We start from the raw sequence: 142826 nt of genomic DNA, 5'->3' as shown, positions 1-142826 counted from the left end.
TAAGATGTTGGTCGACTCCCATGGGCGTGACTGGGAGCGGTATCTCCCACACCTGTTATTTGCTTACCGGGAGGTTCCACAGGCCTCAACAGGATTCTCACCGTTTGAGCTCCTGTACGGGCGACGTGTGCGGGGCCCCCTGGCTCTGGTGAAAGAGGCTTGGGAAGGGGATTTGGCCACCCCTGGAGTGTCGGTTATCGAGTATGTCATGCGCTTCCGGGACAAAATGCAGGCCTTGACGCAACTGGTACACGACAATATGGCTCAAGCCCAGGCCGATCAGAAGCGTTGGTACGACCAGAACGCTTGTGAGAGGACCTACCAAGTGGGTCAAAAGGTGTGGGTACTGGTCCCCGTACCACAGGACAAGCTTCAGGCAGCCTGGGAAGGCCCATACCTCGTGTACCAGCAGCTCAACCCTGTGACGTACCTGGTCACCCTGGACCCTGCCCGTGGAAGGCGGAAGCCCTTCCATGTGAACATGATGAAGGCACATCATGAGCGGGAGGCATGTGCGCTCCCCGTGTGCAACCTGCCCGAGGAGGGAGAAGCGGAAACACTCTTGGATATGCTAGCCCAGGTTAGGGCAGGCGGATCCATTGAGGATGTGGAGGTTGGCCACCAGCTCTTGGAGGACCAACGGTCCCAGCTGTGGGCCACCCTCCTCCCCTTCCGGGGGTTGTTTACCAACCAGCCCGGAAGGACTGACTTGGCTGTCCATCACGTGGACACTGGGGATCATCCCCCGATCCGGCGTTCAGCATATCGGGTCTCCCTGGAGGTGCAGCAACACATGCGCCAGGAGATTGACGAGATGCTGAAGCTGGGGGTGATCCAGGCATCCAACAGCGCTTGGGCCTCGCCTGTAGTCCTCGTCCCTAAGAAGGACCGAACCACTCGGTTCTGCGTGGACTACAGGGGGCTCAATGCTGTCACGGTCGCCGATGCGTACCCAATGCCACGCATCGATGACCTGCTCGATCAGTTGGCCGGGGCTCAGTACCTGACCATCATGGACCTGAGCCGGGGATATTGGCAGATCCCCCTGACTCGCAAGGCCAGGGAACGCTCTGCCTTTATTACCCCATTTGGACTATACGAGTCCACGGTGATGCCATTCGGGATGAGGAATGCCCCTGCCACTTTCCAGCGGATGGTCAACACCCTGCTCAAGGGACTTGAAGGGTACGCGGCCGCGTACCTGGATGACATTGCCGTCTTCAGTCCCACCTGGGAGGACCACCTAGAGCATCTAGCACAGGTGCTCAGGCGGATCCACCGGGCAGGTTTGACCATCAAGCCGGGAAAGTGTCAGCTGGCCATGAGCGAGGTCCAGTACCTCGGTCACCGGGTAGGCGGGAGAACACTGAAGCCTGAGCCTGAGAAAGTGGAGGCCATCGCATCCTGGCCCACCCCCAGGACCAAGAAGCAGGTGATGTCCTTCTTAGGGACCGCCGGGTACTATAGGAGGTTTGTTCCACGCTATAGTAGCCTGGCAAAGCCCTTGACGGACCTCACCAAGAAGAAGCTGCCCTCTGCAGTCGATTGGACAATGGACTGCGAGACAGCCTTCCAGGCCCTAAAGGACGCCCTGTCCAGCCCGCCCGTGCTACAGGCAGCCGACTTCACGCGGCCGTTTGTAGTACAGACCGACGCCAGTGACTTCGGCCTCGGTGCGGTGCTCAGCCAGGTGGACTCTGCGAGCCAAGAGCACCCAGTCTTGTACCTGAGCAGGAAGCTGTTACCAAGGGAAGTGGCCTATTCCACGATGGAGAAGGAGTGCCTGGCCATAGTGTGGGCCCTGCAGCGTCTGCAACCCTATCTATACGGGCGCCACTTCATCGTGGAGACGGACCACAATCCCCTCAGCTGGTTGCACACCGTCTCTGGGACGAATGGGCGATTGTTGCGATGGAGCCTTGCGCTCCAGCAATACAACTTCACCATTCGCCACAAAAGGGGCCGTGACCACGGTAACGCAGACGGGCTGTCCCGACAAGGAGAGGTCGCGGACGGGCGCACGGGGGAACACCGGAGTGTGCTGCCCCCTAGCGCCCTCAAAAGGGGGGAGGTGTGAGGCAAATCCCGGGATATGAAGATGAATTATGACTTCCAGTCATAATCGCTCATCACTCCCTGGCAGTGCCCCCCTCCCTTCTTGTTCTCAATGTCCAGCATCTGTGAAGGTGTTACACCTCCATGGCCATCTCCTGTGATATGGAGATGAGATGATGTGGGAACAATGGACACAGGATGACTCCCTGCCGTGACCCTGTGGTAGGAGCTGCTATCTCATTAGCAAGCTTGGAAGTATCCAGACAGAACGACTCCAGTAAAAAATGGTTCATATCTCGCAAGCCATATTTCCGATAAATATGGCAACCATAAAAATGGTGTCTCCGCATGCGGACGATGCTGGCACACCCTTTTTATGGGAGCGGGAGCTTGGGAAATACCCCAGGCGTGATATCAGCCAATGGGGAACTAGTAGACAAGTCATGAAACCTCTCGTTCTGTAGCTAAATTCATAGCTGTCACAATGAGAGCGTTGGCGTCCGCCTACGACGCTCCCAGGCCAAGTTATGGCCATATTCCATGTTGTGGATTTTGTCCATAACTCCAGCCAGGGGTGGAGCAGTGCTCCCTCTGAGGTCACTAAGGTAGGAGGGGACCTGGATTTGCCCAGGTTGATAACCCTACTTCGGCCATTTTCCAGTGTTCTTTCGCTGGGGGTCACGTGCAGGAAACATCTGTGGGAGTTCCTAGAAACCTGGTCTACAGCGCCCCCCTGTGGCCAGACGCACAAGGTAACTGATTGAATTGCATACCTGTTTGTAAACCATGCTTTATCTGTAACTGTACTCTGACATATGTATATTCTGTAGATTCCCTATTGTATATATTGTAGTTTCTAGTGTGCTTTAGGCTGATTAAATTATATAATTAATCTTGGGCTGTTCTGTTATCTCGATCTTGAATCCCACGTCTGTGTGTTCGGCTAATAGTTACCGTGAAGCGGTTGGTGGCAGCGAGTTGTGCCAAGGATTATTGTGGGGAGGCCAGTGAGATCCGGGGAGGTTTTATATATTCCGCCCGCGGAGGTCGGGGGAATATATACCCTACTCTCACTGGGGACCCTTCAATAATCGGCATAAGTAGTATAGTGGCCTCCTTGCTTATTGTCGGGCAATTCCATAATTGGCCTGACTATAAGAGGGGCGCTAGAGAGCGCGTCACGTGCTCTGTCTGTCGGTCGGGAGGTATAAAGGAGGGGTGACCCCCACTTGTTACCCCCCGATTGTGACGTACTGGTAGCCAGCGCGGGGGATTTCTGAGTGACCCCCCCGGTGGTTTGTGACAAATAGTATTGTTAATAGGGGGCTGATTGGGATCAATTGTCTGCTGATTATTGGCGGGGGAAAAGTGGGGCGAATTGGACTTTTAGGCTACTTTCACACATCCGTTTTTTGCTGTCAGGCACAATCCGGCGAATTGCGGATAAAACGGATCCAGCACCGGATTCATTTTTTCCCCATAGTCTTGTATTAGCGCTGGATTGTGCCGCATGGCCTTGCATTTGATCTGGCATGTGCCGGATCCGGCAAAAGTTGTCTGTGCGGCCACCGGAGAAGACGCACCATGTACGGCCTGTTTCACACATCACTTTTTGCCATTCATGCACAATCCGGCGATTTTTGACAAAAACGGATCTGGTGCCGGATCTGTTTTCTCCTCCTAGTGTTTTTGAGCCGGATTGTGCCGCATGGCCTTACGTTTCATCTGGCGTGCGACGGATCCGGTGAAATTTGTGTGTGCGGCCGCCGGAAAACAACGCACAATGCAACGTTTTTTGTGACTGTCAATAAAATGTACAGCCACGGATCCGGCACTGTTCGGTTTTTTTTTTACAATGGTAGCGTATGGGCGCCGGATCAGTCGTCATCCGTACGGAATCAGGCGATGGATCCGTTTTTTGTTTTTGGCATGCCCAGAACACGTGTAAATTCACTTCTGGAAAGAAAAAAAAAAAACTCTCTCTCGCCGGAAAGGGAAAAATGAGACCGATCCGCTTTTTTGCCGGAGCCGTCGAATCAGTTTTGTCACAATCTGCGACGGATCCATCGCATCAGGCACAAAAAGGATTGTTAACACAAGGCCGGTCCTAATACTTATGGACACTCCCATTATACAATTATATCAACACTTGAAAAAACATATGAACTCATTTTTTCAAAAAAGGAGCAACAAAGTCCTGCATATAATCCATATAAATTTTATTAATGTACACTCACTCAAACATAAAAAGATGTATGCAACAAACAGACAGAGATTAGCAGCATAATAGTATTGCACATATATCCGATCCACAAAAGTGACTAGTGCTGTGCAAGAATGCAATTAGTAATGCCCTATGAGGTCAGTATAAGGGGTTCTAAGCCTAAACCAATTTACCACCAGAAATAATTAGCAGGCTGACCACCAACAACTAGACATCCAGCAACATCCTATATTATTGCATACAAAATGAATATATAAATCACCAAATCACTACATGGGTCTGAATACCGTATCACATTACCCAGTTTGCAAAAGAATGGTGGCCTTAGTCTCAATGCGTCCATAGATGGCGCTACAGTCCCATAGATACAAAGGACCGATATATAGGTAGTAAAGTAAATAAGTCGGCCGGTGCCTGCAGAACTACTCCCCCCAAGGGGAGGAAATCGTGTACTAGCAGACACCGAAACCGGCAAAGTATGAGCACCAAAAAACCACCATTCAAGAGCATAACAATTACCTGGGAATGCTGTGAAGACACGCTGCTAGCCTAGCTAGGGGAAAGAGGCTAGCAGCGTGTCTTCACAGCATTCCCAGGTAATTGTTATGCTCTTGAATGGTGGTTTTTTGGTGCTCATACTTTGCCGGTTTCGGTGTCTGCTAGTACACGATTTCCTCCCCTTGGGGGGAGTAGTTCTGCAGGCACCGGCCGACTTATTTACTTTACTACCTATATATCGGTCCTTTGTATCTATGGGACTGTAGCGCCATCTATGGACGCATTGAGACTAAGGCCACCATTCTTTTGCAAACTGGGTAATGTGATACGGTATTCAGACCCATGTAGTGATTTGGTGATTTATATATTCATTTTGTATGCAATAATATAGGATGTTGCTGGATGTCTAGTTGTTGGTGGTCAGCCTGCTAATTATTTCTGGTGGTAAATTGGTTTAGGCTTAGAACCCCTTATACTGACCTCATAGGGCATTACTAATTGCATTCTTGCACAGCACTAGTCACTTTTGTGGATCGGATATATGTGCAATACTATTATGCTGCTAATCTCTGTCTGTTTGTTGCATACATCTTTTTATGTTTGAGTGAGTGTACATTAATAAAATTTATATGGATTATATGCAGGACTTTGTTGCTCCTTTTTTGAAAAAATGAGTTCATATGTTTTTTCAAGTGTTGATATAACAAAAAGGATTGTGCCTGAAGAAAAAGAAAATGATGTGTGAAAATGTAAAGTTTTTTGGTGAGCGGCAAAAAAAAACCAGACGCCAACGGATCCAGCGTGTTGTATAATGGAAGCCTATGGACGCCGGATCCATCGTAATGCGGCAAAAAAAGCAATGCAGCGACGGATTACGTTTTTTGAAACTGAGCATGCTCAGTATCACAATGGATCCATCGAAAAACGGAAGAAAAGGATGGAAAAAAAAACATGCGATGGATCCGTTTTTTCGACGGCTTGTGCCTGATGGCAAAAACCTGATGTGGGAATGCGGCCTGACGTTTCTCTGGTAATCCGGGGTCTTACTGCTTATAAAATACATTGTTACTCTGGATTATTGAACTTATGATGAGGTTTGGTACACATGGGGGGATAGGGGGGATTTTAGGAAGTTTTAATGTGAATAGAGGAACAATCATTGGATGTTGTAGAGGATAGAATAATGGGAGGACGAAGGGGGGAGGGAAAGGGAAGAGGGATTTTAAACAGAAGGATCAATAATGCGTGGAATCAGATGCTGCACATACTGGATGGATACAAAAAGCATTCTATCCTCTACGACATCCCATCCACAGCAACATTCATCCGGGGCACACAAGAATCAATTTACATGTCCACAACCTCGCAACCAGTGAATCCCACACAACATGCGTCCAGGTACGAGCCGCACCCATCAATATATCCGTATAACATGCACCACATCCAATTCCACGGGTTCTTGACCTCAGTCACATTCACACCCCACATTCAATTTCTGTATATTTACTTTATATAGTATCAATATGGGTCTATCAATCATTCCACTGAGCCACGAAACACTTTTCATCAACCATTCAATCACACAATGTCTATTGTCCTATATCAAAAAGGAGACAGCTGCACTCTGCAGTGCTAAGATATGTGGAGCAATGAATATGCGAATATGGACCTGCATTACTGCTATGAGAAACGTAAAAATTGAGATAGCACACAAAAATGGCCAGATTTTATGTGAGCCCAACAGCCAGCGGCAAGGCAATCTCTTTTTTGTTGTTGCTTATCAAACTAATGCCTCTCTTTGGGATAAAAAAAAAACTAAAAAATTTTCATTCTCGATTTGCAGGTTTTTATCTGCCCATAAAATGTAGGGTTTTTTTAACCCAAAGAGAGGCATTAGTTTGATAGGTACCCAAGAAAAAGAGGTTGCCTTGCCGCTGGCTGTTGGGCTCACATAAAATCTGGCCATTTTTCTCTATTAAGTATCTCATTTTTACATGTTTCTCATAGCAGTAATGCATGTCCATATTCCCATATTCATTGCTCCATATATCTTAGCCCTACAGAGTGCAGCTGTTCCTTTTTGTTACTATGTTTCATATTCAGTTGGCACCTGTTCACATTAGAAAGATAGGATGTGCCATTGGTCTTTTTCTCATTGTTCTATATCAGTCAACAAGTTTTTTTTTGCCCCGACTCTTCGAAATGCAGAAAGGATCTAATTTGTATAATTCATTCATTCCTGCACAAAAATACTTAATTAATTCTCAGTTCACCACATCACACCGGATCCATTAATCCTCACTATGGGTGACGCGATTGTTCCTCTATTCACCTTAAAACTTACCAAAATCCTTGTGTGAATGGCAGATGCGTTATATGTCTTGGATCGGGGCACCCATGTGTGATTGTAAGATGTTCTTCACAGTCAGGTGACCTGAAAAAACTAGCATAAAAGGATGTGGGGCTCAGTGTTACATTGCGTTCCTCAGGAAGCTATTGTGAAACGTGCGTTGGGGTCACACGCTGAACACTGCACACAATGGGGATTATTGATATTTCTTATGTACTTTCCATTAGTGCGGTCACTTATATGATTGATGACATCGCATTTTGCCTTGTCTGTGTGTGATATCGAGATGTAGAGAATGATCTTACTCTATATTCCTGGGTTGCACAGTGGTTTCCTTCCAGCACTCGTACGTTTCTTATGTATTTCCTCGGTCTGCACTTACATTTGCACTTGGCATTCTGCGCTCAGCATTGACTTCACGTCCCGGGTAGATCCATTGTTTGTATAATCTTTCACATATTTTGGGGTCTTGTTACATTTCCAGAGACTTCTGCTATTAGTACCGTGGATTCTCCATTTTTCGGTTGACAGATGACACCTGTTTTGTACAGACGGTGTTTGGGAACGGACAACTTTTTGAAATATTATTTTTTATATTTACAGTGTTCTCTGCAAGATTAATCAATGAGACTGTTTATGGCTCAGGTAGTTTCAATGAGTGAATTGACACAAATTATAGGCACATTTTTTAGTTTATTTTTGCTTTTATATAGAAGTTATGTTTTGTCAATATCAGATGAGTGGGGGTCCGACACCCAGCGCCCACCGATCAGCTGCCTGCAGGTCCATAGTGGCAGAGCAGCCAGCACCCACCGATCAGCTACCTGCAGAGCAGCCAGCGCCGCACACTGTGCATCACTATCACTGCAATAGGAGCTGAGCTGCAGTACTGAGAACGGCCACTACACGGCGCTGTGCACAGAGCTGAGCTGCAATACTGGGAACGGCCACTACACGGCGCTGTGCACGGAGCTGAGCTGCAGTACTGAGAACGGCCACTACACGGAGCTGTGCACGGAGCTGAGCTGCAGTACTGAGAACGGCCACTACACGGCGCTGTGCACGGAGCTGAGCTGCAGTACTGAGAACGGCCACTGCACGGCGCTATGCACGGAGCTGAGCTGCAGTACTGGGAACGGCCACTACACGGCGCTGTGCACGGAGCTGAGCTGCAGTACTGAGAACGGCCACTGCACGGCGCTATGCACGGAGCTGAGCTGCAGTACTGGGAACGGCCACTACACGGCGCTGTGCACGGAGCTGAGCTGCAGTACTGAGAACGGCCACTACACGGCGCTGTGCACGGAGCTGAGCTGCAGTACTGGGAACGGCCACTACACGGCGCTGTGCACGGAGCGGACTGCAGTACTGAGAACGGCCACTACACCGCGCTGTGCACGGAGCTGAGCTGCAATACTGAGAACGGCCACTACACGGCGCTGTGCACTGAGCTGAGCTGCAATACTGAGAACGGCCACTACACGGCGCTGTGCACGGAGCTGAGCTGCAGTACTGAGAACGGCCACTACACGGCGCTGTGCACGGAGCTGAGCTGCAGTACTGGGAACGGCCACTACACGGCGCTGTGCACGGAGCGGACTGCAGTACTGAGAACGGCCACTACACCGCGCTGTGCACGGAGCTGAGCTGCAATACTGAGAACGGCCACTACACGGCGCTGTGCACTGAGCTGAGCTGCAATACTGAGAACGGCCACTACACGGCGCTGTGCACTGAGCTGAGCTGCAATACTGAGAACGGCCACTACACGGCGCTGTGCACGGAGCTGAGCTGCAGTACTGAGAACGGCCACTACACGGCGCTGTGCACGGAGCTGAGCTGCAGTACTGAGAACGGCCACTACACGGCGCTGTGCACAGAGCTGAGCTGCAGTACTGAGAACGGCCACTACACGGCGCTGTGCACTCAGCTGAGCTGCAGTACTGAGAACGGCCACTACACGGCGCTGTGCACGGAGCTAAGCTGCAGTACTGAGAACGGCCACTACATAGCGCTGTGCACGGAGCTGAGCTGCAGTACTGAGAACGGCCACTACACGGCGCTGTGCAAGGAGCTGAGCTGCAGTACTGAGAACGGCCACTACACGGCGCTGTGCACGGAGCAGAGCTGCAGTACTGAGAACGGCCACTACACGGCGCTGTGCACGGAGCTGAGCTGCAGTACTGAGAACGGCCACTACACGGCGCTGTGCACGGAGCTGAGCTGCAGTACTGAGAACGGCCACTACACGACGCTGTGCATGGAGCGGAGCTGCAGTACTGAGAACGGCCACTACACGGCGCTGTGCACGGAGCTGAGCTGCAGTACTGAGAACGGCCACTACACGGCGCTGTGCACGGAGCTGAGTTGCAACACTGAGAACGGCCACTACACGGCGCTGTGCACGGAGCTAAGCTGCAGTACTGAGAACGGCCACTACACGGCGCTGTGCACAGAGCTGAGCTGCAGTACTGAGAACAGCCACTACACAGCGCAGTACACGGAGCTGAGCTGCAGTACTGAGAAGAGCCACTACACGGCGCAGTACACGGAGCTGAGCTGCAGTACTGAGAACGGCCACTACACGGCGCTGTGCACGGAGCTGAGCTGCAGTACTGAAAACGGCCACTACACGGAACTGTGCATGGAGCTGAGCTGCAGTACTGAGATCGGCCACTACACGGCGCTGTGCACGGAGCTGAGCTGCAGTACTGAGAACGGCCACTACACTGCGCTGTGCATGGAGCTGAGCTGCAGTACTGAGAACAGCCACTACACGGCGCTGTGCACGGAGCTGAGCTGCAGTACTGAGAACAGCCACTACACGGCGCTGTTCACGGAGCTGAGCTGCAGTACTGAGAACGGCCACTACACGGCGCTGTGCACGGAGCTGAGCTGCAGTACTGGGAACGGCCACTACACGGCGCTGTGCGCGGAGCTGAGCTGCAGTACTGAGAACGGCCACTACACGGCACTGTGCACGGAGCTGAGCTGCAGTACTGGGAACGGCCACTACACGGCGCTGTGCACGGAGTGGACTGCAGTACTGAGAATGGCCACTACACCGCGCTGTGTACGGAGCTGAGCTGCAGTACTGAGAACAGCCACTACACGGCGCTGTGCACGGAGCTGAGCTGCAGTACTGAGAACGGCCACTACACGGCGCTGTGCACTGAGCTGAGCTGCAATACTGAGAACGGCCACTACACGGCGCTGTGCACGGAGCTGACTGCAGTACTGAGAACGGCCACTACACGGCGCTGTGCACTGAGCTGAGCTGCAATACTGAGAACGGCCACTACACGGCACTGTGCACGGAGCTGACTGCAGTACTGAGAACGGCCACTACACGGAACTGTGCATGGAGCTGAGCTGCAGTACTGAGAACATCCACTACACGGCGCTGTGCACGGAGCTGAGCTGCAGTACTGAGATCGGCCACTACACGGCGCTGTGCATGGAGCTGAGCTGCAGTACTGAGATCGGCCACTACACGGCGCTGTGCATGGAGCTGAGCTGCAGTACTGAGATCGGCCACTACACGGCGCTGTGCACGGAGCTGAGCTGCAGTACTGAGAACGGCCACTACACGGCGCTGTGCACGGAGCTAAGCTGCAGTACTGAGAACGGCCACTACACGGCGCTGTGCACGGAGCTGAGCTGCAGTACTGAGAACAGCCACTACACGGCGCAGTACACGGAGCTGAGCTGCAGTACTGGGAACGGCCACTACACGGCGCTGTGCACAGAGCTGACTGCAGTACTGAGAACGGCCACTACACGGCGCTGTGCACGGAGCTGAGCTGCAGTACTGGGAACGGCCACTACACGGCGCTGTGCACGGAGCTGAGCTGCAGTACTGAGAACGGCCACTACACGGCGCTGTGCACGGAGCTGAGCTGCAGTACTGGGAACGGCCACTACACGGCGCTGTGCGCGGAGCTGAGCTGCAGTACTGAGAACGGCCACTACACGGCGCTGTGCACGGAGCTGAGCTGCAGTACTGGGAACGGCCACTACACGGCGCTGTGCACGGAGTGGACTGCAGTACTGAGAATGGCCACTACACTGCGCTGTGTACGGAGCTGAGCTGCAGTACTGAGAACAGCCACTACACGGCGCTGTGCACGGAGCTGAGCTGCAGTACTGAGAACGGCCACTACACGGCGCTGTGCACTGAGCTGAGCTGCAATACTGAGAACGGCCACTACACGGCACTGTGCACGGAGCTGACTGCAGTACTGAGAACAGCCACTACACGGCACTGTGCACGGAGCTGACTGCAGTACTGAGAACGGCCACTACACGGCGCTGTGCACGGAGCTGAGCTGCAGTACTGAGAACGGCCACTACACGGCACTGTGCACGGAGCTGACTGCAGTACTGAGAACGGCCACTACACGGCGCTGTGCACGGAGCTGAGCTGCAGTACTGAGAACGGCCACTACACGGCACTGTGCACGGAGCTGAGCTGCAGTACTGAGAACAGCCACTACACGGAACTGTGCATGGAGCTGAGCTGCAGTACTGAGATCGGCCACTACACGGCGCTGTGCATGGAGCTGAGCTGCAGTACTGAGATCGGCCACTACACGGCGCTGTGCATGGAGCTGAGCTGCAGTACTGAGATCGGCCACTACACGGCGCTGTTCACGGAGCTGAGCTGCAGTACTGAGAATCTCCACTACACGGCGCTGTGCACGGAGCTGAGCTGCAGTACTGAGAACAGCCACTACACGGCGCTGTGCACGGAGCTAAGCTGCAGTACTGAGAACGGCCACTACACGGCGCTGTGCACGGAGCTGAGCTGCAGTACTGAGAACAGCCACTACACGGCGCAGTACACGGAGCTGAGCTGCAGTACTGGGAACGGCCACTACACGGCGCTGTGCACGGAGCTGAGCTGCAGTACTGAGATCGGCCACTACACGGCGCTGTGCATGGAGCTGAGCTGCATTACTGATAACGGCCACTACACGGCGCTGTTCACGGAGCTGAGCTGCAGTACTGAGAATCTCCACTACACGGCGCTGTGCACGGAGCTAAGCTGCAGTACTGAGAACGGCCACTACACGGCGCTGTGCACGGAGCTGAGCTGCAGTACTGAGAATCTCCACTACACAGCGCTGTGCACGGAGCTAAGCTGCAGTACTGAGAACGGCCACTACACGGCGCTGTGCACGGAGCTGAGCTGCAGTACTGAGAATGGCCACTACACGGCGCTGTGCACAGAGCTAAGCTGCAGTACTGAGAACGGCCACTACACGGCGCTGTGCACGGAGCTGAGCTGCAGTACTGGGAACGGCCACTACACGGCGCTGTGCACAGAGCTGACTGCAGTACTGAGAACGGCCTCTACACGGCGCTGTGCACGGAGCTGACTGCAGTACTGGGAACGGCCACTACACGGCGCTGTGCACGGAGCTGAGCTGCAGTACTGGGAACGGCCACTACACGGCGCTGTGCACGGAGCTGAGCTGCAGTACTGAGAACGGCCACTACACGGCGCTGTGCACGGAGCTGAGCTGCAGTACTGGGAACGGCCACTACACGGCGCTGTGCACAGAGCTGACTGCAGTACTGAGAACGGCCACTACACGGCGCTGTGCACGGAGCGGACTGCAGTACTGAGAATGGCCACTACACCGCGCTGTGCACGGAGCTGAGCTGCAGTACTGAGAACGGCCACTACACGGCGCTGTGCACAGACCTGACTGCAGTACTGAGAATGGCCACTACACGGCGCTGTGCACAGAGCTAAGCTGCAGTACTGAGAACGGCCACTACACGGCGCTGTGCACGGAGCTGACTGCAGTACTGGGAACGGCCACTACACGGCGCTGTGCACAGAGCTGACTGCAGTACTGAGAATGGCCACTACACGGCGCTGTGCACGGAGCTGAGCTGCAGTACTGGGAACGGCCACTACACGGCGCTGTGCATGGCGCGGACTGCAGTACTGAGAATGGCCACTACACCGCGCTGTGCACGGAGCTGAGCTGCAGTACTGAGAACGGCCACTACACGGCGCTGTGCACGGAGCTGAGCTGCAATACTGAGAACGGCCACTACACGGCGCTGTGCACGGAGCTGAGCTGCAGTACTGAGAACAGCCACTACACGGCGCTGTGCATGGAGCTGAGCTGCAGTACTGAGAATATCCACTACACGGCGCTGTGCACGGAGCTGAGCTGCAGTACTGAGAACGGCCACTACACGGCGCTGTGCACGGAGCTGAGCTGCAGTACTGAGAACGGCCACTACACGGCGCTGTGCACGGAGCTGAGCTGCAGTACCGAGAACGGCCACTACACGGCGCTGTGCACGGAGCTGAGCTGCAGTACTGAGAACGGCCACTACACGGCGCTGTGCATGGAGCTGACCTGCAGTACTGAGAACGGCCACTACACGGCGCTGTGCATGGAGCTGAGCTGCAGTACTGAGAACAGCCAATACACGGCGCTGTGCACGGAGCTGAGCTGCAATACTGAGAACGGCCACTACACGGCGCTGTGCATGGAGCTGACTGCAGTACTGAGAACGGCCACTACACGGCGCTGTGCACGGAGCTGGGCTGCAGTACTGAGAACGGCCACTACACGGCGCTGTGCACGGAGCTGGGCTGCAGTACCGAGAACGGCCACTACACGGCGCTGTGCACGGAGCTGAGCTGCAGTACTGAGAACGGTCACTACACGGCGCTGTGCACAGAGCTGAGCTGCAGTACTGCGAACGGCCATTACACGGCGCTGTGCCCGGAGCTGAGCTGCAGTACTGAGACCGGCCACTACACGGCGCTGTGCACGGAGCTGACTGCAGTACTGAGAACGGCCACTACACGGCGCTGTGCACAGAGCTGAGCTGCATTACTGAGAACGGCCACTACACGGCGCTGTGCACGGAGCTGGGCTGCAGTACTGAGAACGGCCACCACACGGCGCTGTGCAAAGAGCTGAGCTGCAGTACTGAGATCGGCCACTACACGGCGCTGTGCATGGAGCTGAGCTGCAGTACTGAGAATCTCCACTACACGGTGCTGTGCATGGAGCTGGGCTGCAGTACTGAGAACGGCCACTATACAGCGCTGTGCACGGAGCTGAGCTGCAGTACTGAGAACGGCCACTACACGGCGCTGTGCACGGAGCTGAGCTGCAGTACTGAGAATGGTCACAACACGGCGCTGTGCACGGAGCTGAGCTGCAATACTGAGAACGGCCACTACACGGCGCTGTGCACAGAGCTGAGCTGCAATACTGAGAACAGCCACTACACGGCGCTGTGCACAGAGCTGAGCTGCAGTACTGAGAACGGCCACTACACGGCGCTGTGCACGGAGCTGAGCTGCAGTACTGAGAACGGCCACTACACGACGCTGTGCACGGAGCTGAGCTGCAGTACTGAGAACGGCCACTACACGGCGCTGTGCACGGAGCTGACCTCAGTACTGAGAATGGCCACTACACGGAGCTGTGCACGGAGCTGAGCTGCAGTACTGAGAACATCCACTACACAGCGCTGTGCACGGAGCTGAGCTGCAGTACTGAGAACGGCCACTACACGGCGCTGTGCACGGAGCTGAGCTGCAGTACTGAGAGCAGCCAATACACGGCGCTGTGCACGGAGCTGAGCTGCAGTACTAAGAATCTCCACTACACAGCGCTGTGCACGAGCTGAGCTGCAGTACCGAGAACGGCCACTACACGGCGCTGTGCACGGAGCTAAGCTGCAGTACTGAGAACGGCCACTACACGGCGCTGTGCACGGAGCTGAGCTGCAGTACTGAGAAAGGCCACTACACGGCGCTCTGCACGGAGCTGAGCTGCAGTACTGAGAACGGCCACTACACGGCGCTGTGCACAGAGCTGAGCTGCAGTACTGAGAACGGCCACTACACGGCGCTGTGCAAGGAGCTGAGCTGCAGTACTGAGAACGGCCACTACACGGCGCTGTGCACTGAGCTGAGCTGCAATACTGAGAACGGCCACTACACGGCACTGTGCATGGAGCTGAGCTGCAGTACTGAGAACGGCCACTACACGGCGCTGTGCACAGAGCTGAGCTGCAGTACTGAGAACGGCCACTACGCGGCGCTGTGCACGGAGCTGAGCTGCAGTACTGAGAACGGCCACTACACGGCGCTGTGCACGGAGCTGAGCTGCAGTACTGAGAACGGCCACTACACGGCGCTGTGCATGGAGCTGAGCTGCAGTACTGAGAACGGCCACTACACGGCGCTGTGCACGGAGCTGAGCTGCAGTACTGAGAACGGCCACTACACGGCGCTGTGCATGGAGCTGAGCTGCAGTACTGAGAACAGCCACTACACGGAGCTGAGCTGCAGTACTGAGAACGGCCACTACACGGCGCTGTGCATGGAGCTGAGCTGCAGTACTGAGAACGGCCACTACACGGCGCTGTGCATGGAGCTGAGCTGCAGTACTGAGAACGGCCACTACACGGCGCTGTGCACGGAGCTGAGCTGCAGTACTGAGAACGGCCACTACACGGCGCTGTGCACAGAGCTGAGCTGCAGTACTGAGAACGGCCATTACACGGCGCTGTGCACGGAGCTGAGCTGCAGTACTGAGAACGGCCACTACATGGCGCTGTGCACAGAGCTGACTGCAGTACTGAGAACAACCACTACACGGCGCTGTGCACGGAGCTGAGCTGCAGTACTGAGAACGGCCACTACACGGCGCTGTGCACGGAGCTGAGCTGCAGTACTGAGAACGGCCACTACATGGCGCTGTGCACGGAGCTGAGCTGCAGTACTGAGAACGGCCACTACATGGCGCTGTGCATGGAGCTGAGCTGCAATACTGAGAACGGCCACTACACGGCGCTGTGCACGGAGCTGACTGCATTACTGATAACGGCCACTACACGGCGCTGTGCACGGAGCTGAGCTGCAGTACTGAGAACGGCCACTACACGGCGCTGTGCACAGAGCTGAGCTGCAGTACTGAGAATGGCCACTACACGGCGCTGTGCACGGAGCTGAGCTGCAGTACTGAGAACGGCCACTACACGGCGCTGTGCACAGAGCTGAGCTGCAGTACTGAGAATGGCCACTACACGGCGCTGTGCACGGAGCTGAGCTGCAGTACTGAGAATGGCCACTACACGGCGCTGTGCACGGAGCTGGGCTGCAGTACTGAGAACGGCCACTACACGGCGCTGTGCACAGAGCTGAGCTGCAGTACTGAGAATGGCCTCTACACGGCGCTGTGCACAGAGCTGAGCTGCAGTACTGAGAACAGCCACTACACGGCGCTGTGCATGGAGCTGAGCTGCAGTACTGAGAACGGCCACTACACGGCGCTGTGCACGGAGCTGAGCTGCAGTACTGAGAACATCCACTACACGGCGCTGTGCACAGAGCTGAGCTGCAGTACTGAGAACAGCCACTACACGGCGCTGTGCACGGAGCTGAGCTGCAGTACTGAGAACAGCCACTACACGGCGCTGTGCATGGAGCTGAGCTGCAGTACTGAGATCGGCCACTACACGGCGCTGTGCATGGAGCTGAGCTGCAGTACTGAGAACGGCCACCACACGGCGCTGTGCACGGAGCTGAGCTGCAGTACTGAGAACATCCACAACACGGCGCTGTGCACAGAGCTGAGCTGCAGTACTGAGAACAGCCACTACACGGCGCTGTGCACAGAGCTGAGCTGCAGTACTGAGAACAGCCACTACACGGCGCTGTGCATGGAGCTGAGCTGCAGTACTGAGAACAGCCACTACACCGCGCTGTGTACGGAGCTGAGCTGCAGTACTGAGAACAGCCACTACACGGCGCTGTGCACGGAGCTGAGCTGCAGTACTGAGAACAGCCACTACACGGCGCTGTGCACAGAGCTGAGCTGCAGTACTGAGAACAGCCACTACACGGCGCTGTGCACGGAGCTGAGCTGCAGTACTGAGAACGGCCACTACACCGCGCTGTGCACGGAGCTGAGCTGCAGTACTGAGAGCAGCCACTACAAGGCGCTGAGCACGGAGCTGAGCTGCAGTACCGAGAATGGCCACTACACGGCGCTGTGCACGGAGCTGAGCTGCAGTACTGAGATCGGCCACTACACGGCGCTGTGCACAGAGCTGAGCTGCAGTACTGAGAACGGCCACTACACGGCGCTGTGCACGGAGCTGAGCTGCAGTACAGAGAACGGCCACTACACGACGCTGTGCACGGAGCTGAGCTGCAGTACTGAGAACGGCCACTACACGGAGCTGTGCACGGAGCTGAGCTGCAGTACTGAGACCGGCCACTACACGGCGCTGTGCACGGAGCTGAGCTGCAGTACTGAGAACGGCCACTACACGGCGCTGTGCACGGAGCTGAGCTGCAGTACTGAGAACAGCCACTACACAGTGCTGTGCACAGAGCTGAGCTGCAGTACTGAGAACGGCCACTACACGGCGCTGTGCATGGAGCTGAGCTGCAGTACTGAGACCGGCCACTACACGGCGCTGTGCACGGAGCTGAGCTGCAGTACTGAGAACGGCCACTACACGGCGCTGTGCGCGGAGCTGAGCTGCAGTACTGAGACCGGCCACTATACGGCGCGGTGCACGGAGCTGAGCTGCAGTACTGAGAACGGCCACTACACGGCGCTGTGCACGGAGCTGAGCTGCAGTACTGAGAACAGCCACTACACGGCGCTGTGCACAGAGCTGAGCTGCAGTACTGAGAACAGCCACTACACGGCGCTGTGCACGGAGCTGAGCTGCAGTACTGAGAACAGCCACTACACGGCGCTGTGCATGGAGCTGAGCTGCAGTACTGAGAACAGCCACTACACGGCGCTGTGCACAGAGCTGAGCTGCAGTACTGAGAACGGCCACTACACGGCGCTGTGCACGGAGCTGAGCTGCAGTACAGAGAACGGCCACTACACGGCGCTGTGCACAGAGCTGAGCTGCAGTACTGAGAACGGCCAGTACACGGCGCTGTGCATGGAGCTGGGCTGCAGTACTGAGAACGGCCACTACACGGCGCTGTGCATGGAGCTGAGCTGCAGTACTGAGACCGGCCACTACACGGCGCTGTGCACAGAGCTGAGCTGCAGTACTTAGAACGGCCACTACACGGCGCTGTGCACGGAGCTGAGCTGCAGTACTGAGAACGGCCACTACACGGCGCTGTGCACGGAGCTGAGCTGCAGTACTGAGAACAGCCACTACACGGCGCTGTGCACGGAGTTGAGCTGCAGTACTGAGAACGGCCACTACACGGCGCTGTGCACGGAGCTGAGATGCAGTACTGAGAACGGCCACTACACGGCGCTGTGCACGGAGCTGAGCTGCAGTACTGAGAACGGCCACTACACGGCGCTGTGCACGGAGTTGAGCTGCAGTACTGAGAACGGCCACTACACGGCGCTGTGCACGGAGCTGAGATGCAGTACTGAGAACGGCCACTACACGGCGCTGTGCAGAGAGCTGAGCTGCAGTACTGAGAACGGCCACTACACGACGCTGTGCACGGAGCTGAGCTGCAGTACTGAGACCGGCCACTACACGGCGCTGTGCACGGAGCTGAGCTGCAGTACTGAGAACGGCCACTACACGGCGCTGTGCGCGGAGCTGAGCTGCAGTACTGAGACCGGCCACTATACGGCGCGGTGCACGGAGCTGAGCTGCAGTACTGAGAACGGCCACTACACGGCGCTGTGCACGGAGCTGAGCTGCAGTACTGAGAACGGCCACTACACGGCGCTGTGCACGGAGCTGAGATGCAGTACTGAGAACGGCCACTACACGGCGCTGTGCACAGAGCTGAGCTGCAATACTGAGAACGGCAACTACACGGCGCTGTGCACGGAGCTGAGCTGCAGTACTGAGAACGGCCACTACACGGCGCTGTGCATGGAGCTGAGCTTCAGTACTGAGAACGGCCACTACACGGCGCTGTGCACAGAGCTGACTGCAGTACTGAGAACAACCACTACACGGCGCTGTGCACGGAGCTGACCTGCAGTACTGAGAACGGCCACTACACGGCGCTGTGCACGGAGCTGAGCTGCAGTACTGAGAACGGCCACTACACGGCGCTGTGCACGGAGCTGGGCTGCAGTACTGAGAACGGCCACTACACGGCGCTGTGCAAAGAGCTGAGCTGCAGTACTGAGAACAGCCACTACACGGCGCTGTGCACGGAGCTGAGCTGCAGTACTGAGAACAGCCACTACACGGCGCTGTGCACGGAGCTGAGCTGCAGTACTGAGAACGGCCACTACACGGCGCTGTACACAGAGCTGAGCTGCAGTACTGAGAACAGCCACTACACGGCGCTGTGCACAGAGCTGAGCTGCATTACTGAGAACAGCCACTACACGGCGCTGTACACAGAGCTGAGCTGCATTACTGAGAACAGCCACTACACGGCGCTGTGCACGGAGCTGAGCTGCAGTACTGAGAACGGCCACTATACAGCGCTGTGCATGGAGCTGAGCTGCAGTACTGAGAACGGCCACTACACGGCGCTGTGCACGGAGCTGAGCTGCAGTACTGAGAATGGTCACAACACGGCGCTGTGCACGGAGCTGGGTTGCAGTACTGAGAACGGCCACTACACGGCGCTGTGCAAAGAGTTGAGCTGCAGTACTGAGAACGGCCACTACACGGCGCTGTGCACAGAGTTGAGCTGCAGTACTGAGAACGGCCACTACACGGCGCTGTGCACAGAGCTAAGCTGCAGTACTGAGAACGGCCACTACACGGCGCTGTGCACGGAGCTGAGCTGCAGTACTGAGAACGGCCACTAAACGGCGCTGTGCACAGAGCTAAGCTGCAGTACTGAGAACGGCCACTACACGGCGCTGTGCACAGAGCTGAGCTGCAGTACTGAGAACAGCCACTACACGGAGCTGTGCACGGAGCTGAGCTGCAGTACTGAGAACGGCCACTACACGGCGCTGTGCACGGAGCTGAGCTGCAGTACTGAGAACGGCCACTACACGGAGCTGTGCACGGAGCTGAGCTGCAGTACTGAGAACGGCCACTACACGGCGCTGTGCACGGAGCTGAGCTGCAGTACTGAGAACAGCCACTACACGGCACTGTGCACGGAGCTGAGCTGCAGTACTGAGAACGGCCACTACACGGCGCTGTGCACAGAGCTGAGCTGCAGTACTGAGAACGGCCACTACACGGCGCTGTGCACGGAGCTGAGCTGCAGTACTGAGAACAGCCAGTACACAGTGCTGTGCACAGAGCTGAGCTGCAGTACTGAGAACGGCCACTACACGGCGCTGTGCACGGAGCTGAGCTGCAGTACTGAGAACGGCCACTACACGGCGCTGTGCACGGAGCTGAGCTGCAGTACTGAGAACGGCCAGTACACAGTGCTGTGCACAGAGCTGAGCTGCAGTACTGAGAACGGCCACTACACGGCGCTGTGCATGGAGCTGAGCTGCAGTAATGAGAACGGCCACTACACGGCGCTGTGCATGGAGCTGAGCTGCAGTACTGAGAACGGCCACTACACGGCGCTGTGCACAGAGCTGAGCTGCAGTACTGAGAACGGCCACTACACGGCGCTGTGCATGGAGCTGAGCTGCAGTACTGAGAACGGCCACTACACGGCGCTGTGCATGGAGCTGAGCTGCAGTACTGAGAACAGCCACTACACGGCGCTGTGCATGGAGCTGAGCTGCAGTACTGAGAACGGCCACTACACGGCGCTGTGCACAGAGCTGAGCTGCAGTACTGAGAATATCCACTACACGGCGCTGTGCACAGAGCTGAGCTGCAGTACTGAGAACGGCCAGTACACGGCGCTGTGCATGGAGCTGGGCTGCAGTACTGAGAACGGCCACTACACGGCGCTGTGCATGGAGCTGAGCTGCAGTACTGAGACCGGCCACTACACGGCGCTGTGCACAGAGCTGAGCTGCAGTACTTAGAACGGCCACTACACGGCGCTGTGCACGGAGCTGAGCTGCAGTACTGAGACCGGCCACTACACGGCGCTGTGCGCGGAGCTGAGCTGCAGTACTGAGACCGGCCACTATACGGCGCGGTGCACGGAGCTGAGCTGCAGTACTGAGAACGGCCACTACACGGCGCTGTGCACAGAGCTGACTGCAGTACTGAGAACAACCACTACACGGCGCTGTGCACGGAGCTGACCTGCAGTACTGAGAACGGCCACTACACGGCGCTGTGCACGGAGCTGAGCTGCAGTACTGAGAACGGCCACTACACGGCGCTGTGCTCGGAGCTGAGCTGCAGTACTGAGAACAGCCACTACACGGCGCTGTGCACGGAGCTGAGCTGCAGTACTGAGAACGGCCACTACATGGCGCTGTACACAGAGCTGAGCTGCAGTACTGAGAACAGCCACTACACGGCGCTGTGCACGGAGCTGAGCTGCAGTACTGAGAATGGTCACAACACGGCGCTGTGTACGGAGCTGAGCTGCAGTACTGAGAACGGCCACTACATGGCGCTGTGCAAAGAGTTGAGCTGCAGTACTGAGAACGGCCACTACACGGCGCTGTGCACAGAGTTGAGCTGCAGTACTGAGAACGGCCACTACACGGCGCTGTGCACAGAGCTGAGCTGCAGTACTGAGAACGGCCACTACACGGCGCTGTGCACAGAGCTAAGCTGCAGTACTGAGAACGGCCACTACACGGCGCTGTGCACGGAGCTGACTGCAGTACTGAGAGCAGCCACTACAAGGCGCTGAGCACGGAGCTGAGCTGCAGTACTAAGAATCTCCACTACACAGCGCTGTGCACGAGCTGAGCTGCAGTACCGAGAACGGCCACTACACGGCGCTGTGCACGGAGCTGAGCTGCAGTACTGAGAACGGCCACTACACGGCGCTGTGCACGGAGCTGAGCTGCAGTACTGAGAACGGCCACTACATGGCTCTGTGCACGGAGCTGAGCTGCAGTACTGAGAACGGCCACTACACGGCGCTGTGCACGGAGCTGAGCTGCAGTACTGAGAACGGCCACTACACGGAGCTGTGCACGGAGCTGAGCTGCAGTACTGAGAACGGCCACTACACGGCGCTGTGCACGGAGCTGAGCTGCAGTACTGAGAACGGCCACTACACGGCGCTGTGCACAGAGCTGAGCTGCAGTACTGAGAACGGCCACTACACGGCGCTGTGCACAGAGTTGAGCTGCAGTACTGAGAACGGCCACTACACGGCGCTGTGCACAGAGCTAAGCTGCAGTACTGAGAACAGCCACTACACGGCGCTGTGCACGGAGCTGAGCTGCAGTACTGAGAACGGCCACTACACGGCGCTGTGCACAGAGCTGAGCTGCAGTACTGAGAACGGCCACTACATGGCGCTGTGCACAGAGTTGAGCTGCAGTACTGAGAACGGCCACTACACGGCGCTGTGCACAGAGCTAAGCTGCAGTACTGAGAACGGCCACTACACGGCGCTGTGCACGGAGCTGAGCTGCAGTACTGAGAATGGCCACTACACCGCGCTGTGTACGGAGCTGAGCTGCAGTACTGAGAACAGCCACTACACGGCGCTGTGCACGGAGCTGAGCTGCAGTACTGAGAACGGCCACTACACGGCGCTGTGCACTGAGCTGAGCTGCAATACTGAGAACGGCCACTACACGGCGCTGTGCACTGAGCTGAGCTGCAGGACTGAGATCGGCCACTACACGGCGCTGTGCACTGAGCTGAGCTGCAGTACTGGGAACGGCCACTACACGGCACTGTGCACGGAGCTGACTGCAGTACTGAGAACAGCCACTACACGGAACTGTGCATGGAGCTGAGCTGCAGTACTGAGATCGGCCACTACACGGCGCTGTGCATGGAGCTGAGCTGCAGTACTGAGATCGGCCACTACACGGCGCTGTGCATGGAGCTGAGCTGCAGTACTGAGATCGGCCACTACACGGCGCTGTTCACGGAGCTGAGCTGCAGTACTGAGAATCTCCACTACACGGCGCTGTGCACGGAGCTGAGCTGCAGTACTGAGAACGGCCACTACACGGCGCTGTGCACGGAGCTAAGCTGCAGTACTGAGAACGGCCACTACACGGCGCTGTGCACGGAGCTAAGCTGCAGTACTGAGAACGGCCACTACACCGCGCTGTGCACGGAGCTGAGCTGCAGTACTGAGAACAGCCACTACACGGAGCTGAGCTGCAGTACTGGGAACGGCCACTACACGGCGCTGTGCACGGAGCTGAGCTGCAGTACTGAGAACGGCCACTACACGGCGCTGTGCACGGAGCTGAGCTGCAGTACTGGGAACGGCCACTACACGGCGCTGTGCGCGGAGCTGAGCTGCAGTACTGAGAACGGCCACTACACGGCGCTGTGCACGGAGCTGAGCTGCAGTACTGGGAACGGCCACTACACGGCGCTGTGCACGGAGTGGACTGCAGTACTGAGAATGGCCACTACACGGCGCTGTGTACGGAGCTGAGCTGCAGTACTGAGAACAGCCACTACACGGCGCTGTGCACGGAGCTGAGCTGCAGTACTGAGAACGGCCACTACACGGCGCTGTGCACTGAGCTGAGCTGCAATACTGAGAACGGCCACTACACGGCGCTGTGCACTGAGCTGAGCTGCAATACTGAGAACGGCCACTACACGGCGCTGTGCACGGAGCTGAGCTGCAGGACTGAGAACGGCCACTACACGGCGCTGTGCACTGAGCTGAGCTGCAATACTGAGAACGGCCACTACACGGAGCTGTGCACGGAGCTGAGCTGCAGTACTGAGAACGGCCACTACACGGCGCTGTGCACGGAGCTGAGCTGCAGTACTGAGAACAGCCACTACACGGCACTGTGCACGGAGCTGAGCTTCAATACTGAGAACGGCCACTACACGGCACTGTGCACGGAGCTGAGCTGCAGTACTGAGAACGGCCACTACACGGCGCTGTGCACGGAGCTGAGCTGCAGTACTGAGAACGGCCACTACATGGAACTGTGCATGGAGCTGAGCTGCAGTACTGAGAACGGCCACTACACGGCGCTGTGCATGGAGCTGAGCTGCAGTACTGAGAACGGTCACTACACGGCGCTGTGCATGGAGCTGAGCTGCAGTACTGAGATCGGCCACTACACGGCGCTGTGCATGGAGCTGAGCTGCAGTACTGAGAATCTCCACTACACGGCGCTGTGCACGGAGCTGAGCTGCAGTACTGAGAACGGCCACTACACGGCGCTGTGCACGGAGCTAAGCTGCAGTACTGAGAACAGCCACTACACGGCGCAGTACACGGAGCTGAGCTGCAGTACTGGGAACGGCCACTACACGGCGCTGTGCACGGAGCTGAGCTGCAGTACTGAGAATCTCCACTACACGGCGCTGTGCACGGAGCTAAGCTGCAGTACTGAGAACGGCCACTACACGGCGCTGTGCACGGAGTTAAGCTGCAGTACTGAGAACGGCCACTACACGGCGCTGTGCACGGAGCTGAGCTGCAGTACTGAGAATCTCCACTACACAGCGCTGTGCACGGAGCTAAGCTGCAGTACTGAGAACGGCCACTACACGGCGCTGTGCACGGAGCTGAGCTGCATTACTGAGAATGGCCACTACACGGCGCTGTGCACAGAGCTAAGCTGCAGTACTGAGAACGGCCACTACACGGCGCTGTGCACGGAGCTGAGCTGCAGTACTGGGAACGGCCACTACACGGCGCTGTGCACAGAGCTGACTGCAGTACTGAGAACGGCCTCTACACGGCGCTGTGCACGGAGCTGAGCTGCAGTACTGGGAACGGCCACTACACGGCGCTGTGCACAGAGCTGACTGCAGTACTGAGAACGGCCACTACACGGCGCTGTGCACAGAGCTGAGCTGCAGTACTGAGAACGGCCACTACACGGCGCTGTGCACGGAGCTGAGCTGCAGTACTGAGAACGGCCACTACACGGCGCTGTGTACGGAGCTGAGCTGCAGTACTGGGAACGGCCACTACACGGCGCTGTGCACGGAGCGGACTGCAGTACTGAGAATGGCCACTACACCGCGCTGTGCACGGAGCTGAGCTGCAGTACTGAGAACGGCCACTACACGGCGCTGTGCACAGAGCTAAGCTGCAGTACTGAGAACGGCCACTACACGGCGCTGTGCACGGAGCTGAGCTGCAGTACTGAGAACGGCCACTACACGGCACTGTGCACGGAGCTGAGCTGCAGTACTGAGAACGGCCACTACACGGCACTGTGCACGGAGCTGACTGCAGTACTGAGAACGGCCACTACACGGCACTGTGCACGGAGCTGAGCTGCAGTACTGAGAACGGCCACTACACGGCGCTGTGCACAGAGCTGAGCTGCAGTACTGAGAACGGCCACTACACGGCGCTGTGCACGGAGCTGGGCTGCAGTACTGAGAACGGCCACTACACGGCGCTGTGCACGGAGCTGAGCTGCAGTACTGAGAACGGTCACTACACGGCGCTGTGCACGGAGCTGAGCTGCAGTACTGAGAACGGTCACTACACGGCGCTGTGCATGGAGCTGAGCTGCAGTACTGAGAATATCCACTACACGGCGCTGTGCACGGAGCTGAGCTGCAATACTGAGAACGGCCACTACACGGCGCTGTGCATGGAGCTGAGCTGCAGTACTGAGAACGGCCACTACACGGCGCTGTGCACTGAGCTGAGCTGCAATACTGGGAACGGCCACTACAAGGCGCTGTGCACAGAGCTGAGCTGCAGTACTGAGAACGGCCACTACACGGCGCTGTGCACGGAGCTGAGCTGCAGTACTGAGAACGGTTACTACACGGCGCTGTGCACGGAGCTGAGCTGCAGTACTGAGAACGGCCACTACACGGCACTGTGCACGGAGCTGAGCTGCAGTACTGAGAACGGCCACTACACGGCGCTGTGCACGGAGCTGAGCTGCAGTACAGAGAACGGCCACTACATGGCGCTGTGCACGGAGCTGAGCTGCAGTACTGAGAACGGCCACTACACGGCGCTGTGCACGGAGCTGAGCTGCAGTACAGAGAACGGCCACTACATGGCGCTGTGCACGGAGCTGACTGCAGTACTGAGAACGACCACTACACGGCGCTGTGCACAAAGCTGAGCTGCAGTACTGAGAACGGCCACTACACGGCGCTGTGCATGGAGCTGAGCTGCAGTACTGAGAACAGCCAATACACGGCGCTGTGCACGGAGCTGAGCTGCAATACTGAGAACGGCCACTACACGGCGCTGTGCATGGAGCTGACTGCAGTACTGAGAACGGCCACTACACGGCGCTGTGCACGGAGCTGGGCTGCAGTACTGAGAACGGCCACTACACGGCGCTGTGCACGGAGCTGGGCTGCAGTACCGAGAACGGCCACTACACGGCGCTGTGCACGGAGCTGAGCTGCAGTACTGAGAACGGTCACTACACGGCGCTGTGCACAGAGCTGAGCTGCAGTACTGCGAACGGCCATTACACGGCGCTGTGCCCGGAGCTGAGCTGCAGTACTGGGAACGGCCACTACACGGCGCTGTGCACGGAGCTGAGCTGCAGTACTGAGACCGGCCACTACACGGCGCTGTGCACGGAGCTGACTGCAGTACTGAGAACGGCCACTACACGGCGCTGTGCACAGAGCTGAGCTGCATTACTGAGAACGGCCACTACACGGCGCTGTGCACGGAGCTGAGCTGCAGTACTGCAGGGCACTGCGGCCGATGCCGCTGCCCCTGACTGCTGAGCCCCTCGCTACGTCCCCCATGGTCACCTCTCCCTCCTTCCCATTGTGCAATGTCCCCCGCTGACCCCCCTTCCCTGCTGGGACCTCCTCCAGGGCATATAAGCAGCCTCCGGAGTCCCTCCTTCCTCTTACCACAATCTGCCCTCAGGGTGAGCATCGCCGATGGACCCCCTGGAAGCAGCGGTAAGAGAAAGGAGCGGACGGGAGGGAGCCGAATGGCTTGCCTCCCTTGTGGGCACCAGCTCCCTCCTGCCGGTTCCCAGCAGCGGTGGGCGCAGGTCTTCCAGACCCTCCCGTCCACCGCAGCATTTAAGCCCCACCACAGATCCCAGGCGCAGGGCGGCCCGGTCCAGAAGGTCCGGTCCGCTTTCACCTCCTGCTCCCGGCCCTAGCCCCTGATCCACCCCCCTTCTCATCACGCCGGCCGCCATGGCCACCTCGCATACCTCCCCCGCCGGGATGACGCGGCCCCGTGTGACTCCCTGTTGCATACGGAGGTCGCGTCACATCCGCTATCCATGTTCGCCGCGTCACTTCCTGTGACGCGGCGATCACATGATAATCGTCACTTCCGGTTTCGGGTCCCGGACCGGAAATGACGTCAGGATCCGGAGAAGCAAGAGAATGCGGCGTTCGGCGCACATATCAGCTGTTTTTAACAGCTGACATGTGTGACTACAAGTTACGGGTGGAATCGCTTCCACCTGCAACTTGTAACCCCTTACATCTCGCTGCCAAAGTCTGGCAGCGAGACGTATATGCGCGGGCATTCTATCACTTACCACCGCCCCCACCGAAAGTCACGTGCGTGATCACATGACTTTCGGTGGTTGCCATGGTAGCACAGGGTCATGTGATGACGCCTGTAGCTACCTTCAGTCACTTGCTCTCAGTGCCGGCATACTTCCGGCATTGAGAGTAAAGCAGTGTATCTGCAGATCTCAGCTGTGTAGCTGAGATCTGCAGATAGTGCAGAGCGATCGAATTGTTGATCCATACAGCCCCCTAAAGGGACAAGTTCAAAAAAAAAAAAAAATAAAATAAAAATAAATAAATAAATTTAAAAAATAAATAAATAAATATGTATACATATATACACATATTTGGTATCGCCACGTTCAGAAAAGCATGATCTATCAAAATATAAAATCAATTAATCAAAGAATAATAATGCTAATAATTTTATTCACTTGGGTAGCGCTGTCCACGGCGCTTTGTATGCATTGGCGACGCTGTCCCCATTGGAACTCACAATCTAGAGTCCCTAATCTGATTGTTAAATTTCATAGCAGCAAACAAAAAAAAAAAAACACAAACACCCAAAATTACACTTTTGGTCACCGCATGTTTTGCGTAACATCCAATAACAGGCGATCAAAAGTAGCATCTGCGCAAAATGGTACCATTAAAAAATGTAAACTCGAGACGCAAAATAAGCAGTCATTGCGCCATAGATCAACAAAATGAGAACGCTGCGGGTTTCGGAAAATGGCGCAAAACATACGCCACTTTTATTGGGCGATCTTGTTAACACCATCAGGAGTAGTTCTGGTTAACCCCGCGTTTGTACAACATCAGGATGTAACGCAGCAGCGCCCGACTTACACAGGGACGTGTTCTACTGCTGTGTATCACAGCTGGGAACTCACCTAACACCAGATACAGTAAAAAAATAAATAAATAAATAAATAATAAATTCGCGCAAACGAATACGTCGATATCTGTTCCCTAATATCAGTGGACCAAAAAACAGTCAACAAAGAAAAGAGTCAATTCGCAAAATACTGCAATACCATTTTCAACTCCTATAAAACCCATTGGGGTTCTGCGTGGTGGAAGTACGACGAAGAATTTAGAAGATGCTTGGCATTCCAACCGTTGGGAAGTTAAGGCCACCGATTCGTGGCTTATGATGGCGCAAAAGTCCCACCAGTCCTTTCCAGGCCCACCAAACTTTTCCTCTCACCACGCTACACCTGGAGCTGCAAATGTCCGCAGACCAGGTCGCTGTTGGCTTTTCAATGAAGGCCATTACAGGTTTCAAGGACTCCACAAATACAAGCGCGAATGCTCATCGTGCGGAGGCAATCACACCTCCTCCAAATGCGATAAGCAACCAGACTGGCATCACACTAAAAATGCACCACCAAGTCCCAAAGACCCAAGTGAACGGGCACGTGGTGGAGCCATTGCTAGAACGTTACCCCAATAAGGCTGCGGCCAACGCTATTAGGGACGGTTTCAACCACGGTTTCTTTATCCCCCTTTATGTTCTCCTCAGAACTAACCTTCGCCCCCAACCTCAAATCGGCCCGGGACCTCCCACAGGTCCTGGCGAACAAACTACTGAAGGAAGTGGCGTTAGGCCGACTAGCAGGCCCATTTATAGATTTACCATTCTTAAACCCTCGCGTTTCACCCCTAGGGATAGTGCCTAAGAAAGAAAAGGGTGAATTTCGCCTCATACACTACCTGTCCTTCCCGGCTGGGCGGTCAGTCAATGACGGCATCCCCACAGAGGACTCAGCAGTTTCCTACGCATTTTTGACAAAGCGGTCGCACTGGTGCGAAAAGCAGGGTAAGGAGCACTAATGGCAAAATCGGACATAGCATCTGCTTTTCACCCGCTACTAGTGCACCCCGATTGTCCCACCTGCTAGGGCGCTATTTCAACAAAAAATTCTGTACCACATGTGAATTACCATGGGTTGCTCCATATCCTGCGCACACTTCGAGCTCTTCAGCTCTTTCCTGGAATGGGTGGTTAAGGACGTAGCAAAGAATAAATTGGTCACCCATTATTTGGATGATTTCTTGTTCGTTTTCCCACACCAACTCTAAAGCATGCTCAACCGCGTTAAAATCTGTGCAGGTCATAGCGGACAAGTTTGGGTTTCCGCTGTTGGCCAAACAAACATTTGGCCATGTGACCTGCCTTTTCATTTGAGAATCGAAATAGACTCAATTAACACGATGTTTCGGCTACCACTCGAAAAGGTTGAAAAAACCACATCGCTCATTGACGGGTTCAGCGCGGTTCGTAAGGTAACCCTGGCGCAAATGCAATCTCTATTAGGCTTGCTCGCCTTTGCCTTTAGAGTCATGCCCATGGGAAGGGGCTTTTCCCTGAGGCTCTGCCTGGCCACTAGGAGCATAACTGCCTCCCATCAAAGGATTTGCATCACCAGCGCTCTACGTGAGGAGCTCGGTGTATGGAGGTCCTTCATAGCTACTTACAATGGGCGTTCATGTTTCCAGGAACAGGAAGTTTCCAGCGCTGATATATCTATTTTCGGATGCTGCCGGGTCCACCGGATTCGGAGTTTACCTTGGTCCCAATTGGTACGCTAATCGCTGGCCCAACACATGGCACCTGTCTGGGTGGACAAGAAAAAAAAAAACAAAAAAAAAAAAACAACTTTACTCGAGCTGTTCCCTATAATAGTAGCTACAAGTCTTTGGGCAGAAAAGTTGGCGAACAATCGGACCCGCTTCAGGACTGACTACATAAGTGTCGTCCACGCCGTTAACCACCTCGCATCTTCCTCACCACCGGTGATCAGCTTGCTACGATACTTAGTTCTTAAGCGCCTTGAACATAATATCTGGGTCAAGGCCAGCCACATACCGGGGATTGATAACACTATCGCTGATGCCTTATTGCATTCGATTTTCAGAAGTTTCGAGCATTGCACCCAGAATCTGACAACAATGGCCAAAAGTGTCCACAGTCCCTCTGGATGGTCCCCGTGGACAGTTGATTCCGCTGGTTAAGGCATCCCATCAACGTGGCATTTGTATGGTAAGGCTGGGGACGAATGATTTCAATATAGTTCAACCGCTGCCTAGCCAGGTGTCCGCGGTTTTTCTTAGCAATTCCGTTGCTCGAGACATAACGCATCTACATACCAGTGGCTTGCCGGGCACAGTAGCGTAGTAGCGAGTTGCAGGAATAGCCTCTCACTTTCAGGTTCGTGGATGGACCGATGTCACCAAGGCCTTTCTGTTCAAACAGGCCGTTAAAGGCTGGAAGCGCTGGTGCACGGAGAACAGGAAGGCCAATTCATTCGCCATCCTTTCCGGCATAATAAATCAGCTAGGTGACGTTTGCACCAATGACAGCGAGGTCCTCTTGTTCTCGGCGCTTTCTCGCTAGCATTCTTCGGAGTCTTGACGGTCAGCGAATTAGTTAGCAGGTCCCTAGGTCGCACCGGTGGTCTGTTACGCGACAATGTTATAGTTTGCAATGGTGGAGTACGGGTTTGCATAAGGCGCTCCAAAACAGATCAGCTCGGTAGAGGAGTTTGGTTCCCTATTTTCCCATTTTCAGGTATCCTATGTCCCATCCTTACCTTGCAGCGACACTTAGAGTCTTGGGTTCCCAACAAATTCTTCTTGGAGCACGCAGAGTGATCCCGCTCATGGCGACACAACTTTCGGCATTGCTCAAAATGTCTATTTCCTACCTGGACCTACAACCAGGAGATTATGGCATGCACTCCTTCCGCATCGACACGACAACCGAGGCAGCAAGGGCCAGCTTCATACCTATCCGTGAAGTCCTGTAGTTCCCTGCCACCAGTTGTCCACTGTTTGGCACGTTTATATATTACACAAAAAAAAAAAAAAAAAATGTTAAATAAATATATGTATATCATCTCGGTTATCTAAGCACCTTCAAACCTAAAGAAACATTAATACAATGATGTTTACTGACACGATGATGAAAAATGTTTTGCATACAAGAGAAGTAACCGTTTTTCTTTTAGATCTGTCGAGACCTAGCATCTGGATCCTAGGTCACTCACACATATTCTGGGCAGCACGGCGGACTGAGTCGAGACCGGGCGGAAGCGTGCTGGGAGTTTGTGACCTCAAGTTTCACTGGAGAAGAGTTCGGGGCCTGGCCTGGGCCCAGGTCCTGCCCGTGGTAGTGAGCATATCCAGAGTAGCCACTGGCCTACTGGTGCTGGTCATTCACGGGTGGAAATGACCTGGTAAATGTGAGGATCCAGGATCTGCTTGCGGTCATGCAAGTGCTCCTAGATAAGTTCAGCAGCTTCTTTCCTAGATAAGTTCAGCAGCTTCTTTAGCAACGTAGTGGGGGTATGGTCCAGTATATTACCGAGATTGAGTTGTACAGGGGCAAGGAACATAGCGGCTGTGGAAAGGTCAAGGCAACACGTTAATATGCGGATCGCCAAATTTATAGCGTCAGGAAGAGGGATAGTGCCTGGACACGAGATGCTGGAATCAGAGGTCAGCCGTTTGGTGCTAGAGGATGGTTTTAGCCTTAATGATATAGGCCTAGACAATTTCTTGTCGGACAGTAAGGATGGGGTTGAGCGGGCCATGAGGGCCCTGTGTGGGGGTCGCAGCTCAGGCTTGGGCCTTCGCCACTCCGTGGCCGGTGGAAGAGGGATTTGGTGAGAGCCAACCTGCCACGGACGGCCGTAGGCATCGGGCCTCCTCCCTCAGGTTTAAGGCGGATTTGTGCCTGTGGTTAAAGCTGTGGCCAAAATATCAAGCAACCCCCTTTTATATCAACATTGAATGGTGTTACGTGGATACCTTCAATAAAGTACAAAAGAAAGATATTCCATGTGTGGTCTCATTCATTGCGCGGTGGGGAGGGGGAACCGGTTGGTGGGTCTCGGCAGTCTGCAGGGCACTGCGGCCGATGCCGCTGCCCCTGACTGCTGAGCCCCTCGCTACGTCCCCCATGGTCACCTCTCCCTCCTTCCCATTGTGCAATGTCCCCCGCTGACCCCCCTTCCCTGCTGGGACCTCCTCCAGGGCATATAAACAGCTGCCGGAGTCCCTCCTTCCTCTTACCACATCTGCCCTCAGGGTGAGCATCGCCCGCCCTCCCTCCCTTAAGAAGGTTCTGTTACAAGTTCGGAAGTCAAAGCCGGTGGAAGAGGGATTTGGAGAGCCTACCTGCCACGGACGGCCGTAGGCATCGGGCCTCCTCCCTCAGGTTTAAGGCGGTTTTGTGCCTACGGAAAAAGGTTATGGTTCAATTTCAAAGTCACAGCCGGTGGAAGAGGGATTTGGTGAGAGCCAACCTGCCACGGACGGCCGTAGGCATCGGGCCTCCTCCCTCAGGTTTAAGGCGGTTTTGTGCCTATGGAAAAGGTTATGGTTCAATTTCAAAGTCACAGCCGGTGGAAGAGGGATTTGGTGAGAGCCAACCTGCCACGGACGGCCGTAGGCATCGGGCCTCCTCCCTCAGGTTTAAAGCGGATTTGTGCCTGTGGTTAAAGCTGTGGCCAAAATAACAAGCAACCCCCTTTTATATCAACATTGAATGATGTTACGTGGATACCTTCAATAAAGTACAAAAGAAAGATATTCCATGTGTGGTCTCATTCATTGCGCGGTGGGGAGGGGGAACCGGTTGGTGGGTCTCGGCAGTCTGAGAACGGCCACTACACGGCGCTGTGCACGGAGCTGAGCTGCAGTACTGAGAACGGCCACCACACGGCGCTGTGCAAAGAGCTGAGCTGCAGTACTGAGATCGGCCACTACACGGCGCTGTGCACGGAGCTGAGCTGCAGTACTGAGAACGGCCACTACACCGCGCTGTGCACGGAGCTGACCTCAGTACTGAGAATGGCCACTACACGGCGCTGTGCACGGAGCTGAGCTGCAGTACTGAGAACATCCACTACACAGCGCTGTGCACGGAGCTGAGCTGCAGTACTGAGAATGGTCACAACACGGCGCTGTGCACGGAGCTGAGCTGCAGTACTGAGAACGGCCACTACACGGCGCTGTGCACAGAGCTGAGCTGCAGTACTGAGAACGGCCACTACACGGCGCTGTGCACAGAGCTGAGCTGCAGTACTGAGAACGGCCACTACACGGTGCTGTGCACGGAGCTGAGCTGCAGTACTGAGAACAGCCACTACACGGCGCTGTGCACAGAGCTGAGCTGCAGTACTGAGAACGGCCACTACACGGCACTGTGCACAGAGCTGAGCTGCAGTACTGAGAACAGCCACTACACGGCGCTGTGCACAGAGCTGAGCTGCAGTACTGAGAACGGCCACTACACGGCGCTGTGCACGGAGCTGAGCTGCAGTACTGAGAACGGCCACTACACGGCGCTGTGCACGGAGCTGAGCTGCAGTACTGAGAACGGCCACTACACGGCGCTGTGCACGGAGCTGAGCTGCAGTACTGAGAATGGCCACTACACGGCGCTATGCACGGAGCTGAGCTGCAGTACTGAGAACATCCACTACACAGCGCTGTGCACGGAGCTGAGCTGCAGTACTGAGAACGGCCACTACACGGCGCTGTGCACGGAGCTGAGCTGCAGTACTGAGAGCAGCCAATACACGGCGCTGTGCACGGAGCTGAGCTGCAGTACTAAGAATCTCCACTACACAGCGCTGTGCACGAGCTGAGCTGCAGTACCGAGAACGGCCACTACACGGCGCTGTGCACGGAGCTAAGCTGCAGTACTGAGAACGGCCACTACACGGCGCTGTGCACGGAGCTGAGCTGCAGTACTGAGAACGGCCACTACACGGCGCTGTGCACAGAGCTGAGCTGCAGTACTGAGAACGGCCACTACACGGCGCTGCGCACAGAGCTGAGCTGCAGTACTGAGAACGGCCACTACACGGCGCTGTGCAAGGAGCTGAGCTGCAGTACTGACAACGGCCACTACACGGCGCTGTGCACTGAGCTGAGCTGCAATACTGAGAACGGCCACTACACGGCACTGTGCATGGAGCTGAGCTGCAGTACTGAGAACGGCCACTACACGGCGCTGTGCACGGAGCTGAGCTGCAGTACTGAGAACGGCCACTACACGGCGCTGTGCACGGAGCTGAGCTGCAGTACTGAGAATGGCCACTACACGGCGCTATGCACGGAGCTGAGCTGCAGTACTGAGAACATCCACTACACAGCGCTGTGCACGGAGCTGAGCTGCAGTACTGAGAACGGCCACTACACGGCGCTGTGCACGGAGCTGAGCTGCAGTACTGAGAGCAGCCAATACACGGCGCTGTGCACGGAGCTGAGCTGCAGTACTAAGAATCTCCACTACACAGCGCTGTGCACGAGCTGAGCTGCAGTACCGAGAACGGCCACTACACGGCGCTGTGCACGGAGCTAAGCTGCAGTACTGAGAACGGCCACTACACGGCGCTGTGCACGGAGCTGAGCTGCAGTACTGAGAACGGCCACTACACGGCGCTGTGCACAGAGCTGAGCTGCAGTACTGAGAACGGCCACTACACGGCGCTGTGCACAGAGCTGAGCTGCAGTACTGAGAACGGCCACTACACGGCGCTGTGCAAGGAGCTGAGCTGCAGTACTGACAACGGCCACTACACGGCGCTGTGCACTGAGCTGAGCTGCAATACTGAGAACGGCCACTACACGGCACTGTGCATGGAGCTGAGCTGCAGTACTGAGAACGGCCACTACACGGCGCTGTGCACAGAGCTGAGCTGCAGTACTGAGAACGGCCACTACGCGGCGCTGTGCACGGAGCTGAGCTGCAGTACTGAGAACGGCCACTACACGGCGCTGTGCACGGAGCTGAGCTGCAGTACTGAGAACGGCCACTACACGGCGCTGTGCACGGAGCTGAGCTGCAGTACTGAGAACGGCCACTACACGGCGCTGTGCACGGAGCTGAGCTGCAGTACTGAGAACGGCCACTACATGGCGCTGTGCACAGAGCTGACTGCAGTACTGAGAACAACCACTACACGGCGCTGTGCACGGAGCTGAGCTGCAGTACTGAGAACGGCCACTACACGGCGCTGTGCACGGAGCTGAGCTGCAGTACTGAGAACGGCCACTACATGGCGCTGTGCACGGAGCTGAGCTGCAGTACTGAGAATGGCCACTACACGGCGCTGTGCATGGAGCTGAGCTGCAATACTGAGAACGGCCACTACACGGCGCTGTGCACGGAGCTGAGCTGCAGTACTGAGAACAGCCACTACACGGCGCTGTGCACGGAGCTGAGCTGCAGTACTGAGAACGGCCACCACACGGCGCTGTGCACGGAGCTGAGCTGCAGTACTGAGAACAGCCACTACACGGCGCTGTGCATGGAGCTGAGCTGCAGTACTGAGAACGGCCACTACACGGCGCTGTGCACAGAGCTGACCTGCAGTACTGAGAACGGCCAGTACACAGTGCTGTGCACAGAGCTGAGCTGCAGTACTGAGAACGGCCACTACACGGCGCTGTGCACAGAGCTGAGCTGCAGTACTGAGAACAGCCACTACACGGCGCTGTGCACAGAGCTGAGCTGCAGTACTGAGAACGGCCACTACACGGCGCTGTGCACAGAGCTGAGCTGTAGTAATGAGAACGGCCACTACACGGCGCTGTGCACAGACCTGAGCTGCAGTAATGAGAACGGCCACTACACGGCGCTGTGCACGGAGCTGAGCTGCAGTACTGAGAACGGCCACTACACGGTGCTGTGCATGGAGCTGAGCTCAGTACTGAGAACGGCCACTACATGGCGCTGTGCACAGAGCTGAGCTGCAGTACTGAGAACAGCCACTACACGGCGCTGTGCATGGAGCTGAGTTGCAGTACTGAGAACGGCCACTACATGGCGCTGTGCACAGAGCTGAGCTGCAGTACTGAGAACAGCCACTACACGGCGCTGTGCATGGAGCTGAGCTGCAGTACTGAGAACGGCCACTACACGGCGCTGTGCACAGAGCTGAGCTGCAGTACTGAGAAAGGCCACTACACGGCGCTGTGCACAGAGCTGAGCTGCAGTACAGAGAACGGCCACTACACGGCGCTGTGCATGGAGCTGAGCTGCAGTACTGAGACCGGCCACTACACGGCGCTGTGCGCGGAGCTGAGCTGCAGTACTGAGACCGGCCACTATACGGCGCGGTGCACGGAGCTGAGCTGCAGTACTGAGAACGGCCACTACACGGCGCTGTGCACGGAGCTGAGCTGCAGTACTGAGACCGGCCACTATACGGCGCGGTGCACGGAGCTGAGCTGCAGTACTGAGAACGGCCACTACACGGCGCTGTGCATGGAGCTGAGCTGCAGTACTGAGAACGGCCACTACACGGCGCTGTGCACGGAGCTGAGCTGCAGTACTGAGACCGGCCACTACACGGCGCTGTGCGCAGAGCTGAGCTGCAGTACTGAGACCGGCCACTATACGGCGCGGTGCACGGAGCTGAGCTGCAGTACTGAGAACGGCCACTACACGGCGCTGTGCACGGAGCTGAGCTGCAGTACTGAGAACGGCCACTACACGGCGCTGTGCACGGAGCTGAGCTGCAGTACTGAGAACAACCACTACACGGCGCTGTGCACGGAGCTGGGCTGCAGTACTGAGAACGGCCACTACACGGCGCTGTGCACGGAGCTGACCTGCAGTACTGAGAACGGCCACTACACGGCGCTGTGCACGGAGCTGGGCTGCAGTACTGAGAAAGGCCACTACACGGCGCTGTGCACGGAGCTGGGCTGCAATACTGAGAACGGCCACTACACGACGCTGTGCAAAGAGCTGAGCTGCAGTACTGAGAACAGCCACTACACGGCGCTGTGCACGGAGCTGAGCTGCAGTACTGAGAACAGCCACTACACGGCGCTGTGCACGGAGCTGAGCTGCAGTACTGAGAACGGCCACTACACGGCGCTGTGCATGGAGCTGAGCTGCAGTAATGAGAACGGCCACTACACGGCGCTGTGCACAGAGCTGAGCTGTAGTAATGAGAACGGCCACTACACGGCGCTGTGCACAGAGCTGAGCTGTAGTAATGAGAACGGCCACTACACGGCGCTGTGCACAGACCTGAGCTGCAGTAATGAGAACGGCCACTACACGGCGCTGTGCACAGACCTGAGCTGCAGTACTGAGAACGTCCACTACATGGCGCTGTGCACAGAGCTGAGCTGCAGTACTGAGAACAGCCACTACACGGCGCTGTGCATGGAGCTGAGCTGCAGTACTGAGAACGGCCACTACACGGCACTGTGCACAGAGCTGAGCTGCAGTACTGAGAACGGCCACTACACGGCGCTGTGCACGGAGCTGAGCTGCAGTACTGAGAACAGCCACTACACGGAGCTGTGCACGGAGCTGAGCTGCAGTACTGAGAACGGCCACTACACGGCGCTGTGCACAGAGCTGAGCTGCAGTACTGAGAACGGCCACTACACGGCGCTGTGCATGGAGCTGAGCTGCAGTACTGAGACCGGCCACTACACGGCGCTGTGCACACAGCTGAGCTGCAGTACTGAGAACGGCCACTACACGGCGCTGTGCACGGAGCTGAGCTGCAGTACTGAGACCGGCCACTACACGGCGCTGTGCACGGAGCTGAGCTGCAGTACTGAGACCGGCCACTACACGGCGCTGTGCGCGGAGCTGAGCTGCAGTACTGAGACCGGCCACTATACGGCGCGGTGCACGGAGCTGACCTGCAGTACTGAGAACGGCCACTACACGGCGCTGTGCACAGAGCTGACTGCAGTACTGAGAACAGCCACTACACGGCGCTGTGCACGGAGCTGACCTGCAGTACTGAGAACAGCCACTACACGGCGCTGTGCACAGAGCTGAGCTGCAGTACTGAGAACGGCCACTACACGGCGCTGTGCACAGAGCTGAGCTGCAGTACTGAGAACGGCCACTACACGGCGCTGTGCACGGAGCTGGGCTGCAGTACTGAGAACGGCCACTACACGGCGCTGTGCACGGAGCTGAGCTGCAGTACTGAGAACGGCCACTATACAGCGCTGTGCATGGAGCTGAGCTGCAGTACTGAGAACAACCACTACACGGCGCTGTGCACGGAGCTGAGCTGCAGTACTGAGAACGGCCACTACACGGCGCTGTGCACGGAGCTGAGCTGCAGTACTGAGAACGGCCACTACACGGCGCTGTGCACGGAGCTGGGCTGCAGTACTGAGAACGGCCACTACACGGCGCTGTGCACGGAGCTGGGCTGCAGTACTGAGAACGGCCACTACATGGCGCTGTACACAGAGCTGAGCTGCAGTACTGAGAACGGCCACTACATGGCGCTGTGCACGGAGCTGAGCTTCAGTACTGAGAACGGCCACTACACGGCGCTGTGCACAGAGCTGAGCTGCAGTACTGAGAACGGCCACTACACGGTGCTGTGCACGGAGCTGAGCTGCAGTACTGAGAACGGCCACTACACGGCGCTGTGCACGGAGCTGAGCTGCAGTACTGAGAACGGCCACTATACAGCGCTGTGCATGGAGCTGAGCTGCAGTACTGAGAACGGCCACTACACGGCGCTGTGCACGGAGCTGAGCTGCAGTACTGAGAACGGCCACTACACGGCGCTGTGCAAAGAGTTGAGCTGCAGTACTGAGAACAGCCACTACACGGCGCTGTGCACGGAGCTGAGCTGCAGTACTGAGAACGGCCACTACACGGCGCTGTGCACAGAGTTGAGCTGCAGTACTGAGAACGGCCACTACACGGCGCTGTGCACGGAGCTGAGCTGCAGTACTGAGAACAGCCACTAAACGGCGCTGTGCACAGAGCTAAGCTGCAGTACTGAGAACGGCCACTACACGGCGCTGTGCACGGAGCTGAGCTGCAGTACTGAGAACAGCCACTAAACGGCGCTGTGCACAGAGCTAAGCTGCAGTACTGAGAACGGCCACTACACGGCGCTGTGCACGGAGCTGAGCTGCAGTACTGAGAACGGCCACTATACAGCGCTGTGCATGGAGCTGAGCTGCAGTACTGAGAACGGCCACTACACGGCGCTGTGCACGGAGCTGAGCTGCAGTACTGAGAATGGTCACAACACGGCGCTGTGCACGGAGCTGGGTTGCAGTACTGAGAACGGCCACTACACGGCGCTGTGCAAAGAGTTGAGCTGCAGTACTGAGAACGGCCACTACACGGCGCTGTGCACAGAGTTGAGCTGCAGTACTGAGAACGGCCACTACACGGCGCTGTGCACAGAGCTAAGCTGCAGTACTGAGAACGGCCACTACACGGCGCTGTGCACGGAGCTGAGCTGCAGTACTGAGAACAGCCACTAAACGGCGCTGTGCACAGAGCTAAGCTGCAGTACTGAGAACGGCCACTACACGGCGCTGTGCACAGAGCTAAGCTGCAGTACTGAGATCGGCCACTACACGGCGCTGTGCACGGAGCTGAGCTGCAGTACTGAGAACGGCCACTATACAGCGCTGTGCATGGAGCTGAGCTGCAGTACTGAGAACGGCCACTACACGGCGCTGTGCACGGAGCTGAGCTGCAGTACTGAGAATGGTCACAACACGGCGCTGTGCACGGAGCTGGGTTGCAGTACTGAGAACGGCCACTACACGGCGCTGTGCAAAGAGTTGAGCTGCAGTACTGAGAACGGCCACTACACGGCGCTGTGCACAGAGTTGAGCTGCAGTACTGAGAACGGCCACTACACGGCGCTGTGCACAGAGCTAAGCTGCAGTACTGAGAACGGCCACTACACGGCGCTGTGCACGGAGCTGAGCTGCAGTACTGAGAACAGCCACTAAACGGCGCTGTGCACAGAGCTAAGCTGCAGTACTGAGAACGGCCACTACACGGCGCTGTGCACAGAGCTAAGCTGCAGTACTGAGATCGGCCACTACACGGCGCTGTGCACGGAGCTGAGCTGCAGTACTGAGAACGGCCACTACACGGCGCTGTGCACGGAGCTGAGCTGCAGTACTGAGAACGGCCACTACACGGCACTGTGCAGAGCTGAGCTGCAGTACTGAGAGCAGCCACTACAAGGCGCTGAGCACGGAGCTGAGCTGCAGTACTAAGAATCTCCACTACACAGCGCTGTGCACGAGCTGAGCTGCAGTACTGAGAACGGCCACTACACGGCGCTGTGCACGGAGCTGAGCTGCAGTACCGAGAACGGCCACTACACGGCGCTGTGCACGGAGCTGAGCTGCAGTACTGAGAACGGCCACTACACGGCGCTGTGCACGGAGCTGACCTGCAGTACTGAGAACAGCCACTACACGGCGCTGTGCACAGAGCTGAGCTGCAGTACTGAGAACGGCCACTACACGGCGCTGTGCACAGAGCTGAGCTGCAGTACTGAGAACGGCCACTACACGGCGCTGTGCACGGAGCTGGGCTGCAGTACTGAGAACGGCCACTATACGGCGCGGTGCACGGAGCTGACCTGCAGTACTGAGAACGGCCACTACACGGCGCTGTGCACAGAGCTGACTGCAGTACTGAGAACAGCCACTACACGGCGCTGTGCACGGAGCTGACCTGCAGTACTGAGAACAGCCACTACACGGCGCTGTGCACAGAGCTGAGCTGCAGTACTGAGAACGGCCACTACACGGCGCTGTGCACAGAGCTGAGCTGCAGTACTGAGAACGGCCACTACACGGCGCTGTGCACGGAGCTGGGCTGCAGTACTGAGAACGGCCACTACACGGCGCTGTGCACGGAGCTGAGCTGCAGTACTGAGAACGGCCACTATACAGCGCTGTGCATGGAGCTGAGCTGCAGTACTGAGAACAACCACTACACGGCGCTGTGCACGGAGCTGAGCTGCAGTACTGAGAACGGCCACTACACGGCGCTGTGCACGGAGCTGGGCTGCAGTACTGAGAACGGCCACTACACGGCGCTGTGCACGGAGCTGGGCTGCAGTACTGAGAACGGCCACTACATGGCGCTGTACACAGAGCTGAGCTGCAGTACTGAGAACGGCCACTACATGGCGCTGTGCACAGAGCTGAGCTTCAGTACTGAGAACGGCCACTACACGGCGCTGTGCACAGAGCTGAGCTGCAGTACTGAGAACGGCCACTACACAGCGCTGTGCACGGAGCTGAGCTTCAGTACTGAGAACGGCCACTACACGGCGCTGTGCACAGAGCTGAGCTGCAGTACTGAGAACGGCCACTACACGGCGCTGTGCACGGAGCTGAGCTGCAGTACTGAGAACGGCCACTATACAGCGCTGTGCATGGAGCTGAGCTGCAGTACTGAGAACGGCCACTACACGGCGCTGTGCACGGAGCTGAGCTGCAGTACTGAGAATGGTCACAACACGGCGCTGTGCACGGAGCTGGGTTGCAGTACTGAGAACGGCCACTACACGGCGCTGTGCAAAGAGTTGAGCTGCAGTACTGAGAACGGCCACTACACGGCGCTGTGCACAGAGTTGAGCTGCAGTACTGAGAACGGCCACTACACGGCGCTGTGCACGGAGCTGAGCTGCAGTACTGAGAACAGCCACTAAACGGCGCTGTGCACAGAGCTGAGCTGCAGTACTGAGACCGGCCACTACACGGCGCTGTGCACAGAGCTAAGCTGCAGTACTGAGATCGGCCACTACACGGCGCTGTGCACGGAGCTGAGCTGCAGTACTGAGAACGGCCACTACACGGCGCTGTGCACAGAGCTAAGCTGCAGTACTGAGATCGGCCACTACACGGCGCTGTGCACGGAGCTGAGCTGCAGTACTGAGAACGGCCACTACACGGCGCTGTGCACGGAGCTGAGCTGCAGTACTGAGAACGGCCACTACACGGCGCTGTGCACGGAGCTGAGCTGCAGTACTGAGAACGGCCACTACACGGCACTGTGCAGAGCTGAGCTGCAGTACTGAGAGCAGCCACTACAAGGCGCTGAGCACGGAGCTGAGCTGCAGTACTAAGAATCTCCACTACACAGCGCTGTGCACGAGCTGAGCTGCAGTACTGAGAACGGCCACTACACGGCGCTGTGCACGGAGCTGAGCTGCAGTACCGAGAACGGCCACTACACGGCGCTGTGCACGGAGCTGAGCTGCAGTACTGAGAACGGCCGCTACACGGCGCTGTGCACGGAGCTGAGCTGCAGTACTGAGAACGGCCACTACATGGCTCTGTGCACGGAGCTGAGCTGCAGTACTGAGAACGGCCACTACACGACGCTGTGCACGGAGCTGAGCTGCAGTACTGAGAACGGCCACTACACGGCGCTGTGCACGGAGCTGAGCTGCAGTACTGAGAACGGCCACTACACGGCGCTGTGCACGGAGCTGAGCTGTAGTAATGAGAACGGCCACTACACGGCGCTGTGCACGGAGCTGAGCTGCAGTACTGAGAACGGCCACTACACGGCGCTGTGCATGGAGCTGAGCTGCAGTACTGAGAACGGCCACTACACGGCGCTGTGCACAGAGCTGAGCTGCAGTACTGAGAACGGCCACTACACGGCGCTGTGCATGGAGCTGAGCTGCAGTAATGAGAACGGCCACTACACGGCGCTGTGCACAGAGCTGAGATGTAGTAATGAGAACGGCCACTACACGGCGCTGTGCACAGACCTGAGCTGCAGTAATGAGAACGGCCACTACACGGCGCTGTGCACGGAGCTGAGCTGCAGTACTGAGAACGGCCACTACACGGTGCTGTGCATGGAGCTGAGCTGCAGTACTGAGAACTGCCACTACACGGCGCTGTGCACAGAGCTGAGCTGCAGTACTGAGAACGGCCACTACATGGCACTGTGCACAGAGCTGAGCTGCAATACTGAGAACGGCCACTACACGGTGCTGTGCACAGAGCTGAGCTGCAGTACTGAGAACTGCCACTACACGGCGCTGTGCATGGAGCTGACTGCAGTACTGAGAACGGCCACTACACGGCGCTGTGCATGGAGCTGAGCTGCAGTACTGAGACCGGCCACTACACGGCGCTGTGCACAGAGCTGAGCTGCAGTACTGAGAACGGCCACTACACGGCGCTGTGCACGGAGCTGAGCTGCAGTACTGAGACCGGCCACTACACGGCGCTGTGCGCGGAGCTGAGCTGCAGTACTGAGACCGGCCACTATACGGCGCGGTGCACAGAGCTGAGCTGCAGTACTGAGAACGGCCACTACACGGCGCTGTGCACGGAGCTGAGCTGCAGTACTGAGAACGGCCACTACACGGCGCTGTGCAGGGAGCTGAGATGCAGTACTGAGAACGGCCACTACACGGCGCTGTGCACGGAGCTGAGCTGCAGTACTGAGAACGGCCACTACACGGCGCTGTGCATGGAGCTGAGCTTCAGTACTGAGAACGGCCACTACACGGCGCTGTGCACGGAGCTGACCTGCAGTACTGAGAACGGCCACTACACGGCGCTGTGCACGGAGCTGCGCTGCAGTACTGAGAACAGCCACTACACGGCGCTGTGCATGGAGCTGAGCTGCAGTACTGAGAATGGCCACTACACGGCGCTGTGCACAGAGCTGACTGCAGTACTGGGAACGGCCACTACACGGCGCTGTGCACGGAGCTGAGCTGCAGTACTGAGAATGGCCACTACACGGCGCTGTGCATGGAGCTGAGCTGCAGTGCTAAGAACGGCCACTACACGGCGCTGTGCACGGAGCTGAGCTGCAGTACTGAGAATGACCACTACACGGCGCTGTGCACGGAGCTGAGCTGCAGTACTGAGAACAGCCACTACACGGCGCTGTGCACGGAGCGGAGCTGCAGTACTGAGAACGGCCACTACGCGGCGCTGTGCACGGAGCTGAGCTGCAGTACTGAGAACAGCCACTACACGGCGCTGTGCATGGAGCTGAGCTGCAGTACTGAGAATGGCCACTACACTGCGCTGTGCACGGAGCTGAGCTGCAGTACTGAGAACGGCCACTACACGGCGCTGTGCATGGAGCGGAGCTGCAGTACTGAGAACGGCCACTACACGGTGCTGTGCTCGGAGCTGAGTTGCAGTACTGAGAACGGCCACTACACGGCGCTGTGCACGGAGCGGAGCTGCAGTACTGAGAACGGCCACTTAACGGCGCTGTGCATGGAGCTGAGCTGCAGTACTGAGAACGGCCACTACACGGCGCTGTGCACGGAGCTGAGCTGCAGTACTGAGAACGGCCACTACACGGCGCTGTGCACGGAGCTGAGCTGCAGTACTGAGAACGGCCACTACACGGCGCTGTGCACGGAGCTGAGCTGCAGTACTGAGAACGGCCACTACACGGCGCTGTGCATGGAGCTGAGCTGCAGTACTGAGAACAGCCACTACACGGCGCTGTGCACGGAGCTGAGCTTCAGTACTGAGAACGGCCACTACACGGCGCTGTGCATGGAGCTGAGCTGCAGTACTGAGAACGGCCACTACACGGCGCTGTGCACGGAGCTGAGCTGCAGTACTGAGAACGGCCACTACACGGCGCTGTGCACGGAGCTGAGCTGCAGTACTGAGAATGGCCACTACACGGCGCTGTGCACAGAGCTGAGCTGCAGTACTGAGAACGGCCACTACACGGCGCTGTGCACGGAGCTTGGCTGCAGTACTGAGAACGGCCACTACACGGCGCTGTGCACGGAGCTGAGCTGCAGTACTGAGAACGGCCACTACACGGCGCTGTGCATGGAGCTGAGCTGCAGTACTGAGAACGGCCACTACACGGCGCTGTGCATTGAGCTGAGCTGCAGTACTGAGAACGGCCACTACATGGCGCTGTGCACAGAGCTGAGCTGCAGTACTGAGAATGGCCACTACACGGCGCTGTGCACAGAGCTGAGCTGCAGTACTGAGACCGGCCACTACACGGCGCTGTGCATGGAGCTGAGCTGCAGTACTGAGAACGGCCACTGCACGGCGCTGTGCACGGAGCTGAGCTGCAGTACTGGGAACGGCCACTACACGGCGCTGTGCACTGAGCTGAGCTGCAGTACTGAGAACGGCCACTACAAGGCGCTGTGCACGGAGCTGAGCTGCAGTACTGAGAACGGCCACTACACGGCGCTGTGCACAGAGCTGAGCTGCATTACTGAGAACGGCCACTACACGGCGCTGTGCACGGAGCTGAGCTGCAGTACTGAGAACGGCCACTACACGGCACTGTGCATGGAGCTGAGCTGCAGTACTGAGAACGGCCACTACACGGCGCTGTGCACGGAGCTGAGCTGCAGTACTGAGAACGGCCACTACACGGCGCTGTGCACGGAGCTGAGATGCAGTACTGAGAACGGCCACTACACGGCGCTGTGCACGGAGCTGAGCTGCAGTACTGAGAACGGCCACTACACGGCGCTGTGCATGGAGCTGAGCTTCAGTACTGAGAACGGCCACTACACGGCGCTGTGCACGGAGCTGACCTGCAGTACTGAGAACGGCCACTACACGGCGCTGTGCACGGAGCTGAGCTGCAGTACTGAGAACGGCCACTACACGGCGCTGTGCATGGAGCTGAGCTTCAGTACTGAGAACGGCCACTACACGGCGCTGTGCACGGAGCTGACCTGCAGTACTGAGAACGGCCACTACACGGCACTGTGCACGGAGCTGAGCTACAGGACTGAGAACGGCCACTACACGGCACTGTGCACGGAGCTGAGCTGCAGTACTGACAACGGCCACTACACGGCGCTGTGCACAGAGCTAAGCTGCAGTACTGAGAACAGCCACTACACGGCGCTGTGCATGGAGCTGAGCTGCAGTACTGAGAACGGCCACTACACGGCGCTGTGCACGGAGCTGAGCTGTAGTACTGAGATCGACCACTACACGGCGCTGTGCACGGAGCTGACTGCATTACTGATAACGGCCACTACACGGCGCTGTGCATGGAGCTGAGCTGCAGTACTGAGAACGGCCACTACACGGCGCTGTGCACGGAGCTGAGCTGCAGTACTGAGAACAGCCACTACACGGCGCTGTGCACGGAGCTGAGCTGCAGTACTGAGAATGGCCACTACACGGCGCTGTGCTCGGAGCTGAGTTGCAGTACTGAGAACGGCCACTACACGGCGCTGTGCACGGAGCTGAGCTGCAGTACTGAGAACGGCCACTACACGGCGCTGTGCACGGAGCTGAGCTGCAGTACTGAGAACGGCCACTACACGGCGCTGTGCACGGAGCTGAGCTGCAGTACTGAGAACGGCCACTACACGGCGCTGTGCACGGAGCGGAGCTGCAGTACTGAGAACGGCCACTTAACGGCGCTGTGCACGGAGCTGAGCTGCAAAACTGAGAACGGCCACTACACGGCGCTGTGCACGGAGCTGAGCTGCAGTACTGAGAACGGCCACTACACGGCGCTGTGCACGGAGCTGAGCTGCAGTACTGAGAACGGCCACTACACGGCGCTGTGCACGGAGCTGAGCTGCAGTACTGAGAACGGCCACTACACGGCGCTGTGCACGGAGCTGAGCTGCAGTACTGAGAACGGCCACTACACGGCGCTGTGCACGGAGCTGAGCTGCAGTACTGAGAACGGCCACAACGTGGCGCTGTGCACAGAGCTGAGCTGCAGTACTGAGAACAGCCACTACACGGCGCTGTGCACAGAGCTGAGCTGCAGTACTGAGAACGGCCACTACACGGCGCTGTGCACGGAGCTGAGCTGCAGTACTGAGAACGGCCACTACACGGCGCTGTGCATGGAGCTGAGCTGCAGTACTGAGAACGGCCACTACACGGCGCTGTGCATGGAGCTGAGCTGCAGTACTGAGAACGGCCACTACACGGCGCTGTGCACGGAGCTGAGCTGCAGTACTGAGAACGGCCACTACACGGCGCTGTGCACGGAGCTGAGCTGCAGTACTGAGAACGGCCACAACGTGGCGCTGTGCATGGAGCTGAGCTGCAGTACTGAGAACGGCCACTACACGGCGCTGTGCATGGAGCTGAGCTGCAATACTGAGAACGGCCACTACACGGCGCTGTGCACAGAGCTGAGCTGCAGTACTGAGAACGGCCACTACACGGCGCTGTGCACGGAGCTGAGCTGCAGTACTGAGAACGGCCACGACACGGCGCGGTGCACGGAGCTGAGCTGCAATACTGAGAACGGCCACTACACGGCGCTGTGCACGGAGCTGACTGCAGTACTGAGAACGGCCACTACACGGCGCTGTGCATGGAGCTGAGCTGCAGTACTGAGAATGGCCACTACACGGCGCTGTGCACGGAGCTGAGATGCAGTACTGAGAACGGCCACTACACGGCGCTGTGCACGGAGCTGAGCTGCAGTACTGAGAACGGCCACTACACAGCGCTGTGCACGGAGCTGAGCTTCAGTACTGAGAACGGCCACTACACGGCGCTGTGCACGGAGCTGAGCTGCAGTACTGAGAACGGCCACTACACGGCGCTGTGCACGGAGTTGAGCTGCAGTACTGACCCCCTGTATACTGGTCCTTGGCCCCCTGTATACTGGTCCTTGGCTCGCTGTATACTGGTCCTTGGCTCCCTGTATACTGGTCCTTGGCCCCCTGTATACTGGTCCTTGGCCCCCTGTATACTGGTCCTTGGCTCCCTGTATACTGGTCCTTGGCCCCCTGTATACTGGTCCTTGGCCCCCTGTATACTGGTCTTTGGCTCCCTGTATACTGGTCCTTGGCCCCCTGTATACTGGTCCTTGGCTCCCTGTATACTGGTCCTTGGCCCCCTGTATACTGGTCCTTGGCTCACTGTATACTGGTCTTTGGCCCCCTGTATACTGGTCCTTGGCCCCCTGTATACTGGTCTTTGGCTCCCTGTATACTGGTCCTTGGCCCCCTGTATACTGGTCCTTGGCTCCCTGTATACTGGTCCTTGGCCCCCTGTATACTGGTCCTTGGCTCACTGTATACTGGTCTTTGGCTCCCTGTATACTGGTCCTTGGCCCCCTGTATACTGGTCCTTGGCTCCCTGTATACTGGTCCTTGGCCCCCTGTATACTGGTCCTTGGCTCCCTGTATACTGGTCCTTGGCCCCCTGTATACTGGTCCTTGGCCCCCTGTATACTGGTCCTTGGCTCGCTGTATACTGGTCCTTGGCCCCCTGTATACTGGTCCTTGGCTCGCTGTATACTGGTCTTTGGCTCCCTGTATACTGGTCCTTGGCTCGCTGTATACTGGTCCTTGGCCCCCTGTATACTGGTCCTTGGCTCACTGTATACTGGTCCTTGGCTCGCTGTATACTGGTCCTTGGCTCCCTGTATACTGGTCCTTGGCTCACTGTATACTGGTCCTTGGTCCCCTGTATACTGGTCCTTGGCTCACTGTATACTGGTCCTTGGCTCGCTGTATACTGGTCCTTGGCCCCCTGTATACTGGTCCTTGGCTCGCTGTATACTGGTCCTTGGCCCGCTGTATACTGGTCCTTGGCTCCCTATATACTGGTCCTTGGCTCGCTGTATACTGGTTCTTGGCTTGCTATATACTGGTACTTGGCTCCCTGTATACTGGTCCTTGGCTCACTGTATACTGGTCCTTGGCTCGCTGTATACTGGTCCTTGGCTCGCTGTATACTGGTCCTTGGCTCGCTGTATACTGGTCCTTCGCCCCCTGTATACTGGTCCTTGGCCCCCTGTATACTGGTCCTTGGCTCGCTGTATACTGGTCCTTGGCTCGCTGTATACTGGTCCTTGGCTCGCTGTATACTGGTCCTTGGCCCCCTGTATACTGGTCCTTGGCTCCCTGTATACTGGTCCTTGGCTCTCTGTATACTGGTCCTTGGCTCGCTGTATACTGGTCCTTGGCTCCCTGTATACTGGTCCTTGGCCCCCTGTATACTGGTACTTGGCTCCCTGTATACTGGTCCTTAGCTCGCTGTATACTGGTCCTTGGCTCCATGTATACTGGTCCTTGGCTCGCTGTATACTGGTCCTTGGCCCCCTGTATACTGGTCCTTGGCTCGCTGTAAACTGGTCCTTGGCTCCATGTATACTGGTCGTTGGCCCCCTGTATACTGGTCCTTGGCCCCCTGTATACTGGTCCTTGGCCCGCTGTATACTGGTCCTTGGCTCCATGTATACTGGTCCTTGGCTCGCTGTATACTGGTCCTTGGCTCGCTGTATACTGGTCCTTGGCCCGCTGTATACTGGTCCTTGGCTTCATGTATACTGGTCCTTGGCTCGCTGTATAATGGTCCTTGGCTCGCTGTATACTGGTCCTTGGCTCGCTGTAAACTGGTCCTTGGCTCCATGTATACTGGTCGTTGGCCCCCTGTATACTGATCCTTGGCCCCCTGTATACTGGTCCTTGGCCCGCTGTATACTGGTCCTTGGCTCGCTGTATACTGGTCCTTGGCTCGCTGTATACTGGTCCTTGGCTCGCTGTATACTGGTCCTTGGCTCGCTGTATACTGGTCCTTGGCTCGCTGTATACTGGTCCTTAGCTCGCTGTATACTGGTTCTTGGCTCGCTGTATACTGGTCCTTGGCCCGCTGTATACTGGTCCTTGGCTCCCTATATACTGGTCCTTGGCTCGCTGTATACTGGTCCTTGGCTTGCTATATACTGGTACTTGGCTCCCTGTATACTGGTCCTTGGCTCACTGTATACTGGTCCTTGGCTCGCTGTATACTGGTCCTTGGCTCGCTGTATACTGGTCCTTGGCTCGCTGTATACTGGTCCTTCGCCCCCTGTATACTGGTCCTTGGCCCCCTGTATACTGGTCCTTGGCTCGCTGTATACTGGTCCTTGGCTCGCTGTATACTGGTCCTTGGCTCGCTGTATACTGGTCCTTGGCCCCCTGTATACTGGTCCTTGGCTCCCTGTATACTGGTCCTTGGCTCTCTGTATACTGGTCCTTGGCTCGCTGTATACTGGTCCTTGGCTCCCTGTATACTGGTCCTTGGCCCACTGTATACTGGTACTTGGCTCCCTGTATACTGGTCCTTAGCTCGCTGTATACTGGTCCTTGGCTCCATGTATACTGGTCCTTGGCTCGCTGTATACTGGTCCTTGGCCCCCTGTATACTGGTCCTTGGCTCGCTGTAAACTGGTCCTTGGCTCCATGTATACTGGTCGTTGGCCCCCTGTATACTGGTCCTTGGCCCCCTGTATACTGGTCCTTGGCCCGCTGTATACTGGTCCTTGGCTCCATGTATACTGGTCCTTGGCTCGCTGTATACTGGTCCTTGGCTCGCTGTATACTGGTCCTTGGCCCGCTGTATACTGGTCCTTGGCTCCATGTATACTGGTCCTTGGCTCGCTGTATAATGGTCCTTGGCTCGCTGTATACTGGTCCTTGGCTCGCTGTAAACTGGTCCTTGGCTCCATGTATACTGGTCGTTGGCCCCCTGTATACTGATCCTTGGCCCCCTGTATACTGGTCCTTGGCCCGCTGTATACTGGTCCTTGGCTCGCTGTATACTGGTCCTTGGCCCCCTGTATACTGGTCCTTGGCCCCCTGTATATTGGTCCTTGGCTCGCTGTATACTGGTCTTTGGCTCGCTGTATACTGGTCCTTGGCTCCCTGTATACTGGTCCTTGGCCCCCTGTATACTGGTCCTTGGCTCGCTGTATACTGGTCTTTGGCTCGCTGTATACTGGTCCTTGGCTCGCTGTATACTGGTCCTTGGCCCCCTATATACTGGTCCTTGGCTCCCTGTATACTGGTCATTGTCCCCCTGTATACTGGTCCTTGGCTCCCTGTATACTGGTCCTTGGCTCTCTGTATACTGGTCCTTGGCTCCCTGTATACTAGTCCTTGGCCCCCTGTATACTGGTCCTTGGCTCGCTGTATACTGGTCCTTGGCTCCCTGTATACTGGTCCTTGGCCCCCTGTATACTGGTCCTTGGCCCCCTGTATACTGGTCCTTGGCTCCCTGTATACTGGTCCTTGACTCGCTGTATACTGGTCTTTGGCTCGCTGTATACTGGTCCTTGGCTCGCTGTATACTGGTCCTTGGCTCGCTGTATACTGGTCCTTGGCTCCCTGTATACTGTTTCTTGGCCGCCTGTATACTGGTCCTTGGCCCCCTGTATACTGGTCCTTGGCTCCCTGTACACTGGTCCTTGGCCCCCTGTATACTGGTCCTTGAGTCGCTGTATACTGGTCCTTGGCCTCCTGTATACTGGTCCTTGGCTCGCTGTATACTGGTCCTTGGCTCCCTGTATACTGGTCCTTGGCTTGCTGTATACTGGTCCTTGGCCTCCTGTATACTGGTCCTTGGCTCCCTGTATACTGGTCCTTGGCCCCCTGTATACTGGTCCTTGGCTCGCTGTATACTGGTCTTTGGCTCGCTGTATACTGGTCCTTGGCTTGCTGTACACTGGTCCTTGGCCCCCTGTATACTGGTCCTTGGCTCCCTGTATACTGGTCCTTGGCTCCCTGTATACTGGTCATTGCCTCCCTGTATACTGGTCCTTGAACCTCTGTATACTGGTCCTTGGCCCCCTGTATATTGGTCCTTGGCCCCCTGTATACTGGTCCTTGGCTCGCTGTATACTGGTCCTTGGCTCCCTGTATACTGGTCCTTGCCCCCTGTATACTGGTCCTTGGCCCCCTGTATACTGGTCCTTGGCTCCCTGTATAATGGTCCTTGGCTCGCTGTATACTGGTCTTTGGCTCGCTGTTTACTGGTCCTTGGCTCGCTGTATACTGGTCCTTGGCTCGCTATATACTGGTCCTTGGCCCCCTGTATACTGGTCCTTGGCTCCCTGTATACTGGTCCTTGGCCCCCTGTATACTGGTCCTTGGCTCGCTGTATACTGGTCCTTGGCCTCCTGTATACTGGTCCTTGGCTCGCTGTATACTGGTCCTTAGCTCACTGTATACTGGTCCTTTGCCCCCTGTATACTGGTCCTTGGCTCGCTGTATACTGGTCCTTGGCCCGCTTTATACTGGTCCATGGCTCCCTGTATACTGGTCCTTGGCTCGCTGTATACTGGTCCTTGGCTCGCTGTATACTGGTCCTTGGTTCGCTGTATACTGGTCCTTGGCCCCCTGTATACTGGTCCTTGGCTCGCTGTATACTGTTCCTTGGCCCCCTGTATACTGGTCCTTGGCTCCCTGTATACTGGTCCTTGGCTCGCTGTATACTGGTCCTTGGCTCGCTGTATAACGGTCCTTGGCTCGCTGTATACTGGTCCTTGGCCCCCTGTATACTGGTCCTTGGCTCCCTGTATACTTGTCCTTGGCTCGCTGTATACTGGTCTTTGGCTCGCTGTATACTGGTCCTTGGCTCGCTGTATACTGGTCCTTGGCTCGCTGTATACTGGTCCTTGGCTCCTTGTATACTGGTCCTTGGCTCGCTGTATACTGGTCCTTGGCCCCCTGTATACTGGTCCTTGGCTCCCTGTATACTGGTCCTTGTCTCGCTGTATACTGGTCCTTGGCTCCCTGCATACTGGTCCTTGGCTCGCTGTATACTGGTCCTTGGCCCCCTGTATACTGGTCCTTGACCCCCTGTATACTGGTCCTTGGCTCGCTGTATACTGGTCCTTGGCTCGCTGTATACTGGTCCTTGGCCCCCTGTATACTGGTCCTTGGCCCCCTGTATACTGGTCCTTGGCCCCCTGTATACTGGTCCTTGGCCCGCTGTATACTGGTCCTTGGCCCCCTGTATACTGGTCCTTGGCTCGCTGTATACTGGTCCTTGGCCTCCTGCATACTGGTCCTTGGCTCGCTGTATACTGGTCCTTGGCTCCCTGTATACTGGTCCTTGGCCTCCTGTATACTGGTCCTTGGCTCACTGTATACTGGTCTTTGGCTCGCTGTATACTGGTCCTTGGCTCGCTGTATACTGGTCCTTGGCCCCCTGTATACTGGTCCTTGGCTCGCTGTATACTGGTCCATGGCCCCCTGTATACTGGTCCTTGGCCCCCTGTATACTGGTCCTTGGCCCCCTGTATACTGGTCCTTGGCCCGCTGTATACTGGTCCTTGGCTCCATGTATACTGGTCCTTGGCCCCCTGTATACTGGTCCTTGGATCGCTGTATACTGGTCCTTGGCCTCCTGTATACTGGTCCTTGGCTCGCTGTATACTGGTCCTTGGCCTCCTGTATACTGGTCCTTGGCTCGCTGTATACTGGTCTATGGCTCCCAGTATACTGGTCCTTGGCCTCCTGTATACTGGTCCTTGGCTCCCTGTATACTGGTCCTTGGCCCCCTGTATACTGGTCCTTGGCTCACTGTATACTGGTCTTTGGCTCGCTGTATACTGGTCCTTGGCTCGCTGTATATTGGTCCTTGGCCCCCTGTATACTGGTCCTTGGCTCGCTGTATACTGGTCCTTGGCTCGCTGTATACTGGTCCTTGGTTCGCTGTATACTGCTCCTTGGCTCGCTGTATACTGGTCCTTGGTTCGCTGTATACTGGTCCTTGGCCCGCTGTATACTGGTCCGTGGCTCCCTGTATACTGGTCCTTGGCTCGCTGTATACTGGTCCTTGGCTCGCTGTATACTGGTCCTTGGTTCGCTGTATACTGGTCCTTGGCCCCCTGTATACTGGTCCTTGGCTCGCTGTATACTGGTCCTTGGCCCCCTGTATACTGGTCCTTGGCTCCCTGTATACTGGTCCTTGGCTCGCTGTATACTGGTCCTTAGCCCCCTGTATACTGGTCCTTGGCTCCCTGTATACTGGTCCTTGGCCCCCTGTATACTAGTCCTTGGCCCCCTGTATACTGGTCCTTGGCTCGCTGTATACTGGTCCTTGGCTCGCTGTATACTGGTCCTTGGCTCGCTGTATACTGGTTCTTGGCCCCCTGTATACTGGTCCTTGGCCCCCTGTATACTGGTCCTTGGCTCGCTGTATACTGGTCCTTGGCCCCCTGTATACTGGTCCTTGGCTCGCTGTATACTGGTCCTTTGCTCGCTGTATACTGGTCCTTGGCTCCCTGTATACTGGTCCTTGGCCCCCTGTATACTGGTCCTTGGCCCCCTGTATACTGGTCCTTGGCTCGCTGTATACTAGTCCTTGGCTCCCTGTATACTGGATCTTAGCCCCCTGTATACTGGTCCTTGGCCCTCTGTATACTGGTCCTTGGCTCCCTGTATACTGGTCCTTGGCCCCCTGTATACTGGTCCTTGGCTCCCTGTATACTGGTCCCTTGCCCCCTGTATACTGGTCCTTGGCCCCCTGTATACTGGTCCTTGGCCCCCTGTATTCTGGTCCTTGGCCCCCTGTATACTGGTCCTTGGCTCGCTGTATACTGGTCCTTGGCTCGCTGTATACTGGTCCTTGGCCCCCTGTATACTGGTCCTTGGCTCCCTGGAAACTGGTCCTTGGCCCCCTGTATACTGGTCCTTGGCTCGCTGTATACTGGTCTTTGGCTCGCTGTATACTGGTCCTTGGCCCCCTGTATACTGGTCCTTGGCTCGCTGTATACTGGTCCTTGTCCCCTTGTATACTGGTCCTTGGCTCGCTGTATACTGGTCTTTGGCTCGCTGTATACTGGTCCTTGGCTCCCTGTATACTGGTCCTTGGCCCCCTGTATACTGGTCCTTGGCTCGCTGTATACTGGTCCTTGTCCCCCTGTATACTGGTCCTTGGCTCCCTGTATACTGGTCCTTGGCTCCCTGTATACTGGTCCTTGGCTCCCTGTATACTGGTCCTTGGCCCCCTGTATACTGGTCCTTGGCCCCCTGTATACTGGTCCTTGGCCCCCTGTATACTGGTCATTGGCTCGCTGTATACTGGTCCTTGGCTCGCTGTATACTGGTCCTTGGCTCGCTGTATACTGGTCCTTGCCCCCCTGTATACTGGTCCTTGGCCCGCTGTATACTGGTCCTTGGCTCCCTGTATACTGGTCCTTGGCTCCCTGTTTACTGGTCCTTGGCCCCCTGCATACTGGTCCTTGGCCCCCTGCATACTGGTCCTTGGCCCCCTGTATACTGGTCCTTGGCTCGCTGTATACTGTTCCTTGTCCCCCTGTATACTGGTCCTTGGCTCGCTGTATACTGGTCCTTGTCCCCCTGTATACTGGTCCTTGGCCCCCTGTATACTGGTCCTTGGCTCGCTGTATACTGGTCCTTGGCCCCCTGTATACTGGTCCTTGGCTCGCTGTATACTGGTCCTTGGCCCCCTGTATACTGGTCCTTGGCTCGCTGTATACTGGTCCTTGGCCCCCTGTATACTGGTCCTTGGCTCGCTGTATACTGGTCCTTGGCTCGCTGTATACTGGTCCTTGGCCCCCTGTATACTGGTCCTTGGCTCGCTGTATACTGGTCCTTGGCCCCCTGTATACTGGTCCTTGGCTTGCTGTATATTTTCTTTGGTCATTATTTGACTTTTTAACAATCTTTTAATACTTTGTAAACAGAATCTCCAGGTCATTGACGGGAAGAGACGACGGACAAAGTCCAGGCCTCGTCTACCGGGAGCCGGGGGAGGGGGGGGGGGGCCCCCAGTGCAATGACCACGTGATTGGAATCCGCCCTCACGGATTAATCCAGAAATATTGCATTTCCGTCTGTTTCCAGGGGGATGCCGTGTTCTCCGTCCGTTTGTGGGGGACGCCGTGTTCTCCGTCCGTTTCCAGGGGACGCCGTGTTCTCCGTCCGTTTCCAGGGGACGCCGTGTTCTCCGTCCGTTTCCAGGGGACGCCGTGTTCTCCGTCCGTTTCCAGGGGACGCCGTGTTCTCCGTCCGTTTCCAGGGGACGCCGTGTTCTCCGTCCGTTTCCAGGGGACGCCGTGTTCTCCGTCCGTTTCCAGGGGACGCCGTGTTCTCCGTCCGTTTCCAGGGGACGCCGTGTTCTCCGTCCGTTTCCGAGGGACGCCGTGTTCTCCGTCCGTTTCCGGGGGACGCCGTGTTCTCCGTCCGTTTCCGAGGGACGCCGTGTTCTCCGTCCGTTTCCGAGGGACGCCGTGTTCTCCGGTGTTCCATCCTTCGCCGCCTTTTTCACTTTTGTCTAATTGCCTCGTATGGGGAGAGGCGAAGCTGAAAAATGGCGCCGAGGCCTCGGGTGATACAGCCGACACGTCACAGGTCGGCGAGACCAAGGGTTGCCGGCATGTGTGCAAGATGCGAGCCAAGTGCTAGGAAATTTACTGACTGCCAGGCAACATTAAGGGGACAGCAACAGCGCTGCAGCCAATCGATGAGATTAGTGACCAGCTGCAGCATTACGAATGTGACATCACAGCACTGCAGAAAATCAGTGGGTTCAGTGATTGGCTGCAGCATTGCAGACGTGTCAGTACAGCGCTGAGGACGATCGGTGAGCTCAGTGATTGGCTGCAGCATTGTAGACGTGTCAGTACAGCGCTGAGGACGATCGGTGAGCTCAGTGATTGGCTGCAGCATTGTGGAAGTGTCAGGACAGCGCTGAGGCCGATCGGTGAGCTCAGTGATTGGCTGCAGCATTACGGAAGTGTCAGGACAGCGCTGAGGACGATCGGTGAGCTCAGCGATTGGCTGCAGCATTACGGAAGTGTCAGGACAGCGCTGAGGACGATCGGTGAGCTCAGCGATTGGCTGCAGCATTACGGAAGTGTCAGGACAGCGCTGAGGACGATCGGTGAGCTCAGTGATTGGCTGCAGCATTGTGGACTTGTCAGGACAGCGCTGAGGACGATCGGTGAGCTCAGCGATTGGCTGCAGCATTACGGAAGTGTCAGGACAGCGCTGAGGACGATCGGTGAGCTCAGTGATTGGCTGCAGCATTGTGGACTTGTCAGGACAGCGCTGAGGACGATCGGTGAGCTCAGTGATTGGCTGCAGCATTGTGGACTTGTCAGGACAGCGCTGAGGACGATCGGTGAGCTCAGTGATTGGCTGCAGCATTGTGGACTTGTCAGGACAGCGCTGAGGACGATCGGTGAGCTCAGTGATTGGCTGCAGCATTGCGGCCGTGTCATCAGGCAATAACAGACTCCAGGAGCAGCGGTGCAGGCTCAGCACTGGACCCGGGGAGGGGGAGTAAACAATAAGCAGCCGGGACCCCAGTAAATGGTTGTGATCGCCGATATTCAGGCTCACATGACGTTACCATGACAGCTGCGGAAACGGGGAAACAAAACAAAAAGTAATAGGTCTCGCCAAATGGTCTCAGTCATGAAAGGGTTAAAAATACACAAAGGGGAAAAGGGGGAACTTCTGCCGGATCTGCTGGGCGTTGTAGTCCTACAAGTGACGTCACTGACATCCGCAGGGCACGACACGCCTCGAGTCACTACCAGACATCACGTGACCACGCCCACACCACGTGACCAGACCGCAGGGCGGATGGTGACTGGGATTTGTGGTCACATCTGGCTACGGGCCCACAGAGGAGTCGCGGTGCATTCTGGGAGTCTCCCCCTCTCTCGTCCTCCGGATGGTTTCTCCCGCTTGGTATAAATAACGGCGCCCGCTCCAGTCAGCTGATTCATCGCCGGAATGTCGCTGTGCGGGGGACTCGGGAGCAGCAAAGAGGCGACAGCGGAGGTGCAGGAGCTGTGCAACCAGGTGAGGGCGCTGTACACACAGGGGAGAGTGGAGGTGCAGGAGCTGTGCAACCAGGTGAGGGCGCTGTATACACAGGGGGGAGGTGCAGGAGCTGTGCAACCAGGTGAGGGCGCTGTACACACAGGGGAGAGTGGAGGTGCAGGAGCTGTGCAACCAGGTGAGGGCGCTGTACACACAGGGGAGAGTGGAGGTGCAGGAGCTGTGCAACCAGGTGAGGGCGCTGTATACACAGGGGGGAGAGAGAGGAGGTGCAGGAGCTGTGCAACCAGGTGAGGGCGCTGTACACACAGGGGAGAGTGGAGGTGCAGGAGCTGTGCAACCAGGTGAGGGCGCTGTACACACAGGGGGGAGAGGGGAGGTGCAGGAGCTGTGCAACCAGGTGAGGGCGCTGTACACACAGGGGGAGGGCGGGGGTGCAGGAGCTGTGCAACCAGGTGAGGGCGCTGTACACACAGGGGAGAGTGGAGGTGCAGGAGCTGTGCAACCAGGTGAGGGCGCTGTACACACAGGGGGGAGTGGAGGTGCAGGAGCTGTGCAACCAGGTGAGGGCGCTGTACACACAGGGGGAGGGCGGGGGTGCAGGAGCTGTGCAACCAGGTGAGGGCGCTGTACACACAGGGGGGAGAGCGGGGGTGCAGGAGCTGTGCAACCAGGTGAGGGCGCTGTACACACAGGGGGAGGGCGGGGGTGCAGGAGCTGTGCAACCAGGTGAGGGCGCTGTACACACAGGGGAGAGCGAGCGGAGGTGCAGGAGCTGTGCAACCAGGTGAGGGCGCTGTACACACAGGGGGGAGAGCGGGGGTGCAGGAGCTGTGCAACCAGGTGAGGGTGCTGTACACACAGGGGGAGGGCGGGGGTGCAGGAGCTGTGCAACCAGGTGAGGGCGCTGTACACACAGGGGGAGAGCGGAGGTGCAGGAGCTGTGCAACCAGGTGAGGGCGCTGTATACACAGGGGGGGAGAGCGGAGGTGCAGGAGCTGTGCAACCAGGTGAGGGCGCTGTACACACAGGGGGGAGAGCGGAGGTGCAGGAGCTGTGCAACCAGGTGAGGGCGCTGTACACACAGGGGGGAGAGCGGAGGTGCAGGAGCTGTGCAACCAGGTGAGGGCGCTGTACACACAGGGGGGAGAGCGGAGGTGCAGGAGCTGTTGCAACCAGGTGAGGGCGCTGTACACACAGGGGGAGAGCGGAGGTGCAGGAGCTGTGCAACCAGGTGAGGGCGCTGTACACACAGGGGGGGAGAGCGGGGGTGCAGGGAGCTGTGCAACCAGGTGAGGGCGCTGTACACACAGGGGGAGGGCGCGGGGTGCAGGAGCTGTGCAACCTAGGTGAGGGCGCTGTACACACAGGGTGGGGGTGCAGGAGCTGTGCAACCAGGTGAGGGCGCTGTACACACAGGGTGGGGGTGCAGGAGCTGTGCAACCAGGTGAGGGCGCTGTACACACAGGGGGGAGGTGCAGGAGCTGTGCAACCAGGTGAGGGCGCTGTACACAAGGGGGAGAGCGGAGGTGCAGGAGCTGTGCAACCAGGTGAGGCGCGCTGTACACACAGGGGGAGAGCGGAGGTGCAGGAGCTGTGCAACCAGGTGAGGGCGCTGTACACACAGGGGGAGAGCGGCGGTGCAGGAGCTGTGCAACCAGGTGAGGGCTCTGTACACACAGGGGGGAGTGGAGGTGCAGGAGCTGTGCAACCAGGTGAGGGCTCTGTACACACAGGGGGAGAGCGGAGGTGCAGAAGCTGTGCAACCAGGTGAGGGCGCTGTACACACGGGGAGAGCGGAGGTGCAGGAGCTGTGCAACCAGGTAGAGGGCGCTGTACACACAGGGGGAGAGCTGAGGGGCAGGTGAGGGTGCTGTACACACAGGGGGAAGGTGCAGGTGTTGTGCAACCAGGTGAGGGGCGCTGTACACACAGGGGGAGGTGCAGGAGCTGTGCAACCAGGTGAGGGCGCTGTACACACAGGGGGAGAGCGGGGCGCAGGCGAGGGCGCTGTACAGACAGGGGAGCTGAGAGAGCTGTGGTATTGGCTGGTGACGTCACCTGCAGCTTATTTTCACCCTCTGCTGTCCGTGAATAGTGGCCTGTGCTGAGCTGAGGGTCTGTTACAGTTGTATCCCGCCATTGTATGGGCTGACAGTGCAGCTCAGAGGTCGGATACAATGTAACAGAGATCCTCAGCTGTGAGAGAGTCATCAGGACTAAAGACTGGGGGGGTCTTCTAAGCTGATCCCATTAGGGTAATCATGGTGCAGATCCTCCTGTGTGCGGGGTCCCTGGTGCCTAGCCTTATAGGGCCAGTGCTGTGGATGACCACTGTGTGATGCGGACATGGTGCCGCCCCCTTGGCTGTTTCTCTCCCACCTGTGGCCATTATGTAGGATTCATGTCTGAAAGCTGATGAGCGGGGGTGCTCTCTCCTGTAGCTGGGGTCTCTGACACCTACTGTCTCTTCTTAGAGGTGGTGCCTACAAGAGTGAGCCCCGCCCCTGAGGAGCAGATGATGCAGCCCCTGCGCAGCACGAGTATCTGCTCAACTCCTGCACTGTATATTAAAGGTATAGAAGTTTCCAGAGATCCCGGGGGGGAGGGGTGCGATGAGGAACTGGTCATCGGTCTACTCTGCACCTCTCCCGCTGACTCACCCCCTCCTGATGCATTGTGGTCATGTGATTGGGGCCCAAGTTCCTGTTTCTCAGTTTTGTGTCAGCAGGACTCTGATCACGGGGTTTGAGGATTGCAGAAATCTGTGCACCCGCCTGCAGGGTGTGTACAGGGGGAGGGGGACACTGAACATCTGACCGCAGCGTCTTCTCTCCTGCAGGTGAAGGCCGAGGTGGAAGATAAACACCGGCAAGAAGAATACCCCACCTTTGTGGCCGTCGCGTTCAAAACACAGGTGGTCGCTGGGACCAACTACTTCGTTAAGGTGAGACTGGAGCATGCTGGGAGTTGTAGTGCGCAGACACTTGGAAACACTAAAGAATAATAATTTGATACAATGTTGCAAGTACAATAATGTGCCCCTGCTCCTCACTAGGCTCAGCCCGGAGGGGCCGGGGTCTTCTGGTGTCCGATCTGCAGCAGTCTGTACAGATCAGCTGCAGCGGTCAGCTCCTCTCTAGTGTGGAGTCTGTATATGCTGTGTCTGATATCAGAGTGGAGTGACCATGAGCAGCCCCCAAATGTAGCTGCAGACCGGTCTAGAAGCTTCCCTCTAATACTGTGCCCGTCTTCCACTGCTGCGGTCCAGCGCTGCGCCTCCTCTTCTCAGTAACGTCACCAGCAATTGCAGCTATCTGCTCGCTGTGTGAGCGGATGTCTTACTATGGAAGTCTATGGAGCTGCGTTCTGAGCCTTTATAGGCTTCATTGTAAAGTGTCTTCCGGGTCACAGCGTAGTGACCCAGAGCGGTGACGTCACTGAGGAACTGAACGGCGCTGGATCCTGGAGAAGCTGCGGCAGGGGAGCATATTAATACTCGCACTACTTTACATATACCCTTATTAAAAATGTGCCTTCTTCCTGGATACTGCATGTCCTGATCACAGGTACCAGCCACGTGGACTCTGGAGCTTATTTCTTGACTCGAATCTCCAATGGACATATAGCATATTGTACCAGGAGTCACATTTGGGTCCATATTTGACCCTCCCCACCCCATTTCAGGGAGCATACTTGCCCTGCTCAGGTCAGTTAATGATTAGTACCTCCCTCACAAGTCACTGGAGTCTTCAGAGATTTTAAAAAATAGCAAAACGATTGTATCCTGCTCAGTCTCAGAAGCTTCTGGATATTCTGGTTGAAAGAATCTTATTCAAAACTGTTTCCCTATTCTATACATTTACTGAGCTATCAAGGAATTTGTTGGTCTTGTTACCATGGTAACAATTGGTGGAAACTACTCAATCATCCATTGGGAATGGCATTCTGTAATGAAGTGGAGTGGTACATGAAGGTACATCTCCTGCAGACCAAACTCTACTGTAGTTGGGGTCACACTTGACCCCATTGCGGTCCCCCCATGAACAATATAACTTGGTGATGGGTTTACAGCCATGATGTACAGCTGTGGATATATTCCTTGTGAAAGGATCCACCACTGATGCTTGAGGGTAAAATATTCAGTTTAAATTCTAGTGGTGAGACTCCCTTGTAGTGACACTGGTCCTCTGGTTTATAACTTCTGCACCCTCTTCTGTTTGTTTTCAGGTCCAGGTCGGAGATGAGGAGTACATCCACCTGTGTGTGTACGAGACCCTGCCGCACGCGGGGCAGAAGCTGAGCCTCTCGGCCACCCAGGTCGGGAAGTCTAAGGGGGATGAAATCGTCCACTTCCATTAAGCCTGTTCCCTCCCGGATAACGCTTTGCTCTCATATTGGGTTTCCTTCTTTTGTACTTTGCCTTCTATAAAATGCAGTAATTGCTTCTGACCAAGGATATTAAATACACTGAATTTTTCTATAAAATGTTGTCTGTGATGTCATTGTAGGAATAAATGTGGCCCTATAGAGAAGAAAAACCTCTGCCCACTGGTGTCATGGAGGACGGACACTCCATTCTTTACACTATGGAAGAATTGATCCACAGCTTTATAATTAACGGGTTGGGGGGGGGGGTTGCTTCTGCAGAAGACGTGATGCACATGAACGCGTCACATCACTCCAACTGTGCATAATATTTTGAGAAATTCTAATATTTTTTTAGAATATTTATTAATATGCACTCGCAAAAATTCGGAGACCACTTCCAAATTGTCAGTTTTTCAGTTTTTTTTTTTCCTTTTATAATTTAAGTAAATTGTTCTTTATTCTATAAATACTGACGTCTCCAAATTTCCAAGAAATAAATTTTTATATTCTCTGAAAATGAGAAATGGTGAAAATAACAGAACAATGCACAATGCGCAGCACTTTCACCTCAAATAATGCAAAGAAAACAAGTCCATAATCATTTACCCACAACAATATAATAATGTGTTATCTGGAGGTCTGAAGAAGCCTTCACAGGTATGTTTCTGATTGAGGGGCTGTGATAGAACCACCACTTACATTGCAGATAACAGGCACGGTGCGGCCCCAATCACAGCTACACACACATTCAATATTGGATTTGTTTGTCTACTTTTTTGGTGCTTTTTATTTGCACCTTTTCCAAATAGTTAAAAATTAATATTAGATTATATATAATTATCTGTCAAGGTGGCTGGAGCCATGTGTCTGCAGTACCAAAACTCTCCACCAGGTGAAAACGTGGCACTGTACAGTGAGTGCGCCTGGCAGCTCAGTCTCATGATGCCGGTCTCTTTGCTGGATCGTGCACTGTTAGGCTGCTTTCAAACATCAGTTTTTTTGCCATCAAGCACAATCCAGCAAAAACATGAAAAAAATGGATCTGGTGTCTGCCGCCAGATCTATTTATTTATATTCCCCCCCCCCCCACCCCATAGACTTTCATTAGCGCCGGATGGCCTTGCATTTCATCCAATATTTTTTTTTTTTTTTGTTTGCCGGATCCGGCAAAATGTACTTGTCCAGCGGCCGGATGAAACAATGAAGTGAATGTTTTTGTTTTCGGCAAAAAAAAAAAGGATTGCACTGGATCCGGCGCCGTACGGCATGTTTTTATAATGGAAGCCTATGGACGCCAGATCCGGCGTAATGCGGCAAAAAATGGATCCGGATGCCAGATCAGTGTTTTTGTTTTTTTTTTTTTTTACAGAGCATGCTCAGAATTGCACCGGATCTGTCAAAAAACTGATGTAACTGATCCGGTTTTTTCCGCCGGATCCATCGCATCAGTTTTTTCGCCGGATCATGCCTGATGCAAAAAAACTGATGTGAGAAAGCGGCCTTAGTGCGGTTGTTTTATGAGAATGCTACGGCTGCACTGAGAGCCTTTCGTCATTTGGCCTTCACGCACAATGGCTGACCATTCCCTGAGACAGATGACTGGTTACTGAGTGTTCAGCCGGGGCGCGGGCAATGACTGGTGAGCAGAGAGAGGAGGTGGAGGACATTGCCACTGCCGTCGTGGTACAGGGCAGGAACAACAGTAGTGCATGCAGGGAATTGGGGCTCCCGTACAGCAGTGAGGAAGGTCGTGCGGGCACCTGTACAAAATTCGCCATCATCAACTTCCTCGTGACAATGATCCTGCATGACATCTGCATTCATGTCTCTGGCGAGTGGAAGTGGATGACAACTGCCGTGGAATGTTCTGTGGAGCGACAAATGGAACGGTGAACACACAAAACTGCCACATATGGGCGACTGAAAACCCCCATGTGGTCGAGGGGGTCCCACTGCATTCACCAAAGGTGACCGTTTGGTGCGGCTTCACCTCATCATCCGCGGAGCGTTCTTTTATGAAGAAATGAGGCCACCTGGGGTTCTAGCGGTTCTGTGACACCAGCCAATGCTGGACACAGCGTCTGCAGACGGCCACCTTCACGCAGGATGGAGACCTCCTCACATCGTGGTGTGAAGAACATACTCTGTGCATATTGTCCCGATGACAGGGTTTTGAGCCGCTCCGTCATGGCCAACTCATTCACCCGATCTGAATCTGTGTGATTTTTGGTTGTGGGGACACTTGGACGCGCGTGTTTATAGGGAAAATGTCGTCATCCTGGCTGACCTCAAAGACCGCATCATTGTGGAAGTGCGCGGCCTCCCACCAGATGTGTTCTGCACAGGATAAACATGATCACCATGCATGATGGCGGCCATATTCATCAGCTATGCTCGTCTGTGCAACAACTGTGACATCTCCAATTATCGGCACACGCTTTCTGGGCCGCTCGCTCACTGTACAGCGCCACTTTTTCACCTGATGGGGAGTTTTGGTGTAAAACTTTAAGATGCCTTCCATTTCCCCATGTCTTGAATGGCATACATACCATTCCTCAGCCAATTCTGTCCACTGGGTCAGTCTGCTCCAAACACCTGAGGTTATTTTATGGCTACCTTGTATATTACCCCTCACCTTCTCCCCCCATTGTGTCCTGAGAAACTTCCCCATCCTCTCCCCCCATACTATGTCTATAGAAATTTCCCCCTCCTCATCCTCTCTTTTCCCCCATACTGTGTCCATAGAAATTTCCCCATCCTCTCTCCTCCCATACTGTGTCCATATAAATTTCCCCCTCCCATACTGTGTCTATAGATACTTCCTCTCCTCCCCCATACTGTGTCCATATAATGTTCCCCTCCCCAGCTCTCCCTCCATACTATCTATAGATACTTCCTCCCCTCCCCATCCTCTCCCCCCCCATACTATGTCCATATAAATTTCCCCCTCCCCACCTCTCCCTCCATACTGTGTCCATATTAATTTTAAGAAAGAGGTAATCCAGCTCTTCAAGTTGAGGTAGTTTTATTTATAGAAAAATAACAATTTACATGATAGAAAAGTTTAAAAAAAACACGTTTCAGCTGAAGCTACATGATAATCTTTGACAACGCTGACATGTAGCTTCAGCCGAAATGCTTTTTTTTTTTAACTTTTCTATCATGTAAATTGTTATTTTTCTATAAATAAAACTACCTCAACTTGAAGAGCTGGATTACCTCTTTCTTAGGCCGAAAACACACACATCCGTTAAAACCACGTCCGTGTAAAACAGGGCCGTTTTTCTGGTCCGTTTTCCATTTTTTAGGTCCATTTTTTATGGATCTCGGCGCTGCACGGCTGTTATAAAAGCTCCAACGGCTTTTACTATTTTGAAAATGCCGGCCGCTCATTAATCAATCTCGTATTCCGGCTTTACTTGCCCACAGACGCCTGTGATTGGTTGCAGTCACACACGCCCACCACGCTGAGTGACAGCTGTCTCACTGCACCCAATCACAGCAGCCGGTGGGCGTGTCTATACTGTGCAGTAAAATAAATAAAAAAAAACGGCGTGCGGTCCCCCCTATTTTAATGCCAGCCAGATAAAGCCATACGGCTGAAGGCTGGTATTCTCAGGATGGGGAGCTCCACGTTATGGGGAGCCCCCCAGCCTAAAAATATCAGTCAGCAGCCGCCCAGAATTGCCGCATACATTATATGCGACAGTTCTGGGGCTGTACCCGGCTCTTCCCGATTTGCCCTGGTGCGTTGGCAACTCAGGGTAATAAGGAGTTATTGGCAGCCCATAGCTGCCACTAAATCCTAGATTAATCATGTCAGGCGTCCTCCCCGAGATTCCTTCCATGATTAATCTGTAAATTACAGTAAATAAACACACACACACCCGAAAAAAATCCTTTATTAGAAATAAAAAACACTAACAAAGTTCCTCATCACCAATTTATTAACCCCGACAAAGCCCTCCATGTCCGGCGTAATCCACGGACCTCTCAGCGTCGCATCCAGCTCTGCTGCATGAAGGTGGCAGGAGCTGCAGAAGACACCGCCGCTCCTGTCACCTCCACGCAACAAATGAGGTAAGTAGCGCGATCAGCTGAGCTGTCAGTCAGGTAACTAACGGCCACCGCTGGATCCAGGTAACCTCAGTGACAGCTCAGCTGATCGCGCTACTTACCTCATTAGCTGCGTGGAGGTGACAGGAGCGGCGGTGTATTCTGCTGCTCCTGTCACCTGCATGCAGCAGAGCTGGATGCGACGCTGGACCATCCTGGATTACGCCGGACATGGAGGGCTTTGTCGGGGTTAATAAATTGGTGATGAGGGAATTTGTTAGTGTTTTTTATTTCTAATAAAGGATTTTTTCGGGTGTGTGTGTTTATTTACTGTAATTTACAGATTAATCATGGAAGGAATCTCGGGGAGACGCCTGACATGATTAATCTAGGACTTATTGGCAGCTATGGGCTGCCATTAACTCCTTATTACCCCGATTTGCCAACGCACCAGGGCAAATCGGGAAGAGCCGGGTACAGTCCCAGAACTGTCGCATATAATGTATGCGGCAATTCTGGGCGGCTGCTGGCTGATATTGTTAGGCTGGGGGGCTCCCCATAACGTGGGGCTCCCCATCCTGAGAATACCAGCCTGCAGCCGTATGGCTTTATCTGGCTGGCATTAAAATTGGGGGGGACCGCACGCCGTTTTTTAATTATTCATTTCTTTATTTTACTGCACAGTATAGACACGCCCACCGGCTGCTGTGATTGGGTGCAGTGAGACACCTGTCACTCAGCGTGGTGGGCGTGTGTGACTGCAAAAAAATCACAGGTGCCTGTGGGCGGGTAAAGCAGGGAATACGAGATTGTTTAATGGGCGGCCGGCTTTTTCAAAATAGTAAAAGCCGCTGGAGCTCTTATAACAGCCGTGCAGCATCGGGGATCGGGGATCGGTGAGTATGAGAGAGGGGGGGGACTGACCGACTGAGGGAGAGAACGAAACAGAAAAAGAAAAAAGACCGACATCACATGAAAAAAAGCACAAAACGTACACGGAGCAAACAGAGATGCGTCCCTGTCACTTGGACGTGCGCACAGACCCATTGACTTTCATTGGGTCCGTGCTGCGTGTTGAAAACGGACATGCTTCCGTGCAAAACGGAGACACAAACGTAGCACACACACGGACCCACGGACCTTAATGAAAGACACACATGTGTCCTCAAACATTAAATAACATTGGTGCACGTTTGGCCGTGTCTCCGGTATATACGGAAACGGAACAAACTCGCACATGTTTGACGGATGTGTGTTTCAGGCCTTAACTTGTATCTGAACAGGGGACCACATGATTTTTTTCCGTGCTCTCAGCAATGCTATTAAGCCTCATTGAAGCAACCTTAGGTCAGCTGGTAAAAATTCTTTTTTGTTTCTATCCAAATAAATTTCTCCCTCCACATCCTCTCCACCCCATACTATGTCTATAGATACTTACTCCCCTCCCCATCCTCTCCAGCCATACTGTATCTATAGATACTTCCTCTCCCCCCATACTGTCCATAGATACTCCCCCCCCCCCACCCATACTGTGTCTATAGATACTTCCTTTCCTCCCCATGCTGTGGCTATACATGCTTCCTCTCCTCCCCATCCTTCTCACCCCATACTGTTTCCATATAAATCTCCCCCACCCCATCCTCTCCCCCACATATAGTGTCTATATACTTTCTCTCCCCCTCGTACTGTATAGATACTTCCTCTCCTCCTGGCTATAGATACTTCCTCTCCTCCCCATCCTCTCTCCCTCCATACTGTATCTATAGATACCTCCTCTCCTCCCCCCATACTGTATCTATACATACCTCCTCTCCTCCCCCCATACTGTGTCTATAGATACTTCCTCTCCTCCCCATCCTCTCCACCCCATGATGTGGCTATAGATACTTCCTCTCCTCCCCATACTGTTTACATATAGATCTCCCCCTCCCCATCCTCTCCCCCACATACTGTGACTATACTTACTTCCTCTTCACCCCATACTGTGGCTATAGATACTTCCTCCCCATCCTCTCACCCCATACTGTTTTCCCCCTCCTCATCCTCTCCCCCACATACTGTGTCTATACATACTTTTTCTCCTCCTCGTACCGTATCTATAGATACTTCCTCCCCTCCCCATCCTCTCTCCCCCCCATACTGTATCTATAGATACTTCCTCTCCCCCCCCATACTGTGGCTATAGATACTTCCTCCCCTCCCCATCCTCTCTCCCCCCATACTGTATCTGTAGATACTTCCTCCCCCCCCCATACTGTGGCTATAGATACTTCCTCCCCTCCCCATCCTCTCTCCCCCCATACTGTATCTGTAGATACTTCCTCCCCCCCCCATACTGTGGCTATAGATACTTCCTCCCCTCCCCATCCTCTCCCCTCCCCTCCCATACTGTATCTGTAGATACTTCCTCCCCCCCCCCATACTGTGGCTATAGATACTTCCTCCCCTCCCCATCCTCTCTCCCCCCATACTGTATCTGTAGATACTTCCTCCCCCCCCCCCATACTGTGGCTATAGATACTTCCTCCCCTCCCCATCCTCTCCCCTCCCCTCCCATACTGTGTCTGTAGATACTGCCTCCTCACCCTATACTGTTCCTCTTGGTGTCTTCACCTCCACTGGGGCACTTATAAACCAGCGTCGTCTGCCGCCTCTGCGGCGCTGGAGAGTGACGTCACAGTGTGCTCAGCTGACCCCGGAGTGCCGGTCGGTCACCGCTTCAATTGTCCTCCAGTGTGAGACGTATGAGCACGGTTGATCAGCGGGAGCCGGCGCTGCACTCTCTCTCTCTCTCTCTCTGAGCTGTCACTACCGGGGCGGAACACACAGCGACCGGGGCACTATCAGAGCGCGGCATCGGGCGGCCCCCTGCCAGCTACGCCCGTACACAATACACACGTGCCGCCTCTGCTGGGAGTTGTAGTCCAACAAATGACTTCACCGACAACCGCGAGGCACGAGACGCCTGAGTCACCAGGCATCACGTGACCGCGCCCACACCACGTGCCGGGGGGGGTGTGACTGGAATTTGTGGTCACACCTGGCTACAGACCTACAGAGGAGTCGCGGTGCATTCTGGGAGTCTCCCCCTCTCTCGTCCTCCGGATGGTTTCTCCGCTTGGTATAAACACCGGCGCCCGCTCCAGTCAGCTGATTCATCGCCAGGATGCCGCTGTGCGGGGGACTCGGGAGCATCAAAGAGGCGACAGCGGAGGTGCAGGAGCTGTGCAACCAGGTGAGGGCGCTGTACACACAGGGGGAGGTGCAGGAGCTGTGCAACCAGGTGAGGGCGCTGTACACACAGGGGGGAGAGCGGAGGTGCAGGAGCTGTGCAACCAGGTGAGGGCGCTGTACACACAGGGGGGAGAGCGGAGGTGCAGGAGCTGTGCAACCAGGTGAGGGCGCTGTACACACAGGGGGGAGAGCGGAGGTGCAGGAGCTGTGCAACCAGGTGAGGGCGCTGTACACACAGGGGGGGAGAGCGGAGGTGCAGGAGCTGTGCAACCAGGTGAGGGCGCTGTACACACAGGGGGGAGAGCGGAGGTGCAGGAGCTGTGCAACCAGGTGAGGGCGCTGTACACACAGGGGGAGAGCGGAGGTGCAGGAGCTGTGCAACCAGGTGAGGGCGCTGTACACACAGGGGGAGAGCGGAGGAGCTGTGCAACCAGGTGAGGGCGCTGTACACACAGGGGGGAGAGTGCAGGAGCTGTACAACCAGGTGAGGGCGCTGTACACACAGGGGGGAGAGCGGAGGTGCAGGAGCTGTGCAACCAGGTGAGGGCGCTGTACACACAGGGGGGAGAGCGGAGGTGCAGGAGCTGTGCAACCAGGTGAGGGCGCTGTACACACAGGGGGGAGAGCGGAGGTGCAGGAGCTGTGCAACCAGGTGAGGGGCGCTGTACACACAGGGGGGAGAGCGGAGGTGCAGGAGCTGTGCAACCAGGTGAGGGCGCTGTACACACAGGGGGGAGGTGCAGGAGCTGTGCAACCAGGTGAGGGCGCTGTACACACAGGGGGGAGGTGCAGGAGCTGTGCAACCAGGTGAGGGCGCTGTACACACGGGGGAGAGCGGAGGAGCTGTGCAACCAGGTGAGGGCGCTGTACACACAGGGGGGAGAGTGCAGGAGCTGTACACACAGGGGGGAGAGCGGAGGTGCAGGAGCTGTGCAACCAGGTGAGAGGCGCTGTACACACAGGGGGGAGAGCGGAGGTGCAGGAGCTGTGCAACTGTGAAGCCCCGCAAACGCTGTGTCGGTGTCGGTGCATTACCTTCAGGGACTCCACGTAGATGGATCTGTCTGGTCACAGGTAGGAAACCTTCTTTGTAGTTTGTCGTGACGCCACTCTCAGATTTGCGGTCAGTGGGGACCGCCACTGCAGGTTAAGGGATGCCTGGGGCTGATGGTGAGTGCAGTCGGTTGTAGTAGCCTCCTGAGAGTGAGGCAAGCCCCAGGGCCTGTGTAGATGTGTAGAACTACAAGGGCGCAGAATGACTCAACACAGGCAGGATGTCTTTCAGTTGATGGCAGGGTGAGTGACCCGGGCGTAGCTGGGGATGAACCAAGTGGAACCAGGTGTCCTTCAGGCTGACTTGTGAGGGTGACTACTAACTCGCCTTCCTTAGCCCTTGGTGGTTTGGGGTAACCCCGACTTTGAGTCCCTATGGGGGTCACCCAGGGAAGATGCTGCAGCCTCTCTCCCCTTCGTTTGCCGTTTGCTTGTCGCCTGGACCAGGCCACTCCAGCTGCTTGCCTCCTGTGACCTATGGGCCCTAACTGTGGCTACGTGGCTGCGGCTTTTGTGGTGTTGTGGTGTGGGCTTTGAGAGCCCCACACCGGCAGGTTTAGCAAAAGAAAGCTGGATCTATCTCCGCTTCGGGATCTGCCGCCCGTTTGGGCCTGGTGCTCTCTAGCAGTCTCCTTACTTCCCACCTCCGTTGCTCTCTCTCTAGCTGAAGATGGATTTCGGGTAGCACTCCTAGGTGACCGTTCTCCCCCGTCGGTAGCCACTGCGCGGGACGCTGTCAGACTGCACAGCCCCAGGGGTCTGCTCCTCACTCGAGCTCCCTGGACTCTGCTCTGAACCGGCTCACATCTGGGGACCTTCACTGCTGCTCCTGTCTGAGCTTTACTTTCCTGCTCCTCACTCCTCCACACTCTGCTTCAGACTCTTTTCTCCTCCTTCTCTTTTCCTTTTTGTGCCTGCCTACGCCACCTAGCAACCAGACTCTCTTACCACACCCCTTGAGTGGAGATGGAGGCTTTTGGCCCCCTCCACTATTCCAGTGGAGGCGAAGGCTTTTCCCCCTCCTGGGATCCCCAGGGGTCCTCTCAAAGGTACATGTGTGAGACCTGATCACTATGCACCTGTGTACCACACCCCGGTCAGCCTTCTGGATTACCTGTGTTGTACTGTTCCCCAGCATGGGTGCAGTACTCAGTGGTGCCTGACCAGGTCAGGGGCGCCACACAACCAGGTGAGGGCGCTGTACACACAGGGGGGAGAGCGGAGGTGCAGGAGCTGTGCAACCAGGTGAGGGCGCTGTACACACAGGGGGGAGGTACAGGAGCTGTGCAACCAGGTGAGGGCGCTGTACACACAGGGGGGAGAGCGGAGGTGCAGGAGCTGTGCAACCAGGTGAGGGCGCTGTACACACAGGGGGTGAGAGCGGAGGTGCAGGAAGCTGTGCAACCAGGTGAGGGCGCTGTACACACAGGGGGGAGAGCGGAGGTGCAGGAGCTGTGCAACCAGGTGAGGGCGCTGTACACACAGGGGGGAGAGCGGAGGTGCAGGAGCTGTGCAACCAGGTGAGGGCGCTGTACACACAGGGGGGAGAGCGGAGGTGCAGGAGCTGTGCAACCAGGTGAGGGCGCTGTACACACAGGGGGAGAGCGGAGGAGCTGTGCAACCAGGGGGGAGAGCGGAGGTGCAGGAGCTGTGCAACCAGGTGAGGGCGCTGTACACACAGGGGGGAGAGCGGAGGTGCAGGAGCTGTGCAACCAGGTGAGGGCGCTGTACACACAGGGGGGAGGTGCAGGAGCTGTGCAACCAGGTGAGGGCGCTGTACACACAGGGGGGAGGTGCAGGAGCTGTGCAACCAGGTGAGGGCGCTGTACACACAGGGGGGAGGTGCAGGAGCTGTGCAACCAGGTGAGGGCGCTGTACACACGGGGGGAGGTGCAGGAGCTGTGCAACCAGGTGAGGGCGCTGTACACACAGGGGGGAGGTGCAGGAGCTGTGCAACCAGGTGAGGGCGCTGTACACACAGGGGGGAGGTGCAGGAGCTGTGCAACCAGGTGAGGGCGCTGTACACACAGGGGGGAGGTGCAGGAGCTGTGCAACCAGGTGAGGGCGCTGTACACACAGGGGGGAGGTGCAGGAGCTGTGCAACCAGGTGAGGCGCTGTACACACAGGGGGGAGGTGCAGGAGCTGTGCAACCAGGTGAGGGCGCTGCACACACAGGGGGGAGGTGCAGGAGCTGTGCAACCAGGTGAGGGGCGCTGCACACACAGGGGGGAGGTGCAGGAGCTGTGCAACCAGGTGGAGGGCGCTGCACACACAGGGGGGGAGAGCGGAGGTGCAGGAGCTGTGCAACCAGGTGAGGGCGCTGTACACACAGGGGGATAGCGGAGGAGCTGTGCAACCAGGTGAGGGCGCTGTACACACAGGGGGATAGCGGAGGAGCTGTGCAACCAGGTGAGGGCGCTGTACACACAGGGGGGAGAGTGCAGGAGCTGTACACACAGGGGGGAGAGCGGAGGTGCAGGAGCTGTGCAACCAGGTGAGGGCGCTGTACACACAGGGGGGAGAGCGGAGGTGCAGGAGCTGTGCAACCAGGTGAGGGCGCTGTACACACAGGGGGGAGAGCGGAGGTGCAGGAGCTGTGCAACCAGGTGAGGGCGCTGTACACACAGGGGGGAGAGCGGAGGTGCAGGAGCTGTGCAACCAGGTGAGGGCGCTGTACACACAGGGGGGGAGAGCGGAGGTGCAGGAGCTGTGCAACCAGGTGAGGGCGCTGTACACACAGGGGGGAGAGCGGAGGTGCAGGAGCTGTGCAACCAGGTGAGGGCGCTGTACACACAGGGGGGAGAGCGGAGGTGCAGGAGCTGTGCAACCAGGTGAGGGCGCTGTACACACAGGGGGGGAGAGCGGAGGTGCAGGAGCTGTGCAACCAGGTGAGGGCGCTGTACACACAGGGGGGAGAGCGGAGGTTGCAGGAGCTGTGCAACCAGGTCGAGGGCGCTGTACACACAGGGGGGAGAGCGGAGGTGCAGGAGCTGTGCAACCAGGTGAGGGGCGCTGTACACACAGGGGGGAGAGCGGAGGTGCAGGAGCTGTGCAACCAGGTGAGGGCGCTGTACACACAGGGGGGAGAGCGGAGGTGCAGGAGCTGTGCAACCAGGTGAGGGCGCTGTACACACAGGGGGGAGAGCGGAGGTGCAGGAGCTGTGCAACCAGGTGAGGGCGCTGTACACACAGGGGGGGAGAGCGGAGGTGCAGGAGCTGTGCAACCAGGTGAGGGCGTCTGTACACACAGGGGGGAGAGCGGAGGTGCAGGAGCTGTGCAACCAGGTGAGGGCGCTGTACACACAGGGGGGGAGAGCGGAGGTGCAGGAGCTGTGCAACCAGGTGAGGGCGCTGTACACACAGGGGGGAGAGCGGAGGTGCAGGAGCTGTGCAACCAGGTGAGGGCGCTGTACACACAGGGGGGAGAGCGGAGGTGCAGGAGCTGTGCAACCAGGTGAGGGCGCTGTACACACAGGGGGGAGAGCGGAGGTGCAGGAGCTGTGCAACCAGGTGAGGGCGCTGTACACACAGGGGGGAGAGCGGAGGTGCAGGAGCTGTGCAACCAGGTGAGGGCGCTGTACACACAGGGGGGAGAGCGGAGGTGCAGGAGCTGTGCAACCAGGTGAGGGCGCTGTACACACAGGGGGGAGAGCGGAGGTGCAGGAGCTGTGCAACCAGGTGAGGGCGCTGTACACACAGGGGGGGAGAGCGGAGGTGCAGGAGCTGTGCAACCAGGTGAGGGCGCTGTACACACAGGGGGGGAGAGCGGAGGTGCAGGAGCTGTGCAACCAGGTGAGGGCGCTGTACACACAGGGGGGAGAGCGGAGGTGCAGGAGCTGTGCAACCAGGTGAGGGCGCTGTACACACAGGGGGGAGAGCGGAGGTGCAGGAGCTGTGCAACCAGGGTGAGGGCGCTGTACACACAGGGGGGGAGAGCGGAGGTGCAGGAGCTGTGCAACCAGGTGAGGGCGCTGTACACACAGGGGGGAGAGCGGAGGTGCAGGAGCTGTGCAACCAGGTGAGGGCGCTGTACACACAGGGGGGAGAGCGGAGGTGCAGGAGCTGTGCAACCAGGTGAGGGCGCTGTACACACAGGGGGGAGAGCGGAGGTGCAGGAGCTGTGCAACCAGGTGAGGGCGCTGTACACACAGGGGGGGAGAGCGGGAGGGTGCAGGAGCTGTGCAACCAGGTGAGGGCGCTGTACACACAGGGGGGAGAGCGGAGGTGGCAGGAGCTGTGCAACCAGGTGAGGGGCGCTGTACACACAGGGGGGGAGAGCGGAGGTGCAGGAGCTGTGCAACCAGGTGAGGGCGCTGTACACACAGGGGGGAGAGCGGAGGTGCAGGAGCTGTGCAACCAGGTGAGGGGCGCTGTACACACAGGGGGGGAGAGCGGAGGTGCAAGGAGCTGTGCAACCAGGTGAGGGCGCTGTACACACAGGGGGGAGAGCGGAGGTGCAGGAGCTGTGCAACCAGGTGAGGGCGCTGTACACACAGGGGGGAGAGCGGAGGTGCAGGAGCTGTGCAACCAGGTGAGGGCGCTGTACACACAGGGGGGAGAGCGGAGGTGCAGGAGCTGTGCAACCAGGTGAGGGCGCTGTACACACAGGGGGGAGAGCGGAGGTGCAGGAGCTGTGCAACCAGGTGAGGGCGCTGTACACACAGGGGGGAGAGCGGAGGTGCAGGAGCTGTGCAACCAGGTGAGGGCGCTGTACACACAGGGGGGAGAGCGAGGTGCAGGAGCTGTGCAACCAGGTGAGGGCGCTGTACACACAGGGGGGAGAGCGGAGGTGCAGGAGCTGTGCAACCAGGTGAGGGCGCTGTACACACAGGGGGGAGAGCGGAGGTGCAGGAGCTGTGCAACCAGGTGAGGGCGCTGTACACACAGGGGGGAGAGCGGAGGTGCAGGAGCTGTGCAACCAGGTGAGGGCGCTGTACACACAGGGGGGAGAGCGGAGGTGCAGGAGCTGTGCAACCAGGTGAGGGCGCTGTACAACACAGGGGGGAGAGCGGAGGTGCAGGAGCTGTGCAACCAGGTGAGGGCGCTGTACACACAGGGGGGAGAGCGGAGGTGCAGGAGCTGTGCAACCAGGTGAGGGCGCTGTACACACAGGGGGGGAGAGCGGAGGTGCAGGAGCTGTGCAACCAGGTGAGGGCGCTGTACACACAGGGGGAGAGAGCGGAGGTGCAGGAGCTGTGCAACCAGGTGAGGGCGCTGTACACACAGGGGGGAGAGCGGAGGTGCAGGAGCTGTGCAACCAGGTGAGGGCGCTGTACACACAGGGGGGGAGAGCGGAGGTGCAGGAGCTGTGCAACCAGGTGAGGGCGCTGTACACACAGGGGGGAGAGCGGAGGTGCAGGAGCTGTGCAACCAGGGTGAGGGCGCTGTACACACAGGGGGGAGAGCGGAGGTGCAGGAGCTGTGCAACCAGGTGAGGGCGCTGTACACACAGGGGGGAGAGCGGAGGTGCAGGAGCTGTGCAACCAGGTGAGGGCGCTGTACACACAGGGGGGGAGAGCGGAGGTGCAGGAGCTGTGCAACCAGGTGAGGGCGCTGTACACACAGGGGGGGAGAGCGGAGGTGCAGGAGCTGTGCAACCAGGTGAGGGCGCTGTACACACAGGGGGGGAGAGCGGAGGTGCAGGAGCTGTGCAACCAGGTGAGGGCGCTGTACACACAGGGGGGAGAGCGGAGGTGCAGGAGCTGTGCAACCAGGTGAGGGCGCTGTACACACAGGGGGGAGAGCGGAGGTGCAGGAGCTGTGCAACCAGGTGAGGGCGCTGTACACACAGGGGGGGAGAGCGGAGGTGCAGGAGCTGTGCAACCAGGTGAGGGCGCTGTACACACAGGGGGGAGAGCGGAGGTGCAGGAGCTGTGCAACCAGGGAGGGCGCTGTACACACAGGGGGGAGAGCGGAGGTGCAGGAGCTGTGCAACCAGGTGAGGGCGCTGTACACACAGGGGGGAGAGCGGAGGTGCAGGAGCTGTGCAACCAGGTGAGGGCGCTGTACACACAGGGGGGAGAGCGGAGGTGCAGGAGCTGTGCAACCAGGTGAGGGCGCTGTACACACAGGGGGGAGAGCGGAGGTGCAGGAGCTGTGCAACCAGGTGAGGGCGCTGTACACACAGGGGGGAGAGCGGAGGTGCAGGAGCTGTGCAACCAGGTGAGGGCGCTGTACACACAGGGGGGAGAGCGGAGGTGCAGGAGCTGTGCAACCAGGTGAGGGCGCTGTACACACAGGGGGGAGAGCGGAGGTGCAGGAGCTGTGCAACCAGGTGAGGGCGCTGTACACACAGGGGGGAGAGCGGAGGTGCAGGAGCTGTGCAACCAGGTGAGGGCGCTGTACACACAGGGGGGGAGAGCGGAGGTGCAGGAGCTGTGCAACCAGGTGAGGGCGCTGTACACACAGGGGGAGAGCGGAGGTGCAGGAGCTGTGCAACCAGGTGAGGGCGCTGTACACACAGGGGGGAGAGCGGAGGTGCAGGAGCTGTGCAACCAGGTGAGGGCGCTGTACACACAGGGGGGAGAGCGGAGGTGCAGGAGCTGTGCAACCAGGTGAGGGCGCTGTACACACAGGGGGGAGAGCGGAGGTGCAGGAGCTGTGCAACCAGGTGAGGGCGCTGTACACACAGGGGGAGAGCGGAGGTGCAGGAGCTGTGCAACCAGGTGAGGGCGCTGTACACACAGGGGGGAGAGCGGAGGGTGCAGGAGCTGTGCAACCAGGTGAGGGCGCTGTACACACAGGGGGGAGAGCGGAGGTGCAGGAGCTGTGCAACCAGGTGAGGGCGCTGTACACACAGGGGGGAGAGCGGAGGTGCAGGAGCTGTGCAACCAGGTGAGAGGGCGCTGTACACACAGGGGGGAGAGCGGAGGTGCAGGAGCTGTGCAACCAGGTGAGGGCGCTGTACACACAGGGGGGGGAGAGCGGAGGTGCAGGAGCTGTGCAACCAGGTGAGGGCGCTGTACACACAGGGGGGAGGTGCAGGAGCTGTGCAACCAGGTGAGGGCGCTGTACACACAGGGGGGAGGTGCAGGAGCTGTGCAACCAGGTGAGGGGCGCTGTACACACAGGGGGATAGCGCAGGAGCTGTGCAACCAGGTGAGGGCGCTGTACACACAGGGGGATAGCGCAGGAGCTGTGCAACCAGGTGAGGGCGCTGCACACACAGGGGGATAGCGGAGGAGCTGTGCAACCAGGTGAGGGCGCTGCACACACAGGGGGATAGCGGAGGAGCTGTGCAACCAGGGTGAGGGGCGCTGCACACACAGGGGGATAGCGGAGGAGCTGTGCAACCAGGTGAGGGCGCTGCGCACACAAGGGGGGGAAGGCTGACAGATCTGCGGTGTTGGCCGGTGACTCCTTGTCATTTATAAATGACCAAAAACTGCCCCTGCACATCCAACAAATGTGAACAGGTGCTAGCTGAAAAAAACATATAACTATAAAATGCATACAGCTGCACACTGAAAAGCCAAAAATGTTCAAGGGAAAATATGGCACTTCATTACTGCAAAAGAGAGATTTAGTTTATGTATTGGCCAAGGCATGTAAGCCCGGAAACCAACGGCAAGGTAATCTCTAATCCGGGAACCTAACTTTAAATGCCACTATCCAGGTTAAAAACATCCGTGTCTGGGCAAAATGCCACTATTTGGACTATAAACCTCCATGTAAGGGCAGATAGGCTTCTGGCTGTTCATAACCATTGTAGCAGGAGCCTAGCTGCCCATACATGCAGGTTTGTAGTCCAAATAGTGGCATTTTGCCCAGACACGGATGTTTTTAACCTGGATAGTGGCATTTAAGTTAGGTTCCCGGATTAGAGATTACCTTGCCGTTGGTGTCCGGGCTTACATGCATTGGCCAATACATTATTACTTATTATTATTATAGCGCCATTTATTCCATGGCGCTTTACAAGTGAAAGAGGGTATACGTACAACAATCATTAACAGTACAAGACAGACTGGTATAGGAGGAGAGAGACCCTGCCCGCGGAGGGATCACAGTCTACAGAAGGAGAGAGGACCCTGCCCGCGAGGGATCACAGTCTACAGGAGGAGAGAGGGACCCTGCCCGCGAGGGATCACAGTCTACAGGAGGAGAGAGGACCCTGCCCGCGAGGGATCACAGTCTACAGGAGGAGAGAGGACCCTGCCCGCGAGGGATCACAGTCTACAGGAGGAGAGAGGACCCTGCCCGCGAGGGCTCACAGTCTACAGGAGGAGAGGACCCTGCCCGTGAGGGCTCACAGTCTACAGGAGGAGAGGACCCTGCCCGCGAGGGCTCAGTCTACAGGAGGAGAGAGGACCCTGCCCGCGAGGGCTCACAGTCTACAGGAGGAGAGAGGACCCTGCCCGCGAGGGCTCACAGTCTACAGGAGGAGAGAGGACCCTGCCCGCGAGGGCTCACAGTCTACAGGAGGAGAGAGGACCCTGCCCGCGAGGGCTCACAGTCTACAGGAGGAGAGAGGACCCTGCCCGCGAGGGCTCACAGTCTACAGGAGGAGAGAGGACCCTGCCCGCGAGGGCTCACAGTCTACAGGAGGAGAGAGGACCCTGCCCGCGAGGGCTCACAGTCTACAGGAGGAGAGAGGACCCTGCCCGCGAGGGCTCACAGTCTACAGGAGGAGAGAGGACCCTGCCCGCGAGGGCTCACAGTCTACAGGAGGAGAGAGGACCCTGCCCGCGAGGGCTCACAGTCTACAGGAGGAGAGAGGACCCTGCCCGCGAGGGCTCACAGTCTACAGGAGGAGAGAGGACCCTGCCCGCGAGGGCTCAGTCTACAGGAGGAGAGAGGACCCTGCCCGCGAGGGCTCACAGTCTACAGGAGGAGAGAGGACCCTGCCCGCGAGGGCTCACAGTCTACAGGAGGAGAGAGGACCCTGCCCGCGAGGGCTCACAGTCTACAGGAGGAGAGAGGACCCTGCCCGCGAGGGCTCACAGTCTACAGGAGGAGAGAGGGACCCTGCCCGCGAGGGCTCACAGTCTACAGGAGGAGAGAGGACCCTGCCCGCGAGGGCTCACAGTCTACAGGAGGAGAGAGGACCCTGCCCGCGAGGGCTCACAGTCTACAGGAGGAGAGAGGACCCTGCCCGCGAGGGCTCACAGTCTACAGGAGGAGAGAGGACCCTGCCCGCGAGGGCTCACAGTCTACAGGAGGAGAGAGGACCCTGCCCGCGAGGGCTCACAGTCTACAGGAGGAGAGAGGACCCTGCCCGCGAGGGCTCACAGTCTACAGGAGGAGAGAGGGACCCTGCCCGCGAGGGCTCAGTCTACAGGGAATGGGTGATGGTACAATAGGTGAGGACAGAGCTAGTTGCGCAGTGGTCTACTGGACTGAGGGCTATTGCAGGTTGTAGGCTTGTTGGAAGAGATGGGTCTTGAGGTTCCTCTTGAAGCTTTCCACGGTAGGGGAGAGTCTGATATGCTGAGGTAGAGCGTTTCAGAGTATGGAGGAGGCACGGGAGAAATCTTGTACACGATTGTGGAAGAGGAGATAAGAGAGGAGCAGAGAAGGAGATCTTGTGAGGATCTGAGGTGGCGTGCAGGTAGGTACCGGGAGACTAGGTCACAGATGTAGGGAGGAGACAGGTTGTGCATGGCTTTGTATGTCATGGTTAATGTTTTGAACTAGAGTCGTTGGGTGATGGGAAGCCAGTGAAGGGATTGGCAGAGTGGAGAGGTCGGGGAGTAGCGAGGGGAGAGGTGGATTAGGCGAGCCGCAGAGTTTAGGATAGATTGGAGGGGTGCAAGAGTGTTGGAAGGGAGGCCAGAGAGCAGGAGGTTGCAGTAGTCGAGGCGGGAGATGATGAGGGCATGCACTAATGTTTTTGCAGATTCTTGGTTAAGGAGAGCACGGATCCGGGAGATGTTTTTGAGTTGTAGTCTGCATGAGTTGAAGAGGGCTTGGATGTGTGGCTTGAAGGACAGAGCAGAGTCGAGGGTTACTCCAAGGCAACGAGCTTGTGAGACTGGGGAGAGTGAGCAGCCATCGAGTTTGATGGAAAGACTTGGTGGAGGAGATGAGTGAGGAGGAGGAGGCGGAGGAAAAACAATGAGCTCTGTTTTGTCCATGTTCAGGTTTAGGAATCGCGCAGAGAAGAAGGATGAAATAGCAGACAGACATTGTGGGGTTCTGGTTAGTAGAGAGGTAATGTCAGGTCCAGAGAGGTAGATCTGTGTGTCATCGGCATAGAGACGATACTGGAAGCCGTGGGACTCTATGAGCTGTCCCAGGCCGAAGGTATAGATGGAGAACAGCAGGGGGTCCAATAACTGAGCCTTGAGGGACACCGACAGATAGGGGGCGAGGTGAGGAAGATTTAGTATAAACTAAATACCTCTTTTTCAGAAATGCAGTGCCATATTTTCCCTTGTACATCCTTGTCATTTATGGATCCTGACCCTTTAAAGGATTTTCATTCACTTCATTCCTCTTTTCCCCCTCTGCTGTCAGTGACTAGTAACCTGTATAGAGCTGCTGTATCCCGCCTTTGTATGGGCTGACAGTGCAGCTCAGAGGCCGGATACAGTGTAACAGATCCTCAGCTGTGTGAAGCTGCAGAGTCTCCAGGCCTGAGGACACAATCTGATACCGTAGGGTAATCGGGCTACAGATCTGCAGGGGTGATGTCTCCACCTCGGCCATTCATCAGCCGTGGCCTTTTGTCCCACCTGTGGACGCTCTATGGAAAGATTCCCATCTGAATGTTTGAGTCTCAACCAATTGGAGCTTCATATGGGGGAGTTGGATGTGTCTGGCCGCTTAAGAGTGAGCCCCGCCCCTGAGGAGCGGCCGGACGCTGTCTCTGATGACCAGTTCTCTGAAAGCTTCCGCAGCTTTCTAATGTAAGATGATGCATTGTGGGTCGTGAGGTTGGACCCAAGTTCCCGTCCCTCAGCTCTCAGCAGGATCCTACTCATGGAATGAGGATTGCAGAAATCTGTGCACCCGCTGCGGGGGAGGACTGAACATATGACACCTGACCACAGCGTCTTCTCTCCTACAGGTGAAGACGGAGGTGGAAGAAAAACACGGCAAGACGTACCCCACGTATGTGGCCACTGAGTACAAGACGCAGGTGGTCGCTGGGACCAACTACTTCGTTAAGGTGAGACTGGAGCATGCTGGGAGTTGTAGTGCAGACACTTGGAGGCACTGAAAATAAATCAAATGGGGGGGGGGGGAAGTGGTGGTGTGGAGACTGACTGCAGCGGTCTGTACAGATCAGCTGCAGCGTTCAGCTCCTCTCTAGCGCCATCTAGTGTGCAGGGTCAGTATCAGATGCAGATGGAGCGACCATGATCCCAGCAGCCCCCGGCGGTCGCCCCGAACCAGTCTGTGCCGGGATGATGACTTTGAAGGAGCTTCCATCATGAAATGTTTTGGGACACCTCTGGGTCAGAGCGGTGCTGGCTCCTGGAGGAAGAGGCAGGTGACTATAGTGACACCATTATATAAACATTATAAAAAAGAGACCATCTTTTTCAGTTTATAGATGCACCAGATTTCAAGATGCACCCCAAATTTAGGGACTAAAAGGGGGTCTATCTTATCATTAGGTGGTGTCTTACTAGAGAGGGGCAGTGGTGGATTGGGGTCACGGAAGGCAGGGGGCGGTGCTGGAGCAGGGCGATGCTGCAGGTGCCCCACAAACTGTCGACTGGGGCTGCGGGCTTCAAAGTAATGGCGCCTGGAGTCAGCAAATGCGCGGATTGAGCGATCGGGTCAATGACAAGCTGAGATCTCATCTGCACACACGCTACCTCTGGGCGCCATTTTCCTCAAGTCTGCTGCTGGGAGATCAATGGGCGCGGAGGTGGCGCATGTGCAGATGAAATCTTGCGCTGAGACCTCCAGCTGTGCATGCATTTACTCCAGGCGCTATTATTTGAAGCCCTTGCCGTCAGCAGCCCCTTCACCCCCTCCCTTCAGCCCCAGCTGCTGCCATCCGCATCCCTGACCCCCCCCCCTTCACCCCCAGCTGCTGCCATCCGCATCCCTGACCCCCCCCCTTCACCCCCAGCTGCTGCCATCCGCATCCCTGACCCCACCCCCAGCTGCTGCCATCCGCATCCCTGACCCCCCCCCCCCACCCTTCACCCCCAGCTGCTGCTATCCGCATCCCTGAACACCCCCCCCCCCACCCTTCACCCCCAGCTGCTGCCATCCGCATCCCTGACCCCCCCCCCCCCCACCCTTCACCCCCAGCTGCTGCCATCCGCATCCCTGAAAACACCCCCCCCCCCCCCCCCTCTCAACCACTCCCAGTAAGCTACATTTGGATTAGAAGACGCACCCCTCACTTTCCTCCCAAATTTTTGGGAAGAAAAGTGCATCTTATAAGCCGGTATATTTATTTGGGAGGCTTGTCATTGGGTAGTGTATGTCCTGCTGATTGTACAGGTGCCGCTCTTGTGAATGCTGGAGCTTGTTTGGATCGGCTCCTCTTGAGACAGAATGATGCATCAGTTTCCTCATTTTAAACATGTTCACTGTGCGAACAAGGAATTGCTTGGTATTACTACAATGGTTCAATTTATTTCTATATTGTATTGAGTAATTATTGGTCCCATATGGATGGAAGTGGGTAATAAAGTGGTGGGGTACATCTCCTCCAGATTGCACATTACAGTACTTGGGGTAGTTAGGGGGTCACACTTGACCCCATTGCGGTCCCACATAAACAATATAACTCTGGTGATGGGCTTACAACCATGGTGTACAGATGTTGTTTCAGTGGTGAGACCGCTTGTAGTGACACCGGTCCTCTGGTTTATAACTTCTGCACCCTCTTGTTTATCTTCAGGTCCGGGTCGGAGATGAGGAGTACATTCACTTGCGCATGTACAAGAACCTGCCTCATGCAGGGCAGAAGCTGAGCCTCACGGCCTCCCAGGTCGGGAAGTGTAAGGGGGATGAAATTGTCCACTTCGACTAAGCCCCCCCCCCTCCCCCTCCCCCGCTGCTGATACTTTGCTCTCATTATCCTGAGTTTCTTTATTTTGTACTAGTAATGCAATGGCTGCTGACCAAGGACTGACAATAAATTGACTTTTCTACTAAATGTTGAGTTTTCTGTGGTGTCATTGTTGGAGTTGGGGGAGGGGTCTGACATTCTGCAAAATAATCCACCCCCTCCGTGAATCTGCTGTCTCACTGGCTTAATGTGTGCATGTGCGCTCCTTGCATCTCCATGTGACATAGCTCTATTATGGGTCCATGTGGCCCGCCCTTAAGGCTTTCCCACATACTTTCCCCTTTACACCTTGGCCTGTGCCGCAGTAAAATGAGCGGTTGCTCTGATCGGCTGCAGCGGTGATGTATGCAGGACACAGACGGTACAGCTGAGGTCATATGCTGCAAATCCTCATCAGGAGCCGCAAATCACAACCATATTTACTGCTTTATATAAAGAGATAAAACAAACAAGGGGCAATTTCTTTGGCCTCCAATTCGGTTTTTATCTTTTATATTAGGAAAATTAATTGCTCATCCCAGGTCTACAGTGAAGAATATTCATCCTGATCCCATAAACAAGACATCCCGAAGCCGTCCTAATGGCGAGGATGTGAGCGGAGGACAGGGAAGTGCCCAAGAGCACATTTGGGGTCATTCATGTGACCGCTGGAATGGTAGTGTCCATGGTGTGACTGCTCTGACAACAGAGAACCAGATTACTAACTGCTTTTGCAACAGCCGCCTGATCCCTTTACTGCAATTCAGTCCCCTGATTCTGCTGGCCTCAGAATCATCTCAGTCCTCAATATTCAGTGACTGACAGTCTCCTCCGTCCTCGGTGGTGTACGGTGACTGCCCGTCTCCTCGGTGGTGTACGGTGACTGCCCGTCTCCTCGGTGGTGTACGGTCACTGCCCGTCTCCTCGGTGGTATACGGTGACTGCCCGTCTCCTCGGTGGTATACGGTGACTGCCCGTCTCCTCGGTGGTATACGGTGACTGCCCGTCTCCTCGGTGGTATACGGTGACTGCCCGTCTCCTCGGTGGTATACGGTGACTGCCCGTCTCCTCGGTGGTATACGGTGACTGCCCGTCTCCTCGGTGGTATACGGTGACTGCCCGTCTCCTCGGTGGTATACGGTGACTGCCCGTCTCCTCGGTGGTATACGGTGACTGCCCGTCTCCTCGGTGGTATACGGTGACTGCCCGTCTCCTCGGTGGTATACGGTGACTGCCCGTCTCCTCGGTGGTATACGGTGACTGCCCGTCTCCTCGGTGGTATACGGTGACCGCCCGTCTCCTCGGTGGTATACGGTGACCGCCCGTCTCCTCGGTGGTATACGGTGACCGCCCGTCTCCTCGGTGGTATACGGTGACCGCCCGTCTCCTCGGTGGTATACGGTGACCGCCCGTCTCCTCGGTGGTATACGGTGACCGCCCGTCTCCTCGGTGGTATACGGTGACCGCCCGTCTCCTCGGTGGTATACGGTGACCGCCCGTCTCCTCGGTGGTATACGGTGACCGCCCGTCTCCTCGGTGGTATACGGTGACCGCCCGTCTCCTTGGTGGTATACGGTGACCGCCCATTTTGTTACTTGATACAGTGCAGGGGTGGAAAAAATGCTGCAAAGTCCTTTATACAAATACACATTTACTTCTATCTAGAAATTGTTTGTCTGTAGCTGTTACCATGATGACCAAAATACCACATCGGAGTGAGTCATTGTCACTCGGCCACACGAGGAAACCTTATCTATGTAGAAGCAAAACCTCAGCTTGTGAGAGATGTACATTTCCACCACTCTGGATATTACAGTATGGGGTTATTAGGGATCACACTCGCCCCCATTACGGTTCCCTGTAACTGAATAAAACATACAAAGAAATCTAAAATGATTCTATGGAAAAAAAGCCTCCAATTAAAAGGGAAAAAACCATATGCCATGTATGCCTACATATAAAATAATAATGGGGGGGGAAAAGCCAACATGTGCTGTGTGTGATACTGACCATGCAGTGTTACAGAAGCCGCATGAGCTCCATGTACAGATCTGTGTTATCGGATAACTCAGCGGATACTTCTTAGTCAGAGGTTACACCATCTATGACTGTCCGGGGTGCCGGGAACTGATGTGTACAGCGAGCACCGTAATGTGTGCAGATACAGAGCTGCCAGGACCTTCCACAGAAGACCCTAGAGAGCTCATGTGAGGGTGGGGGCGCGATATCTGGCACTAATATTGTACTGGGGATGTGTCCCAATACAATTCCAGATAACAAGCTGTGGAGTCTGTATCAAATGGACCAACTGAAAATATATACCGTATTTTTCGTTTTATAAGACCCAAAATTTAGGAGGAAAATAGGAAAAAATAGAGGGTCTGTCTTATCTTAGTGAGTCATAATCCTAATGCTTACCGGGGAGGAGCGGCTCAGGAAGGTCACAGGAGGCAATGCTGCTGGCTCAGAGAAGGGGGTGTTGAGGCTCTGGAGGGTCGGCAAAACTGCGGGCTCGGGGGTGTCATGGTTGGTGCCATTGATCTGCCGGCGTGCTGCGGTGGTGATACTGCAGTGAAATAACTCCCAAGGGTTACAGGACAGGGTGTCTCAGTGGTGGGTGCCATTGATCTGCCGTCAGGCTGCGGTGGTGTCACGGCGGCGGGTGCCATTGATCTGCAGGGATGACTCTGCAGTGGAGTGACTGACAAGGGTCACAGGACACTGTGTCTCGGTGGCGAGTGCCATTGATCTGACTACGGGCTCCGTTGAATCGTCCGCAGTTGATGAGATGGACTTCACGAAAATGTCCGCGGAGGCGGCGTGTGCAGATGGAGTTCAAGAAAATGGCTGTGGAGTCCTATCACGTCAATATGCACACACGCCACCTCCGCAGCCATTTTATTGAAGTCCATCGCAGGTAAGTCAATGGAGCCCACAGTCAACTCAATGCATCCATAGCCAACACACCCCCGCAGCCTGCCCGCAGATCAATGGTGTTCACAGCAAAACCCCCGAGCACGTCTTATGACCCCCACTCCACCATGGCCACCCCGGTAAGCCATATCCACTTTGTAAGACGTACCCCCATTTTACCCCTAGTATTGGGGGAAAAAGTGCATCTTACACTCCAGAAAATACAGTAATAAAGTGGGTACAGTGGTTCAGTGCAGAATGTGCTGAATATTTTTTCATAAGAATTTAGGAAAGTTGTGAAATATCCTATAAATGTCTGTTCTGTTCCTGATCTGAGGATCTCGGCTTTTAGTTGAGATGAATCTGTGCTGCACTTCACCTACATGACATAAGTAGGGACGCTCCTCCTCTACAGAGAAGGGGAAAAAGCAGCACCAAGAAACCAGCGCTTCCCACCAGGCGAAGGAGGAGGAAAGAGCGTCTCAAGCATCAGTTACAAGATGGACTCAAGCTTGACGTTTCTCTGGAAAGAGAAAGTAAAAGAAAATTATTGATTGAAGAAGCCCTTATTTACAGATTGAGCGATAGCTTGAGCTGAAACCCTTTCTTGTAGACATGGCCGACCCTCAGGTAACCCTAAATGAAGGGCAATGGACACAGACGGCTGAATTGAAGGAATTGCTTCATCGCCCAATTACATTGACTAAAAAAATTACAAGCTGAGGATTTAACTCTCGGCATTTTCATAAGGGAGTGGAAGAACTTGCTGTTTTGCCTGTCCCAAAGAGGAGGTTTAATTGCAGATGGAATTGCTGCTTCAATGATCGGAGAGAGGCACTGCTATTAGAAAATGAAATTCTTCTGGCCGCTGTTTATGTGGACCCAAGTCATCGTATACTGCTTGATGACAGAGGTAGAGGTTAGGATAAGCAGCTACAGGACTGCCAAGAGCAAGAGGACTGGGGTCCTGCCAGTGCTACTGCTGCCGTATCTTCAGCCTCATCAGATGAGGAACTGTCATCCAGTGCTACTGCTGCCCTATCTTCATCCTCAACAGATGAAGAATTGTATCATCCAGGTCTACTGCTCCATATCTTCAGCCTCATCAGATGAGGACTTGGGTCCTGCTAGTGCTACCCAGTGCTACTGTTCCATATCTTCAGCCTCATCAGATATGAGTTGGGTCATCCAGAGATACTACTGCCAGATCTTCATCCTCATCAGATGAGGAATTGTTTCATCCAGGGCTTTTTTTTTTTTCATATCTTCAGCCTCATCAGATGAGAAGTTGGGTCCTGTCAATGCTACTGGTGAAAAATGTTCAGCCTCATCAGATGAGGAAATGTGTCATCCAAGACTACTGCTGCCATATCTTCATCCTCATCAGATGAGGAGTTGGGACATCCAGAGCTACTTCTCCATATCTTCAGCCGAAACAGATGAGGACTTAGTCCCTGCCAGTACTACTGCTGCTATATCTTCAGTCTCACCAGATGAGGAATTGTCTCATCCAGTGCTACTGCTGCCGTATCTTCAGCCTCATCAAATGAGGAGTTTAATTTTGGACATGGAGCACCAAAGTGTCACCCATAGCAAAAAGATTTAACCAGATTTCAGCAAATTTTTTTCACTTGCTCTCAAAGTAGAAGAGTTCAGCCGTTCATCAAAACTGACTGGGTGGTTATTAATGGTACGTACTCGGACTGGGTCTCAGTTCATAGTGGGGTACCACAGGGGTCAGTATTGGGCCCGCTTCTTTTCAACATATTTATAAATGACCTTGTTGGGGGCATGCGGAGTAGAATTTCAATATTTGCAGATGATACTAAACTCTGCAGGGTAATCAATACAGAGGAGGATAATTTTATATTACAGGGAGATTTATGTAAATTGGAGGATTGGGCTGAGAAGTGGCAATTGAAGTTTAATGTAGATAAATGTAAGGTCATGCACTTGGGTAGAGGAAATAACATTTATGATTATGTACTTAATTGTAGAACACTGGGTAAAACAGACACATAAAGACTTGGGTGTATGGGGGGATGGTAAACTTCACTTTAGTGGCCAGTGTCAGGCAGCTGCTGCCAGGGCTAATAAAATAATGGGATGTATTAAAAGAGGTATAAGTGTTCATGAAAAAAATATAGTTCTACCTCTGTACAAGTCACTAGTGCGACCGCACTTATATACTGTGTACAATTCTGGTCACCGATATATAAGAAGGACATAGCTGAACTGGAGAGGGTGCAGAGAAGAGCCACCAAGATTATTAGAGGAATGGGGGGGCTGCAATACCAAGACAGGAAAAACGAAGGCTTAGGGGGATCTAATCACAATGTATAAATATATGAGGGGACAGTACAGAGACCTTTCCAAAGATCTCTTTACACCTAGGCCTGTGACTGGAACACGGGGGCATCCGCTACGTCTCGAGGAAAGAAGGTTTAATCATAATCACAGACGAGGATTCTTTACTGTACGAGCAGTGAGACTATGGAGCTCTCTGCCGCATGATGTTGTAATGAGGGATTCACTAGTAACATTTAAGCAGAGCCTGGACGCCTTTCCTGAAAAATGTAATATTACCAGTTATGTATATTAGATTTTATGACAGGGTATTGATCCAGGGAATAGTCTGATTGCCGGATGTGGACGAAGGAAGGACATTTTTTCCCCATTGGAACTTGTTTGCCACATTGGGTTTTTTTTGCCTTCCTCTGGATCAACATGTTAGGCTACGGGGTGAACTAGATGGACTTAGAGTCTCCCTTCAACATTAAAAACTATGATACTATGACTGTGCATGAGGCAATTCCTTTATACGTGGAGATTGTTACAGATGTCGCCCGTGTGACCACATTGTCACCGACCCAAGTTACTGTAGAGAGGTTGTTCTCTGGCCTTACAATAATGAGGTCAGAGATGTGAGGTCATGTATGAAGGAGGATCTGATGGAGGCAATACTATTAATTCATAGACTGGACAAATCTTATTCTGTACAAATGTTATTCCATACGTTTTTGTTGAAAACGGTTTTCCCCACTTCCTACACAGTGTATTGCAGATTTACATTTTCTGAAAGTTTTTTGTGTTCTAAACTTGTATCCAATAAGTATATTATGTGTTCTCTAAACAGACGGAATATTGCATCATGATGATGATGATGATGATGATGAAAAGCCGGTGTACGAGGGAGTCGGGGAAATTGAGGAGTTGGAACTTGGAAGCTCAGAATCAGCCAACGTTACTGCGCTCCGGGTCATCGGCACGCTCGGATGTTGCACCAGTCTGTATACAGTGTGTCCACCCATATCCTGTATACACCGCACCTATATACAGTGTGTCCACCCATATCCTGTATACACCGCACCTATATACAGTGTGTCCACCCATATCCTGTATACACCGCACCTATATACAGTGTGTCCACCCATATCCTGTATACACCGCACCTATATACAGTGCGTCCACCCATATCCTGTATACACCGCACCTATATACAGTGTGTCCACCCATATCCTGTATACACCGCACCTATATACAGTGTGTCCACCCATATCCTGTCCACCGCCATTAACTTGAGAATGGCGGCAGCTATAGGCATAGAAGCGGTGTCTAGGTATAGTAAAGTAGCCATGCACTATGCAATGAAACCACCTATAGCGCCACCTGGTGGAAAACAGCGGAGTTAGCATTATTATCTTGAAAACGGAACGAGATAGAGAAAAAAAGTGAATTACAAAGTTGTAGAGCATCATCAATTCAATACGAATCGACACCTTGCATACAGAAATGCTATGATATGAAACCCATGACCCCCCAAAACATTGAATGCTGGTCACGCATATGGCGCTCATTAGTGGCCCCCGTCAGCTGCAATGCACATCTGGCCTCTGCACAGCATACTGTATCTGGCTGCAATGCACATCTGGACTCTGCACAGCATACTGTATCTGGCTGCAATGCACATCTGGGCTCTGCACAGCATACTGTATCTTGCTGCAATGCACATCTGCACTCTGCACAGCATACTGTATCTGGCTGCAATGCACATCTGGCCTCTGCACAGCATACTGTATCTTGCTGCAATGCACATCTGCACTCTGCACAGCATACTGTATCTTGCTGCAATGCACATCTGGCCTCTGCACAGCATACTGTATCTGGCTGCAATGCACATCTGGACTCTGCACAGCATACTGTATCTGGCTGCAATGCACATCTGGCCCCTGCACAGCATACTGTATCTGGCTGCAATGCACATCTGGCCTCTGCACAGCATACTGTATCTTGCTGCAATGCACATCTGGCCCCTGCACAGCATACTGTATCTGGCTGCAATGCACATCTGGACTCTGCACAGCATACTGTATCTTGCTGCAATGCACATCTGGACTCTGCACAGCATACTGTATCTGGCTGCAATGCACATCTGGGCTCTGCACAGCATACTGTATCTTGCTGCAATGCACATCTGGCCCCTGCACAGCATACTGTATCTTGCTGCAATGCACATCTGGCCTCTGCACAGCATACTGTATCTTGCTGCAATGCACATCTGCACTCTGCACAGCATACTGTATCTGGCTGCAATGCACATCTGGGCTCTGTACAGCATACTGTATCTGGCTGCAATGCACATCTGGGCTATGCACAGCATACTGTATCTGGCTGCAATGCACATCTGGCCTCTGCACAGCATACTGTATCTGGCTGCAATGCACATCTGGACTCTGCACAGCATACTGTATCTTGCTGCAATGCACATCTGGCCTCTGCACAGCATACTGTATCTGGCTGCAATGCACATCTGGACTCTGCACAGCATACTGTATCTTGCTGCAATGCACATCTGGCCTCTGCACAGCATACTGTATCTGGCTGCAATGCACATCTGGACTCTGCACAGCATACTGTATCTTGCTGCAATGCACATCTGGACTCTGCACAGCATACTGTATCTTGCTGCAATGCACATCTGGCCTCTGCACAGCATACTGTATCTTGCTGCAATGCACATCTGGACTCTGCACAGCATACTGTATCTAGCTGCACGTTGTGCAATATGGTAGGTGACACGTTTGCACATATCTGTGATACGTGGTGGTAGGTCCTGCAATGTTGGTGGAGGGGTCGCATACACCTGCTGTGTGATGTGACCTCACAGAAATAAGTCCAGTGGGGTCAGGTCAGGTGAGCGGAGGCCACGCAGCCTCCATACCCAATGACTTGTAGGAAGGTCTCCATGAGGTGTCACTTCACGTCCGCAGCCTTGTGAGTGTTACACCTTCTAATCACAGCACTTCTGTGCAAGGTGTGGATTCGTATTGAATTGATGATGCCCAAAACTTTGTAATTCCCTTTTTTTCTCTCTCTCGTTCTGTTTTCAAGATAAAAATGCTAACTCCGTTGTTTTCCACCAGGTGGTGCTATAGGTGGTTTCATTGTGTAGTGCATGGCTACTTTACTATACCTAGACACCACTTCTATGCCTATAGCTGCCGCTGTTCTCATTCCTTGGTTAACAGTTGTGCTGAAAAGTTTACACACCCCGGCAGATGTTTTGCTTTCTTGGCCTTTTTTCAGACAATATGAATGATCACACACAATCTTTTTTGCACTCATGGTTAGTGGTTGGGTGAAGCCATTTATTGTCATCTACTGTGTTTTCTCTTTTTAATCATAATGACCCTGATGAAAAGTTCCCATCCCCCAGTTCCTAATATCGTATCTTGCCCCCTCTAAAATCAATGGCAGCTTGAAGTCTTTGTGGTAGTTGTAGATGAGGCTCTTTATTTTCTCAGATGGTAAAGCTGCCCATTCTTCTCGGTCAGATGGTAAAGCTGCCCATTCTTCTTGGTCAGATGGTAAAGATGCCCATTCTTCTTGGTCAGATGGTAAAGATGCCCATTCTTCTTGGCGCCTCCAGTTTCTGTAAATTGACTTTCTTACTGCTCTTTGCTTGAGTTTTCCCCAGAGTGGCTCAATGATATTGAGGTCAGTAGACTGCGATGGCCACTCCAGAACCTTCACTTTGTTCTGCTGTATCCAATAACAGGTCGACTTGGCCTCGTGTTTTGCATCGTTGTCATGTTGGAATGTCCATGCATATCCCATGTGCAGCTTCCGGGCTGATGAGTGCAAATTTGCCTCCAGTATTTGCTGATAATGTGCTGCATTCATCTTTCCTTCTGACCAAGTTTCCTGTGCTTTTGTAGCTACCACATCCCCACATCATCAGCGATCCACCTCCATGCTTTACTGTAGGAATGGTGTTCCTTTCATCATAGGCCTTGTTGACACCCCTCCAAATGTAACGTTTATGGTTGTGGCCAAAGAGTTTGATTTTGGTCTCATCACTCCAAATTCCCTTGTTCCAGAAGTTTGGGGGCTCGTCTTTGGGCTGTTTGGGGGCTTGTCTCTGGGCTGTTTGGAGGCTCGTCTCTGGGCAGTTTGGATGCTCGTCTCTGGGCAGTTTGGATGCTCGTCTCTGGGTTGTTTGGGGGCTCGTCTCTGAGCTGTTTGGATGCTCGTCTCTGGGCTGTTTGGGGGCTCGTCTCTGGGCTCTTTGGAGGCTTGTCTCTGGGCTCTTTGGAGGCTTGTCTCTGGGCTGTTTGGGGGCTCGTCTCTGGGCAGTTTGGATGCTCGTCTCTGGCTTGTTTGGGGGCTCGTCTCTGGCTTGTTTGGGGGCTTGTCTCTGGGCAGTTTGGATGCTCGTCTCTGGGCTGTTTGGGGGCTTGTCTCTGGGCTGTTTGGATGCTCGTCTCTGGGCTGTTTGGAGGCTTGTCTCTGGGCTGTTTGGAGGCTCGTCTCTGGGCTGTTTGGAGGCTCGTCTCTGGGCTGTTTGGAGGCTCGTCTCTGGGCTGTTTGGAGGCTCGTCTCTGGGCTGTTTGGAGGCTTGTCTCTGGGCTGTTTGGGGGCTCGTCTCTGGGCTGTTTGGAGGCTTGTCTCTGGGCTGTTTGGAGGCTTGTCTCTGGGCAGTTTGGATGCTCGTCTCTGGGCTGTTTGGGGGCTCGTCTCTGGGCTGTTTGGGGGCTCGTCTCTGGGCTCTTTGGAGGCTTGTCTCTGGGCTGTTTGGAGGCTTGTCTCTATGCTGTTTGGAGGCTTGTCTCTGGGCTGTTTGGAGGCTTGTCTCTATGCTGTTTGGAGGCTTGTCTCTATGCTGTTTGGAGGCTTGTCTCTGGTCTGTTTGGGGCTCGTCTCTGGCTTGTTTGGGGGCTCGTCTCTGGCTTGTTTGGGGGCTCGTCTCTGGGTTGTTTGGGGGCTCGTCTCTGGGCTGTTTGGAGGCTCGTCTCTGGGCTGTTTGGAGGCTCGTCTCTGGGCTGTTTGGAGGCTCGTCTCTGGGCTGTTTGGTGTATTGTAGGTGAGATACTTTGTGGCATTTGTGCAGTAATGGCTTTCTTCTGGTGACTCGACCATGCAGCCATTTTTCTTTGCGTTCCTCCTTATTGTGCATTGTGAAGCAGCCGCACCGCTGGTTTTCAGTGAGTCCTGTATTGCAGCTGATGTTATTTGTGGGGTTTTATTTGCGTCCTGAACACTTTTCCTGGCAGTTGTGGCTGATATTTTTGTTGTTCTACCTGATCGTGGTCTGGATTTTACAGAGCCCCTGATTCTCCATTTGTTAATCACAGTCTGAACACTGATGACCGGCATTATCAATTCCTTGGATATCTTTTTGTATCCCTTTCCTGTTTTATACAGTACAACTATCTTTTCCCATAGTTCTGTTGACAATTCTTTTGCTTTCCCCATGACTCACAATCCAGAAACGTCAGTGGCTGGAGGAAAGATGCCAGAGTCTGTCTGGACCCCAGAAATCACTCAGCTTTTATGCACACACTGATTACAAGCAGACAGGTCACAGGTGAGGACGTCACCTTTATTAGCCATTCACACCCATGTGTCATCTTCTGTGCATGTTATCAGCCGCAATCACCGGGGCGTGAGAACTTTTCATCAGGGTCATTTGGATGTTTTTGGCTGTCATTATGATTTAAAAAGAGAAAACCCAGTAGATGACAATAAATGGCTTCACCCGACCACTGACCATGAGCGGGAAAAAAGATGCTGAGTTATCATTTATATTCTCTGAAAAAAGGCCAAGAAACCAAAAAAACTGCCGGGGTGTGTAAACTTTTGAGCACGATGCACTGTCCTTACTGTGAAAAGATGAGGGGAAAAAAAAACGCGTCACGCTCCGTCTGAAAATGAGATTTAATGGTAATAAAACTACAGATTTCATAGAAAACGTCATCTAGTCCTCGTCTCCCGACGACGTCCTCCGCACAGTCACAATAATCTGCGCTGATAGCTGGCGTCGTCCGATAATAGACGAGATAAAATATTCTTCATCCTATTGTCCCCTCTCCGGCTCCACGGAGGAAACGGTCACATCCCCGAGACGGGAGCGCAGCGACGGCAGAGTCCCTGAGTTACTGCTCCTTCGGGGGCTTGTAGTGCAGCCGACAGCGCTCGCTGAATACCTGGAATCACAGAGAGCATGAGAATAGTGAGTGTGTCACATCCAGAGGTGGTCACATGTCAGATAACTATGGTACAGCGCGGGCGAGAAGGCGACATCTACACCGAAACCTGACGGAAAATGTAAGGAGAGGCGCCTGAGAGCAAACAGCAAAGCAGCGAAATACTGGAGGAAAAGGACGCAACGTACAGGAGTGTTCACAACATTCTCCAGGTTTAACCTCTTCCCACTGAGGCCAAAATGTTATTTTTTGCGCTTTCATTAGAGACGGGCGAACCTGCACATTTTCAGGTTTTGGTGGGTTCCCCCCAATTTTGATATCCAGTCAAGATAAAGCAGACAGCTGAGGGCTCGTATTCTCAGTTTGGGGAGACCCATGGTTATTGGGCCATCCCAACGAAAAAATAGCAGCTACTCCAAAAGTGGTGCATCCATTAGATGTTCCATTACGCTGCTCATCCAGATTGCCCTGGTGTGGTGGCAATCAGGGTAATATAAAGGTGTTAATGACAGCTGTGATTTGTCAAAAACATAAATCAATCACAGCTGTCATCAAGCCAGAGGTTAGTAATGGGGAGGAGTCTGAGAGAACAAACAAAACACCCTCTTTCTCCATTTAACCCCCAAAACACTCCCGAAGGACCAATTTAATTCACAGACGTGACATCCCATGATAATCCCGTTCTGCTACATCCTGACATCGCAGTGCGTGGTCACATCAGAAAACATGACCACTCACTGTGGTGTCAAGGACACACTGACACCGCCTCAGCTGTGAACTCACCTCAAGTGAACTCAATGAACTCAATATTACCGGCTTAGGCTATGTGTGCACCAAATTTCCACACCAAATCTGCATCTCGTGGCAGGAAAAACGCACCAAAAGTGTGATGCGGTTTTGACGCGTTTATCTGATAGGCGATGCCGATTTGGTGCAGAAATTTCTGCAACCAAATACTCAATGTGTGTATATAGCCTAAGCCAGTAATCCAGCATTGAGTTCATCTGAAGTGAGGTCACTGAGTTCACAGCAGGGGTACCTCAGGTTTAGATGGCGTTTTTCACACCTTTTTCTGCCAGGAGATGAGGATTTGGTGCAGAAATTTCTGCAACCAAATACTCAATGTGCACACATAGCCTAGACCAGGTAACCAGCATTCAGTCCTCATGAGGTGAGTTCACCTGAGGTCACAGCTGGGATACAGTGTGAACCCAAGCTGTGACCTCAGACATCACCACTCACAGCTGCAGCTCCGTCAGTTTGTGCCTGATGCTGCAGTGAGTGGTCACATTTTCTTAGGATGTAGCAGAGCCGAGATTGTCATGTGAAGGAGTGCCTGTGTATTAGGTCAGACCTGCAGGCGTATTTTGGGGTTAATAAACTGGAGAAAGATGTTTTTTTTAAATGATTTTTCCGTGTTTTGGATTACTACTTAAGCGATTAATAAGGGGGTCTCATAGACCCCTCCCCATTACTAATCCAGGGCTTGATGATAGCTGTGATTTTATGACAAATTACAGCTGTCATTAACCCCTTATGTTACCCCGAATGGCACCGCACCAGGACAGTTGGGATTAGCAGGGTAAAGTACCAGAATTGGCTCATCAAATGGATGCGCAGATTCTGGGGCAGCTGCGTGCAGCTGTTATTAGGCTGGGGAGGGCCCATTAGCCATGAGCATCCCCAGCCTGAAAATACCAGCCCCCAGCTGTCGGACTTTATCTTGGCTGGGTATCAAAATTATGGGGGACTGCATGCCGTTATTTTAATTTAAGTAATAAAACAAAAATGCATGGGGTTCCTCATATTTTGATACACAGCAAAGATAAACGCACACAGTTAGGGGCTGCAGCCTGTAGTGGTCTGCTTTATTTGTAATGGGTATCGATAAACGGCACAGCTCGAGCGGCACCGCCATGGGCGCAGCCTGTGCGCCTTCGTTCACCAATCTCTTCTTGGGGTATTCGGAGAGAGAGAGAGATATTTAGCACCGAGGGCGCCCTGGCTGCGGACCATGAGCAGTGCTGGTTGCGATACATAGATGATTTATTTACCTGGCAAGGAACAGAACTGGACTAAAAATCAATTTATAGAACAAATGGATGTAAGTAGGTTTAACATCAAACTCACATGTAGCACCACCATGCCGGACTTTGATGATCGGCCGGAGTCACACACGCGAGTCTTGCATCGTATCACCCCGCACAGCTGCACACTGTCCAGACACGAGCGTCTCAGCTGCATAGAAATACATGCAGCCGATCCGCTCCTGTCCGGAGAGAGTGCGGCTGCCGGGTGATACGACGCGAGACTTGTGCAAGTCCCTCGCAAGTGTGACTCCGGCATTAGGACGAGAGATGACACACACATGCAATATGGATGTCTATTGTAAACCTCCATCTGTGAATGCCCCATTACCCGCAGAGTCCAGTCATCCACCATTAGCGGAGCTATCCCGGGTGGTCAATTCCACAGAATGAGGCGGATCCACTCATCCGATGTTACTTTCTAATCACAAGCGGAGGATCTCAAAATAAGAGATTCCAGCATGGAGGATATAATAACAGGTGTATATATAAGAACCGGATATAATAGAGCTATGAAGCCTTCATGTGATACGTTGCTACAGAGCTGTAATAGGAGCGGGAGGATGGGGGGTGGGGGGGGGGGTGAACTCTGCTTATTTCCACCTACAATGCTGAACCGGCCGCCATAAGAACCATCAGCATTGGAAGATCTTACTAAAGCTATCCTTTAAAATCATCTACATAAATGGTAGACGCTAAATGCCACAGCGCTGCTGCATATAGTGAAAATCAGTCTCCTTAAAAAAAGGAGCGCTGCCAGGGCAAGGACGGGGGTCTTCAGCGGCCCCTGCTGTCATAGTGATCCATCACGGACGCACCGATGGATACTTAATATGGCACGGTCCCTGCTGGCGCATCACCAGTCGCAGGCTCTCCTCTGCTCCAGCCGTGACCAATAGTGAAGGGACAGGCGCGATGAGGCACGCGGTCACCACAAAAGCCGCCAGCATTCTGCAATACCTCATGGGGGTGCAGATGAGGGGGTCACATTAAATGGCAATGGTATTTAGGGGTCCGGCTGTAATCGCTCATTTGGTGACATATTTGGCACAAAGTGAGGAGACTCCGGTTTCATCCTTCAGCGGCCGCGGTGATCGGTTTGGGGCGTTTTCAGTCTCTGCCGACGCATTTCACAGTTATTAAATCTGCTTTTTTTACAGTGGTATTAATGCAGGCGCCCATGTGAGGGGTGACAGGTGGCAAGAAAGCGTCCGCACAGGCGAGGCAGGAGGCTGCGGCACAGTGGAGGCCGCATCTGTGCAGGAGAGACGGGAGGCTGCGGCGCGGTGGGGGCCCCGTCCGTGCAGGAGAGGCGGGAGGCTGCGGCGCGGTGGGGGCCCCGTCCGTGCAGGAGAGGCGGGAGGCTGCGGCGCGGTGGGGGCCCCGTCCGTGCAGGAGAGGCGGGAGGCTGCGGCACGGTGGAGGCCGCATCTGTGCAGGAGAGACGGGAGGCTGCGGCGCGGTGGGGGCCCCGTCTGTGCAGGAGAGGCGGGAGGCTGCGGCACAGTGGAGGCCGCATCTGTGCAGGAGAGACAGGAGGCTGCAGCGCGGTGGGGGCCCCATCCGTGCAGGAGAGGTGGGAGGCTGCGGCGCGGTGGGGGCCGCGTTCGTGCAGGAGAGGCGGGAGGCTGCAGCGCGGTGGAGGCCGCATCTGTGCAGGAGAGACGGGAGGCTGCGGCGCGGTGGGGGCCCCGTCTGTGCAGGAGAGGCGGGAGGCTGCGGCACAGTGGAGGCCGCATCTGTGCAGGAGAGGCGGGAGGCTGCGGCACGGTGGGGGCCCCGTCCGTGCAGGAGAGGCGGGAGGCTGCGGCGCGGTGGGGGCCGCGTTCGTGCAGGAGAGGCGGGAGGCTGCAGCGCGGTGGAGGCCGCGTCCGTGCAGGAGAGGCGGGAGGCTGCGGCGCGGTGGGGGCCCCGTTCGTGCAGGAGAGGCGGGAGGCTGCGGCGCGGTGGGGGCCGCGTTCGTGCAGGAGAGGCGGGAGGCTGCAGCGCGGTGGAGGCCGCTTCTTACCTTCCAGCTCCGGTCGTTCACCACTTCCTCCACATTCAGCTCAGATTGCAGCAACTTCAACTACAAGAGGAGAAAAAAAGCAAAGACGAGGGGTCAGAGGTCACAATGCTGATAACAGTGAGCAATAGCGCACCCTGCACTGCATTGTGGGAGATGTAGTTCAGTGTTGTGGAAAGCTCGTGATGAGCCGGGGTCAGGGAGCAGCTCAGATCCTTCCAGTGTAACCTGTGAGATGCTGCGTGTTCTGATGGATGAGAGGCCAGGGGTCCGAGGTTGCACGGTGTACAGTATGAGGGGTCTGCAGGTGAACGTCACTGGACCCGGCCAGAAAGCGGCTGCTGCAGGAGGAGACACTGCACAAAGCGCCAGAAACCAAACACTGACAACCCCGAAAACATGAGAGAGATCAGAAGGTGACGGCCTCACACGGGCCTCCATGAGGAGGCTGCAGGGAGAGAGGACGGCTCAGAGAGCAACAATCACCGCAGTGAGGGAGAGATATGAGCCCCCGGCCGCCTGGTGCTCGGGTCACAACCACTGTCCCCTCAATTGTCCATCTAGGCCAGTGTTATGTGAGCCCAGCAGCCATTGTCAGGGCGTATCTCTTATGCTGGAGCCTCCATCCCCGCAATTCTATTGGCAGGAACCTGCTACTAGGAAATTAAAAATCACCTGAAGCAGATGGGACGGAGCGCACGAGCCAATCTGAGAAACCTGACGGCTCCTACCAGACGAGTGTGAACAGGGGCAAACTGCAGACTTCATGCTCAGCTTGCCCCTGTTCACATTAGTCTGTTAGGAGCCGTCAGGTTTCTTATTTTACATTCCCTGTGGTTTACAGACACCTCTCTCTAGGAGGGCGCAGCACACTGGGATCCGGGGTGCTGGGTCTGCACAGGAGGGCGCAGCACACTGGGATCGGCAGTGCCGGGTCTGCACAGGAGGGCGCAGCACACTGGGATCGGCAGTGCCGGGTCTGCACAGGAGGGCGCAGCACACTGGAATCGGGGGCGCCGGGTCTGCACAGGAGGGTGCAGCACACTGGAATCGGGGGCGTCGGGTCTGCACAGGAGGGCGCAGCAAAAAGGGATGGGAGGGGCCCGGTCTGCACAGGGGAGGGCAGCACACTGGGATCGGGGGTGCCCGGTCTGCACAGGAGGGCGCAGCACACTGGGATCGGCGGTGCCGGGTCTGCACAGGAGGGCGCAGCACACTGGGATCGGGGGTGCCCGGTCTGCACAGGAGGGCGCAGCACACTGGGATCGGGGGTGCCCGGTCTGCACAGGAGGGCGCAGCACACTGGGATCGGGGGTGCCCGGTCTGCACAGGAGGGCGCAGCACACTGGGATCGGGGGTGCCCGGTCTGCACAGGAGGGCGCAGCACACTGGGATCGGAGGGGCCGGGTCTGCACAGGAGGGCGCAGCACACTGGGATCGGCGGTGCCGGGTCTGCACAGGAGGGCGCAGCACACTGGGATCGGGGGTGCCCGGTCTGCACAGGAGGGCGCAGCACACTGGGATCGGGGGTGCCCGGTCTGCACAGGAGGGCGCAGCACACTGGGATCGGGGGTGCCCGGTCTGCACAGGAGGGCGCAGCACACTGGGATCGGGGGTGCCCGGTCTGCACAGGAGGGCGCAGCACACTGGGATCGGGGGTGCCCGGTCTGCACAGGAGGGCGCAGCACACTGGGATCGGGGGTGCCCGGTCTGCACAGGAGGGCGCAGCACACTGGGATCGGAGGGGCCGGGTCTGCAAAGGAGGGCGCAGCACACTGGGATCGGAGGGGCCGGGTCTGCACAGGAGGGCGCAGCACACTGGGATCGGAGGGGCCGGGTCTGCACAGGAGGGCGCAGCACAAAGGGATGGGAGGGGCCCGGTCTGCACAGGAGGGCGCAGCACACTGGGATCGGCAGCGCCCGGTCTGCACAGGAGGGCGCAGCACACTGGGATCGGCAGCGCCCGGTCTGCACAGGAGGGCGCAGCACACTGGGATCGGCAGCGCCCGGTCTGCACAGGAGGGCGCAGCACACTGGGATCGGCAGCGCCCGGTCTGCACAGGAGGGCGCAGCACACTGGGATCGGCAGCGCCCGGTCTGCACAGGAGGGCGCAGCACACTGGGATCGGCAGCGCCCGGTCTGCACAGGAGGGCGCAGCACACTGGGATCGGCAGCGCCCGGTCTGCACAGGAGGGCGCAGCACACTGGGATCGGCAGCGCCCGGTCTGCACAGGAGGGCGCAGCACACTGGGATCGGCAGCGCCCGGTCTGCACAGGAGGGCGCAGCACACTGGGATCGGCAGCGCCCGGTCTGCACAGGAGGGCGCAGCACACTGGGATCGGCAGCGCCCGGTCTGCACAGGAGGGCGCAGCACACTGGGATCGGCAGCGCCCGGTCTGCACAGGAGGGCGCAGCACACTGGGATCGGCAGCGCCCGGTCTGCACAGGAGGGCGCAGCACACTGGGATCGGCAGCGCCCGGTCTGCACAGGAGGGCGCAGCACACTGGGATCGGCAGCGCCCGGTCTGCACAGGAGGGCGCAGCACACTGGGATCGGCAGTGCCCGGTCTGCACAGGAGGGCGCAGCACACTGGGATCGGCAGCGCCCGGTCTGCACAGGAGGGCGCAGCACACTGGGATCGGCAGTGCCCGGTCTGCACAGGAGGGCGCAGCACACTGGGATCGGCGGTGCCCGGTCTGCACAGGAGGGCGCAGCACACTGGGATCGGGGGTGCCCGGTCTGCACAGGAGGGCGCAGCACACTGGGATCGGGGGTGTCGGGTCTGCACAGGAGGGCGCAGCACACTGGGATCGGCGGTGTCGGGTCTGCACAGGAGGGCGCAGCACACTGGGATCGGAGGGGCCGGGTCTGCACAGGAGGGCGCAGCACACTGGGATCAGGGGTGCCGGGTCTGCACAGGAGGGCGCAGCACACTGGGATCAGCGGTGTCGGGTCTGCACAGGAGGGCGCAGCACACTGGGATCAGCGGTGTCGGGTCTGCACAGGAGGGCGCAGCACACTGGGATCGGAGGGGCCGGGTCTGCACAGGAGGGCGCAGCACACTATCCCTCGGGCGCCCCTCACCTTGGTCTGCTCTTTCCTCAGCTGTCGCATCACCACCAGGTTATCCGGGTTCCTCTTTCTCTCCTCCTGGAAACTATTCACAGCACTGGACGTCTGGGATATGCAGCTCTTTATGGCCTTTTCCCGGGAGCGGTGCGCGGCGCGGAGCTGTGGAGGAAGCACATAGTGAGCGTGATGCGGAGAAGGCGCACAGCGGCGGTGGCGGTGGACGGGCGGCGGCACTCACAGACTCGTACAGCTGCCGGCACGTCTGACCCGCGTCGATCTTTCCAGCGAAGGACACGGTGGGGACGGTCGTGTTCAGCTCATGCACGATCCGGTCATCTATTGTCCGCATGATCCGGAGGATTTCCTGCAGAGACCGGAGGCATCAGCTCCACACACAGCCAAAGCTGCGTCCTGCTCCCCCCTCACCAGCACCCCACAGGCCGCTCCCCCCTCACCAGCACCCCCACAGGCCGCTCCCCCCTCACCAGCACCCCCACAGGCCGCTCCCCCCTCACCAGCACCCCCACAGGCCGCTCCCCCCTCACCAGCGCCCCCACAGGCCGCTCCCCCCTCACCAGCACCCCACAGGCCCCTCCCCCCTCACCAGCACCCCACAGGCCCCTCCCCCCTCACCAGCACCCCCACAGGCCGCTCCCCCCTCACCAGCGCCCCCACAGGCCGCTCCCCCCTCACCAGCACCCCACAGGCCCCTCCCCCCTCACCAGCACCCCACAGGCCCCTCCCCCCTCACCAGCACCCCCACAGGCCGCTCCCCCCTCACCAGCGCCCCCACAGACCGCTCCCCCCTCACCAGCACCCCACAGACCGCTCCCCCCTCACCAGCACCCCCACAGACCGGCTCTCTACCAGGGGGAGGGAGCCCCCCTCCACAGACCGGCTCTCTACCAGGGGGAGGGAGCCCCCCTCCACAGACCGGCTCTCTACCAGGGGGAGGGAGCCCCCCTCCACAGACCGGCTCTCTACCAGGGGGAGGGAGCCCCCCTCCACAGACCGGCTCTCTACCAGGGGGAGGGAGCCCCCCTCCACAGACCGGCTCTCTACCAGGAGCCCCCCCCCCTCCACAGACCGGCTCTCTACCAGGAGCCCCCCCCCTCCACAGACCGGCTCTCTACCAGGAGCCCCCCCCCTCCACAGACCGGCTCTCTACCAGGAGCCCCCCCCCTCCACAGACCGGCTCTCTACCAGGAGCCCCCCCCCTCCACAGACCGGCTCTCTACCAGGAGCCCCCCCCCTCCACAGACCGGCTCTCTACCAGGAGCCCCCCCCCTCCACAGACCGGCTCTCTACCAGGAGCCCCCCCCCTCCACAGACCGGCTCTCTACCAGGAGCCCCCCCCCTCCACAGACCGGCTCTCTACCAGGAGCCCCCCCCCTCCACAGACCGGCTCTCTACCAGGAGCCCCCCCCCTCCACAGACCGGCTCTCTACCAGGAGCCCCCCCCCTCCACAGACCGGCTCTCTACCAGGAGCCCCCCCCCTCCACAGACCGGCTCTCTACCAGGAGCCCCCCCCCTCCACAGACCGGCTCTCTACCAGGAGCCCCCCCCCTCCACAGACCGGCTCTCTACCAGGAGCCCCCCCCCTCCACAGACCGGCTCTCTACCAGGAGCCCCCCCCCTCCACAGACCGGCTCTCTACCAGGAGCCCCCCCCCTCCACAGACCGGCTCTCTACCAGGAGCCCCCCCCTCCACAGACCGGCTCTCTACCAGGAGCCCCCCTCCACAGACCGGCTCTCTACCAGGAGCCCCCCTCCACAGACCGGCTCTCTACCAGGAGCCCCCCTCCACAGACCGGCTCTCTACCAGGAGCCCCCCTCCACAGACCGGCTCTCTACCAGGAGCCCCCCTCCACAGACCGGCTCTCTACCAGGAGCCCCCCTCCACAGACCGGCTCTCTACCAGGAGCCCCCCTCCACAGACCGGCTCTCTACCAGGAGCCCCCCTCCACAGACCGGCTCTCTACCAGGAGCCCCCCTCCACAGACCGGCTCTCTACCAGGAGCCCCCCTCCACAGACCGGCTCTCTACCAGGAGCCCCCCTCCACAGACCGGCTCTCTACCAGGAGCCCCCCTCCACAGACCGGCTCTCTACCAGGAGCCCCCCTCCACAGACCGGCTCTCTACCAGGAGCCCCCCTCCACAGACCGGCTCTCTACCAGGAGCCCCCCTCCACAGACCGGCTCTCTACCAGGAGCCCCCCTCCACAGACCGGCTCTCTACCAGGGGCCCCCCTCCACAGACCGGCTCTCTACCAGGAGCCCCCCCTCCACAGACCGGCTCTCTACCAGGAGCCCCCCCCTCCACAGACCGGCTCTCTACCAGGAGCCCCCCCCTCCACAGACCGGCTCTCTACCAGGAGCCCCCCCCTCCACAGACCGGCTCTCTACCAGGAGCCCCCCCCTCCACAGACCGGCTCTCTACCAGGAGCCCCCCCCCTCCACAGACCGGCTCTCTACCAGGAGCCCCCCCCCTCCACAGACCGGCTCTCTACCAGGAGCCCCCCCCCTCCACAGACCGGCTCTCTACCAGGAGCCCCCCCCCTCCACAGACCGGCTCTCTACCAGGAGCCCCCCCCCTCCACAGACCGGCTCTCTACCAGGAGCCCCCCCCCTCCACAGACCGGCTCTCTACCAGGAGCCCCCCCCCTCCACAGACCGGCTCTCTACCAGGAGCCCCCCCCCTCCACAGACCGGCTCTCTACCAGGAGCCCCCCCCCCTCCACAGACCGGCTCTCTACCAGGAGCCCCCCCCCTCCACAGACCGGCTCTCTACCAGGAGCCCCCCCCCTCCACAGACCGGCTCTCTACCAGGAGCCCCCCCCCTCCACAGACCGGCTCTCTACCAGGAGCCCCCCCCCTCCACAGACCGGCTCTCTACCAGGGGCCCCCCTCCACAGACCGGCTCTCTACCAGGAGCCCCCCTCCACAGACCGGCTCTCTACCAGGGGCCCCCCTCCACAGACCGGCTCTCTACCAGGGGCCCCCCTCCACAGACCGGCTCTCTACCAGGAGCCCCCCTCCACAGACCGGCTTTCTACCAGGGGGGGCAGACCGGCTCTCTACCAGGGGCCCCTGCACTGCAGTGTGGGAGGCCCCGGAGGTCACACGCGCCGTCCCCCATTGAGCAGGCAGCAGCCCCGGCCGCCATTGCCGCTTCCTCCCCGGGGTCAGGCCCTCCCGCTCCGGCTCTCACAATCCCGGGCCCCGGACACGTCACACACAATCCTCACCTGAAACTCGGTGAAATCCTCGCAGCTCACCTCTCCACTGGGCGCCGCCATATTGGGACAGCCAGGGGTCCTCGGCGTCCCCGACCTCTGACCTCCTCCTGAGGTGTCCTCCGCCCGCCTGTCCCCGCACTCAGCCCCGCGCCTCTGACGTAACCGGGCTTATTACATGCTGTCATGCGACTATGGAGCAGCGCTGACACGCAATCTGCGGCTCACGGCCTGAGGGACACTTTATTACGCGTCATATAAACTATGTCTCCGACACAAAGGGTGAGCCCGCCATTTTCTCTATGATTCGTCATGTGATCTATATGGCTTGGCTACAAGAAAATGGCAACTTCACTGCAGACCGAAAACTTGAAAACACCCTCATCAGTCCGATTGGCTGCAGGGCCAGAGTGCGTTTCTCTTATTGGTCAATTTTTTGTTTTGTCTGTCATCTCATTGGTCAATCCCAAACAATCTGACCTATTTTGTTGCCTTAGTCTACGGCCTATCGGCGACATTTCATTGGCCGTTCTGTCCTGGGCGGGGCCTGAGAGCAGTGACGTCAGGCAACAGGCAGTCATTGTGTATGTGAGGATGCTGCGAGCGGCGCTCGGGAGGAGCGGGGCACGCCTATTGGCTGGTGAGTAGTCATGTGACCGCGGAGCCGTGGAGGGCCCCAGGCTTTCACTCCGCTGCGGTCCTGAGGGGGCGCTGTGACTGGCCGAGCCCATATGTCTGACTGAGTGAGTGTGAGGCTGTAACAGCTGCGGGAGGGGAGGAGTGTGACGGGGCCGCAGAGGGGCCAAAATACGTATATATCCAGTGTACAGACAGCAGTGGTGTAACCAATAGCAACCATAGATAGCGAGTGCGAAGCAGCGGCCCCTGTATAAAGTATTGTGGGGTGTTCCCGGTATACGGAGAGTCTTGCGGGGTGTCCCCGGTATACGGAGGGTCTTGTGGGGTGTTCCCGGTATACGGAGTGTCTTGCGGGGTGTTCCCGGTATACGGTGTTCCCGGTATACGGAGGGTCTTGTGGGGTGTTCCCGGTATACGGAGGGTCTTGTGGGGGTGTTCCCGGTATACGGAGGGTCTTGTGGGGGTGTTCCCGGTATACGGAGGGTCTTGTGGGGGTGTTCCCGGTATACGGAGGGTCTTGTGGGGGGTTCCCGGTATACGGAGGGTCTTGTGGAGGGTCCCCGGTATATGGAGGGTCTTGCGGGGGGTGTTCCCTGATATACGGAGTGTCTTGCGGGGTGTTCCCGGTATACAGAGTGTCTTGCGGGGTGTTCCCGGTATACAGAGTGTCTTGCGGGGTGTTCCCGGTATACAGAGTGTCTTGCGGGGTGTTCCCGGTATACGGAGGGTCTTGCGGGGTGTTCCCGGTATACGGAGGGTCTTGCGGGGTGTTCCCGGTATACGGAGTGTCTTGCGGGGTGTTCCCGGTATACGGTGTTCCCGGTATACGGAGGGTCTTGCGGGGTGTTCCCGATATACGGAGGGTCTTGCGGGGTGTCCCCGGTATACGGAGGGTCTTGCGGGGTGTCCCCGGTATACGGAGGGTCTTGCGGGGTGTTCCCGGTATACGGAGGGTCTTGCGGGGTGTTCCCGGTATACGGAGTGTCTTGCGGGGTGTTCCCGGTATACGGAGTGTCTTGCGGGGTGTTCCCGGTATACGGAGTGTCTTGCGGGGTGTTCCCGGTATACGGAGTGTCTTGCGGGGTGTTCCCGGTATACGGAGTGTCTTGCGGGGTGTTCCCGGTATACGGAGTGTCTTGCGGGGTGTTCCCGGTATACGGAGTGTCTTGCGGGGTGTTCCCGGTATACGGAGTGTCTTGCGGGGTGTTCCCGGTATACGGAGTGTCTTGCGGGGTGTTCCCGGTATACGGAGTGTCTTGCGGGGTGTTCCCGGTATACGGAGTGTCTTGCGGGGTGTTCCCGGTATACGGAGTGTCTTGCGGGGTGTTCCCGGTATACGGTGTTCCCGGTATACGGAGGGTCTTGCGGGGTGTTCCCGGTATACGGAGGGTCTTGTGGGATGTCCCCTGTATACGGAGGGTCTTGCGGGGTGTTCCCGGTATACGGAGGGTCTTGCGGGGTGTTCCCGGTATACGGAGGGTCTTGCGGGGGGTCCCCGGTATACGGAGGGTCTTGCGGGGGGTCCCCGGTATACGGAGGGTCTTGCGGGGGGTCCCCGGTATACGGAGGGTCTTGTGGGGGTTCCCGGTATACGGAGGGTCTTGTGGGGGTTTCCCAGCAACATGCTGGGAGTTGTAATCTTTACCCTGTGCAGATGATCTGTTCCGTATCTATTCCAGGCAGGTCCGCGGTTCCCGTCCCTCGGTCCCTGGTGGGCAGGAGATATCAGTGCAGCAAACCCGAGGGGGACAAGACCAAAGCGGAAGGTGAGTCCAGAGCCCCAAATAATTCCTGTGCCCCCCCCTCCCCGCCCCACAGCCTCCAGCCCACCCCTGTAACCACAGCCTCCAGCCCACCCCTGTAACCACAGCCTCCAGCCCACCCCTGTAACCACAGCCTCCAGCCCACCCCTGTAACCACAGCCTCCAGCCCACCCCTGTATCCCGCAGTGGGGCGGCTTCTCGGCAGACTGGGCACACGACCCTAATTGACCCCTTTTGACCATAAAATGCCCTGAAGGTGCCGGTGTGATGACCGTGCCTACCTGTGTCATTCACACCTCAGACGCTCGGCACAGCGCCCCCTGTGGACAGAGGGGATATTGCTCCTCAGCTCTGGTAATAGCCCCAGGTTAATTGCCCGGATCCCCGTCACCCGCCTCCTCCTTGTTCTCAGGTCCATCCTTCAAGATCCCCGGACATAAACCCAGCAACTTTGAGAAGAAGATTCTGGTCTGGGGGGGGCGGTTCAAGAATGAATCTGATATTCCTGAGATTGTGTCGTAAGTAACGGGGTGTATGGGGGGGGGTCCGGACGCCGCTCCCCCAGTATAAATGACGTCTTCTCCCACAGATACGAGATGGTGGATGCGGCCAAGAGCAAAGTGCGGGTCAAGTTCTCCGTCCTGATGATGCTGCTGACCATCGCCGGCTGCATCGTAATGGTCATATCCGGGAAGCAGGTGAGCCGCCGCACCCTGTACTGGGAGACCGAGCACACCTGTACTGGGAGCACTGGTTACTAGAGACCGAGCACACCTGTACTGGGAGCACTGGTTACTAGAGACCGAGCACACCTGTACTGGGAGCACTGGTTACTAGAGACCGAGCACACCTGTACTGGGAGCACTGGTTACTAGAGACCGAGCACACCTGTACTGGGAGCACTGGTTACTAGAGACCGAGCACACCTGTACTGGGAGCACTGGTTACTAGAGACCGAGCACACCTGTACTGGGAGCACTGGTTACTAGAGACCGAGCACACCTGTACTGGGAGCACTGGTTACTAGAGACCGAGCACACCTGTACTGGGAGCACTGGTTACTAGAGACCGAGCACACCTGTACTGGGAGCACTGGTTACTGTGGGACACCGAGCACACCTGTACTGGGAGCACTGGTTACTATGGGAGACCGAGCACACCTGTACTGGGAGCACTGGTTACTATGGGAGACCGAGCACACCTGTACTGGGAGGACTGGTTACTATGGGAGACCGAGCACACCTGTACTGGAAGCACTGGTTACTATGGGAGACCGAGCACACCTGTACTGGGAGCACTGGTCACTAGAGACCGAGCACACCTGTACTGGGAGCACTGGTTACTAGAGACCGAGCACACCTGTACTGGGAGCACTGGTTACTGTGGGAGACCGAGCACACCTGTACTGGGAGCACTGGTTACTATAGAAGACCAAGCACACCTGTACTGGGAGCACTGGTTACTATAGAAGACCAAGCACACCTGTACTGGGAGCACTGGTTACTATAGAAGACCAAGCACACCTGTACTGGGAGCACTGGTTACTGTGGGAGACCGAGCACACCTGTACTGGGAGCACTGGTTACTATAGAAGACCAAGCACACCTGTACTGGGAGCACTGGTTACTGTGGGAGACCGAGCACACCTGTACTGGGAGCACTGGTTACTATGGGAGACCGAGCACACCTGTACTGGAAGCACTGGTTACTATGGGAGACCGAGCACACCTGTACTGGGAGCACTGGTCACTAGAGACCGAGCACACCTGTACTGGGAGCACTGGTTACTAGAGACCGAGCACACCTGTACTGGGAGCACTGGTTACTGTGGGAGACCGAGCACACCTGTACTGGGAGCACTGGTTACTATAGAAGACCAAGCACACCTGTACTGGGAGCACTGGTTACTGTGGGAGACCGAGCACACCTGTACTGGAAGCACTGGTTACTGTGGGAGACCGAGCACACCTGTACTGGAAGCACTGGTTACTGTGGGAGACCGAGCACACCTGTACTGGAAGCACTGGTTACTATGGGAGACCGAGCACACCTGTACTGGGAGCACTGGTTACTATGGGAGACCGAGCACACCTGTACTGGGAGCACTGGTTACTATAGAAGACCGAGCACACCTGTACTGGAAGCACTGGTTACTATGGGAGACCGAGCACACCTGTACTGGGAGCACTGGTTACTATGGGAGACCGAGCACACCTGTACTGGAAGCACTGGTTACTATGGGAGACCGAGCACACCTGTACTGGGAGCACTGGTCACTAGAGACCGAGCACACCTGTACTGGGAGCACTGGTCACTAGAGACCGAGCACACCTGTACTGGGAGCACTGGTCACTAGAGACCGAGCACACCTGTACTGGGAGCACTGGTTACTAGAGACCGAGCACACCTGTACTGGGAGCACTGGTTACTAGAGACCGAGCACACCTGTACTGGGAGCACTGGTTACTGTGGGAGACCGAGCACACCTGTACTGGGAGCACTGGTTACTAGAGACCGAGCACACCTGTACTGGGAGCACTGGTTACTGTGGGAGACCGAGCACACCTGTACTGGGAGCACTGGTTACTGTGGGACACCGAGCACACCTGTACTGGGAGCACTGGTCACTATGGGAGACCGAGCACAACTGTACTGGGAGCACTGGTCACTATGGGAGACCGAGCACACCTGTACTGGGAGCACTGGTCACTGTGGGAGACCGAGCACACCTGTACTGGGAGCACTGGTCACTGTGGGACACCGAGCACACCTGTACTGGGAGCACTGGTCACTATGGGAGACCGAGCACACCTGTACTGGGAGCACTGGTCACTGTGGGACACCGAGCACACCTGTACTGGGAGCACTGGTCACTGTGGGACACCGAGCACACCTGTACTGGAAGCACTGGTTACTAGAGACCGAGCACACCTGTACTGGGAGCACTGGTCACTAGAGACCGAGCACACCTGTACTGGGAGCACTGGTTATTGTGGGAGAATGAACCAGACGCCCATCAATCATTACTGGTTCTCTATAGAATCACTGGTGTCGTCCGGCCGATATCTCACGTAATTAACCCTACGTTCTATAGAGGGGGTATTATGGCAGCCGGTCCAATAACAACAAGCGACCGGTCACCGAGAAACACTGATATCAATCACTACAGGCTACACCCGCTCCAGTGTACTGCAATCACCTTTACATTTGTACAAACGTGCCCCCCCCCCCTGCCTTGAGGCTGGCAAGTCTGATCTATTACATACACTGTATTATCCTCCAGAGCTGCACTCACTATTCTGTTGGTGCAGTCATTGTGTACATACATTACATTACTGATCCTGAGTTACCTCCTGTATTATACTCCAGGGCTGCGCTCACTATTCTGCTGGTGCAGTCACTGTGTACATACATTACTGATCCTGAGTTACCTCCTGTATTATACTCCAGGGCTGCGCTCACTATTCTGCTGGTGCAGTCACTGTGTACATACATTACATTACTGATCCTGAGTTACCTCCTGTATTATACTCCAGAGCTGCACTCACTATTCTGCTGGTGCAGTCATGTGTACATACATTACTAATCCTGAGTTACCTCCTGTATTATACTCCAGAGCTGCACTCACTATTCTGCTGGTGCAGTCACTGTGTACATACATTACATTACTGATCCTGAGTTACCTCCTGTATTATACTCCAGAGCTGCACTCACTATTCTGCTGGTGCAGTCACTGTGTACACATACATTACATTACTGATCCTGAGTTACCTCCTGTATTATACTCCAGAGCTGCACTCACTATTCTGCTGGTGCAGTCACTGTGTACATGCATTACTGATCCTGAGTTACCTCCTGTATTACACTCCAGAGCTGCGCTCCGTGTTCTGCTGGCTCCTCCTCCTGGCAGTGTCTCCGTGGCTCCGCCCTGTGCTTGCGGTGGCGGTGCTGGAGGTCGGTGAAGGTCGTGGGTTGTGTATTATTAGGTTTTGGCTCCTCTCTGCAGTCAGGAAGCGGCTGCGTGATTAGATGTTGGGGGAGGGAGCGACTCTGGTATTTCAGGATTGTATTTTTTGTTTGTGTATTTGTTTCTTGGGGTGGTAGGGAAGGGGGGGGTCCAGCTTTGTGCGGCCCCCTGTTCTGGCTTTTGTGCGGCCCCCTGTTCTGGCTTTTGTGCGGCCCCCTGTTCTGGCTTTTGTGCGGCCCCCTGTTCTGGCTTTTGTGCGGCCCCCTGTTCTGGCTTTTGTGCGGCCCCCTGCTCCTCCTTTATGCGGCCCCCTGTTCTGGCTTTTGTGCGGCCCCCTGTTCTGGCTTTTGTGCGGCCCCCTGTTCTGGCTTTTGTGCGGCCCCCTGTTCTGGCTTTTGTGCGGCCCCCTGTTCTGGCTTTTGTGCGGCCCCCTGTTCTGGCTTTTGTGCGGCCCCCTGTTCTGGCTTTTGTGCGGCCCCCTGTTCTGGCTTTTGTGCGGCCCCCTGCTGTGGCTTTTGTGTGGCCCCCTGCTCGGTCTTTGTGCGGCCCCCTGCTGTGGCTCTTGTGCGGCCCCCCCCTGCTCGGTCTTTGTGCGGCCCCCTGCTGGTTATATTCTGCTGAGCCCCGGTGGTCGTTGTGCAGGCGTCTGGTCGTGGGCGGTCGGTTACTGCAGCGCCTCCGTAGGGAGAGTGAGGAATTGTACAGATCATAGTAAATTGATTGTCCACGTAGTTGGGGTCCTCCGGGGTGGGGGGCGCCTCCTCCCCAGGTGGCTCCATTACCCTGATAGAGAAGTGTCAGATATGGAGACACTTGGGGCCCCGCGCGGTATATAGGAGCCCCCAGAGGAGGGAGACTCTGCTGGGCTTTGTAGTCCTCCCAGCTCTGTCTTACACTCATGCCCTGGTGTAGATCTGCCGGAGATCAGAAGCAGCAGAGAAGCGTCCTCACATGACCCCGGCCGCTGATCACGCCCTTCCCAGTGTCCGGCTGTGAGAAAGTCCTGACACCCAGAGCAGGGCCGGTGCGGGGAGCCGTGTCCCTCCTTCATACGTATCATCCCGGGGGGAGCCGTGTCCCTCCTTCATACGTATCATCCCGGGGGGGAGCCGTGTCCCTCCTTCATACGTATCATCCCGGGGGGAGCCGTGTCCCTCCTTCATACGTATCATCCCAGGGGGAGCCGTGTCCCTCCTTCATACGTATCATCCCGGGGGGGAGCCATGTCCCTCCTTCATACGTATCATCCCGGGGGGAGCCGTGTCCCTCCTTCATACGTATCATCCCGGGGGGAGCCGTGTCCCTCCTTCATACGTATCATCCCGGGGGGAGCCGTGTCCCTCCTTCATACGTATCATCCCGGGGAGAGCCGTGTCCCTCCTTCATACGTATCATCCCGGGGAGAGCCGTGTCCCTCCTTCATACGTATCATCCCGGGGGGAGCCGTGTCCCTCCTTCATACGTATCATCCCGGGGAGAGCCGTGTCCCTCCTTCATACGTATCATCCCGGGGGGGAGCCATGTCCCTCCTTCATACGTATCATCCCGGGGGGAGCCGTGTCCCTCCTTCATACGTATCATCCCGGGGGGGAGCCGTGTCCCTCCTTCATACGTATCATCCCGGGGAGAGCCGTGTCCCTCCTTCATACGTATCATCCCGGGGGGGGCCATGTCCCTCCTTCATACGTATCATCCCGGGGGGAGCCGTGTCCCTCCTTCATACGTATCATCCCGGGGGGGAGCCATGTCCCTCCTTCATACGTATCATCCCGGGGGGAGCCGTGTCCCTCCTTCATACGTATCATCCCGGGGGGAGCCGTGTCCCTCCTTCATACGTATCATCCCGGGGGGGGCCATGTCCCTCCTTCATACGTATCATCCCGGGGGGGGGCCGTGTCCCTCCTTCATACGTATCATCCCGGGGGGGGGCCGTGTCCCTCCTTCATACGTATCATCCCGGGGGGAGCCGTGTCCCTCCTTCATACGTATCATCCCGGGGGGGAGCCGTGTCCCTCCTTCATACCTAACCCAGGAGCGAGCCATGTCCCTCCTTAATATGTTAAACCCCCCCCCGCACTCACCAGGGGTTTACAAGGGTTGTTTCCAGTAAATGTATCAGTGTGTATTACTTGTGTAATTCTAGAAGCCGATAGTTGTAATTTCTTTCGCTCTCGCTCTCCTCCTTTGCTCTCGCTCTCCTCCTTTGCTCTCGCTCTCCTCCTTTGCTCTCGCTCTCCTCCTTTGCTCTCGCTCTCCTCCTTTGCTCTCGCTCTCCTCCTTTGCTCTCGCTCTCCTCCTTTGCTCTCGCTCTCCTCCTTTGCTCTCGCTCTCCTCCTTTGCTCTCGCTCTCCTCCTTTGCTCTCGCTCTCCTCCTCCTTTGCTCTCGCTCTCCTCCTCCTTTGCTCTCGCTCTCCTCCTTTGCTCTCGCTCTCCTCCTTTGCTCTCGCTCTCCTCCTTTGCTCTCGCTCTCCTCCTTTGCTCTCGCTCCCCTCCTTTGCTCTCGCTCCCCTCCTTTGCTCTCGCTCCCCTCCTTTGCTCTCGCTCCCCTCCTTTGCTCTCGCTCCCCTCCTTTGCTCTCGCTCCCCTCCTTTGCTCTCGCTCCCCTCCTTTGCTCTCGCTCCCCTCCTTTGCTCTCGCTCCCCTCCTTTGCTCTCGCTCCCCTCCTTTGCTCTCGCTCCCCTCCTTTGCTCTCGCTCCCCTCCTTTGCTCTCGCTCCCCTCCTTTGCTCTCGCTCCCCTCCTTTGCTCTCGCTCCCCTCCTTTGCTCTCGCTCCCCTCCTTTGCTCTCGCTCTCCTCCTTTTGCTCTCGCTCTCCTCCTTTGCTCTCGCTCTCCTCCTTTGCTCTCGCTCTCCTCCTTTGCTCTCGCTCTCCTCCTTTGCTCTCGCTCTCCTCCTTTGCTCTCGCTCTCCTCCTTTGCTCTCGCTCTCCTCCTTTGCTCTCGCTCTCCTCCTTTGCTCTCGCTCTCCTCCTTTGCTCTCGCTCTCCTCCTTTGCTCTCGCTCTCCTCCTTTGCTCTCGCTCTCCTCCTTTGCTCTCGCTCTCCTCCTTTGCTCTCGCTCTCCTCCTTTGCTCTCGCTCTCCTCCTTTGCTCTCGCTCTCCTCCTTTGCTCTCCTCCCTCGCTCTCGCTCTCCTCCCTCGCTCTCCTCCCTCGCTCTCCTCCTTTGCTCTCGCTCTCCTCCCTCGCTCTCCTCCTTTGCTCTCGCTCTCCTCCCTCGCTCTCCTCCTTTGCTCTCGCTCTCCTCCCTCGCTCTCCTCCTTTGCTCTCGCTCTCCTCCCTCGCTCTCCTCCTTTGCTCTCGCTCTCCTCCCTCGCTCTCCTCCTTTGCTCTCGCTCTCCTCCCTCGCTCTCCTCCTTTGCTCTCGCTCTCCTCCCTCGCTCTCCTCCTTTGCTCTCGCTCTCCTCCCTCGCTCTCCTCCTTTGCTCTCGCTCTCCTCCCTCGCTCTCCTCCTTTGCTCTCGCTCTCCTCCCTCGCTCTCCTCCTTTGCTCTCGCTCTCCTCCCTCGCTCTCCTCCTTTGCTCTCGCTCTCCTCCCTCGCTCTCCTCCTTTGCTCTCGCTCTCCTCCCTCGCTCTCCTCCCTCGCTCTCCTCTTTCCCTCTCCCTCTCCACCTTTGCTCACTCTCGCCTCCTCCTTCACTCACTCTCGCTCTCCCTCTTCTCAGGCCGCCCGTCAGCAGGAGTCGTTGGCCAAGATGAACCTGGAGAAGAAGGCGCGTCTGAGGAGCGAGGCGGAGAAGTAGCCGCAGCGCAGAGTGAGGAGGACGCACAGGACTTCACCCTCCACTGACGAGTAGATTGTAGCTGTACCGCCGTCTGTGTCCCACATGTGATAGTGATCGCCCAGTGTTGGGGTCTAGGTACCCGCTCTGAGTGACGGAGGGTCCGGAGCACTGCGGGGAATGGGAGGGGTCCGCCAACCATCAAGCATCTTACAAGCTCCATCTTATATCTTTGAGTGATCCAGAAAGCTGAGCTGTCGGCTGCTGTATGGGCGGCTCGGATATACCCTGCAGACGGGAGCAGCAGCCCAGAGCTCCGCCTCCTGGACTACCATCCATATTATGGGGAGAGGAATACATGCCCCCCTGATAGAGGCTTAATCTAGTGTTACACCCCTCCCCAGTGTCGTTTCTCCTCTCTCGCCTCGTCCCGGCGTAGTTTTATGCACTCTCCCCGGGATTTCATTGCTCATCCCCCGCCCCAGTTTCATTTCTCCCCGCTCTCTCCCCACCGGCGTTTTTTTTGTGTCCCCGCCCCCAGTGTCGTTTCTCCTATTCCCATTTCTCCCACTCCCCTGTATCATTTTTCCAGTCCCTGGTATCATTTTGCTGGTCCTTAGTTTCGTTTCACAGGTTTTTGTGCACAATAAATGAATTGATCACCACTGAGCAGCGAGATAATTTGTGGAGCGAGCGCTCCGTGTGTATAGGACAATTGCTTTTAATTGGGGTCTCCACTGTTAAAGTTGACGCTCGTCCCTGAAACAACTTTGCGTCTCCTAACCCAAATTGATGCTTTAATCTCTTATAGGGGTATAGTGATCCTGCCACTAGAGGGCGCTCCCTGCATACAGGTTATACAGTGACTGCACTGATGAAGCAGATTACTGAGAGATCCCCCTAGTGGTGACTGCAGGAATAGAAAATTATACTGTACATCTGCATCTATAACCTGTTTAGTAATGTGCTTGGTGCTCGGATCGAGTATTTTGCTGCTTGTACACCACGCTCGAGTACCCACCCTGCATACTTTTCAGCTTTTTATCAGCCAGTAAACATGCAGGGACTGCCAATCATGGTAATGCAGTAGCCATTTTGGTTACTGTGATTGGTCGGCCGCACAGCGCCATCGGCTCTATATAAGACCCACAAACGCCATGTTTGCCGCACTATACCCGGAAATAATGTAGGTACTATGGAGAACTGCTGCATATTCTATTCTCTAATAATACCGCTCTCGGCTGCATTTAGTATAGGGCGTGCTGCTGGAATAGGGATAGTGTGATATAACGTGACAATACCTGGTGGTGTAACCAACAGTCCTTTTCAGAGCGAATAGAAAGCTATTCTAGTCTCTAATAATACCGCTTTTATTCTGCATTTAGTATAGGGAGAGCTGCTGGAGTAGGGATAGTGTATTAGAGGTATATAGGCAGGGATAGAGCTTTACAGAATGTGCTGGTGATACTGAAAAAAATCTATTCTATTCTCTAATAATACCACTCTCTGCTGCATTTAGTGTAAGGAGAGCTGCTGGAGAAGGGATATTATATTAGAGGTATATAGGCAGGGATTAGAGCCTTACAGACCGTGCTGGTGTTACTGAAAAAAAATCTATTCTATTCTCTAATAATACTGCTCTCTGCTGCATTTAGTATAGGGCAAGCTGCTGGAGTAGGGATAGTATTTTATATTGTGACAATACCTGCTGGTGAAACATTAAACCAATGGTCTTTTTCAGGGCTAATAGAAGCTATTCTAGTCTCTTATAATACAGCTTTTATTCTGCATTTAGTATAGGGCAAGCTGCTGGAGTAGGGATAGTATTTTATATTGTGACAATACCTGCTGGTGAAACATTAAACCAATGGTCTTTTTCAGGGCTAATAGAAGCTATTCTAGTCTCTTATAATACAGCTTTTATTCTGCATTTAGTATAGGGTGTGCTGCTGAAGTAGAGATAGTGTATTAGAGGCCTATAGGCGGCAAGGATTAAAGCCTTACAGACCATGCTGGTGATACTGAAAAATATTTATTCTATTCTCTAATAATACCGCTCTCAGCTGCAGTTAGTGTAGGGCAAGCTGCTGGAGAAGGGATAGTGTATTAGAGGCTTGTAGGCAGGGATTAGAGCCTTACAGATCTTGCTGCTGCAACATAAAACTAAATTAATTTTCAAGCCTACTTCTATTTAGTATTAATACTGCTGTTAGCTGGATGCAGTGTGGGGATAGCTACTGGAGGAGGAATAGTTTTGGATTAGAGGCATATAGGCAGGGTAGATTTCTTTACAGTCCTTCTATAGGTAATAGGTTGCAGAAGCAATTTACCTAACTGCATTAGTTAGGAGTGATGTTATGGGAAATGTGCAGGAGTATGGCAGGGACAGCACACCGGGAAACATATTGACGGCCGCTGCCACCAGGTTGCGGAAAGCCTCAAAGTCCACACACGTAAACTGCAACATTTCCAGGGCAAGCAGTCAGGATATGCAAGCACATAGAACCCTGTGTATGTTCCTCCTCCGTCTCCACAAAGTCCACATCACATATAAAGCCTCCTCTTTAATTGTGAGTGTTTCAGCAGACACAGACGCGGGATGGTTTCACTGATTATGGCGTCATCGCCGCTCCCCATCTCGGTTGATTCCTCAAAGTTTTGTCAGTTCAGCGAGGGCCGGCTGCTGGCCCTTTAAAAATTATTCAATGTTTGCCCACCTTAGCGTCTGAGTGCAGCTGTATATTTGTTACAATATATTTCCTGTTCGGTTTGCACCTGTTCACATTTGTCTCTTAGGAAGTGCCATCAGTTTTTTTTTTCATGTCAGCATTTTCAGTTGATAATTTATTATGCCCCTGGGGGCACTAAAAACCCGCTCTGACAAAACGCTAGCGGAGTAGTGGGACAGTTCATGCCACGTGTCCAACTTGGATACCCAGTAGCTGTATGGCTGTCATGGGTGACAGACAGTCATGTGGTTTCTGGCAGTAGAAGGTCACAGCATTTGGCTGCGCAGAATACTCGCTGAGAGAGTTGAGGGAGTACCTAACTATTCATAACTGTATCAAGGCTGGGAATTTAGGGAAAACCGCAAATGGGATTTCTCAGGGTCACAGAGACGGATTCCAAATCGATCTGCACAGGTATAAATGAATCAGACAATGAAACGTGTTCACTGTTTGAGCAGAAGCCGGCTTCTGTATTAAAGAATCTTGTGATTATACAATACAACATTCGACTTCAACCTTGGAGCAAGAACAAGGCGTCAACATTCCACATGATGTGAACCAACTGATTATGAATTCTCTCAGTATGTTATGAATACGTCTTTGTTCAACACTTTACAATTATACTATCGAATACGCGCGTATTCATTCCGAATAGCGTGTGCAATGCAAGCCAATGGGGAAAAATCGCAATGCAACGAGTAACCTGAATTCTGCACTGTTTGCTACTCGCACAAATAGTGCGGCATTCGGGTTACTCGTTACTTTGCGAGTTTTTCTCCCATTGACTTGCATTGCACTCACTATTTGAAATGAATACGCGAGTATTAGATACTCATAACTGAATAGTGAGGTGCTCCCTGACGTTCTATTATTCCGGATGTTAGTATTCATTGGTATAGGTAGCTTTCCTGCTGGATTTTCATCTATTTCCCTTTAGGACCCAGGGAAGCTTTCCTTCCATCCAGCTGCTGATCATCAGTATTCCTGATCTTGTCTGGACTGGTGATTATTATTTAGTTCTATCAAGCTCTGGTTGCAAGCAGGAGGCTTGCACTCATCTGTAGGATGGCTACTCCTCTTTACTGTACTTCTTTCTTACGGAGTCGTCCAGAGATAAGTTGTTTTCCCTTATTTGTTATCCCTCTGTGTTCTTTAGTGGGGTTGAGGAAGAGCTCATCCCATCCACTCCCTACCTAGGCCCCAGAGCAGGGTCAGGTATCCAGCTCGGCGCAGAGATGCGGAATCTATCTAGTATGGTGAGGGAGCCCAGAGACCAGCAGAAGGCTTGGTCAGGGGTCACCATATTCCCCTTCTGTAGACACAGGGTTTCTTTTGCCGTTCACTTGTTACTTCCCCGTACCTCGCGTGATAATGACATGGAGGACACTGGTACGGTGGGCCATGCAATCCTTCACCATCTTCATAAACTGTTCCCTCCTTGTTATACTACCCCGCACATCAGAGCCTGGGCGCTGGGAGGCTCCAATGAAACTGTCCCAGACCTTTGGTGTTCCCCGGCCTCTTTTGGACCTGGTGATGTCTCCTTAATCTCTCCTCCTTGGTTGCCCAAGGATCTATGACCTCTGCCGCCAGCGTTGTCGGATGGGAAATTTTTGACCTAATTATTCAACTCTGGCCTCTTGGTATTACACTGTTTTAGTAACCCTCTCCACCACCGGAAGGAGAAAGGGAAAGTTCTCCTTTAATCGTGGGTCGGGAAGGGTGAGCAACCAGGAATCAGTGTTGGCCAAAAATGCGTATAACGCGAGGGTCACGGGAAAGGCAGAAGGACATCACTGGAGCTCACATGCGGCGTAGCTTGACAAGTAACTCATACAAATCTGGGTTGGTTTTCAGAAAACGCTGAACCACTAAGTTGAGCACATCGGTCAGACGTGGTCCATGCGGCAGCTCGCCACCAGGTTCGCCCATTATCCCATATGACCATACCTGGTTGTAGATTAAGCAGCGAGAGTCACAGATCTGTCTGGTCTGTTATAGCTTTCAACAACTCTGCGGCGGCTGCTGTTTGTCACCTATAGAAATGATTTTCACCATAGTTTCATGCCGCTTCATCGAGGCAGCGCTTATAGCCTGCGACCGACGTGGACGACGTGCTCGAAGACGTCAGTTCGGAGATGAAGGAAGAGGGGGAAGCCTGCGAGACATAAAGATGTATTTCTGCAATGAGAGAAAGGCCCAAATCCACCTCTTGTGTGAATCATTGGACAAAGGACTTGTGGGTATTAGTGTAGCATGTGTCCACCTCTACAAAATGAAACAAAGTAAATAAAGAGTAAAAATGCATAGGGCCTCAGGTAAATAAAGAGTAAAAATGCATAGGGCCTCAGGTAAATAAAGAGTAAAAATGCATAGGGCCTCAGGTAAATAAACAGTAAAAATGCATAGGGCCTCAGGTAAATAGTCAAAATGCATAGGACCTCAGGTAAATAAACAGTAAAAATGTATGGGACCTCCGGTAAATAAACAGTAAAAATGCATGAGACCTCAGGTAAATAGTAAACATGCATAGGATCTCCGGTAAATAAACAGTCAAAATGCATAGGACCTCAGGTAAATAGTAAACATGCATAGGATCTCCGGTAAATAAACAGTCAAAATGCATAGGGCCTCAGGTAAATAAACAGTCAAAATGCAGAGGGTCTCAGGTAAATAAACAGTCAAAATGCATAGGGCCTCAGGTAAATAAACAGTCAAAATGCATAGGACCTCAGGTAAATAAACAGTCAAAATGCATGGGACCTCAGGTAAACAGTCAAAATGCATAGGACCTCAGGTAAACAGTCAAAATGCATAGGACCTCAGGTAAATAAACAGTCAAAATGCAGAGGGTCTCAGGTAAATAAACAGTCAAAATGCATAGGGCCTCAGGTAAATAAACAGTCAAAATGCATAGGACCTCAGGTAAATAAACAGTCAAAATGCATAGGGCCTCAGGTAAATAAACAGTCAAAATGCATAGGACCTCAGGTAAATAAACAGTCAAAATGCATGGGACCTCAGGTAAACAGTCAAAATGCATAGGACCTCAGGTAAACAGTCAAAATGCATAGGACCTCAGGCAGTCGGAAAATTACATGCTACACTAATACCCTTGCTGTCATTGTGAGTCGTTTCCGACTGACTGAGGTCCTGGGCATTTTTACTGTTTATTTACTTTGTTTCATTTTGTAGAGGTGGAGATATGCTACGCTAATACCAGACTTGTGATGGTCTTTAGCCAGGATGGGTTGGAGAAATCCCCCCCCCCCCCCCTTCTGCATGCTTCATGAATTTCCATTGACAAAGCTCTCCAAGGAAATAAAATGGTTGGAAACCCCTGCTCCAATCTATTTGAAGCCTTGGGTCTGCCTGATTCCCTGAACCGGCACAGGAGGAACTGCCGCCCACCTTTACCGGGAGCAAAATCTAGAGTTAGATGCCTGAAGGTCCTTGTTGGGTCACTTGTATCCTGAGTAGTGGCTTCCGGGACTCCTTGTTGTTGGCCACAGAAGTCTCACTCCTTCTAGGTGTAAATGTTATCTGCAGCCATCCTCTACGTGTCTTCCAGGGGGTATTGCAAACCCTTCTTTCAATCTTTTATAGACCTTGCACTCAGTGCATTGGCTTCACCAGTCTAGATGTCCCTCTCCTTACAAATGGGGGAAAAGTGACAACCCCTCGGCTGTGTGCAGCAGTGACAATATTCTGCCCATTCACTGACCGCAAGCAGAGATATTGATAACGGTGATGAATTGAAACACTAAAGCTCGGATTCATCCTTTGCTTATGATTTTCGGTGCTGATTTCTGCTCCGATTTCTCCTAGATAGAGCACTGGGATTCATGGATTTTATGCTAAATAAGAAATGGTCTTTAATCTTTTTTTTGGACACGGCCACCTGATCTGTTTAATTGTCACATGAGCATACAAAAAAAGAAATTCCCACCAGGAACAAAAATTTATATATATAAAAAAAAAAAAAAATCAGTAATACGGAGCCGGTCCCAGAAATCTGGATTACGAACAGCCGCTATAATGGTGAAAAAACTAAAGGAAAAAAAAAATAAAAAGGTATAATGCAATAATGAATTGGGCAGTACGTCTGTCCTGGAACCTCCGCGGGGGCTTGGTATATGCTCAGGGGCCGGACCTGGATTATAGTCACACCCCCGAGCTTCCACCTCGGATGTAAAAATCCTGCAGTGTTCTCAATCCGAGATTCAGAGCTGAAATCATCCAGCATTCCCTGCTTTCTCTGGTGCCCTGCATTCCTGGAGGATGGGATTAATCACGTGCATTCACGTCTAGAGCTGCATTCATACTTCTGCTCACTACCTGAGCGGACATGACACATCTGGGCACATATCCTATGGCAATGGGGGAGATCAGCCGGGTGTGCAGACATTGAGGGCGAAGACACGAGGTCCTGCAGCAGAATTCACAGATCAGACAGGAGGATACAGCAGAGTTATGAATGCAGCTCTGGGTGTGACTGATGTGGTCCTGGCACATGACTTGCGGGCAGTACTTTGGGATGACTAGTTTGGGTTTGCAGACCATGTTGGTATCAGGCTCCTGGCCCCACCATTGCTGTCTATGAGGCGGTCAGGAGACCCCGGACACGGCGGGGAGCTGTGACGGCGGCCATGTTGGTTCTGGGCGTCCACGCCGTGGAGTGATCACAGGACACAGTGGATGGAAGTGATTTTTATTCGCTGGTGATCGCTGTGCTTCGCGCCCGCTGGGGTCTTTGTGCTTTTATTCTCGCAGTAAAAATACGAATAATTTCTTCATCTAAATTTCACATTTTTTTTAACGATGGGAAAAAAAAACATATCTGCCCCCCCCCCCAACCTTTCCAAAAAATAAAGAGGGTCCTATCACTGCCCTGCCTGGGATGACTTAACCCTCTCACCTCGGAGGACAATGGAGCAAGGATGTTACAAATTGAATCCACTTTACGAACATTAAATATTAAACGTCTACAATTCTTTGCAGACCCATGCGTCTCCATGGTAACAGACTACGGCCGTCCTGATCGTAGTCAGCTGCTGCTTCTCTCACAATCTGCTGCTTATCATGAAGTCTGAGGACGCAGGACCAGTAACTGGTGGAGGACATGCTGGGAGTTGTAGTGTCACAAGTGTAGGAGATAACAAAATGTATCAACGGGGTGTGAACAGGTCCTCGTCCGAATCACGGCTGGCATGCTGGGGTTTGTAGTGTCACAGATTGCAGGTGGAGGAGCGCACGAGTCCGGGGATGGAACATGAGCTGCCCGGTGAGGACCTATTCACACCTATGCAACATTCTGCACAACCTGTCATTTTAATATTGAAGTCAGTGGGAGGATGGAATGAGACGATGGGAGTTATCCCAGTGACTGTGACCGTAAACCGACAAGTGGTGGAATGTGTAATACAGCGCCCCCCACTGGATCCACCCAACCTCGCCGGGACTAACGTCTATTCTGTAAGAGCCGCCCACCCCACCTCAGATACCCCGAGTGGTAACCCGGGAGGGTCCGTACCCCGGGAGAGCCCGTATCCCGGGAGAGCCCGTATCCCGAGAGGGTCCGTATCCCGAGAGGGCCCGTATCCCGAGAGGAGCCGTATCCCGGGAGGAGCCGTATCCCGGGAAGAGCCGTATCCCGGGTGGAGCCATATCCCGGGAGGGCCCGTATCCCGAGAGGAGCCGTATCCCGGGAGGAGCCGTATCCCGGGAAGAGCCGTATCCCGGGTGGAGCCATATCCCGGGAGGATCCGTATCCCGGGAGGGCCCGTAACGCAGGAGGGCCCGTATCCCGGGAGGGTCCACATCCGGGAAGGGCCCACATCCCAGGAGGATCCAAATCCCGGGTGGGTCCATATCAAGGGTGGACCCATATCAAGGGAGGGCCCATATCCCAGGAGGGCCCATATCAAGGGTGGACCCATATCAAGGGAGGGCCCATATCCCAGGAGGGCCCATATCAAGGGTGGACCCATATCAAGGGAGAGCCCATATCCCGGGAGGGCCCGTATCCCGGGACGGCCCGTATCCCGGGAGGGTCCGTATCCCGGGAGGGTCCGTATCCCGGGAGGGTCCATATCTCGGGAGGGTCCAATGGTGTCTGACCAGCAACAGGGGAGAATCCCATAATGTCTGATTTATCATGAACCCAGCAGGCAGAGGGTTAAGGCCGTACGACAGGCGATGTGTGCCGAAAGTTACATCCCTACAGGCAGAACGCAGGAAGACTCAGGAGTCTCAGGTCAAAAGAAGAAATGAGAAGACCACCAAAAAAAAGAGGTCTGAAGCGGCAGTCACTGTGCGGTAAAATGGGGCAGCAATGTCCCCGTAGTGCAATGGCCCCAGCTCTACTCCTGCAGAATAGTGAGTGCAGCTCTGGAGTACTAATACTGAGATACTGTGTTTCTTATATTCTTTTCTACTTTGAAAAATGCGCTAGGGCTTATGTTCAGGGGGTGTCTTACATTTGCCTGCTGTGTTAGTGCCTGCGGATCACACCACAATCCTCGTTATCTTCTGAGCTGACCGCGATCGCTGCATAGAAATACACGCTGTCAGCCTCAGATCAGGAGTGCGGCCACCGAAGATTGCGGTAAGCAGGCGCCGGCTAATTAAGTGAATGAATATTCACCCTCTTCCCCACCCAGAATCCGGCCCACCGCTCTGAGTCCTGCACGGGCACCCGCACCCTGCCTGCTGTATTACCAGTACTGCCAGCCCGAGGATCGCAACGCAACCCTCAGCGACTCTCCTGAGCTGAGAGTGACCGCGATTATGTCTATGCCTCTGTTACACTCAGCTCAGGAGAGTTGCTGAGGGCTGCGTTGCGATCCTCGGGTTGGCAATACTGGTAATACAGCGGGCAGAGTGCGGGTGCCTGTGCAGGACTCAGAGCGGTGGGCCAGATTCTGGGTGGGGAAGAAGGTGAATATTCATTCACTTAATTAGCCAGAGCTGAGAGCAACACAAGCGGATAATAACATTTACATATCCTGGAATACGGCTGCACGAGTCCTAGGTCAGGATACTGTTAGTTTGAGTACACAACCACTGCTTCAAGCCAACTCCAAAAAGGCCAAAAAAATCCTGCTAGGTCTTATTTTTGGGGAAAATAGAGCTGCACTCACTATTCTGCTGGTGCAGTCACTGTGTACTTACATTACTGATCCTGAGTTACCTCCTGTATTATACTCCAGAGCTGCACTCACTATTCTGCTGGTGCAGTCACTGTGTACATACATTACTGATCCTGAGTTACCTCCTGTATTATACTCCAGAGCTGCACTCACTATTCTGCTGGTGCAGTCACTGTGTACTTACATTACTGATCCTGAGTTACCTCCTGTATTATACTCCAGAGCTGCACTCACTATTCTGCTGGTGCAGTCACTGTGTACATACATTACTGATCCTGAGTTACCTCCTGTATTATCCTCCAGAGCTGCACTCACTATTCTGCTGGTGCAGTCACTGTGTACTTACATTACTGATCCTGAGTTACCTCCTGTATTATACTCCAGAGCTGCACTCACTATTCTGCTGGTGCAGTCACTGTGTACTTACATTATTGATCCTGAGTTACCTCCTGTATATACTCCAGAGCTGCACTCACTATTCTGCTGGTGCAGTCACTGTGTACATACATTACTGATCATGAGTTATATCCTGTATTATACTCCAGAGCTGCACTCACTATTCTATATATACTCACTATATAACTCAGGATCAGTAATGTAATGTATGTACACAGTGACTGCACCAGCAGAATAGTGAGTGCAGCTCTGGGGTATAATACCGGATGTCACTCGGGATCAGTAATGTAATGTATGTACACAGTGACTGCACCAGCAGAATAGTGAGTGCAGCTCTGGAGTATAATACAGGAGGTAACTCAGGATCAGTAATATATGTACACAGTGACTGCACCAGCAGAATAGTGAGTGCAGCTCTGGAGTATAATACAGGAGGTAACTCAGGATCAGTAATATATGTACACAGTGACTGCACCAGCAGAATAGTGAGTGCAGCTCTGGGGTATAATACAGGAGGTAACTCAGGATCAGTAATGTAATATATGTACACAGTGACTGTACCAGCAGAATAGTGAGCGCAGCTCTGGGGTATAATACAGGAGGTAACTCAGGATCAGTAATGTAATGTATGTACACAGTGACTGCATCAGCAGAATAGTGAGTGCAGCTCTGGAGTATAATACAGGAGGTAACTCAGGATCAGTAATGTATGTACACAGTGACTGCACCAGCAGAATAGTGAGTGCAGCTCTGGGGTATAATACAGGAGGTAACTCAGGATCAGTAATGTAATATATGTACACAGTGACTGTACCAGCAGAATAGTGAGCGCAGCTCTGGGGTATAATACAGGAGGTAACTCAGGATCAGTAATGTAATGTATGTACACAGTGACTACACCAGCAGAATAGTGAGTGCAGCTCTGGAGTATAATACAGGAGGTAACTCAGGATCAGTAATGTATGTACACAGTGACTGCACCAGCAGAATAGTGAGTGCAGCTCTGGAATATAATACAGGAGGTAACTCAGGATCAGTAATATAATGTATGTACACAGTGACTGCACCAGCAGAATAGTGAGTGCAGCTCTGGGGTATAATACAGGAGGTAACTCAGGATCAGTAATGTATGTACACAGTGACTGCACCAGCAGAATAGTGAGTGCAGCTCTGGAGTATAATACAGGAGGTAACTCAGGATCAGTAATATATGTACACAGTGACTGCACCAGCAGAATAGTGAGTGCAGCTCTGGGGTATAATACCGGATGTCACTGGGGATCAGTAATGTAATATTAGGTGTGTAGACTGGTTCCGCAGTATCTGCCTCCGGTCCGGCCTCTCCTTGTACTTTCGATGTGACCTCGGTTGGGGCCGGAGCATTTTGTAACTGCAGATAATTGTAATCTGTAGCGCTGCAGGCGCAGTGATAGCGATCAGTGAGCGCAGCAGATGATGCCGCGGCCTCTGTGCTCTGCTGATAGGGGAATATTCAGGGCTCGGGGATATTTGCTGGTAAATGCTCAGATGATCCGTTCTCTGCAGGAGGGCACATGATAATGAGGCCGGGTCCGGTGACTCCTGCGCTCACACACAGGACACGGAGCAAGAATTAGTGCGAATGGGACACGTCTGGGCACCGCTTCCCAGGTCAGGACTGTGAGGACCATCTACAACAATCCACACATCTGTGAGGGGAGTCCAGGCAGCAGGAGCCGCACAGAACCTGCACCCCGGATCAGTACCCCGGACCTGCACCCCGGATCAGTACCCCGGACCTGCACCCCGGATCAGCACCCTGGACCTGCACCCTGGATCAGTACCCCGGACCTTTTCCCCCCCGGATCAACACCCTGGGTCAGTACCCCAGACCTGCACCCCGGATCAGCACCCCGGACCTGCACCCTGGATTAGTACCCCGGACCTGCACCCCGGACCTGCACCCTGGATCAGCACCCCGGACCAGCACCCCGGACCTGCACCCTGGATCAGTACCCCGGACCTGCACCCTGGATCAGCACCCCAGACCTGCACCCCGGATCAGCACCCCTGGTCTCTGTGCGCAGCCGACGTGCGGCATCCACTGATCCTGCATTATAAAGTCTGCTGCCGTTCTGTTAGCTCTCAGGATGCGCCCTGCTGGTAGATTATCTGTACGGAGAATGCTGCTGACGAATTACGAGTGCTGCTCTGGAGGAGACTGGAGAATAAGACTAGATGCACAGAAACTCACCGGATATCTCCTCACACTCCCGGGGCGCAGACCCCAGCTCTGAATACTACACAGTGGCGTGTATGAGCGCGGTGCCTATATACACACAAAGGTACAGACCTGTGCAAAAGTATTAGGCAGGGGTGAAAAAATCCTGCACAGAAAACTGCCACAAACAGACTATATTATCAATTAACGAAATGCAAAGTGAATAAAAAGAGAAAACTGGAAATCCCATCAGTAAAAGGTGCACTGAATACCGAGGCGACGGGCGGTCACTGAATACTGAGGACGGAGGAGACGGGCGGTCACTGAATACTGAGGACGGAGGAGACGGGCGGTCACTGAATACTGAGGACGGAGGAGACGGGCGGTCACTGAATACTGAGGATGGAGGAGACGGGCGGTCACTGAATACTGAGGACGGAGGAGACGGACGGTCACTGAATACTGAGGACGGAGGAGACGGGGGTCACTGAATACTGAGGACGGAGGAGACGGACGGTCACTGAATACTGAGGACGGAGGAGACGGGCGGTCACTGAATACTGAGGACGGAGGAGACGGGCGGTCACTGAATACTGAGGACTGAGGAGACAGGCGGTCACTGAATACTGAGGATGGAGGAGACGGGCGGTCACTGAATACTGAGGACGGAGGAGACGGGCGGTCACTGAATACTGAGGACTGAGGAGACGGGCGGTCACTGAATACTGAGGACGGAGGACACGGACGGTCACTGAATACTGAGGACGGAGGAGACGGGCGGTCACTGAATACTGAGGACGGAGGAGACGGGCGGTCACTGAATACTGAGGACTGAGGAGACGGGCGGTCACTGAATACTGAGGATGGAGGAGACGGGCGGTCACTGAATACTGAGGACGGAGGTGACGGGCGGTCACTGAATACTGAGGACGGAGGAGACGGGCGGTCACTGAATACTGAGGACGGAGGAGACGGACGGTCACTGAATACTGAGGACGGAGGAGACGGGCGGTCACTGAATACTGAGGACGGAGGAGACGGGCGGTCACTGAATACTGAGGACTGAGGAGACGGGCGGTCACTGAATACTGAGGACGGAGGAGACGGGCGGTCACTGAATACTGAGGACGGAGGTGACGGGCGGTCACTGAATACTGAGGACGGAGGAGACGGGCGGTCACTGAATACTGAGGACGGAGGTGACGGGCGGTCACTGAATACTGAGGACGGAGGAGACGGGCGGTCACTGAATACTGAGGACGGAGGAGACGGGCGGTCACTGAATACTGAGGACGGAGGAGACGGGCGGTCACTGAATACTGAGGATGGAGGAGACGGGCGGTCACTGAATACTGAGGACGGAGGTGACGGGCGGTCACTGAATACTGAGGATGGAGGAGACGGGCGATCATTGAATACTGAGGATGGAGGAGACAGGCGGTCACTGAATACTGAGGATGGAGGAGACGGGCAGTCACTGAATACTGAGGACGGAGGAGACAGGCGGTCACTGAATACTGAGGACGGAGGAGACAGGCGGTCACTGAATACTGAGGATGGAGGAGACGGGCGGTCACTGAATACTGAGGATGGAGGAGACAGGCGGTCACTGAATACTGAGGACGGAGGAGACGGGCGGTCACTGAATACTGAGGACGGAGGAGACGGGCGGTCACTGAATACTGAGGATGGAGGAGACGGGCGGTCACTGAATACTGAGGACGGAGGAGACGGGCAATCACTGAATACTGAGGATGGAGGAGAGGGGCAGTCACTGAATACTGAGGATGGAGGAGACGGGCAGTCACTGAATACTGAGGACGGAGGAGACGGGCAGTCACTGAATACTGAGGACGGAGGAGACGGGCACCGAGTACTGAGGGGATTTAGATTTCTCTATTGTTTATTCACTTTGTATTTAGTTAATTGAAACACAGTCCCTGACAGACGTTCTGTCGCTTATCCATGTTATGTAAATAAAAGATTATAACCTGACTTTAAATTCATCCATTGGTTTTATAAATTACTCTTTTGAAAGCTGAAACCCTCCCAAATTTGGTTTAGGTTATGAAAATAAAGTTGCTGCAAAGCTGAAATATTGATCATTTAATGAACACAGAGAGGTCAGATTTTGACAAGACAAAAGTTTTGACGCCCACAGAAAGTAATGTGAAATAAACACAAATAATTCACTTCTAATACAAAGATATGCTGCATAACATTGGTGAATGAAGTTGTGGTGCTATTAGAGCCATATGTAATATTTTGAGTGACTTCCATGAGCTGGAAAAACGGCATCCATGCGGCTCAACAATGATTCATATAAGTTATTGATGAAGTCATCAGAAATAGCAGAGAATGCATCTTACACGCCTCCCAGAGGTCATCTAGACTCTTTGGTTTTGTCTTCCAAGCTTCCTCTTTCATCCTACCCCAATCATGCTCAATGATGTTCATGTCTGGTGCCTGGGCTGGCCAGTCCTTGATCTTCTTTGCCAGGAGGAGCTTTGTTGTAGAGATGGATGTATGAGATGGAGCACCGTCCCGCTGCAGAATCTGACCCCTTTTATGATTGGGAATGTAAGAGGTAGCTAATACTTCTTGATATTTTAGGCTATTGATATTGCCTTCCACCTTGCGTTTCGCACCCCCCCATACTGAATGTAACCCCAGACCATGATCTTTCCACCACCAAACTTGACTGTTTTCTGGATCCATAGGGGCTCCAGTAGGTCGCCTGCAGTATTTGTGGCGGCTGTGGTGTAAGTCAACCGAAGATTCATCAGAGAAATCCACCTTCTGCCACTTTTCCAGCGTCCATCTGTTTAGCAGGCTGTGGGACTTTGCAAATGCCACACGGTTTTTTAATTGCCTTTTGTTTAGAGCTGGCTTCTGGGCACTGATTCGACCATGGAGGCCATTTCAAGATAGAATCCTACAAACTGTTCTAGATGACACAGGGACTTGAGGTGGCCAGGCCTGTTGGAGCTCTGCTGCAGTGGAAGAGAGGCTGGCTTTGGATTTTCCAACCAACAAATGTTCCTCCTGAGCAGTTGTCTTGCGGGGTCCGCCGGACCTGGGCTTGTCAAAAACATCTCCAGTCTCTTCACATCTTTTTTTTAATTCTTTGTAGTTGACGCTGAAACACATTAAAGGTGCAGCCACCTCTGCAGTGGATCTGGTCTGCAGCCTCTTGATAATCAAGGCTTTGGTCGCAGGGTGGATTTTTGGCATGTTGTCAGAGGTCAAGTTGCAGTTCTAGTGAAGGTCTGGAGTGCTGGGTTTCTTTTTATACACACCCACGAATTAACCGATCATTTAGTGAGCACAGGTGTGGATGTAAACTAGGATTGGGTGCATTATATGACAAGGCGACAAAACTTTTGTCTTGCCAAAATCTGACCTTTCTGTGTTCATTAAATGATCAATATTTCAGCTTTGCAGCAACTTTATTTTCATAACCTAAACCAAATTTGGGAGGGTTTCAGCTTTCAAAGGAGTAATTTATAAAACCAATGGATGAATTTAAAGTCAGGTTATAAGCTGTTATTTACATAACATGGATAAGCCACAGAACTTCTGTCAGGGAGTGTACATTATTAACCCTTCCTTGTCTGGAGCGTCTTGCTCGGCAGCGTTTCCTCCACACCCGCCTATCACTTTTGCGCAGCGCTGTATATATACAGACATAATACATGCTTGTGCTTACTCTACACAGATAGGAATCGGACGGACTGGAGAGAAATGAGCATGGTTTAATTATTGTGGCAAATCCAGAAAATGCACGAGGCTGTGAGGACGCGCCGCGCGTCCGCTCCGGGAGATGCTCTATATAGATCTCTATAGGGTCACTGCCCTGTGACCTGTAAAATGGCCCTGGGAACAATAAACGACATTAAAATAATGCAATAATTTACACAGCAAAGAAAAATTGCTGCATCAACGTAAAATAAAAATATATATATATATATATACTCTAACCTACGGCGGCTTCTCTTGTAAACCAGACAGATGAGAGGGGAGGAGACCGCGCTCAGGAGCGGCGTCCGTGGCACGTGGCCGGAGAGATTCAGTCCCGTCACATTATCATTATTATTACTATTATTATTATTTTTTGTGTGTTGTGTTCGGAGGTCGATCTGAAGGGACGGGGGGAACTTTTTTTTTTTTGTCATTTTTTTTTCAGGTTTTTTTTTTTTTAATTTAAAGAGTCACTAGAAAAGTCTCCAAAAAAGAATTTTCCAAAGTCTGTCGTGTCTCTGGGGGAGAGAGTAAGGACATCAGCCGTCCACAGTCTCAGGGGGTCCGAGGGAAGAGACACAAAATGGAGCAAAATGGAAAAAAATCAAAAAAAAATCAAGGCAGCCTGAAGATGGCGGTGAGAGCTGAACCAGCAGGGAGTGCGATGGTCAGTAGTGACGGCCGATCAATCAAGAAATAACGTCTGGAACACCATTCCGAGTCTGAACTGGGTCCTTACATAGTCACTGGTGTGCAGACCTTCTCTCCATATATTATATAGTAGTGACGGCCGGTCCCGGCTCTAGGTTCATCCTGTGCTTCCTGCGTCCCTCGGCCTCGTAAAATAAGCCTTTTACTTTGTGTCTCGCTGTCGTTTCGGTGAGATGCCTCACATATCGTTTCAGAAGTGTCCAAGTCCTGGTGCCGGTCTCCTGGGGCCGGACATCTCGTTTCAGAAGGGTCCAAGTCCCGGTGCTGGTCTCCTGGGGCTGGACAGCTCGTTTCAGAAGTGTCCAAGTCCCGGTGCCAGTCTCCTCGGGTTGGACAGCTCGTTTCAGAAGTGTCCCAAGTCCCGATGCCGGTCTCCTGGGGCTGGACAGCTCGTTTCAGAAGTGTCCCAAGTCCCGATGCCGGTCTCCTGGGGTTGGACAGCTCGTTTCAGAAAGGTTCAAGTCCCAGTGCTGGTCTCCTGGGGCTGGACAGCTCGTTTCAGAAAGGTCCAAGTCCCGGTGCTGGTCTCCTGGGGCTGGACAGCTCGTTTCAGAAAGGTCTAAGTCCCAGTGCCGGTCTCCTGGGGCTGGACAGCTTGTTTCAGAAAAGTCCCGGTGCCGGTCTCCTGTGGCTGGACATCTCTTTTCAAAACTATTCAAGTCCCAGTGCCGGTCTCCTGGGGATGGACAGCTCATTTCAGACGTGTCTAAATCCCGGTGCCGGTCTCCTGTGGATGGACAGCTCATTTCAGACGTGTCCAAGTCCCGGTGCCGGTCTCCTGGGGCTAGGCAGCTCGTTTCAGAAGGGTCCATGTCTCGTGCTGGACATCTCGTTTCGGAAGGGTCCATGTCCAGGTACCGGACATCTCGTTTTGGAAAGGTCCTCATCCCAGTGCTGGTCTCTTGGGGCCAGACATCTCATTTCGGAAGGGTCCACGTCCCAGTACTGGTCTCTTAGGGCCAGACGTCTAATTTCGTAAGGGTCCATGTCCTAGTGCCGGTCTCTTGGGGCCGGGCCTCGCTTTGTCAGTACTGTCACGTGTGTGTGTGGTTGGTCTGGTCTTTCCTTTTGTCATTTTGTCCTTGAAGTCGGAGATGAAATGGAGATATGATAAAGCAATCGGATGGGCGACGGCGTAGATTGGGGGGAGGGGAAGGGCTGAGCCCACTCCACTGACAGCGCCAAAAAGGAAAGGAGCAGAAAGTGCGCAGTGAGGAGGAAAAGGTTCAGAAATTAAAAAGACGGGGAAACAAAACAAAACAAAAATACCGAGAAAAAAGAAGAAATAAAAGATTTACGGAGCAGAAAGAAGGAGGGAAGAGAGAGTTTTGCAGGCGGCAGAAAGATGGCGGAGGGAGGATGATGAGATCTAGCGGTGTGGCATGCTGAGCCCCGGAGGACGGCGTTACAGCTGGAATCTCTCCACTGGGGTCTCCCGCTGCTGGAAGATGTACTGCTGCTGGCTCAGGTCCACCTGCGGGGCGATGCTGCTGTCCTCATCCTCCGTGCCGAAATAATGCTCAATCAGGTCAAACGCCTTCTGATAAATCTCCTGGTTCTCGTGGCTCTGGAGGAACTCAATCTTGTCAAGACCTGGAGGGCGAGAAAGACGCAGAGACATGAGAGCGGGAAAGAGGATACAGACCAGAGACATGAGAGCGGGTAAGAGGAGACAGACCAGAGACAAGAGACCGGGTAAGAGGATACAGACCGGAGACATGAGAGCGGGTAAGGGGAGACAGACCAGAGACATGAGAGCGGGTAAGAGGAGACAGACCAGAGACATGAGAGCGGGTAAGAGGAGACAGGGCAGAGACAAGAGAGCGGGTAAGAGGAGACAGGGCAGAGACATGAGAGCGGGTAAGAGGAGACAGACCAGAGACATGAGAGCGGGTAAGGGGAGACAGGGCAGAGACATGAGAGCGGGTAAGAGGAGACAAACCAGAGACATGAGAGCGGGTAAGAGGAGACAGGGCAGAGACATGAGAGCGGGTAAGAGGAGACAGACCAGAGACATGAGAGCGGGTAAGAGGATATAGACCAGAGACATGAGAGCGGGTAAGAGGATACAGGGCAGAGACAAGAGAGCGGGTAAGAGGAGACAGAGCAGAGACAAGAGAGCGGGTAAGAGGAGACAGACCAGAGAAATGAGAGCGGGTAAGAGGAGACAGACCAGAGACATGAGAGCGGGTAAGAGGAGACAGACCAGAGAAATGAGAGTGGGTAAGAGGAGACAGGGCAGAGACATGAGAGCGGGTAAGAGGAGACAGACCAGAGAAATGAGAGCGGGTAAGAGGAGACAGACCAGAGACATGAGAGCGGGTAAGAGGATATAGACCAGAGACATGAGAGCGGGTAAGAGGATACAGGGCAGAGACAAGAGAGCGGGTAAGAGGATACAGGGCAGAGACATGAGAGCGGGTAAGAGGAGACAGGGCAGAGACATGAGAGCGGGTAAGAGGAGACAGACCAGAGACATGAGAGCGGGTAAGGGAGACAGACCAGAGACATGAGAGCGGGTAAGAGGAGACAGACCAGAGGCATGAGAGCGGGTAAGAGGAGACAGACCAGAGGCATGAGAGCGGGTAAGAGGAGACAGACCAGAGGCATGAGAGCGGGTAAGAGGAGACAGGCCAGAGACATGAGAGTGGGTAAGAGGAGACAGAGCAGAGACATGAGAGCGGGTAAGAGGAGACAGACCAGAGACATGAGAGCGGGTAAGAGGAGACAGGGCAGAGGCATGAGAGCGGGTAAGAGGAGACAGACCAGAGACATCAGAGCGGGTAAGAGGAGACAGGGCAGAGACATGAGAGCGGGAAAGGGGAGACAGACCAGAGGCATGAGATTGGGTAAGAGGAGACAGACCAGAGACATGAGAGCGGGTAAGAGGAGACAGACCAGAGGCATGAGAGCGGGTAAGAGGAGACAGGGCAGAGACATGAGAGCGGGTAAGAGGAGACAGGCCAGAGACATGAGAGTGGGTAAGAGGAGACAGACCAGAGACATGAGAGCGGGTAAGAGGAGACAGGGCAGAGACATAAGAGCGGGTAAGAGGAGACAGGGCAGAGACATGAGAGCGGGTAAGAGGAGACAGGGCAGAGACATGAGAGCGGGAAAGGGGAGACAGGGCAGAGACATGAGAGCGGGTAAGAGGAGACAGACCAGAGACATGAGAGCGGGTAAGAGGAGACAGACCAGAGACATGAGAGCGGGAAAGAGGATACAGGGCAGAGACAAGAGAGCGGGTAAGAGGAGACAGACCAGAGACATGAGAGCGGGTAAGAGGAGACAGGGCAGAGACATGAGAGCGGGTAAGAGGAGACAGGGCAGAGACATGAGAGCGGGTAAGAGGATACAGGGCAGAGACATGAGAGCGGGTAAGAGGATACAGGGCAGAGACATGAGAGCAGGAAAGAGGAGACAGACCAGAGACTTGAGAGCGGGTAAGAGGAGACAGACCAGAGACACGAGAGCGGGTAAGAGGAGACAGGGCAGAGACATGAGAGCGGGTAAGAGGAGACAGACCAGAGACATGAGAGCGGGTAAGGGGAGACAGGGCAGAGACATGAGAGCGGGTAAGAGGATACAGGGCAGAGACATGAGAGCGGGAAAGAGGAGACAGACCAGAGACATGAGAGCGGGAAAGAGGAGACAGACCAGAGACATGAGAGCGGGTAAGAGGAGACAGACCAGAGACATGAGAGCGGGTAAGAGGAGACAGACCAGAGACATGAGAGCAGGTAAGAGGAGACAGAGCAGAGACATGAGAGCGGGTAAGAGGAGACAGACCAGAGACACGAGAGCGGGTAAGGGGAGAAAGGGCAGAGACATGAGAGCGGGTAAGAGGAGACAGACCAGAGACATGAGAGCGGGTAAGAGGAGACAGAGAAGAGACATGAGAGCGGGTAAGAGGAGACAGGGCAGAGACATGAGAGCGGGTAAGAGGAGACAGGGCAGAGACAAGAGAGCGGGTAAGAGGAGACAGGGCAGAGACAAGAGAGCGGGTAAGAGGAGACAGACCAGAGGCATGAGAGCGGGTAAGAGGAGACAGACCAGAGACATGAGAGCGGGTAAGAGGAGACAGGGCAGAGACAAGAGAGCGGGTAAGAGGAGACAGACGAGAGACATGAGAGCGGGTAAGAGGAGACAGACCAGAGACATGAGAGCGGGTAAGAGGAGACAGACCAGAGGCATGAGAGCGGGTAAGAGGAGACAAACCAGAGGCATGAGAGCGGGTAAGAGGAGACAGACCAGAGGCATGAGAGCGGGTAAGAGGAGACAGGCCAGAGACATGAGAGTGGGTAAGAGGAGACAGAGCAGAGACATGAGAGCGGGTAAGAGGAGACAGACCAGAGACATGAGAGCGGGTAAGAGGAGACAGGGCAGAGACATGAGAGCGGGTAAGAGGAGACAGACCAGAGGCATGAGAGCGGGTAAGAGGAGACAGACCAGAGGCATGAGAGCGGGTAAGAGGAGACAGGGCAGAGACATGAGAGCGGGTAAGAGGAGACAGGCCAGAGACATGAGAGTGGGTAAGAGGAGACAGACCAGAGACATGAGAGCGGGTAAGAGGAGACAGACGAGAGACATGAGAGCGGGTAAGAGGAGACAGACCAGAGACATGAGAGCGAGTAAGAGGAGACAGACCAGAGGCATGAGAGTGGGTAAGAGGAGACAGACCAGAGGCATGAGAGCGGGTAAGAGGAGACAGACCAGAGGCATGAGAGCGGGTAAGAGGAGACAGGCCAGAGACATGAGAGTGGGTAAGAGGAGACAGAGCAGAGACATGAGAGCGGGTAAGAGGAGACAGACCAGAGACATGAGAGCGGGTAAGAGGAGACAGGGCAGAGACATGAGAGCGGGTAAGAGGAGACAGACCAGAGGCATGAGAGTGGGTAAGAGGAGACAGACCAGAGGCATGAGAGCGGGTAAGAGGAGACAGGGCAGAGACATGAGAGCGGGTAAGAGGAGACAGGGCAGAGACATGAGAGCGGGTAAGAGGAGACAGGGCAGAGACATGAGAGCGGGTAAGAGGAGACAGGGCAGAGACATGAGAGTGGGTAAGAGGAGACAGACCAGAGACATGAGAGCGGGTAAGAGGAGACAGGGCAGAGACATGAGAGCGGGTAAGAGGAGACAGAGCAGAGACATGAGAGCGGGTAAGAGGAGACAGACCAGAGACATGAGAGCAGGTAAGAGGAGACAGAGCAGAGACATGAGAGCGGGTAAGAGGAGACAGACCAGAGACATGAGAGCAGGTAAGAGGAGACAGAGCAGAGACATGAGAGCAGGTAAGAGGAGACAGAGCAGAGACATTAGAGCGGGTAAGAGGAGACAGAGCAGAGACATGAGAGCGGGTAAGAGGAGACAGAGCAGAGACATGAGAGCAGATAAGAGGAGACAGAGCAGAGACATGAGAGCAGGTAAGAGGAGACAGACCAGAGACATGAGAGCAGGTAAGAGGAGACAGAGCAGAGACATGAGAGCAGGTAAGAGGAGACAGGGCAGAGACATGAGAGCGGGTAAGAGGAGACAGAGCAGAGACATGAGAGCGGGTAAGAGGAGACAGACCAGAGACATGAGAGCGGGTAAGAGGAGACAGACCAGAGACATGAGAGCGGGTAAGAGGAGACAGGGCAGAGACATGAGAGCGGGTAAGAGGAGACAGGGCAGAGACATGAGAGCGGGTAAGAGGAGACAGACCAGAGACATGAGAGCGGGTAAGAGGAGACAGACCAGAGACATGAGAGCAGAGAAAATAATACCTGCATCACCCACCATAAGTTAGGCTACATGCGCACGCTGCTTTTTTTGCTGCTTTTTTTGCTGCTTTTTTGGCTGCAGTTTTGTCAGCAGAACTTTCTGACATCTGACTTCCCAGCAAAGTCTATGAGAAGTCAGATTTGTCATGCGCACGTTGCAGTTTATTTGTCAGCGTTTTTTTGTCAAAAGTTTGTGACAAAAAAAAATGCAGCATGTTCATTCTTCCTGCGTTTTTGTCAACATTTGTCACCCATTGAAATCAATGAGGGCATCAAAAACGCAGGAAAAATGCATGCTATCAAAAGTGGTGCATTTTACCTGCCTTTTACCTGCGTTTTTGGTACCAAAAACGCAGGTGATTTGTCAGGAAGTGAGGTCAGGCAAGTGGTCCCGTCCTGTCCTCCATATGTTCCCCGAAGTACCGCTGTCCCCAGGGGAGATGATGTGGAGGACGGGACTATCAGCGGCGGCGGCAGCGAGAGGGAAAAATCAATGTTTTCAGCTGCCAATGTCCATCCCCCTCTCGCTGCCGCCGCTGATAGTCCCGTCCTCCCCGTGTTCCCCGAAGTACCGCTGTCCCCAGGGGAGATGATGTGGAGGACGGGACTACCAGCGGCCACGAGAGGGAAAAGAAGGGAATTTTGTTACTTACCGTAAATTCCTTTTCTTCTAGCTCTTATTGGGAGACCCAGACTGTGAGGCAAATCCCGGGATATGAAGATGAATTATGACTCCAGTCATAATCCCTCATCACTCCCTGGCAGTGCCCCCTCCCTTCTTGTTCTCAGTGTTCCACTTACACCTCCATGGCCATGTCCTGTGATATGGAGATGAGGTGGTGTGGGAACAATGGACACAGGATGACTCCCTGCCGTCACCCTGTAGTAGGAGCTGCTATCTAATTAGCAAGGCTCTGGAAGTAGCCAGACAGAACGACTCCAGTAAAAAATGGTTCATATCTCGCAAGCCATATTTCCGATAAATATGGCAACCATAAAAATGGTGTCTCCGCATGCGGACGATGCCGGCACACCCTTTTTATGGGAGCAGGACATTGGGAAATGCCCCAGGCGTGATATCAGCCAATGGGGAACTGGCAGACAGGTCATGAGTCCCCTCGTTCTGTAGCTAAATTCATAACTGTCACAATGAGAGCATTGGCGTCCGCCTACGACGCTCCCAGGCAAAGTTGTGGCCCATATTCCATGTTGTGGATTGTCCATAACTCAAGCCAGGGGTGGAGCAGTGCTCCCTCTGAGGTCACTAAGGTAGGAGGGGACCTGGATTTGCCCAGGTTGATAACCCTACTTCGGCCATTTTCCAAGGTTCTTTCGCTGGGGGTCACGTGCAGGAAACATCTGTGGGAGTTCCTAGAAACCTGGTCTACAGCGCCCCCCTGTGGCCAGATGCACAAGGTAACTGATTGAATTGCATACCTGTTTGTAAACCATGCTTTATCTGTAACTGTACTCTGACATATGTATATTCTGTAGATTCCCTATTGTATATATTGTAGTTTCTAGTGTGCTTTAGGCTGATTAAATTATATAATTAATCTTGGGCTGTTCTGTTATCTCGATCTTGAATCCCACGTCTGTGTGTTCGGCTAATAGTTACCGTAAATCGGTTGGTGGCAGCGAGTTGTGCCAAGGATTATTGAGGGGAGGCCAGTGAGATTCGGGAAGATATTATATATTCCGCCCGCGGAGGTCGGGGGAATATATACCCTACTCTCACCGGGGACCCTTCAATAATCGGCATAAGTAGTATAGCGGCCTCCTTGCTTATTGTCGGGCAATTCCATAATTGGCCTGACTATAAGAGGGGCGCTAGAGAGCGCGTCACGTGCTCTGTCTGTCGGTCGGGAGGTATAAAGGAGGGGTGACCCCCACTTGTTACCCCCCGATCGTGACGTACTGGTAGCCAGCGCGGGGGATTTCTGAGTGACCCCCCCGGTGGTTTGTGACACAGACGATTGGGGTATAGCTACTGCCTCCGGAGGCCACACAAAGCACTACACTAAAAAGTGCAAGGCCCCTCCCCTTCTGGCTATACCCCCCCGTGGTATCACGGGTTCTCCAGTTTTAGTGCCAAAGCAAGAAGGAGGAAAGCCAATAACTGGTTTAAACAAATTAACTCCGAGTAACATCGGAGAACTGAAAAACCGTTCAACATGAACAACATGTGTACCCGCAAACAACAAAAACATCCCGAAGGACAACAGGGCGGGTGCTGGGTCTCCCAATAAGAGCTAGAAGAAAAGGAATTTACGGTAAGTAACAAAATTCCCTTCTTCTTCAGCGCTCTATTGGGAGACCCAGACGATTGGGACGTCCAAAAGCTGTCCCTGGGTGGGTAAAGAAATACCTCATGTTAGGGCTGCAAAACAGCCCTCCCCTACGGGGGTGTCACTGCCGCCTGCAGGACTCTTCTACCTAAGCTGGCATCCGCCGAAGCATAGGTATGCACCTGATAATGCTTGGTGAAAGTGTGCAGACTGGACCAGGTAGCTGCCTGGCACACTTGTTGAGCCGAAGCCTGGTGTCGTAATGCCCAGGACGCACCCACGGCTCTGGTTGAGTGGGCTTTAAGCCCTGAAGGAACCGGAAGCCCCGCAGAACGGTAGGCCTCTAGAATTGGTTCTTTGATCCATCGAGCCAGGGTGGCTTTAGAAGCCTGCAACCCCTTGCGCGGACCAGCGACAAGGACAAAAAATGCATCGGAACGGCGCATGGGCGCCGTGCGGGAAATGTAGATTCTGAGTGCTCTCACCAGATCTAACAAACGTAAGTCCTTTTCATACCGGTGAACCGGATGAGGACAAAAGGAAGGCAAGGATATATCCTGATTAAGATGAAATGAGGATACGACCTTAGGGAGAAACTCCGGAATGGGGCGCAGCACTACCTTGTCCTGGTGGAACACCAGGAAGTGAGCCTTGGATGACAGAGCTGCCAGCTCAGACACTCGCCGAAGCGATGTGATCGCAACGAGAAACGCCACCTTCTGTGACAGGCGAGAAAGGAAACTTCCTTCAGAGGCTCGAAAGGCGGCTTCTGGAGAGCAACTAATACCCTGTTGAGATCCCATGGATCTAACGGCCGCTTGTACGGGGGTACGATATGACAGACCCCCTGTAGGAACGTGCGCACCTTAGAAAGACGTGCCAGACGCTTCTGAAAAAAACACGGATAGTGCCGAGACTTCCCCCTTAAGGGAGCCGAGCGACAAGCCCTTTTCTAACCCCGAGTGCAGGAAGGAAAGAAAAGTAGGCAATGCAAATGGCCAGGGAGACACTCCCTGAGCCGAGCACCAGGTTAAGAAAATCTTCCACGTTCTGTGGTAGATCTTAGCAGAGGTGGACTTCCTAGCCTGTTTCATGGTGGCAACGACCCCTTGGGATAATCCTGAAGACGCTAGGATCCAGGACTCAATGGCCACACAGTCAGGTTCAGGGCCGCAGAATTCCGATGGAAAAACGGCCCTTGGGACAGTAAGTCTGGCCGGCCTGGTAGTGACCACGGTCGGCCGACCGTGAGATGCCACAGATCCGGGTACCACGATCTCCTCGGCCAGTCTGGGGCGACGAGTATGACGCGGCTGCAATCGGATCTGATTTTTTGCGCAGTACTCTGGGCAAGAGTGCCAGAGGTGGAAACACATATGTGAGCCGGAACTGCGACCAATCTTGCACTAAGGCGTCTGCCGCCAGAGCTCTGTGATCGCGCGATCGTGCCATAAATGCCGGGACCTTGTTGTTGTGCCGAGACGCCATTAGGTCGACGTCCGGCACCCCCCAGCGGCGACAGATTTCCTGAAACACGTCCGGGTGAAGGGACCATTCCCCTGCGTCCATGCCCTGGCGACTGAGGAAGTCTGCTTCCCAGTTTTCTACGCCCGGGATGTGAACTGCGGATATGGTGGATGCTGTGTCCTCCACCCACATGAGGATTCGCCGGACTTCCTGGAAGGCTTGCCGACTGCGCGTCCCTCCTTGGTGGTTGATGTATGCCACCGCTGTGGAGTTGTCCGACTGGATTCGGAACTGCCCTCTGTCTAGCCACTGCTGGAAAGCTAGTAGGGTAAGATACCCTGCCCCGATTTCCAGAACATTGATCTGAAGGGTGGACTCCTGCTGAGTCCACGTCCCCTGAGCCCTGTGGCGGAGACAAACTGCTCCCCACCCTGACAGACTCGTATCTGTCGTGACCACTGCCCAGGATGGGGGTAGGAAGGATCTTCACTGTGACAATGAGGTGGGAATAAGCCACCATTGCAGAGAGTCCTTGGCCGTCTGGGACAGGGAGACTTTCCTGTCCAGGGAGGTTGACTGCCCGTCCCATTGGCGGAGAATGTCCCCTTGCAGTTGGCGCAGATGAAACTGCGCAAAGGGAACTGCCTCCATGGCTGCCACCATCTTCCCTAGGAAGTGCATGAGGCGCCTTAAGGGGTGCGACTGGCCTTGAAGGAGAGACTGCACCTCTGTTTGCAGTGAACGCTGCTTGTTCAGCGGAAGCTTCACTATCGCTGATAGAGTGTGAAACTCCATGCCGAGATACGTTAGTGATTGAGTCGGTGACAGATTTGACCTTGCCAAATTGATGATCCACCCGAAAGTCTGGAGAGTCTCCAGCGTAACATTCAGGCTGCGTTGTCAT

At 55.2% G+C, this 142826-nt stretch overlaps 5 protein-coding genes across 7 annotated transcripts in view; 3 read left to right on the top strand and 2 right to left on the bottom strand.

Annotated features, from left to right (window-relative positions):
• Positions 1 to 57683: 57683 nt before the first annotated feature.
• Positions 57684 to 62401, top strand: LOC142280984 (cystatin-B-like). Its single transcript, XM_075332805.1, has 3 exons — positions 57684 to 57934; positions 60756 to 60860; positions 62144 to 62401. The coding sequence occupies exons 1-3, from the start codon at positions 57866 to 57868 to the stop codon at positions 62273 to 62275; spliced, it is 306 nt and encodes a 101-aa protein (XP_075188920.1). The 5' UTR covers positions 57684 to 57865; the 3' UTR covers positions 62276 to 62401.
• Positions 62402 to 69399: 6998 nt separating this feature from the next.
• Positions 69400 to 87115, top strand: LOC142280958 (cystatin-B-like). 2 transcript variants are annotated; one of them, XM_075332803.1, is made up of 4 exons: positions 69400 to 69575; positions 81640 to 81741; positions 83440 to 83529; positions 86918 to 87115. In XM_075332803.1, exons 1-4 carry the CDS (start codon positions 69507 to 69509, stop codon positions 87098 to 87100), a joined length of 444 nt encoding a protein of 147 aa, XP_075188918.1. In that variant the 5' UTR covers positions 69400 to 69506; the 3' UTR covers positions 87101 to 87115. The 2 variants fall into 2 exon arrangements, with proteins under 2 accessions (XP_075188918.1, XP_075188919.1); XM_075332804.1 differs by lacking the exon at positions 86918 to 87115 and having other exon boundaries at positions 69437 to 69575; positions 83440 to 83697.
• Positions 87116 to 94705: 7590 nt separating this feature from the next.
• On the bottom strand, positions 94706 to 105654 carry MIX23 (mitochondrial matrix import factor 23). Of its 2 annotated transcripts, none has more exons than XM_075332801.1 (5): positions 105434 to 105654; positions 102394 to 102519; positions 102168 to 102314; positions 99084 to 99143; positions 94706 to 94988 (listed from the first exon to the last, which is right to left on the bottom strand). In XM_075332801.1, the coding sequence occupies exons 1-5, from the start codon at positions 105452 to 105454 to the stop codon at positions 94938 to 94940; spliced, it is 405 nt and encodes a 134-aa protein (XP_075188916.1). In that variant the 5' UTR covers positions 105455 to 105654; the 3' UTR covers positions 94706 to 94937. The 2 variants fall into 2 exon arrangements, with proteins under 2 accessions (XP_075188916.1, XP_075188915.1); XM_075332800.1 differs by having other exon boundaries at positions 105404 to 105652.
• Positions 105655 to 105922: 268 nt separating this feature from the next.
• On the top strand, positions 105923 to 116146 carry FAM162A (family with sequence similarity 162 member A). Its single transcript, XM_075332791.1, has 5 exons — positions 105923 to 106031; positions 107710 to 107796; positions 108206 to 108311; positions 108383 to 108491; positions 115421 to 116146. Exons 1-5 carry the CDS (start codon positions 105986 to 105988, stop codon positions 115496 to 115498), a joined length of 426 nt encoding a protein of 141 aa, XP_075188906.1. The 5' UTR covers positions 105923 to 105985; the 3' UTR covers positions 115499 to 116146.
• A 15542-nt stretch (positions 116147 to 131688) lies between these two features.
• The window catches only part of KPNA1 (karyopherin subunit alpha 1), a 114634-nt gene continuing 103496 nt past the window's right edge, over positions 131689 to 142826 (bottom strand). The window contains exon 14 of the mRNA XM_075334865.1: positions 131689 to 133998. Within this exon, the coding sequence (XP_075190980.1) occupies positions 133811 to 133998 (188 nt within the window). The 3' untranslated portion in view covers positions 131689 to 133810. The remainder of the gene's footprint in view (positions 133999 to 142826) is intronic.

Source organism: Anomaloglossus baeobatrachus, chromosome 2, assembly GCF_048569485.1.
Source record: "Anomaloglossus baeobatrachus isolate aAnoBae1 chromosome 2, aAnoBae1.hap1, whole genome shotgun sequence".
Lineage (NCBI taxonomy): Eukaryota > Metazoa > Chordata > Amphibia > Anura > Aromobatidae > Anomaloglossus > Anomaloglossus baeobatrachus.
This window is presented reverse-complemented; position numbering and strand designations above follow the sequence as displayed.

Bases quoted from the DNA above. Each gene is read 5' to 3' on its own strand.
- LOC142280984 (XM_075332805.1), top strand. From the start codon at position 57,866: ATGTCGCTGTGCGGGGGACTCGGGAGCAGCAAAGAGGCGACAGCGGAG. The intron at 57,935-60,755 runs GTGAGGGCGCTG...TCTCTCCTGCAG, and splicing joins TGCAGGAGCTGTGCAACCAG to GTGAAGGCCGAGGTGGAAGA. The intron at 60,861-62,143 runs GTGAGACTGGAG...GTTTGTTTTCAG, and splicing joins GGACCAACTACTTCGTTAAG to GTCCAGGTCGGAGATGAGGA.
- LOC142280958 (XM_075332803.1), top strand. From the start codon at position 69,507: ATGCCGCTGTGCGGGGGACTCGGGAGCATCAAAGAGGCGACAGCGGAG. The intron at 81,742-83,439 runs GTGAGACTGGAG...GTTTATCTTCAG, and splicing joins GGACCAACTACTTCGTTAAG to GTCCGGGTCGGAGATGAGGA. The intron at 83,530-86,917 runs GTCGGGAAGTGT...CCTCCTCTACAG, and splicing joins TGAGCCTCACGGCCTCCCAG to AGAAGGGGAAAAAGCAGCAC.
- MIX23 (XM_075332800.1), bottom strand. From the start codon at position 105,454: ATGGCGGCGCCCAGTGGAGAGGTGAGCTGCGAGGATTTCACCGAGTTT. The intron at 102,520-105,403 runs GTGAGGATTGTG...CGGTCTCTGCAG, and splicing joins AGGATTTCACCGAGTTTCAG to GAAATCCTCCGGATCATGCG. The intron at 94,989-99,083 runs GTAAGAAGCGGC...CTGTGATTCCAG, and splicing joins TGAACGACCGGAGCTGGAAG to GTATTCAGCGAGCGCTGTCG.
- FAM162A (XM_075332791.1), top strand. From the start codon at position 105,986: ATGCTGCGAGCGGCGCTCGGGAGGAGCGGGGCACGCCTATTGGCTG. The intron at 107,797-108,205 runs GTGAGTCCAGAG...CCTTGTTCTCAG, and splicing joins GGACAAGACCAAAGCGGAAG to GTCCATCCTTCAAGATCCCC. The intron at 108,492-115,420 runs GTGAGCCGCCGC...CCCTCTTCTCAG, and splicing joins TGGTCATATCCGGGAAGCAG to GCCGCCCGTCAGCAGGAGTC.